General features: G+C 36.9%; 15 protein-coding genes across 20 annotated transcripts; 7 read left to right on the forward strand and 8 right to left on the reverse strand.

Moving 5' to 3' along the window:
• Positions 1–8,677: 8,677 nt before the first annotated feature.
• On the forward strand, positions 8,678–19,993 carry LOC121757361 (phosphatidylserine decarboxylase proenzyme 2-like). 2 transcript variants are annotated; one of them, XM_042152913.1, is made up of 21 exons: positions 8,678–9,005; positions 9,085–9,164; positions 9,738–9,762; positions 10,322–10,381; positions 10,587–10,655; positions 11,342–11,434; positions 11,518–11,568; positions 13,058–13,141; positions 13,425–13,516; positions 13,871–14,026; positions 14,371–14,455; positions 14,764–14,875; positions 15,140–15,240; positions 15,429–15,476; positions 17,793–17,939; positions 18,222–18,317; positions 18,475–18,549; positions 18,629–18,721; positions 19,189–19,275; positions 19,366–19,416; positions 19,726–19,993. In XM_042152913.1, the coding sequence occupies exons 1-21, from the start codon at positions 8,793–8,795 to the stop codon at positions 19,828–19,830; spliced, it is 1,923 nt and encodes a 640-aa protein (XP_042008847.1). In that variant the 5' UTR covers positions 8,678–8,792; the 3' UTR covers positions 19,831–19,993. The 2 variants fall into 2 exon arrangements, with proteins under 2 accessions (XP_042008847.1, XP_042008848.1); XM_042152914.1 differs by lacking the exon at positions 10,587–10,655.
• LOC121757362 (putative clathrin assembly protein At1g03050) lies at positions 19,968–22,313 on the reverse strand. Its single transcript, XM_042152915.1, has 4 exons — positions 22,173–22,313; positions 21,398–22,097; positions 20,168–21,225; positions 19,968–20,078 (listed from the first exon to the last, which is right to left on the reverse strand). The coding sequence occupies exons 2-4, from the start codon at positions 22,053–22,055 to the stop codon at positions 20,061–20,063; spliced, it is 1,734 nt and encodes a 577-aa protein (XP_042008849.1). The 5' UTR covers positions 22,056–22,097; positions 22,173–22,313; the 3' UTR covers positions 19,968–20,060.
• A 1,842-nt stretch (positions 22,314–24,155) lies between these two features.
• LOC121757363 (vacuolar iron transporter homolog 4-like) lies at positions 24,156–24,788 on the reverse strand. The gene has a single exon (XM_042152916.1). It carries the CDS (start codon positions 24,786–24,788, stop codon positions 24,156–24,158), a length of 633 nt encoding a protein of 210 aa, XP_042008850.1.
• A 9,335-nt stretch (positions 24,789–34,123) lies between these two features.
• Positions 34,124–34,738, forward strand: LOC121757912 (vacuolar iron transporter homolog 4-like). Its single transcript, XM_042153367.1, has one exon. The coding sequence runs from the start codon at positions 34,199–34,201 to the stop codon at positions 34,736–34,738; it is 540 nt and encodes a 179-aa protein (XP_042009301.1). The 5' UTR covers positions 34,124–34,198.
• Positions 34,739–37,089: 2,351 nt separating this feature from the next.
• On the reverse strand, positions 37,090–37,969 carry LOC121758088 (vacuolar iron transporter homolog 2-like). Its single transcript, XM_042153527.1, has one exon. The coding sequence runs from the start codon at positions 37,891–37,893 to the stop codon at positions 37,261–37,263; it is 633 nt and encodes a 210-aa protein (XP_042009461.1). The 5' UTR covers positions 37,894–37,969; the 3' UTR covers positions 37,090–37,260.
• Positions 37,970–40,247: 2,278 nt separating this feature from the next.
• On the reverse strand, positions 40,248–43,516 carry LOC121758398 (cytochrome b-c1 complex subunit 6). The gene is made up of 6 exons (XM_042153803.1): positions 43,392–43,516; positions 43,263–43,296; positions 42,024–42,132; positions 41,770–41,854; positions 40,629–40,718; positions 40,248–40,547 (listed from the first exon to the last, which is right to left on the reverse strand). The coding sequence occupies exons 3-6, from the start codon at positions 42,050–42,052 to the stop codon at positions 40,515–40,517; spliced, it is 237 nt and encodes a 78-aa protein (XP_042009737.1). The 5' UTR covers positions 42,053–42,132; positions 43,263–43,296; positions 43,392–43,516; the 3' UTR covers positions 40,248–40,514.
• Positions 43,517–46,043: 2,527 nt separating this feature from the next.
• LOC121757914 (WAT1-related protein At1g68170-like) lies at positions 46,044–50,065 on the forward strand. The gene is made up of 7 exons (XM_042153368.1): positions 46,044–46,237; positions 47,110–47,172; positions 47,291–47,407; positions 48,074–48,341; positions 48,852–49,010; positions 49,087–49,238; positions 49,480–50,065. Exons 1-7 carry the CDS (start codon positions 46,044–46,046, stop codon positions 50,063–50,065), a joined length of 1,539 nt encoding a protein of 512 aa, XP_042009302.1.
• Positions 50,066–52,800: 2,735 nt separating this feature from the next.
• On the forward strand, positions 52,801–56,537 carry LOC121759688 (tubby-like F-box protein 8). The gene is made up of 6 exons (XM_042155358.1): positions 52,801–52,953; positions 53,440–53,488; positions 54,074–54,497; positions 54,626–54,713; positions 55,323–55,455; positions 55,584–56,537. The coding sequence occupies exons 3-6, from the start codon at positions 54,150–54,152 to the stop codon at positions 56,308–56,310; spliced, it is 1,296 nt and encodes a 431-aa protein (XP_042011292.1). The 5' UTR covers positions 52,801–52,953; positions 53,440–53,488; positions 54,074–54,149; the 3' UTR covers positions 56,311–56,537.
• A 2,837-nt stretch (positions 56,538–59,374) lies between these two features.
• On the forward strand, positions 59,375–61,715 carry LOC121757029. Of its 2 annotated transcripts, none has more exons than XR_006041154.1 (4): positions 59,375–59,440; positions 59,579–60,571; positions 60,982–61,092; positions 61,312–61,715. XR_006041154.1 is itself a non-coding variant. In XM_042152494.1 (4 exons), exons 2-4 carry the CDS (start codon positions 60,428–60,430, stop codon positions 61,366–61,368), a joined length of 312 nt encoding a protein of 103 aa, XP_042008428.1. In that variant the 5' UTR covers positions 59,375–59,462; positions 59,579–60,427; the 3' UTR covers positions 61,369–61,715. The 2 variants fall into 2 exon arrangements, 1 of the variants encoding a protein (XP_042008428.1); XM_042152494.1 differs by having other exon boundaries at positions 59,375–59,462.
• A 68-nt stretch (positions 61,716–61,783) lies between these two features.
• LOC121759740 lies at positions 61,784–66,971 on the reverse strand. Its single transcript, XM_042155421.1, has 2 exons — positions 66,082–66,971; positions 61,784–62,239 (listed from the first exon to the last, which is right to left on the reverse strand). Exons 1-2 carry the CDS (start codon positions 66,616–66,618, stop codon positions 62,153–62,155), a joined length of 624 nt encoding a protein of 207 aa, XP_042011355.1. The 5' UTR covers positions 66,619–66,971; the 3' UTR covers positions 61,784–62,152.
• An 828-nt stretch (positions 66,972–67,799) lies between these two features.
• On the reverse strand, positions 67,800–71,104 carry LOC121759296 (pinin-like). The gene is made up of 8 exons (XM_042154830.1): positions 71,024–71,104; positions 70,698–70,907; positions 70,490–70,603; positions 70,092–70,163; positions 69,467–69,550; positions 69,217–69,317; positions 68,844–68,928; positions 67,800–68,440 (listed from the first exon to the last, which is right to left on the reverse strand). Exons 1-8 carry the CDS (start codon positions 71,102–71,104, stop codon positions 68,054–68,056), a joined length of 1,134 nt encoding a protein of 377 aa, XP_042010764.1. The 3' UTR covers positions 67,800–68,053.
• A 631-nt stretch (positions 71,105–71,735) lies between these two features.
• On the reverse strand, positions 71,736–76,048 carry LOC121759359. The gene is made up of 5 exons (XM_042154915.1): positions 75,117–76,048; positions 74,278–75,041; positions 74,115–74,204; positions 72,227–72,991; positions 71,736–72,139 (listed from the first exon to the last, which is right to left on the reverse strand). Exons 1-5 carry the CDS (start codon positions 75,199–75,201, stop codon positions 72,020–72,022), a joined length of 1,824 nt encoding a protein of 607 aa, XP_042010849.1. The 5' UTR covers positions 75,202–76,048; the 3' UTR covers positions 71,736–72,019.
• Positions 76,049–77,034: 986 nt separating this feature from the next.
• LOC121758462 (kinetochore protein NDC80 homolog) lies at positions 77,035–82,724 on the reverse strand. The gene is made up of 5 exons (XM_042153860.1): positions 82,286–82,724; positions 79,981–81,146; positions 78,908–79,154; positions 77,608–77,754; positions 77,035–77,532 (listed from the first exon to the last, which is right to left on the reverse strand). The coding sequence occupies exons 2-5, from the start codon at positions 81,108–81,110 to the stop codon at positions 77,293–77,295; spliced, it is 1,764 nt and encodes a 587-aa protein (XP_042009794.1). The 5' UTR covers positions 81,111–81,146; positions 82,286–82,724; the 3' UTR covers positions 77,035–77,292.
• Positions 82,725–92,116: 9,392 nt separating this feature from the next.
• Positions 92,117–96,897, forward strand: LOC121759576 (WD-40 repeat-containing protein MSI1-like). 3 transcript variants are annotated; one of them, XM_042155214.1, is made up of 7 exons: positions 92,117–92,568; positions 93,332–93,658; positions 93,769–93,921; positions 94,730–94,854; positions 94,938–95,033; positions 95,130–95,399; positions 96,740–96,897. In XM_042155214.1, exons 1-6 carry the CDS (start codon positions 92,224–92,226, stop codon positions 95,356–95,358), a joined length of 1,275 nt encoding a protein of 424 aa, XP_042011148.1. In that variant the 5' UTR covers positions 92,117–92,223; the 3' UTR covers positions 95,359–95,399; positions 96,740–96,897. The 3 variants fall into 3 exon arrangements, with proteins under 3 accessions (XP_042011148.1, XP_042011149.1, XP_042011147.1); XM_042155215.1 differs by lacking the exon at positions 96,740–96,897 and adding an exon at positions 95,521–95,565; XM_042155213.1 differs by lacking the exon at positions 96,740–96,897 and having other exon boundaries at positions 95,130–95,496.
• Positions 96,898–97,836: 939 nt separating this feature from the next.
• Positions 97,837–100,895, forward strand: LOC121757030. Of its 2 annotated transcripts, none has more exons than XM_042152495.1 (2): positions 97,837–98,099; positions 99,651–100,895. In XM_042152495.1, exon 2 carries the CDS (start codon positions 99,654–99,656, stop codon positions 100,737–100,739), a length of 1,086 nt encoding a protein of 361 aa, XP_042008429.1. In that variant the 5' UTR covers positions 97,837–98,099; positions 99,651–99,653; the 3' UTR covers positions 100,740–100,895. The 2 variants fall into 2 exon arrangements, with proteins under 2 accessions (XP_042008429.1, XP_042008430.1); XM_042152496.1 differs by lacking the exon at positions 97,837–98,099 and adding an exon at positions 98,115–99,376.
• The last annotated feature ends 750 nt before the right edge of the window (positions 100,896–101,645 follow it).

Consider the following 101,645-nt stretch of genomic DNA (forward strand, 5'->3'; position numbering starts at 1 on the left):
GTTTTGAATAGCTATTTTATGCAAGGGATGTAAATGCAATTGAGAAAATTATTAAATTTAAAGTCAGTAGCGGTCATATTTAACATATTAAATCAAACTAAATTACTTACAATCATTGTTTATTATAAAATAAGTAAAATCATTAAAATGCCTTTCAATTTGAACCGATATAATTTCGGTATATTTATAATTGGTATAAATTGTGCCGTTTTCCATGATTGAACATTATTTATTGATTAATGGACGTTTTTAGAGTAACTGGTATGAATTGAATTGTTTTCCATGATTGAAAATTAATTATTGATTAATGGACATCTAAATTTTGCAGTTATTATATCGAAAGCGTTTTTAGAGTAACTGGTATGAATTCAATTGTTTTCCATGATTGAAAATTAATTATTGATTAATGGACATCTAAATTTTGCAGTTATTATATCGAAAGGCGAAATAAATTATGACACATTTAATATTAATTTAATTTATAATAAATGTCATTTAGCACACTAAAAGTCATTAAAAATATCATACGCTACACAAATCTTCTATAAATACCGATTTCAATAATAAAAAAATTTATTCTATCTTTTATGTGTGTTATATTCATATTAAGTTTCGTATACTTCTTCGTTGTTTTATGTATTTTTATCCTATTCAATCTATATATCATTATGAACAATACAAAGAAGATGAACAACTATCATAACCTTTACATTTTTTTGCAGCAATCACAAATGGAGAACTTACCACAAGCAAGAGAAGAAAATAATAGATGTAACAAGAATACATTCAAGAAAAAAATAGTGAATGGTACGTTAACATTTATTCAAATATTTTTTTAACAAATTCCTTTTAAAATTTTTTTTGATACTATAGCTACACTTTTCCATTCTAATCGTTGTCCAATTTATGAAAACTTTTAGCAAAAGTTTGATTTATAGTTTTGGGCTACCTTGGTTGATTGGTACCATAACAGACGATTTGGTATGCTATTGTGAAACATCGGTGGAAGCGCATACCATGTTTTAGGATTGAGAGGTGGTGCTAAGGGGAGATAGGAAAACTCTTAAACTTAAGTTCTAACTTTTTTTTGATAATGATACTATTATAATATACTCCCTCCGCCCGTGAATAGAAGTCCCGTTTTTCCATTTTAGTCCGTCCGCGAATAGGAGTCCCGGTTCATTTTTACCATAAATGGTAATAGGGTCCCACCTTTCACTTACTCATTCCACTCACATTCCATTTAAAACTAATATATACAAGTGGGACTCTTATTGCACTAACTTTTTTCCACCCACATTTCTTAGAACCCGTGCCATCAACAAATGGGACTCCTAATGGTGGACGGAGGGAGTATTAGGTAAAGAATTAAATGTGGTAATTGATTAGTAAAACTGTAAAAGATTGCAATTGACTAATTTTCTCGCTAATTACGTTCATATAAGTTATATTTTGCCTATTGAGGCTCTTTATATTTAGCGCCAATTATTTTTATGGACTAATATATTTTACAAACGTGAGGCCGTAGCCATATAATCTGCTCAATCAACGGCCGTCATTCATCTAAATTAATTAGCTTCTGCTAAGAATTGGCTCTTTTTTATTATTATAATATATTTTTTTGGTAATTATTAATTTCAATGGTTAATTCTGATTTATTGTAATAAGCAACACATTTTCATTAAATTTGTGGTAATTCATGTATTGTGTTTACAAATAATAATCACTGAATTAGTTCTTAATAAATTGTATTTGGCATTTGCATTATTTCATTTATTTATTCATGGTATTTTAAACAAATTCTACTTTATGCAGAAGTAAGTTTGGTGCCATTATTTATCAAGTTTATTTATCAATTTATCTATAAAACAAAGTTCAGTTATATATAATAGTGAAGAATTTGTAATGCCATGATATTTACATATTTTGAATATACTATTTCGTATATTTTGTTATAGATGATGATAGGTATAATTTAGTCACAATCTATTCCTATGATTAGGAACCATGACTATAATTATGGAATTCAAATTGTTGTTAGGTTTCAAATTTAGAAACAAAATAATTCTTTAAAATTTGATTATAGGTTACAAGATTGCATGTGTGGATTCAGTTATAATTTGAAAATTAATTATAGAATAATTACTTCAATGACTTGGTTTTTTAGTATACTGCCATTAATAAAAACTATACTAATTTAAATGTATACAAATACAAAAAAAGTTACACACAATTTTGTAACAATATTATTCTGCGTCGGTTCGTTTATATTTCAAAATATAATTTTAAAACCGTTTTGAGGTTTGAAAAGCCATCGTGTAATTTTAAAACTTGCAATACTACCAATTTATTTTCCGAATCAAAACTTGATCTTGTGCATTAAAACCTAAGATTATTTCAAATGCATTATTTAAATAATGAAGTTACAATCTTGTATTCGTGAAGAAATCAAACTTACTTGATTTTTTAGATTTTTTAGTATAATATCATTAATAAAAGCTATACTATTTTAAATGGCTACATAAGTACTACTCCAAAATAAAATAAATTAACTCAATATATACATGTAAAATAATCATGCATAAAATAAATTAATTGGAATGTACATGGTAGGATATATCTTATCAAATTAGTAGTGTAATATAATGCATGTATTCAACATGAATTCGTGGATTAATATAATTAAAAATGTTGATGATTGAATAAGAAACTGATATCATCTCTATATTTTAAATTGTTTCATAATAGAACCAACAAAGAATTAGTTAGAAATAATATATTTAAATTTTAAATTATATAAAATCAAAATGATTTTTATAATTATAGTACTATAAGTTGATTTAATTATATAATAGTTTATTTAGGATTTTAGATTTTTTAATGTTAACATGAGCAGATTGGGATGTAATGTAAAACTTTGTACTCGATCATCTATGTTGGATAATGAGTATCTATTATTATGTTGGATATTAAAGTTCGTTTTAAAGTACAAAGTAAAATTGAACTGGGACGGAGGGAGGATTTTATTTATATTTGACTCATTTGTTGGTCATGATGATTATATTTTAACGTTAAGGGTTTAGGATTTAGATTTCAAGGTTTGGTTTTTAGCGTATTAGGGTCACTATATTGCAATGTAATGAAGCTCGACTATGATAAAGTATAGTACCAATTTAAATGGATACAAAATACAAAAAAGATTACACGCAATTATGTGACAATATTATTCTGCGTCAGCGTTTTTATACTTCAAAATACAATTTTAAAACCGTTTTGAGGTTTGAAAAGCTATCCTCCAATTTTAAAACTTGCAATACTACCACTTTGTTTTCGGAATCAAAACTTGATCTTATGTTAATCAATTAACAATTTAAAATCATATGATAAAAAAATATTTCATCGTGCATTGCACGTGGGTTAAAACTAGTTTGATGAAAACGGAAGTGTGACATTAAAGTTGGGCTTCAAGCTTCCTTTTAAATTAAAAAGGGAAAAGAATAAATGCACTAAAAAATTGTAACTCAAATCAAATAATGTATTGTAAATATAATTATCTAATTCGTTTCAGTTGATCTATTAAATGCGATAGATATTCATACCAAGATAAAGAAATCAAAATATAGACATGTTATTATAATAACCTTCAACTTTAAGGCTTTAAGTGTGTTGTTTCAATAACGAGAACTTGTCATTAGTCAACTGAATTAAGAAGAGAGTAAAGGCCAAAATTGGTCCTGAACATATAGTCATTTTACGTTTTTTGTCCTAAACATTATCTTTTGGATTTTTGGTCCTGAACATATGAAAATTTGATCAATTTGGTCCTAGACTAATTGTTCCGTTAAAAAATCAATACATTACTTCACTCCACATTCAAAATACATACCTTACTGCCAACAAATTCAAACATTACTAAATCCATTGATGCCAAATAAAGCTTTTACATCATGATTCCACTCCACAGTCATGCCAAAATACATACAATACTTCAACTAATCAGTTAGGATTTAAGAGTAAATGCCAAAATTGGTCCTGAACATATGGTCATTTTACGTTGACCGTTAGTTTTTAACGGAACAGTTAGTCCAGGACCAAAAAGATCCAATTTTCATATGTTCAGGACCAAATAATTCAAAAGATAATATTTATGACCAAAAACGTAAAATGACCATATGTTCAGGACCAATTTTGGCCTTTACTCTTAAGAAAACGATGAAGTGAACCTTAGTTAGCAATGCGTTTTTTCCCCATTTAATAGATCGAGGGTTCGAATCATCTCAAGGGTAAATGAGAAATCATTATTAATCCAAAATTAAGGTTTTAGAATAAAATTGAAAATCTTTGGTTAATTTTTAAATTTTGCCACATTAGCATGTCTCTTGTACTCTTTTGAACTCGTACATTATGTCACGTTCAATTCGCTCTAATGTTCATCACTTTACAACCATGTAAACAAAATGGCAAGATGAGTAGTAAATACACAAGAATTATAAAACATTTATACACAGGAGTAATAAATTAGTAGTACATGAGATACAACAACAACACACATTTAACCCATAACATGAATACACCAATCTGCATTTATAAAACTAAGAAGTGAAATTTGTTTCATTTGATACCGCAGTCTATACACACTACAAAGAAGCATGATGCACATTGAAATCCAGGGTAATCATAGCAATTGAAATGGCATAGGTCGCATCTCTTTTTGTTGGTTATGATTTGAAATCTAAGAGGGTGATCATGATGAATACTGGAAATCACATACTGCTCTGTTCCATATTTGATGTTTCTGTAATCACCCGACGTAGCAGGAAAGCATTTAGGATGAAACGATTGGTCGCATTCTCGACAGTGATACATCCAGCTCCTGGGGTCCATTAGGCCCTCGCAGTTGGTGTAGTAGAAATCACCGGGACGGTTAACACGCGCATCATATGTCAACGGCAACAAATGATTCTCCAATCTATGCTTATTTGCTTGCGGTAGCATCACACATTCAATACATACAGTTATTGCATTTGTATTGTACCTTTCGTTCAGACATAGACCACTTACAGTTAACACAGAAATCAGACCAGAAATCATCATCTTTGACTAGAAGCTTCAGATGGTTATGTTGCAGGTGAGATGCTTGATTTATAGTGTTGGGCAGAGAAGCACACTTGATGTCTATTTTGAAAAATCAGCGACTTTGCCGGAATTTAGGAAACAGAACGGGAGAAGGGGAGACTAAGAAAGAAGTTGTGGAGATTGGAGAAAGATAATAAACTCTATTGATTTATTTACTTCAGCTCAATTTATAAGATTTAAATCTTATATACGAGTAGTATATATAGTTGGGGCGAGAGGTGGTCACGCGGGGTCGCTCAGTGGCGGATCCACATGAGAACAAAGAGGTAAAGGTGTACCCCCAAAACATATTCCAGCAAGTGGTGTAGTGGTAGAAATCTCTACTAAGTTCCGGGGAGGCGCGAGTTCAAATGGTATAGATTATAGCTGAAATAAATCTATTAAAAAGAAGATAAACTATTCGTCGAATTTTAAAACTTCAAATCACTAAGATTATTTATCGCACTCCCAAACAAAAAGTTCGGGATCAGCCACTGGGGTCGCTGGCATGTCGAATGTATATTTAAGTATAATAACCTACTATGGAAAATAGTTATACTAATGACTTTGATTTTACAAACGTATGTGTGTCGTTTAGGTTGGCTTCAAGATACATTTTGAGTTCAAAAGAAAAAAAATGCAAGAAAGAAATAATGCCTTATAAACTGATTAAATAAAATCAAATATGTATTATAAATCGAATTTCAGTTAATTAATTTGATTAAATAGGACAGATAATCATATCAAGATGAAGAAAATCAAAATATCGACATGCAATTAAACAACTTTGAAGTTGTCTATCTTAATTGTGTACTATTAATGTGGGTCTGCATTAAAAGATAAAGTATTCATTTTCATTAAAAAAATCGCAATTCTTATTAAACACTCCATCTCCATCTATTTTTATTGGTTTGCCAAGATTATGGAGTAACTAAAAGATGCTCTACAAAAGAAACGAAATAAAAAGAAAAATCCATCACATATTAGAAAAAGAAAAAGGTAACATATATTTATGTAGTACTCTCTCTATCCCACTTAAGATGACACGTTTTTCTTTTTAGTTTGTCCCAAATAAGATGACACATTTCATTTTTTGAAAATTTTCTCTTTCCAATTAATACACTCAACCATTTTTTCTCAATCATATTAAAATATTCATATTTGTTTCTCTCTATATTTTAATACTTACACCAATCTTTTCTCTCTTTAATTAAAAACATTAACCAATAACTCCTAAAATCCCGTGTCGGATAAGAAATGTGTCATCTTAGCCGGAACAGAGGGAGTAGTATTAAAGTTTTTGAGATCTTTGTGTAATAGTAATAGAATCATGCAAACTTGGAGAGCGAGCAAAGAATAGATATATAGTACTAGTAAATTTTACCAAGTTTATCAAATTGAGCAACACATTCTAACCTTGAGTAATGTGTTCCTAAAAATATGGTATATTCTTAATTTTGTTTTAAACTGACATTTTAATAATTGAACTGATGATTGCATTACCAAACACAATTAACAAAAGTTCTATGCACAAAGAAGTAGTTGAAAATGATTAAAGGCAAAAACGAAGAGAACTCGATACTTCTTGGGTATATATATAAGTTTTAAAATTTGATGCAAGCTTTTCCAGAAGTCTCAATTTCTCATCAATATCTTGAAATTAAAGAGATATAAACTTTACTAACAAATCATATTCCGTTTCTTTTCTTTTCTTTTTCCTTTTTTCCTCTTCTTATCACTTCTCGCATTGCTAAGGCCTAAGGATAAATCTCATATATATACGTTAAGTGATGATATTGCAAACTTGGAGTATGAGCAAAGAATAGATAAAAAGCATTAAAATTGAGTCACCATATTCTTTTCTTGCTTTATGTGTTCCTCGAAATATCATACTAGTACTAGATTCTTATTTTAAATTTTGAATGGACGTTTTAGATATAAACTAAATAAAGAAATCTTATTGAAAAAACAAGGATAAAAGGAAAAAGGTAAAAGAAGAGAACTATACTTTAAATATTAGTATAAATTATTTAGATTACGTACTACTACTCCGTATGAAAAAATTGCCGTATATTTTGGATCAAAAACTAGTTTTAGTATTATATCGACGACTTCAATCAAAATAGAAGTGTGGCATTAAAGTTGGGCTTCAAGCTTCCTTTTTGGCAATTCAAAAGAAAAAAAGTGTGTGAAATATTTCATGCACTATAAAAAATCAAATCAAATCAAATTAAATTAAACGGATTGATGTGCTATAAATTGAATCAGACATTTCAATTTGGGTTAATATAATATCATAGAGATAAAGAAATCAAATTATCAAAATGTTACTTAAACAACATTGAAAGTCCTTCATTATGGAGTAATTATTGTAGGCCCATATTATAAAATGAGCCCAATAATAGTGCAATAACTTTGTGTTATCTCAGGACAGCTAGAGGCCCACTAACTACTATAACAATCATACAATATCCTGATATATTGAAAATTTGATATATACAGCAAACTTATGTTATATATCATTTTTTTTGCCATATTAGATACAGATATATACATACCCCAATTTTCATGTCATATTATATAACAAAATAAATTTTCGATACACAACCGACATACCACAGTATTTATGTATACTCTAACCATCCCATTAAATAGTTATGAAATAGTATATATGTATTTATTTTTCGAAAAGTTTGTTTATGTTTATTTTGTGAATTAAGTAAAGAGAATATTAGCTAAAAAGAAAAAAATTAGAAATAATATTGTTTTAATTTTAAAAAATATTTTATTTTATTTGGACAACCCAAATAAAAGGGGTTATTTTACTATGAAGAGAGAGTGTTAAACTTTCATACTATATCAAATATATAAACTAATTATAAACTTTTCTATGTACAACAAAAATACGATATACCCGATTCCAATACTATCTTCATTTTTTAGAAATTTTTGAGGCGACACGGATTTTAATATACAATTGTTAAGATAAGATAGAAGAATTGGTAACGTAAGAGAGATGAGAAGAAAAATGAGTAAAGTAAAAGTAAAGAAGAAAAAGAAGTAGTGGAAATAGAATTAGCGGATTATGAGATCCACTTCCTAAAATATAAAGCTTAAAAAAATTATATTTTTAATAGACGATCCAAAGTAATAATAGTTTTTATTTTTAAGAGACTTAGTTAGTATTAAGTTCCTAGTAATAATTAATATTCTATTTGTCTCATCTCAAGTGATTGACTGTTTATCGGCACGTATTTAGGGAAAATGATAGTAATAAAATAGTTAAAATATAGAAAAAATAAAGGAAGTAAGAGAATAATGAAGACACAATTTTATTTTATATTATTTTTTTCTTACTTTATTTTTTTTATTGTAATTATTTATTATCATCTTCGTAAAATAATAGATAAAGAAATCAATAACGTGTATTATATACTCCGTTATACCTAATTTTGAGGTATTTATTTGAACAATTTTTTCGTTAGGTCGACCTTGGAAAATCGGATATTTGGCGGGACCCACTCACTCCCTCTCTCTCTAGAATATGCGCCTTGATTTCCAGCAAGTCAAAGCGCTATTCACGCTTTTTCTTCTTCCTTTTTGGGAACACTCGTAGTTCTACCGAAAAAATCACAATTCCTTTTCGATCGCTTTTCTCAGTAGCTTTGTTGTCGACGATGGGCCATGGAAGCTCCAAAGATGAAACTCAGGATGACTCAGCGGATGCCTCCGGTTCCACAACTTCCAGAATTCAACGGCTCCGGCAGCGCCTCCACCGCCACCGCCCCCATTTCCGCCGCCTCCACCGCGGCTCCGGTCCTGGCTCGCAGCTGAAGAAATTGCTCAAGGAGGAAGACTTCGCCGGTATCGCACTCCTCTGCATCATCGGCGTATGTCACGCTCTTCCGCGTTTATTCAACTTTGTTTCATTTTTCGTTAATTTAATAATTTGCTGTTGGTTGATTGAAGGCGGAGATGAGAATCAAGGATAAATGGCTGGCATGCGTTTCTCTCGGCGAGCAGACTTTCCGAACTGCCATCTCTGATCAGTTAATTCATTTCTCTCTCTCCTTCTCTGCTTCTCTAATCACTAATTTTACCTGTTCAAAATCATGAGTACTACTACTATCTATGGTGTTTAACGCGATTAGTTAGAAAATCATGTTAAAAATAGTGATATCATGGTACATGAACAAGCATAAGCACAGAAGAAACGGAGCTAATTTTTCTAATGTGACATTTTCTTCTTCTCCTCCTCCTTTTAAACTCATCTTTTGCAGCTAAGTTTCTTTGTTCTACCTTTCTTTATGCAATTTTACTCTGCAATTGGTCACCAGTATCGTGAACTTAGTAAGGGGTTGATATAAGTCATGCTTGTCTTTTATTCATTACTTGTCTTTTCAAATTAATATAAGTCATGCTTCAAATGAAAGCATTGTATGCTGCATTGATGTACTATTATCATCATCTTACATGAGATGACCTTATGAGGCTACTTTTTTATTTCAAAAAGGTGGTTGTTATTATTATATCATATACTGCATATAGTTTTGCTTCTGAGATAAGTTTACTGTTCCTGAACGTTAACATGTATTGATAGTTTTCTTGTTTCTTTTGAACAGAACCGATCAGCCTGTCTGGAACTCTGTGAGTATTTGCTAAAATATTACTCCCTCCGTCCCACATAATTTGGGACACTTTGACCGGGCACGGGTTTTAAGAAATGTAATGAAAAATGAGTTGAAAAAGTTAGTGGAATGTGAGTCCTACTTTTATATACTAGTTTTATAATTAAATGTGAGTAGGAATGAGTTAGTGGAATGTGAGGTCCACTACCAAAAATGGTAAAAGTGAAGTGAGTCAAATTATGTGGGACGGCCCAAAATGGAAAACTGGGTCAAATTATGTGGGACGGAGGGAGTATGTTGTTGACACATGAATCTACTGTCAGAAAAAAAAAATCATGTTGTCTTTTCAATCAAACCGTTTAGATAATGTGTCATTGTACTCAGTCAAGAACTAATAGTTTTGTTGGGGATGATGTAGTATTGCGGCTAAAATTCTCTTAGATGATAGTTTTCTTTTGCATAACTAACGCCCCTCACCCTACCCACACAAAATCTCCGATCCTCCCCTGATTGTAGGTTTCCTTTTGGTTTCATTGTAACATTTGCTTAAGATGAATCATCACTATGTCACTCTACAGGAGAAAAAGCTTCTTTTGGAAAGAAATGGGGCACGTGTTGCAAGAATCTCTGTATTTGAGGTTTGTATGAAATGCTTTTGTGATGTCCATTTCATGAATTTTGTTTCAATCAGGAAAATATTTCATTAACAAGCTCTCTCTGTTCATGCCTTATTTTTTAAACAATTGATGGTATCTTTCAAATAATCACTCTGATACCTTGATTCTCTATCTTAATGGGCCAGTAAGCCAACTGAATATCATTCTCCTCTAAATCCCAATGCAGACTAATAGATTGTCGAAGAACAATCTTATTGGTTACTGTGAGATTGATCTGTATGATTTCCTTACTCGGGTTAGTTACACTAATCTTAGACCCTTCCTTCCTGTCTATGATTTTGTATGAGGACATGCTAGTTGAACTGAATAATTCATTAAACTACATTTATAGATGCTTGTGGATGATAGTTAGCTTGCTTGATTTAACGGGTGGGATGCATTTACCTATATATGGGTGTTATAGTGAAAACTATATTTTTCATGAGAACACTGTATAAAAGTTACTGCATTCGCAATGAAATTAACTACACAAATGAAATTGATTTTTCACCCCTCAGGGGACTTGAAACAAGGTGCTATTCATTAACCATTAACCGATATCTTTGGGGTCAAAAGACTTCAAATGATTTTTTGTTCTCACAATGTGTACATATGTATTTTAGGTTTGTTTGAAGCTCAGTATGTGTACTAGAATTCAATTGGATGACTTGTTGATGATTGGCCCATACATTAATAACAAGCATAGCAAATTTTCTTTTTATTGTGGACTTGATTTATTGCCTGGGGCATCCTTTACACTTATATCTTGGCTGTGAGAAGATTAATTTAACCAAGTTACTATAATTTCAACAGCTCTAAGCTTCTTCTTGATTTATTTGCTGATAGAAAACCATGAATACTTTGTTTATTTTGACAGGATGTGCCTTTTTCCCCCCTTCTCCATATATTTTCTCATTTTAATCCTCAATAACTATTATGTAGGATTCAGATTCCGATATAGATGTATATGACCTATTAGATCCAACTTCTGCTGGAGGAATTGTTGGCAAAATAAGATTGTCATGTTCCATTGAGGTGCAGTTATATTTTACACTTCAATTAGGCCATATGAAAATAAATCTGTGTGTGCCTTGAACTTATGGTTGTGACATTTGTAGGACCCAATGGAAACAGAGAAGAGTTTTGTGCGGCGGATTTTGTCTGTTGTGGTATGTGTTAACTTTGCATGTTTCATAATTTTTTGTTGTTGCATGTAGTGAAATGTTTTTGTGATTTTTTTTCCTGGAGTACAGTTGATACCATATGGATCTTTCTAAGTAAATATTTTGGAGGAATGAATTTATTTTGCTATTGTTCCTTTCAGTTCTTATAGTATTGTTCTTGATCTCAGTCTCCGTTGTAAAAGAGAGTTTTATAAATGGTGCATCAAGTAATGTTTTGTTTTGCTTATAAGCACTTTGAAATATGTTATTGGATGTTTAGAACTCAAATGCTCCTTAAAATTGTTTGATGTTCTAGATTTTTTCTTTCTGAATCTGTTTCTGTTTCTGAGCTGACAAATCCTTTAGAATGCTGCGGCCTTTAAACTATACTTGTGTAAAAAAGATCTTATTTTGGTGGATTCTTTAAAATTGAATGGTGTCAATTAGAAAAGTTACGCTTGTTTACATCTTCAATCCTTTTTAATCTTGTTTTATCCAAATACTTTTATGACTTTTTCTTAAAAAGGAATATATACCATCTTTAGAAACAACTTATAGGATAACAGCTTATAATATATAAGTTCAGCCAAACACCATATAAACAAAGCCCATGCCCTAGGACTATCTATATAAGTGATCATTTCCTAAAGGAAATGGTGGACAAGTGCATCGGAAGGAAAAAGGGGTAGAAATGAAAAAAGCTCAATTATAAAAAGTCATATTTGATGATAGGATCTCTAAGTAAGAATTAGAACCATTAAATCATAAAGGAAATTCTTCCACTTCCATTAATAGCTTATTTTACTCCTCCTTGAGTCATCTGAGGGGTTGACACTGGACAAACTGCAGCCATCCTAGTAACGAGTTTTACTGACGGTCTAACTCAAATACTCCCTCCGTTCCACAGTGGTAGAGTCATTTTATTTTCTACAATTGTTTTGAAAAAATGATAATAAATAGTTAAAGTGAAGAGGGAGTAAAGTAAGAGAGAGAATAATGTAGAGAAGAGTCCAATCTACAATATTCTTTCTCTTACTTTACTTTTTCTCCACTTTAACTATTTATAATTATTTTTTCAAAACGAGTGCGTAAAGTAAAATGACTGTACTACTATTGAACAAACGGAGTATTTATTTTCCCTGTCTGCATTTTGTTAGTATGATGATGAGTCTAAAGATTACTTAGCTTTATTACCTCTGAGTTGGTGCAGAGAAACTGTGACTGGGAGCGTAATGTAACAAATTGAAATTGGTCAACCTTGGAGAAGGTCAAATAGTGATTGGCAGACATACTTGTGATGTTATAATCAAAACACTGGAGTTTGATGCCCATTTTTAAATCATGAAGATGCTAGGATATTAGTACTTATTAGGATAAAGATGTGAGCATATCGACAAAATTTGAGCATTCTTTTCTTTGTGAGGCAATATGATACAATTACATCTTTCCTTTATGGAATAAAACAGTTGCATCTGTCCCTTGTTTGATTACACAGGATTATGATGAAAGTGGAAATCTTTCGTATGATGAATTCTCAAACCTAATAGATGCATTTGGCAATCAACTGGCTGCTACAAAGGTTTGCATATGAATAGTCATTTTCATTTCTCATACTCTTAGTAGGTAATATTTGTTGCTGAATATTGTACACCATGTTCGAGATCATAACCTATTTGAGGTGCCCATGTTACATGGTACTTTGGCCTGGTCAAATGACATATCCTGTGTTAAAATTGCACTTCCAATAATTTTTAATTGGTTTACCACACGCAAGAATTCAAAATGAAGTCCTGCACAAATGAGATTCTTATCACCATATTTCATAATCTATTATCTTATTTCTCCGGTTCATCTTGTATCAGAAAGAGGAACTATTCAAAGCTGCTGACGAGAATGGGGATGGAGTTGTCAGCATAGATGAGTTGGCTATGCTTTTAGCTGTTCAGCAAGAAAAGTAGGTTCTTGATATAAGTTCTTTGGGAAAAAGCAGTCATATATTAGCTTGATTCTATTCCTCTTGACTCTTAGGTGTTTTCGGCATTGGCCTTCTTAGATCGATTAATTCATGCCTCCTAAAACTAGAGAGAGCAGTGTATTGTTGAAAGTTATGCATGTTTAAGTACCTTGGCTGCTGAATATTGATGGTTCTAACCTTCTAGGTGATGATGTGCTACTGCACTGGACCCAGTTATATGTTCTTTAACTTTTCTTCATGATAATATTGATTGCCAGAATTAAATATGATGGTTTCATTACTTTCAGAACTTCTCACGATGACCTTTTTTTGCTTGAAAACCCATTTATGCAGGGATCCGCTAATCAATTGTTGTCCTGTCTGTGGAGAAACTCTCCACATCTCGGATAAGTTGAATGCTATGATTCATTTGACCCTTTGCTTCGATGAAGGAACTGGAAATCAGATTATGTCCGGAGGATTCTTGACTGACAAGCAGGCTTCAAATGGGTAAGGACCTGCCTCTCATTTCTTGCTAATATTCACCTTTACATTCTTTTATGGGTATATGATGCAAGTGCAAAAAAAAGTTTAAAGAGGGATTCAGATCCAATTTCAAATATATAATCTGTAAATTTTCTCTACAACTTCTCCCATAATTTGTTTTATCTATTAATCAAATATGAGAGATCGAATGTAATTCACTTTCATCTTTTCCACTTATACAAACTGTGTATGACATAATTCATTATTTAGTTGAGTTCAGAACACAGTTGTTTCTCTACTGTTTATATCAGTAACACTGACGATTCCTATAATAGATTATTCTTGTAATATCAATGTTCTCTGCACAGGTGGATGTTCAAAGTAAGTGAATGGGCTCATTATTCATCCTATGAAGTTGGATTGAGGTCTGGATCAAGTGCTTCACATATCCTGGTAACCCACATCTGTGTGTGCCTGAATAAATATTAATTAATGTGTTTTGATTATTGTTGTTTTTGTTAGTTTATTTCTTCCTTCAATTTTTAAAATTTGAGCCTCTTGGCAATCTTTTACTTCTATTATAGTCCAAACACTGTAATAAGTTAATCTTGGATCAGAATTGTTGACTAACATGATAATGCATGCAGAATAGAGGGGTCTTTCTGCTGTATTTGTTAGAAACTATTTGTAGTAGAATATTCTATATTGTAAATGTATTGCGATGCATTCTTAAATTGACAAGATACTGTTTTTTATCACAGGTTTTTGATAGGAGAACGAAAAGATTAGTGGAGGAAACAATTGATGCCAAGATTGTGCTATCTATGAGAGCCATATATCAATCTAAAGTTGGGCTTGGACTCATGGACAAAGGTTGCATTTTAATTGATTTCTTCTGATAAGTCTCGTTCAAGTGTTTGCTGTAACATTTTATAATCTCTCTCTCCCTCTCTATGCCCCACACCCACACCCACACCCACACCCACATACACATTCATGCATTTAGATCTTTCTTGGATCTTCGTTAACTTCATCAATTTGGGGCTAGTTAGATACATGTAAATATGTCAATTATACTTTTCTATCTTGCTTAATTTACGAGTTCACTTATATTACATAACTGCTATACGGATGCAGGGGCAAAGGAACTCCTGCAGAGCATCTCCGAAAAGCAGGGCAGGAAAATGGATTCACCCGAATCTGCTAAGGATATTGAAAAGTTTATTTCTTTGTTTGAGGCATGATATTCTTTTCCCCAAAGCATTGCACCATATGTCAATAGATATGCATGGCTGCTGTTCTGTGCCATATTATTCTTCTTGCCACTTGTCTTTGCAATTATAGTTACTTAGTTTAATTGTGCTTATATTTTATTTGATTAGCTTATTTGGGAGCTCCCTAATTGCAATTGTTGATTATGTTGCAGGATCAATTAAACTTGTCTGAAATCAAATATCCTTTAGAGCAGTTTAAGGTGGGTAAGGGTTTAAATCTGTCATGTATTCCACTCTTCATGATGCTTCTTCTGCAGAATTACTGTAGTAAGACTGAAAAGTTCATTTAAATTATTTTTTTCCATTCCTTTCCCAAAAACACAGATAATTATCCTTCGTTTTCAATGCATTTTCTTGCTAGTACATCACTTCTTTAGATTCATAAGTTTTGAATGCCCTCCAATAACTGAATAGACTTTTTGAGATGCTAATGTTTTCTATCCTAAATGATTGCGATCTGACTCATAAAAACTTATATAGCATACAAAAATACTCATAACTAGATGTTTCATTTGCTCAGCGCTGACAATAAGTTCTGCATGACTTAAAAAAACTTATTGGTGTAATACTTGGAAAGACTAATTATGCTGATATATATTTTCCTATGAAATAATAGTGTAATGATTTGAAAAAATTGTCAACAACAAAACTGACAGCTGCTCTTTGATCAGTAATCTGTGAATAATCAATTAAATGCAACTCTGTTTTTAGGAAGCAAAAGTTAAATAACTGAAAGATGAAAGATCTGGATTCTTAATAGGTAAAAGTATTATGATTAATAAGACCAATAATTTTCTTATGACTGGCAACATATTATGTGTCGGATGTAAATTTTATGAATTTAAACAATATTTGTGTGTATATATCATGAATATATATTTGTCATAATTTTGAACAATTTTAAATGCAAAAAGGCTCTCATATTATATTAAAAAAAATAAACAAAACCTCTATACATATGTATATTAACTTACTAAACTATCCTTCAAAATAGATACTTTTATAATAGTATAATAAATTGCTCTGTGTATCAAAATGAAAATTAATTAAACCTTCATGAATATGATTTTTTGAATTTTTCATAGTTTAGGTATTATGGTTATTGCTTTCAGATTCTTTTTTAGTTGTCCAATTCAGTATAGAAAGGAAAACTCACAGGCCAAAGTCACTGCTTGACCCCCTTACCCCTCCCTCCCCGCCTATAAAGAAAAGAAAGAGGGGAGAATCCATTGTTCCCACATGTTCCCTTTGCTTTAAAGTTAAAGTTATTACATTGGGTTCTTATCTGATGGAATTTGATTCTGTTAATTGACTGACAGGGAGCTTTTCACAAATACTAACTGTCGTCAATACTACCTTTTCTGCTACTTAAGGAACCTAGAATCTCCTTATGAAGATGACTTTTTCATACCTAATCAACTATAGTACTGGAAATTTTTTAGTAGCATCCAAACATGTATCACAGAGAAACTCTTACCTTTTTTCTAGATCAAAGAGACATCCATTACCTTACTGGCAAAGAAAACAAATACTGTCTGTTATAGTATTATCTTTGTTTTCTATTAGCTTTAACTGGCTTTTATGTTTTAAATCTTTGATGAGAGCTTTTCATATTGTTGAGTCAGCACATCCCCAGTTCCTCACCCATTTCCAAGAAGCCAGTTGAAAGCTCTCTGGTCTATGTGTCGTCATCTAAGTATAAAATTATTGTTATGAAAGCAAGCCAACCTTCAACATCTAAAGTCCATAAATTTTTTGATGTCGTACCTCAAAATTTAACAATTAATATTACTGCGATCTTGAAAATAGATCAGCAAACTCGTTCTTTTTCTGAAAGCAAGCCTGTGAAAGTAGGCAATGTGGATTTAGAGTTGTCAAATCAAATCATCCATCCGTAGTCGACATCCTTCAAATCTCTTACTCGCTACCTGTGATTACCTATTTACTTCTTCCCCCATCACCCACCCTTTTTATTTCTAATTATTTGCACTGAATTCTTAAAATGCAATCTTGTCTGGGAGGATCTGGAGCTGACACTACACACCTGCAATATCCCAGACTTATTCTCGAACATGTACACGGTTGAGTCTTCCATATGATCAAACTTTCTCACTCTCCTCCCCTTGCTCTTAAGTTTGCATTCTATAAGCATTGCCCCATTGTATGCACTTTTATGGCAATAGATATTGCATTCCTTTTCATCGCATTAGTTTTTTTTTTTTTTTAAATTAACTTCATATATTTATATCATATATATGAAGGAGAAAATTACAAATCAACTCCTATAACAAGGAGGAAAGACAAATTACGCCACCCAGGGTTTGAACTCGAGACCTCCAGGATGGACGCGGTATCCAGCACCCTTTACCGCTAGGCCAAGGGGCTTGGATCCTTTTCATCGCATTAGTTGAGAGCTAACAAATTATTTTTTTATTTGTTGTGTCCTTTCCTGTCTATTCTGCTTTTCTGAGTCTTCTATATGCTTGTATTCATAAATGAACTTTTCACTGTTGCAGACATTCAATGAATTCTTTATAAGAGAGTTAAAACCTGGTGCGAGGCCAATCACCAATGCTGGACGTGATGATGTTGCAGTATGTGCTGCTGATTGTCGGTTGATGGCATTTGAAACTGCTGAAGATTCTACAAGATTTTGGATTAAGGTATGGGTGTTTGCTAGAATTCACCAAATGGCAGTTTTTGTAAACGTCTGTGGGTCTATTCTTATAAAAAAGTGATTGGGCAAATTACTGTAAGTGAAAATAATAATATAATTGACTATAGTTTTAAAGCTTGTCGCCAAATTTAATATTATTAGCTCTCGATTTTTTCACTTTATTATGAAGCATATTATGTTTTTTTAAACAACTATAGTCCGCAATAGTTAGCAAAACTGCGCAGAAGGTGCTATATAGTCTGATTCAGAAGCTCTGTTGTCATGCTAGGGCCGGAAATTTTCTGTACAAGGCCTTTTAGGGACTGAAGTGTGCTCTGATGCCTTCAGTGGTGGAAGTTTAGTGATATTCCGCTTGGCACCACAGGTAAAATTGTGTGAATATCTCTTGTTCTTGAGTGCAATTAAGGTTCCTTTAACATCTGGTGCAGCTGGTGAATCCTTGATCTGGAGCATAATTTATTTTCTCTAATAGTATCTCAGCTTTTTTATATACTGAATTCAGTGCCTCCTAATCACTGCAGGACTATCATCGTTTCCATGTTCCTGTTTCTGGAACTATTGAAAAGTTTGTGGAGATACCAGGATGCTTATACACGGTACTCTTGAACCTCTGAGACGTTTCTTGTGGTCAGCTTATTTTGATCTATCCTCATTTCTGCTCTCTCCTTTTTCTAGGTTAACCCAATTGCAGTGAACAGCAAGTACTGCAATGTGTTCACTGAGAATAAGCGCGTTGTATCTACAATATCAACCAAAGAATTTGGGAAGGTTTGGTATCGCAACATTTTCTATTGTTACTTTCTGCAAAAGACAACATATTGTTCTTGCTTCAGGATTCACTATCCAGTTATGCTTTACTGATAAGCATGTTTGTATGGATGATTGTTATTGTTTCTCAAAGTCGTAGGATTTTTTATGTTTGACTTTTTTTATTTACTAAAGGTTTCCAACTTATGCACCAATGGTTAATACGAACATCATAATTTTGTCCTTCAAGTGACTGGTGTTCTTAGAGCCTGGAACGATCATGATATACATGAGCATCTACAAAAATAGAAATATGCATGGATTCTGATCCTGCTTTCCAAAACAGTCAATTTTTATAATGATGAATTGCTGGTTTTGCTTATGATTTCTTGATTCAGTATTGAGTTTAGAGTCCATTTTATGTATCCTATAACGCATCATACAGAAAACTGTCTATACTAGACCTGAAACTATAACTTTGACTGCAGGTAGCTTTTGTTGCTATAGGAGCAACCATGGTTGGTAGCATTAATTTCACCAAAAAAGAGGGTGACTATGTCAATAAAGGAGACGAGGTTCATAATTGTTGACAACTTAACAAGCTCCTTTATATTTATATCAGGCTGAACTATATCCAGTAAACTACTTTTAATTCGTTGATGCAGTTTGGATACTTTTCATTCGGCGGAAGTACAGTCATTTGTGTCTTTGAAAAGGTTGGTGCCACAGTTTATTTATATAGATATTGAATATTTGTTGCTGATTTCTAGTACCTGTTAATTATTATTTCATGCATAAAATTCTTTTATTTAACAAATATACATGTTGGCATTGGCTATGTCTCTGTGGGTAATTCTAAATTTTCTTCAGTTTTCTTGTAAATGGTTAAAATAAGTTCATATCTAAGGCTTCAGATCTCAGCGGCATCAACTATTACTAGATTGCTAAGAATACTTTAATTAGTTCACAACAAGTGTTCCATTTGGTGTCAGTTTTGTTAAAGATTGCAGTATGCTCTTCTGCAGGATACCATCAAGATAGATGACGACCTCCTGGAGAATAGTTCAAGACACCTTGAGACGTTGGTTTCTGTGGGGATGCAATTGGGCGTGTCCGTTAAGAAACGCTAGGCTAGAGAGAGGTCGCTTAAGGCAGAACCTTGCATTATTTGGGCGTGCAAGGGAATGCCTACCAACCTTGTACCATTTCCATTGATCGATACGATGTCTTGTATATTTATGTGTATATATTTTTACAGAAAATGTGTATTTGAGGAAATATTTCACCTACATAGTCCGTATGTGTTTGCAGGAGATTCAAAACCAAATATTCAAATTGGAGTTTTGGCTGAGTGAAGCATCTACCTCAATTGCATCAAGTATGGCCACAAGTAACTATTTTGAAAGTTTCTTTTTTATTCTGTAATATTTGTATACAAGTAGCTTATTGTGTCGTCGTGTTGTGCGGATATGATGAACTCGGGTTTGCCTTAGCTAAAGCTGCTGGTCCCTGCATCCCATCCTTTGCATATTGTTGCCACATTAGTTGCTCGTGTACAAGAAAGCTTTGCTTTTTCTCCAGCTCCGACATCTGCACATATGGTGGTGGTGGAACGGCAAGGGAGGCGGCAAAAGGGTCGTAATTCTCGGAAGTGGCGGCTCCGCCCTCGGCTGACGGTGGTGCTGGCAATGCCAGCATGGCCGGCCTCCCTGCTGACCCTAGGGCAACACTACTAGCACTTCCAGTAGCTATAACACCCGAAGAAGCCACTGCCTGAGTTAGTGCACCTTGTTGGTACATACCATCAAGAATCATCGTGTCGAACCCTCCGGGAAGCGATACCTTTTGGTTCGACAAGTGGCTAGCAGTCTGAACTAACGCCGTCTCCCAATCCCCGGACGATGACTCTTTGAAGGCCTCCCATGGGTTCGTTTTATTTTCCGGACTGGCTGTGGGTAGGCCGCCGTCGAATAGAGCTAATGCTAGCATATCACCATGCTCTTGTGTAGTAGGTGCATTTTCACCTAAGTTCAATAAATCCCCTTCTTGAGTTTTCTTCTCTTCCACTACCTCTTTCTCTTGTGCTTTAGTTTCCGGTAATGGTGGCGGTGGTGGTGGCAATGCCTTGATTTTATTCATATCCTCTTCGGGCTCCGTCTCTTCGACTGGTTCGGGCTCTGGCTCCGGGCTGGCGGGTCTCTTCTCACGGCCCATGATCGACCTTTCGCCAATGTAATCATCCATCATGTCGAGCCTCTTTTGCGAGATCTTCTCTACTTCGGGATACTCGGAGGAGCGCGCAATGCCAACGTCCTTACACCACGTGTAGAACGCATCCACCTCGTCGTATTGCTTGGACACGCGAGAGAAGATCTCGTGGACTTTCACCATTTCTGGTAATTCTAGGTCCATGAAGCGTTCGATCAAGACTGACATGATTTCTGTTATGTTGTAGCAGAGCTGAAAGCTCTCTTTCACTATGGGGCATAAAGCCACATTCACAACCCTGTTCTCTCTTGCAGCACCTACATTCATTCAATAAATGAGTGTGATTGTGACTTGTGAGTTCTTTATGATGTCTAAACTACATATTAAAATGATTAATGGCTGATGTTTTCTCATTGTTTAGGGTGTTTACTCGAATATGTTCCAATAAAAACTTCTTAGAGTGACATGTTTGTGACCCTAAGCACCTACCTGTTGGCTTGCATGTCAAAAACCTTTCTAGAAGTTGCATTAGATGATTGATCTTATAAAAGATCTTCTCGATTTTCATATCACGGAGAGGAGTGCCCTTCGGTACAATGGCGTTGCACGCGGCGGCAGTGGCGAGTTCCGCCTCCGAGGCATCGCACGCATAGCCCCCTTGGTTCGCTCTGCGGCCCTGCACCTTAAACTCGAGCTGCTCGTCCAAGTAGAGGCCATAGGTGCGGACGAACGCCGAGTAGTCCCATGAGTTGTTGCGAGCCGAGGCGTCTCTGAAGTCACTCATGTTGAGGAGGCGAGTCCCGCGCCTTGTCGCGAAGAAGATCTCCTGCTCGTAGGCGGCGTCGCCCTCCGAGAGCAGGCGCTGGATCAGCATCAAGGCTTTTAGGGCCACCACCCAATTCCTCGTCTTGCCTAGGCGCCTCGTGATGGTCCTCACGCACGCGTTCACGAACATGTGGGAGAAGGCCGTGAGGTTGAGGATCTCGCGGACGTAGCGCTCGTCGGGAGGGTGCTCCTCATGGCGCGTGGCCTTCACGATGGCCACATCGAGGTCGGAGAGGGAGGCGCTGTTGCCGACCTTGGCTAGGCCGATGCTGGTCTGGTCCTTCACCGCCCCAATGGCTTTCCTTAACTTGCTTGGACCCATGTTTCCTTTCTTGATGAAGATGGATTGCAACTTTTTGCCAACCTATCACCAAAAAAAATTCTCTATCATGGCAAAATTAAAATGAATTTTTAAAGAATAGTAGTATAATTTGAGTACCTGAGGCTGGCAAATGTAGAATTATTTTCTTTGATGAAAATATTTATGGTGGATTTTTTTAAGAGAAGAAAATGTTTCTTCTCTTTTGGTGTTTTGGTTGTGAATCTCCCTAAGAATTTCACATATTTTGTTAGAGATGAAGTTGAAATGCCAAAGAATCAAAGATTCTACCGTGAAATACGGTTGGGCTACGGTTCTTGATTATTAAGGTGCTATATTTTGTGGTAGAGATTAACATAAATGAAAGTATTAACCAATAATACATATTTAGCACTTTTTGTTAAGGAAAATAGTTGGCATTAAGTTTTGTGTAGCCATTGAAATTGCTAGATTTTAGCTGCCCTTTCTAATTCCTTTTTTTATTTAGTATTTTTCTTTTATTTTGTCCTTTATCTAGTTCTAGAGAATAAAAAACGGATGGGAAAACCAATATTGAATGATCATTTCATATTAGCAAACAAAAATATTGAAGCTCAAGATCATTTTTAGTAAAGGATATCCTAATTAAAATCGCTAATTAAAATCGCTAATTAAAATTTCAAACTAATTTTTATGTTTCTAAATACATAAGATATTTTCCAAATACTCTTCATCGCCACAAGTTATATAACATTTTTTCTTTTGAATACGAGAATTAAAAAAGTGATGTTTAAAAATTGGGATAGTTGTTATTTAAATTATACCCCTTCGTCCCTCCGTCCCATTTTAGGAGTCCTAGTCACTTTTATGTGGTAGAAGACGCATAGATACTACATGGCGGTTGATCGTTTATTGGAGGAGAAATGCTTCGGTGGAGCTGAATGCTATCGCTTTTACGGGAGTGTGGGAATTTAAAGGTGTTGGCGGCGGAGACGCGGCGGCAAGGAGTTGGGTGGTGGTTGAGTGGTAAAACCCCTGAGCAAAACCCTTGAAAATGATTTTTTTTTCCTTTTTTAGTCTACTTTCTTTCATTTCTTTATGTCTTTTTTTCATTTAATAGGTTGACCTTTAATATTCTTTATTTTGACGAAAATATAAATGAAAATTACTATAAAACATTATGGTTCTTTTAGGTTTCAATTTTAAATAATTAAATTTAAATTTCAATATTTAAATTATTGGTAAATTATAAAAATAATAATAAAATTCTAAATTATTTTGATGGGATGAATGAGGATAAATAAATTATTCATAATCTCTATTGAATATATTGAGAAAAATAAAACTTTGTTACTATAATCTTAGTTATATGCAAAATCAGGATTTAGTTAAAGTTTATTTATTTACGTGCAATTACCTTTATATATCAATTAGAGTTTGATGTAATATTTAGTTTAATGGATAGTGGAACATTGCGACAAATAATCCTATCCAAAACCAAAAGTAAAAGATGCTTCTATTAGTTAAATAATTTAAAGTCAAGTGACCTAAAAAGTAAATAATTGAGTCACTTAAAAGTAATTAATGGCTCATGCTGGTGTCTCTTTTTATATACTCGTACGAATTTGTTCACCTTAAAATTTATTTTAACAAAGAACGATATTTATAAATTATGCTCCATCAATCTCCATATCTCTAAACTCATGTGCTTCTTAATAAAAAATATGAAGCTCAACAAAAGTTTAAATTTTGCTTCAACTCATGCATGCATGTATACTATTACTAAGATTATTGCAAGTTACAAATGACATTATCTATAGTTCCCATGAAGCTTAAGTTTGACACAAAATGCATTGGCTTAGGACATCCATTACAAAATATAGTCATTTTTTTTACCCAATGCACATTTTGTAGTTATCAGCACTACATAAAATAACATCCCTCTAACCTAAATTCACTTAGAGACGAAGAAATACATCTTAGTAACCAATAGATCGAGGGTTCGATTAACCACGACTACTGACACATACGAGAAATCATTACTGATCCTCTTTATTTTACTTTCTTTATAAAACGGAAAACATAAATCCACACAGATAACCAATAGATCAGGGGTTCAATTCATCACATCTCAAATCCGCTCGACCCGAGCAACTTAATGGGACCAAATGTGATAGCCATAGCCATCCACCCACCCACCACAACCCTCACACAAGACCTCACCACCTTAGTCCTCCCGAGCACCGCCCCAACGCCTCCGAACCCCACCAAGCCCGCGGTGGTGGCCGCCACCACCACCCCCTGCCGGACCCTATGGTCCTCCACGAACGCAGCTGCGAGCAACGGAAGCACGGCCCCCAACGAGAACGCGATGGCCGAGGCCGCGGCCGCCTGCCAAGGGTTCGGAAGCGCCTCCCTCTCCGCCTCCTCCGCCCCACCGTTTCCGGCCATTGTCGCTTTCTCTCTCTTGATCTGAGCTCTCTCAATGTCCAGCTGAGTATACACGGACACGAACTCTCCGATGGCCATGCTGCAAGCTCCGGCGAAGAGGCCAGCGAAGCCGGCCAGGATTATGGCCTGGGCGTCGTGTTTTAGGGCTCCGACGCCCAGGATTAGGGCCGCGATGGTGACCAGGCCGTCGTTGGCCCCCAGCACTGCGGCTCGGAGCCACTGGGCCCTTTCGGAGAAGTTGATTTCTTCCTCCATTTGGGGGAGGTCTTTAGGGATTGCAATTGGGAGCTGGTTTTGAGAAGCCATGAAATTAGGGTTTTGCTTTGGATTGGGTAGTGAGTTTGATACACTAGGAAAAGAGGAATTAAAGAGGTATTTATAGAGGAAATAATTAGACACAAATTGAGATGACACTAACTCAAAAATGAAAGAAGAATAAAATAAAGACGACAATAGTGCAAGATTAGGAGGTGGATTTAAAAAAATAGGGTAGTGTAATTAGCATAAGCATTAGTCGTGGTTAAATATATCAACTATTTTTTTAGGTCTATATATTAGTATTAATCGGTGACGGAGTTAGGATTTTGAGTTTGAGGTAAAAAATAAATGTCGTTGTTAATAGTTGTGGGTATGTCTAGCGACTAGCGGCAACGCCAAAAGCAGTTACAATGTTAGCGGCAGGGAACTAAGAGAAAGATGGGTAATGAGATAGAAATAATTAGAGGATGAACGAGAGAAACTAGATATGTGTATGACGAATATGGATAAATCATAAAAGCAGTTGGAATTAAAAAAGAACCGTTAATATATATATCGTGGATAGATAATCTACTACTCCTATTAAGCTAAATTTTATCTATATATAAAATTTTAGTCTAGTCACCAAAATTCCAATAAGCATAACAAACAGATTATTAGAACATTACACTACTCCAATTAAGCTAAATTTGATGATGAATTTTTTACAATTTATTTCCATGAAATTACATGGATATATATTTGATTGCATTACAAAAATAAGTATGTATACTAATACTAGTATTATATATTGTTGTCACCTCTAAAGATGGATTCCTACAAATTAGCAAAGCATATCCACACACCTTACGTATTTAATGAGCACTATTAAAATATGAGGAGTGTGCTCTCCACACATTAGTGGGGAATTATGGCTTTAAATTATTGAAGGGAGTGTGCACTCCACACACCTATATGTATTTAATAAATTTATGAGATGGTGCAGGGATATTATTGGTTGATCAAAATTTGGATTCTTTCTTCCACTTTGTAAAGAGGCTTTGTTATTTGTTTTATAAGTTTGGTCATTTTTCGATGATGATAAATGCTCGTAAAAATAAATTACGACACAGAGAATTTTACGTGGTTCGATTTACTGAGGTAAATCTACGTCCACGGGGAGAAATGGGGGCAGGTTTGTATTGCTTGATCTGCCAATTACAGCTTACAACACAGACTTGCTATATGATTATTTCTCTAGAGAGATTCTAACCACTTTCTACCAGGTCTAAGTTCTATTTATACATTGAACTAAGATCGTGGCTTACATCATCACTCTAGGTCGTGGAGGTCGTGTAGGTCATGGCCTAAGATCGTGGCCTGAGTTGACGCCACGTGGTAGTGGGTGTGTTGGAAGTTGTGGAAATCCTGCATGGGTCCACTAACTCCTTGTTCGGTCGAAAACTGAGACCGAACTGCTTTGGTTGCCGATCTGAGAGTAGAGCTTGATGCCGACCTAAGAGCAGAGCTTGATTGGTTGGCTTTTGCCGAGCTGTAGGCTGAGGGCGAACTCTTACTGAGACCGAACTGCTTTGGTTGCCGATCTGAGAGCTTGGTGCCGACTTGAGAGCAGAGCTTGATTGGTTGGCTTTTACCGAGCTGTAGGCTGAGGCCGAACTCTTTGGTAATGCCGGACTCATACTCTTCCTTGGGCTTTGGGCTGATGGGCCGTCACTGCTGTTGGGCTTGTTTAGTCCGTACCCCATCACTACCCCCCCCGAAAGACGAAGTGAATCACTTCGGCGAAGCGAGTCACTTCGGCATTCTGGATAAAGGTACGGGGGAGGCTGACGTCAGGGGACGTGCCTTGCATGTGACTGCATTAAATGCGACAGTAAAATTCGGCCGTTGAATCCTGAAAAGGTGGGATTCGAAACGGTGCGACGATTTTGAAATCTTCGCCGAATCTGATAAATATGCTCTTTCTTCCTCATTTGAACACCTTTGCTGTTGCGTCTTCTATACTCTCTCTTTCTCGAGAAATTTTCTTCCGCTTTCAAGAGCTTCTTCAGACTTTCTTCACTTTCAAAAAGTAAGAAAAATGTCTTCTTCTTCTTCTTCGGTGTCGGGTAGCGGTAGGAAAGGGGATAAGGGGTCTTCTAGCCGGAAAGAATCCGGGGAGAAGACCGTAGAGTATTTTCACAGTATCTTGAGTAAGGATACTGTGATATCCCTTCACGAGAAATATTTTTTACCTGGGGGGAAGGCGGTGGTTCCCGACGATGATCATAGGGCTAACGACCCGCCGGAGGGTTATGCCACCGTTTACGAAGCCTGCTTAGAATGCGGGCTTCGTTTTCCTCTTCCCCCACCTTTTGTAGAGCTTCTTGATTTTTTTCAACTCCCTTTAGGTCAGGTGACTCCGAACTCTTGGAGGCACTTATCGGCTTTTGCTGCCGAACTGCGTAGGCTAGATAAGGATCTGTCTCTGAGGGCAATCCTTAATTTTTTCCAGTTTAAAAGGAAGGGATCTTGGTTTTACTTGATCCCCTTACAGCCTTTTAGGGCCTTCTGCAAAACCAAGTGGCCGAAATGGCAAAACCGTTTCTTTTTTTATAATAGGACTTCGGCTCCGGGCTTTCCTTGGAGAAGGCCGAAGTCCGTGATTCCCCATCCTCGGTTAGAACCGTTGGCCGAGCTCGAGGGCGAGCTCAATAAGATTCCTATGATTAGGAAACAGTATTCGGAAACTGAGCTCGTCAAGGGCGACCTCGTGTTCAATATCTCGTCTTCGGACGAAGAGGCCGAGGGTGAGGATTTCTCTTTATCTTTATGCTCTACTGCTTTAACGAAGAAAACTAACCTTGTTTTCTTGCTTTTTGGCAGTGTTCATGCTGAATAAGGCTATCCGAAAGTCCTCCGAGCTTGAGGAGCCGGAGAAAGAGAAGGCTACCAGCTCGGCGCCTGATGCCGAGAAGAATCCGAAGAGGCAAAAGACCTCTTCGGGTCCAAAGAAGCCGGAGTCGACTTCGGCAAGTAGGAAGGGGAGGACCCAGAAGCCCCCGAGAGCGCCAGAGAAAGACGTGGTCTTGGCGCCTCCTTCGGAGCATATCTGTGAGCCATTTTTATGGCCCACGGACTTCGCCGAGGTGAATTGTCTTCTTGATTCTTTGGCCTGGCTTCTGTCCTGTATTTTTGGTGCCCTCTGTTGACTTTTTTCCTTATCCATTTTCAGAGGAACGATATGCTCTCCAAGCTCGTCGCCGTCGAACTCTCCAAAGCGTCCAATGACTATGCCGAGATGCAGAGGAAGTTGGCGGCTGCTTGTCATCGGGCCGAACAGGCTGAGGCTAAATTTGAGAAGGCCAGAGCTGCTAGGATTTCGGCCCAGGATGAAGCTCAGTTTGCCAAAAACCAGCTCGTCATCCAGCGAGAGCAGGCGAAGCGGAGCGATGCTGCTGCCGTGGTTGCCCAAGGGGAGGCTCTCCGTGTTTACACGGAGAAACTCTTTTTGAGCAGCCAGTTCTCGGCCTTTGTCGGTAGCCTGGTAAGGCTAATTGCCGATAAGGGCGAGCAGGGGGCCGATGTCGTGCTGCCTCTGTACAGCCGAGAGATAGCAGCTCGGCTTCAGAATCTGCCGCTCCTTGAGGAGCTCGCTTCATCCTCGGTCCTGCTTTCTGCAGACCGAGTCCGGAGTTGTCGAGCTGATCGGGACGAGAACCTGGAGGCTATCTTTGCCTCCGTGGGACCCGTTTCACCCGCTTCGACTTACAACGGAGAGGGTGAGGCCGAGCCGCTGGAGCGGGAGGCCGAAGTCGAGCGAGCCGGGCATCCGGAGAAGGAAGCCGATCAGGAGACGCAGCAGATCGGCTACGGTGGCGCCGAGCAGGCTGAGGAGAGCAAGGAGGCAGAGGCTGAAGCTGAAGCAGATGAGAAGGAAGCTGAACCTCACCGAGAAGGTGGAGACGAAGCTAGCGAAGTATGATTTCGTCTCCCTTCTCTTAGTTTAGTTTCTTCCTTTATGTAAAATGGCCTTGAAGCCCTCCTTGTATAGAAAAATTTTTTTCTTATGAATGAAAAAATTCTTCTTTCTGCTCTTGTGTCTTCGTATAGCCTTTCGTACTCTCTTACTCCTGTTGTGGTTTACTACCTGCTCGGTAAGCTGAAATGCCGAACTGACGTAGCTGCTTTGTATTCTTAACTCTCCAGGAGCTGGAGGTACTTCACTGGAAGCGGCTGTACTCTTCGGCTTTAGACGAAGCTGAGAAAAGAGCTATAGCCGATCAGACGAAGAATGACGAGCTTCTGGCTCGTTTGGTGAAGCTGGATGCCGATAATAAGGACTTAGAGTCCGATAAGAATGATCTGGAGGCCGAGCTGAATACGACCATTGCTGAGAGGACTGCGTACGAGGATTACATCCGTGTGCGCGGGGGAATGACCATATCAGATGTTCAGAGTCGAGTTGACGAACTGTGGGAGGAATATAATGTACTCCGGAGGAACAATGCGCTGGAGAGCTCGGCTTGCCAACAAGTCGTGACATCATTGCGGCGCTGGGCTTCTCGGTACAACATTGTTCTTTCTCGGCGCCCCTCCATAGAAAGATTCCTTCGGCATATCGTGCCAACAGATGCTCGCACTCCAGATCAAACCTTTGATTCACTTGCTCAAAACCGTACTCCAAGTCAGCAACGAACTCTGGAACAGCCGGAAACGTCAAGACGAGAACAGGCTGAAGTTCGTAGAGGAGCTGTGATTATGAGTGAGCAAGATCAACAACTGCTTCGTGAAGAGACTCTTCGCCGCCGAGGTGCTAGGGCTTCCCGGGCTCAGAGAAGAGGTGGCAGGTCGATTAGAGCATCTCGTCGACCTGCTTATTCTGCAGCTGCCTGGAACGCCCGAACTCAGCTTCACGAGGATTTTGTGAATAGATGGCTCAACTTTAGCAACCCTGGACAGTAGAATAGTCCTTTGTAATAGCGTAACGCCATCTTGTAGGGTAGCGGAGTTGTGTGCCGAACAAGATTTGAAAATGAAATTTTGTTTTTGTTTTCGCTTCTAACACTGTGTATTTACAGCTTAGCGAAAAAATTTCATCGTACTTGTCCTCGGTCTTATGAAGTAAACTTCTTTGACCGGACTTGTCTTTGGTCTGATGAAATAAACATCTTTGACCGGACTCGTCTTTGGTCTGATGAAATAAACATCTTTGACCGGACTCGTCTTTGGTCTGATGAAATAAACATCTTTGACCGGACTCGTCTTTGGTCTGATGAAATAAACATCTTTGACCGGACTCGTCTTTGGTCTGATGAAATAAACATCTTTGACCGGACTCGTCTTTGGTCTGATGAAATAAACATCTTTGACCGGACTCGTCTTTGGTCTGATGAAATAAACATCTTTGACCGGACTCGTCTTTGGTCTGATGAAATAAACATCTTTGACCGGACTCGTCTTTGGTCTGATGAAATAAACATCTTTGACCGGACTCGTCTTTGGTCTGATGAAATAAACATCTTTGACCGGACTCGTCTTTGGTCTGATGAAATAAACATCTTTGACCGGACTCGTCTTTGGTCTGATGAAATAAACATCTTTGACCGGACTCGTCTTTGTGTTCTAATTTGGCGATTTTCGTCGCCGGGATCGAACTTTCCCTTGTCCTAATTCGGCGAGTTTTATCGCGTGGATCGGACTTTCCCAGTTAACCGAAGTGGTCTTATGCAGTAAACCTCTTTGACTAGACATGGTCGTCCTCGGTCTTATGAGGTAAACTGCTTTGACCGAACTTGGTCGTCCTAATTCGGCGAGTTTTATCGCGTGGATTGGACTTTCCCTTGTCCTAATTCAGGCAAGTTTTATCGCGAGAATCGGACTTTTGTTGCAGTTCGTTTCAGACGAAGTGCTTGATTCTTAAGCAGAATTGTGGTCTTGTATCCTCTTTAGAAGCTTTGACACACAATCGTGGGCTTGTTGCAGCTCGTTTCAGACGAACTGCTTGTTTAAGCTGAATTGTGGTCTTGTATCCTCTTTAGAAGCTTTGACGCACAATCGTTGGCTTGTATGTTCTAAAAAGGGGATCAGCCTTTGAAGAACGAGATACCTCAGTTTTATTTGTAAGAGACGACACTCACATAGACAGACACAACGCACGTAGAGACAAGAACAAGTAAAAAACAAAGAAAACACATAAGACTGACTGACCGGACTGTCTCTTACAAATGGAACTTCTTGAGGTTGGAAACGTACCATGTTCGGGGTACTTGTGCTCCTGACGCGTGAGTCAATTTTTAAGACCCTTTGCCGAGGACTTCTGACACCCGATATGGACCTTCCTATGTGGGCTCGAGTTCGCCCAGCTTTTCTGCTCGGCTTACTTCGTTGTTTCTCAAGACGAGATCTCCCACTTGAAATTGCAGCTTCTTCACCCTTTGGTTGTAATACCGGGCTACTTGCTCCTTGTACTTGGCTGCTTTTAGGCAGGCCAATTCTCTTCTTTCTTCGGCAAGATCTAGTTCGGCTCTCAGTCCATCACCATTCATTTCTGAGGAGAAATTGAGTTCGGGGACTGGATATGCCGATCTCAACCGAATCACGGCTTCAGTGCCGTACACCATCGAGTTCGGCTCCGGTGTGACTTCGGCCATTTCGCCGGCCTCTGATTCCGGCTGCTGTGATTGCTATGCTTGATGGTGCCGAACTGATTGCTCGGCACTTTTAAGCGCAATCTGCGAACACACTTGCTCTTTTTCGATCACCTCGGATGACCGCTATCTCTCCTTTAGTGGAGAAGGTGTTCGGCGAGGATGCCTCTGATCGCTATGACCGGGCTTCTTTTTGTCTTCTCTGGATGAGCTGTCTAAAGACCGTTTTCGACGGTCTGCCTCATCGGCACGAGAAAACTTGTCCGCAATGTCCCACATCTCTTGAGCTGTTTGCGGACCGCACTCCACGAGCTTTCTGTAGAGAGCTCCGGGCAGGATTCCATTTTGGAATGCCGAAAAGACAAGTAGATCATTGAGATTATCTACTTGTAGGCATTCCTTGTGGAATCTCGTCATAAAATCGCTGATCTTTTCGTCGCGACCTTGACGTATAGAAAGCAGCTGAGCCGAAGTGATCCGGGCTTCCGCTTTCTGAAAGAACCTCCTGTGGAAAGCATCCATTAGATCTCGGTAGGATCTAATGCTGCCTTGGGGGAGGCTATCGAACCACCTTCTTGCGTTCCCGATAAGCAGCTCGGGAAACAGCTTGCACATGTGGACCTCGTTGAGACCCTGGTTCGCCATGTTATATTGATAGCGTCCCAAGAAATCATGAGGATCCACGAGTCCGTCATAGGTCATCGACGGAGTTCGGTAGTTCTGTGGTAGGGAAGTTCGGGTAATATCGTCCGAGAACGGAGTCCTCAATGCTCCGTACATGGCGAACCCGACATTTCTTCGGTATGGAGGAGATGGAGTTCTCCTGTGATTCCGGTACCGAGGATTCTTTCTTCTGGAAGACATGATACTACTGCGGTAGTGACTGTCTCGTATGGAGGGAGAGAGAGAATCCGCCGTTTTCGCCTCCGGCTGCTTTTGGCTTCTCTGCAGGAAGGTTAAGAATTCCTCCTGCTTTTCAGCCAAAAACAGCTTGACAGCCCCGTTCAAATCGGGCTGCTGGGAAGACTCGGTGTGACGGCTTTTGGAGCGGCTTGTTCCTCCGCCATGAGAACTGGTGGTGGATTTATCCCTAGGCTGTTTTCCAGACCTATGGGATGGATTGGCTTCCTCCTGGTTCTCACGGGCAGGAATACGGGTACTCTGCGATCTGGTATGCATTTTTTGGGTTGAAAAAATGGTCAAAAATTCGCTTTATCACAAATTTGGTTCTCTGTTTCCCACAGACGGCGCCAGTGATGAATCCGCGAATTTTCGATGATGATAAATGCTCGTAAAAATAAATTACGACACAGAGAATTTTACGTGGTTCGATTTACTGAGGTAAATCTACGTCCACGGGGAGAAATGGGGGCAGGTTTGTATTGCTTGATCTGCCAATTACAGCTTACAACACAGACTTGCTATATGATTATTTCTCTAGAGAGATTCTAACCACTTTCTACCAGGTCTAAGTTCTATTTATACATTGAACTAAGATCGTGGCTTACATCATCACTCTAGGTCGTGGAGGTCGTGTAGGTCATGGCCTAAGATCGTGGCCTGAGTTGACGCCACGTGGTAGTGGGTGTGTTGGAAGTTGTGGAAATCCTGCATGGGTCCACTAACTCCTTGTTCGGTCGAAAACTGAGACCGAACTGCTTTGGTTGCCGATCTGAGAGTAGAGCTTGATGCCGACCTAAGAGCAGAGCTTGATTGGTTGGCTTTTGCCGAGCTGTAGGCTGAGGGCGAACTCTTACTGAGACCGAACTGCTTTGGTTGCCGATCTGAGAGCTTGGTGCCGACTTGAGAGCAGAGCTTGATTGGTTGGCTTTTACCGAGCTGTAGGCTGAGGCCGAACTCTTTGGTAATGCCGGACTCATACTCTTCCTTGGGCTTTGGGCTGATGGGCCGTCACTGCTGTTGGGCTTGTTTAGTCCGTACCCCATCAGTCATTGAGAAAGAGATGGCTTAACAAAGTAAATTTGAGTTCGTCTTATTGATATATTATAGAACGAGAAAATATGAATGTCTTGATTATATAGGTAATCGGGTAATAAGTAAATTAACCAATCCACATAAATTTCTTTATTACTTTGTCCCATAATTATGACATCATGATTAGAGTTCAAGTTATAACTCGTCATGTTTTGTGTAGTCGATCCATATACGAAGAGATATGAATCAATTAAAGTTACATGCTGCTTAATTACTTAAATAACAAACCTTTATGGCTTTTATCAAAGTGGAAAAAAGGAATTTAAGTAAGTATATGCGCTTTGTGTGTGGAAGGCACACTTCCATAAATAATCTAATTAATATGTATAGTTTAATCTGATATTGTGTGGAGAGCACACTCCCATCTTGATATGGACAAATACTCCCTCCGTCCTAGGCTACTCGCTCATTTTCTTTTCGGCTCGGATATTAAGGAATGAGTGTATAGGAAAGTAAAAAATGACGGCTGTAGGTGAAATTTTTTACTAAAAATGGAAAGAGTGCAAGTAACGTGGGACGCCAAAAAAGGAAATAAGTGCGAGTAGTGCGGGACGGAGGGAGTATAAAGTTACTCAAGGTGTTACATACTATATACAACCACTATATATCTTGGATTTCTCCCATGCATGTTTGTTTACTATACCACTTAACCTTGCATCATTTGTTAGTACAATTAATCTCTATTTCAATTAAAGTGTTCTACTCTACCTTTATATATATTATATTCCAATCATGTTTTCCAACTATGCATCCCACAAACTACCAAACTTAGCCTCATCAATCAATGTCTATCCCAAACCACCTCCAAATCCTATACACCTAAGACAAAAATCCATGACCAATCTCCCTCAATTCAAACAAGAAACCGACTACACCGCTCGGTCACATTGGCTCCGAGCCTCCACGCTCGGAGCCAACGACGGCCTGGTCTCCATCTCATCCCTCATGATGGGAATCGGAGCCACCAGAGCCGGCTCCAAAGCCACGATCCTCACCGGCTTCTCAGCCCTTTTCGCGGGCGCGTGCAGCATGGCCGTGGCCAAGTTCGTCTCCGTCCACCCCATAGAGACGGCTCGGATGAAGAGAGAGGGAAGAAGATCAATTCCTAACCCTTTGCTTGCAGCCATGGTGTCGGCTCTTGCCTTCTTGTTGGGAGGGATTGTGCCGTTGCTCGCGGCTGCGTTTGTGGATGACTCTAGGGTTGGGACAGGGGTGGCGGCGGCCGCGGGGACGCTGGGGATGGCGGCGTTTGGCGGGGCCGGGGCGGCGCTTGGCGGGACGGGGTGGGGGGGTGGTTGTGGGTGGGGGGAGGGTGGGTGGCCATGGGCATCACTTTTGGTCTCACTAAGTTGGGGAAAGTGGTTTTGGTGGTGAGGTTAATAGTGTAGAATAGTTCGTCATGATGTTCGGTTTGATTGATTAGATAAGATTTATTCTTGTACATTATGTTAGTTCGAGTAGGTACTAGAATTTATTGTGATTAGTCTTGATGGATTTTGACAAAATAAATCTCGAATAATTTCAGACCAATTCAACTACGGATAATTTCAGGACAAATTAATCTTAAACTCGAATGTGTGTGTATTTGCACATTTTTCTAGTATTATTTTATTGGGTGACTATTACTCTCTATATAAGAGGATAGTTTGAAATTAGTCGATTTTTGCTCATGTTGAAAACGTATGGTAGGTCTTGGCTACATCAAGATTTTGGATTTAGACATAGTTTGCACTTTGCACAAAGTAAGTAGTTTTATGAATATGGATATTTATGTGTGGATTTGAAGTTAATTTGCAAATCAATATATCAATACCCGGTTATTAATTGTAACAATTGGATTAAATTGATCAAGAGTGGGAATGTCTTTAACCATAGTTCATGGGTTACCCCGAATAGTAACAAAAATAGCCAAAGCCCGATAGGACTACCCTGAAAATGAGTGAGTTGGCCCGATTACTTTTCTCATTATTTAGTTTCTACTTCATTTACGATACTTTTAAAAGTTATAATAAATCCTTTATTCAATATTCAAAAGTTATACTCGTCATTTTATTTCTTTATTCCTTACTTTATAATTTGTTGATAGTTTTTGGCCCGTGAACTTTGTCAATATATCAATTTTGTATGTAACATTTGAAAAAATATTTATAGATGTGTATAAACTTCGATTAAGTATTAGCTATTTTTTCACTGTTTCAAACTTTTTCGGGCGAAAATACCCTCGAGTACATAAAAGGCAATTCTATCTATTTATTCTCTTCTTCATTAAGATATTGAGAGAACATCTTTATTAGTCCATAAACTTTATCAAAATATCATATTGTTCTGAACTTTGTTAAAATATCATTTTAACGCACTCATTTGCTATAAATATAGAATTACCAAGAATTTAAGTTGGCTAGCCTGGTTGACATTTTTATTCAATAGACTGGTTTTTAGTTCTCATTAAAAATAAAATTCTGATCATTTATTTCTACACATACAAACAAAATTATAAAATAATTATATCGATTAGGATGGATACATCATACATTCAAATATATTCACGGCTTTCCTTTTCTAGGAGAAAAACAAAATATAAATAAATTAAGCAAAAAAAAAAGAAGCATGGGATTATCTGGCTCAAGCATCTGTGTTATCTTTGCCACGAAACATTTCCCTGGATTAATAAAGAGCCATAAGTGTGTTTGGCTCAATTCATTAGGGTACTTGTGCTGCCGATGACAGTTCCGAAAATTGAATTTAATGTAGTTTTTCCGGCCCTCATCGGTCTACATTGGGGCCACTCGTCACATGACCCTACCTGGATCCGCCATTATTATGTCCAAATAGCTCTAAAGTTCTGATTTTTCGTCCACACCAAATACATGTGTTTGCGAAACTAGAAAATAACTACCTTACTAAATAGCATGAAAATAATCACCTTACTAACTAGCATGAGGCTTGTTTTAGAAGCGAAATCAAGTTAATTAACATGCCAAAAAAACGTGAACGAGTGATATAATGTGTGACCAAGTATAGCGTCTTGAAATTAAAATACAATGATTATATACGATATAATTACGTATCAATTAAATCATGATGAAACAATTATCTAATAAGAAATAGGGAAATTGGTTGTTTATCACCAACTTTGGCCAAATTCAGAATTTTTCTAAAAACTTAAAACTTTGTAGTAAAATATCATGAACTTTGATATTGTCGGTTTCCCTGGCCACAGGGCCTGAAAATCGAACTGGTGTGGCTAAATTAATCGGCAACAATGGCAAAGTTCAAATTCTCTTCCATCCTAAAACGTGATTCTCACTTTTATATACTATCTTCGCCCATAAAAATTAGTCACGTTTTCCGATTTTTGGTCGTCGAAAACTAGTCTCTATCCATCTATAATAAATATTCTCCAAACGATGTGAGAATCTCATGTTACACTAACAACATTCCAACAACCTTTTTTGTTCTGTCTTTGTCTTATTTTACCAATTTTGCATTAAAACATGTGTCGTCCTTTATTAAAACTATTTTTATGGACGGGGTAGTATTAGTTTTATAATTAAATTTGAGTGAAAATACTTAAATAAGTTAATGAACCATGAAACATACTTAACATTTCTACTAAATTAAGAAGTTATCTAACATAAAATATGTGTTCTTATCATATTTGTTTTACTTTATCTTCCCTACTAAATTAACCCTAAAAATGAAATGAGATTCTATCATCAAAGAAATTAAAATGACAAAATGAAACTTCTATTATCGAACAACAAAAGAGGGAGTATTACATTATAGCAATGTCTAAACTTGCAAAACTTATATCATTATATTAACTCAAAAAAACACCAATAAATCACGAGTTCAAATCATCACATAACTAACAACATAAACTTCAGTTAACTTAATCAAACGCCACTATAACCAATCAACTTGGTAAGACCAAAAGTGATCCCCATCGCCACCCACCCCCCAAACAGCACCCTCATCGCCGCCCTCACCGGCGGCGCCCTCCCGATCGCCGCCCCGGCCCACCCAAACCCTAATAGCGCCACGCTCACGGCCGCCACCACCGCCCCGAGCCTCACACGGTAGTCCCGCGCAAACGCGGCCGCGAGCAGAGGAACCCCCGCCCCCACCGTGAAGGCCGCCGCCGACGCCCCGGCCGCCTGCACCGGGCTCGGGAGGTTCCTCTCCTCGCGGCCCCTTTGCTCTCTCTTGATCTGAGCCACCTCGATGTCGAGCTGCGAGTAGACGGAGACGAACTCTCCGATGGCCATGCTGCAGGCTCCGGCCACCATGCCGGCGGCGCCGGTGAGGAGCATCGTCTTGGCGTCGCGCCGGACCGCGCCGATGCCCATCATCAGCGAGGACGTGGAGAGGAGGCCGTCGTTGGCGCCCAAGACAGCCGCGCGGAGCCATTGTGCTCTCTTTGAGTAGTCTTCGGCCTCAGCTAGTGCTTCTTCATTTCGCCCTAATTCGATTTCGATGATTTTGTTGGACATGCTTTTTTTGTTGTTGTCAATTTGTGGTTTCTCCATTGGGAATAATTTGAATTGAAGAGTGGAAATGTGTGTATGTGTGTGTATATATAGAGTTGTTTTTTATGTGGAAATGATTTTTGTAAGGTAGAAGTGTGGAGGGCACACGCTATTGAGAGGCTTTTTATAAGCTTTATGAGATTGTGGGAATGGTACATATTCGACAATGGTGTGAACACAAATTAAATTGGAACTTGTGAAAGTTGGATGCAGTGAAGAAGGTCGTTGTTGGCGTTGGCAGGCAAAGGTGGTGCGTTGGCCATCTCTGGTAATTAATGGATGGTGAAGTAAGATTGTGGGGTCGACGAAAACTCCAAATGGAAAATTGATAAGGGTTGGCTAGTCGACCTCGACCCCATCTGAATCCGCTATTGATACTATGGTGTTTAATTTCACTTATGTATCATAAGTAAAACCTTAATTCAATTAAATGTAATGTGAGATGTAAATGACAAGGATTGATTATCGTAAAAGCTTACTACGTTTTGTGTGAGGACATTGCACTAAACGTGTAAGTCACGGTAATATTCACTATGAACTATTGTTCAAATTAAATCATTCTGAGATTCAAATTCAATTATTGCATTGATCTACCAAGGAGATGCATTTACTATAAATCTTTGCGATCGAGTAACTGAAGATGATGATATTACTTTTCGTAACAATTAATTGTCCATTTTTTATTTGAATTATCTTCCTAAATGATATATTGGTGAAAGTGAAGAAAATATATGGAATAAGACAATAAATTATCTCATAGATGCTTTTGGGCATCGTCGAGGAATCGATTCTTTCACACTATAAGTCGATATGTTTACTTCATTAATAATCTTTTTTCATATGTTAAATACACCAAGAAAAGAATAAAAGTGGAATATTGTTGTTCACATATAGGCCATCCACCACTTTAACCCGAACACTTTACACTTGACACTAACCAACTTTGTATTTGTAGTTTTTGACTTTATATAATAAATACACTGACGGTTCTCAAATAAACTAGTGTTGACAATCGCACAATGAACTTTTTTTTTAATATATTTTCACATGTTAATTTTTCACAAAAAGTGTGGATCTTGAGCATATATTTAAAGCACAAATGTGTTTGATATATGTGGTTATTCTAATGTTCAAGTTGATGTTTAACCATGAGTTTAAATTCAATACGGGTCCATTTTTGTGTCGCGCTTCATGTATATATCACTTTCATTTTTTTTTCTTTAATTACTATAATTGTATGTGTGTTAGTTGAATTTTGCATTTAATACGGTAGCTTTCCTTTAGATGGAAATGTTAGTGAGGTTTTTCCCTTAGACAACATCTAAATTAAAAAAAAAAAACTATGATAGGATTAGCGACGGATTAGCGACGGACTTCGGTTGATCGATATCCTTTAAATTATGATTCTATTTGAAACTCAGAAATAGATTTAAATTCATATAAAAAGTTACCAACGACACAAGTTTGTCGGTATTGTGTGAATGATAATTAAATTTGAAACTTAGATATACAATATGAGGGGTGTTATATTGCTAACTCTTCTTTAAATTGCTAACTACAACTAAATGATATGCATTAGATTAGACCTTCACTGGTCAAAGGCTAAGATCATTCAACTCTGAATATCAATATAGTGTAAAAAAATGTCAATAAGGGTATTAAGATCAATTAACAATAAATTAGTTATAATTAACTTTTGCAAAATATCACAAAACTTTAAATGCATATAACTATCACAATTGAAATTATTTTTGGACACAACATATATCAAATTAAAGATAATTTTATAAGAATTCTAACAAAATCTCACTTGCATATGTTCAGATGTTTAATTTTTGAAAAAAAATTCTTCAATTTTCGAATTTTTATGAAGCAGTTTAATGTCAATGTAGTTATCAAAATATGTCAACATAATATGTATAAAATGTCAATTCGAAATTATATTTACATATTCATGACATTGTACTGATATGTTTAATACACTACACTGACATTTTTATCCAAAACTCTAATTGTGGAAGTTTCAATTATCCTTTTATATTTAATAATAAAAAAAACAAATTTACACATGACAAATTGTAGACCACTAGATCTCTAAAATCATATGATCTCTAGATCTCTAATTAGTTATAGTTAGCAATTAGAAGTTGAGTTAGCAATTGATCACTCCCCTCCAATATGAATACTTAAAAATATAAAAAGAAATATTATCGACAACGCCAGTGTTGGTAAATCTGCCGTTGAGTAGTTTTCAATCAATGAACTCAGCTTTTTTTTAGCATCAATGTCACCCTTGGTGTAGATTAAACTATATATGAATGTACCACCACAGAAAATGAAAGCAAAAATGTTGGTAACAAGGAACACAAAATACCGATTATTAACTTGGCAACAGAAGTGATAAAAAAAAATTCATGCTGAATCATATAAAATTCTATTCCAGTTCATTTTTATTCGAAAGAGAAACCATATCTCACTATCTCAGGTAAGTAACACCAAAAGCATAGCAAAAAAGGGAACATCCTGCTCTTGGAAAGAATCGGGCGTCCAGAGCGCAACAAAAGGGGTACAATAGAAACGAGCGTAAGTTGGTAAAGTGCACCGATGAGGTCTTGTAACAGTTATTTCAGATGCATAAATAACTTGGTAGCAACCTGTCCAAGGAAATCAGCATTTAGTGAGGAGCTCTTATACACTGGAAAAAGAATAATGGATAACAGAAAATGTGCCCTTACACAATTGTCAACGCAGCGCCAGTAGTCAAAGTACTGTCCCGTACAGTGTTTGTGTCCGGATTCATCACCTTGAATTCTCTTAGAACAAGCCTATCACCCAAAAAGCCAAGGGCGAATGAAAAGATCAGCAGTTTCTCAAAAGATATTGTAATGATCGGCAAGCCAAACCAGGCTACCATATGACAAAGCAAAACTGTTTCTACTTTCTACAAAAGCTCACTTTGTAGCATACCCACAAAAGAGAATAAGGAGAGTTGGTCGGTGCGGTATATAGTTAGATGCCTCAAGACTTTCGCCAAAAAAGGAAGTTATAAGAGTTAACTATCAAGTTTTCCTCAGGAACAAATACAAATGGAAAAGCAATGGAGGATTATTCTCAGAATACACATAGAACAACGGGGAGAAACCTTCTGTCAGGTATAAAATCCTGTCGATGAATAAAATAAAGGTGCCACGAAAAAACATGAAGTTTAGTCAAATTCTGGTATGTCCCGCAACTTTGAAATTAGCAAGAAAACACATGAAGGTTGGATTTTTTCAATTACTCACGGTGAAAAAAACTGGCCGCCTACGTGTATTATACTGTTCATGTTTTTCAACCAAATGGTGTTGTTTTTCGGCTGCCATATCGTATACAAGTTCACCAAAATATCTCACCATGGAATTAACTGAGGAGAAATCCAAAATTCATGAGTTTTCAGGCTGATATTTGAAGTTGCGGGACAGAATTAGGCCAACATTCATGTTCTTTCTGTAAATTTTCCCTAAAATAATTAACTTCTGCCTAATCCACTGGCGGGTTTTACCATATTTATAAGTAAATAGAAGTCTTGATACTAAAGACTAACGAGTCCTACAAAAAATTATAAATACAATGGTTTCAGCTAATCCTCATACCAAAGAAAATGGCATTATAAGCACATACCAACAAGCTCATCTAATTAATATTTACCCATCATGCATAGACCCATAATGCAGGTCATAATCAGGAAGGTCTAGATACGAAAAGGATAGCAAACTGTTAAGTAGTTTGTTATCTCTCAAGTATTTATGAGGCAGAACTACACTACTATGAATGGCGTGCAAATCTTATAGTAAAGGAGACCAAAATATTGTGTGTAAGTTATTTAGGAGAAATAACCTGATATTCTTTAAGTGGCCTTGTGCATGGTGCCTTGCAACGGTCTTCAAGTTCCCTCTTGGGATCCATAGGCTCCTCGTCGGCCCTAGCATGCATTATTAAGTGACGATTGTTAAATCATCAAAGATGCTTCTTCAGATCAGCAAGACGTGCAAGTATAATGATATCCTACTACAACCTATGAACAAGACCATCAAAAGAGTTCCCTACTGAGTACTACCTTAAATAAGCAAAAGGCTTTGATACAGTTATACCTTTGGATAGACCCACTCGGCCACTCCATGTGTCCATCAATTACCAATCTCGAGCCCAACCCAATTACTACAGTCGAAGCCCAGCCATCTGACACACCTCAACGCAGCACTAAAAGGCCCAGATATCTTAATGATTTTGTTTAATGATTGTTGCAAGTTAGTTTAGGATTACCTTATCTATTTTAGTAGTGCAGGTTAGTTTCTTAGTTTGTTGGACATGATGCAACATGTTCCATTTCTTAAGTAGTGCAGGCAGTGGCGGATCCAGAACCTGAATATGGAGGGGGCGAAATTAAATATTAAAAAATAATATAATTTTTAAGAATAAAATTAAATAATATATTAATTAAAAATAAAAAAATAAAAAGAAATACTACTACATTAAATAGCAAATATTTAAACTCCATAAATATTTTAAATACTTATTTTGATATAAAAGTAATAAGAAGCAATAAAAATTACATAAAATAAGTATTTTTTAACTAAAAAATTAATAGTATAACAAAATAATATGTGTAAACTAATAAGACTATAGATTCATAAAGTAATTAAATGGTTTAATTTGGTAATGAAATGAATTGATAAAATAAAGAGAGGTTAAAAGAATAAAAAAATGGTCTTATTAAGGTTTGATCCATGGACCTCTTGGTTAAAAGTCCAACAATATAACCATTAGGCTACAAACTATAATTCAACATTCATTGAAAACTCATATTTTTGTATGCACGGAGGGGGCGATTTTTGCTATTTCCGGCTCGATTATAAGGGATATTTAGGCTCTCCGGACGGCCGGGAAGGGGCGGTCGCCCCCTCCTGCCCCCCCCTGGATCCGCCGGTGAGTGCAGGAGTAGCTTGTCAGTCAGTATCTTATAAATTCTGTAAGCTTCTTTGAAGCATTTTTCTCATGGAGAGCAAACCTCTTCACTTCAAACTTCACATGCAAACATTGATAAATTGAACTAGTAAACCATACAAACATGAAATCATTGGTTCAAAATTAGATCTTAAATTGATTGAAAATCCAAATTTCCCAACACCTTCACCAAAGTGTAACACGACTTTCAATTGATTTGAAAAACTTTTAGAACAAGCTTAGTAATGCAATAAAGATGCCATTTTTACATACGGATTGCTAAATAACATAAATTATAAAAACCAGCGCATCTGTAAATCATATACACCAATCAGATTTTCTGAAAATAAATCAACCAAAGATAAACGAGTGCAGATAATACTCACATAATTTAGAATTCCAACAATCAGCAGAAACAATCTGCAAAAGAAATCCGTCAAAATTGATTACGGATTACAGCGAAAATAAAAGGCATAAAAAGAAAATCCAGAGATTTAACAATCAAAGAGAATTACAGATCTGAAAGCGCGGTGGCCGGAAATGGTGAGAGTGGGAAGGGGAGGAAGCTCGATTTGTAAAATTTGACTATAAAAGAGGGGATTTGGTTTGGAAATAAATAGAAATTGAGGAATTGGAAACTCGTGTAAATATGAATCTCGAAAATTTTACTATAAATTAATATTATTGTAAAATAGTAGTACAAAAATTATAATGATTTTTTAGAATATGAATTGTGTTAAATGAACTCATTGTAAATATTGGAATTACGTGTGGCCTGATGCATTTTTTTTATAGATAAATAAATATAAATTTAAAGATCGCGCTACGGATATCTTAATTTCATATTACGAGAAGCACTTAATAGTACTAAAATGACAAAGTAGTCAATATTGTTTCATATTAGGAGGAGTACTTAATAGTACTAAAATGACAAAGTAGTCAATATTTAAGAAATGGAGTAAATATTTCTTATAATTCAAGTCATTATAATAAAGGGGATATACTCGAGAATTTAAAGGTATATACGAGAGAAATATTCATATTTATAAAAAGAAATGTAAAAAGCATGTTATGGAAATGCAATTTAGAATTTAAGTATTTATTAATATAAATTGTTCCTCTTAATATGTTTTGGTCCCCCTAGTATTTATATCACATCACACCCCTATATATCTTGCTTAATATCTTTCTCTATTAAATTACTTTGGTGAGAGAAGAAATAATGGGTGCCTGCGCTAGCGTGCAAAAGGCCATGAGAGGTGAAACCACCACCGTCCCACCGCCGGAGCCGCCGCGTCAGGAGGAAACCTCCGCTCCCACCGCCGTGGAGAAGGCGGAAAGCGGTGATATCGATCAAAACTACGCCGCAAAGGTTTCTTTATATTGATATCTATAGTTTTCTTACTTGTGTTTTTTATTATGAATATGTGTGTGTATATTTATATAGAAAACAAATTAGTTTCGAAACCAATTTTCTTTTATCAACATAGCAGCCCATTTTGTGTGTATTCGGTTTGCTAGATTAGACAAAAATTTATTTTATGATAGACGTTCAGTTAAATTGATTCGTCCCAATACATTTAAAACTATAACAGTGATAAGTAGAGTTCGTCGTATATTATGAATCTTTGTCTTATTCTCGTGTTAATTTAATTTCAAGTAGTGATAGAAAGCATAGAATAATTGTTCGATCTTATACAAAACAATAGCATTTCTTGTAATCCAAATTTTTATGTTTTATTTGAAAACCAATTACCCAACCTATATATGTTATTCATGAACAAGATACATAAGATTTCTTGGTTTATCTATTTTTGGCTGTTTTAAATTTCTTCAAAAATATATGTAATTCTATGTCAAAGACCTATATCATGTAAATAATCTCCCGTTATAGAAATTATATAACTCAATAATATGAAAATCACGATTGTAATTAATTACAATTATTTTCCTTATATCATTACAACTTTCTCTTGCATCGCGTAAATATTGATTAGCTTTCCATGATTGAGAGTATCAATCTTTTGAGAAATCTTTATAATCTTGGTAAAAATAAAAATTCAAAACCGGATCAATTCATAGAAGAATTTCAAAAATATTATGCAAGTTAATTAATATCTTCTTCCATATATTATGCTAATCAGGTTGAGGCGCCAAAAGAGCCAGCAGAAGTAGTGACCCATAAATCGAACACGGAAGCTGATCCGGCGCCTCTGGTGGCGGCGGCGGCAGCTGCGATTGAGGAGGAGAAGGGAACACCGGCGGCGGAGCAGAAAGAGTGATCGGAATTATTTTATTAATTTTATTATGGTTTACTTGATTATTTTAGTAATTGTATTGGACTTCATCCCTTTAATTGCAATTAACAAGATAATTTGATTAATGTTAAATTTTTCGTATCATTCATGAGTTTCGTGTCATTCTATTTCGGAGCGCGACACATGTACATATGAATATAGGAAGAGTACTATTTAAAATTTACATTTCTAAATCATGGTAATAAATATGATACATAACACTTTCTTCTCTTAATTATAATAGTATATATAGTCCTAAATTCATTACTAAATGCTGTCTTATAAAAAATTAATAAACTATACAATCACAATATAGCTTGCCACACAAGATGCTGTCTAAATAAATTATTTGTCTAAATTGCTGTCTTATAAATAAATTATTAAACTATATTTATAAAATAATTATAATAAATTAATAATTCCAATAAACATTCATATATTTCAAATCTGTTTTTTTATCTTATAAATATGAAATCCGAAAAATGATCAAAATTTTCATTTTTTTTATATATTTTCCTTTTAGCATCACTAGCTCCAAATAATAAAAATAATTCAAAATAAAAAACAGAACTAGCATTACACCGTGTTGATTTACTTGTGATTCAATCTACACATAACAACGTACATTCATGATTCATCCAAATATTTTTAGATTATAACTAATCTTCAAATATTAGATTGTAAATATTTACATCCGAATAAAAAAACAAGATACATAAATCACGCACACGTGCATGTTCACAATAAAATTTAAAAAAAAAACACATTGAAAATTTCTTGCTGTGGTTAAAAACCCTGCAATAAAATCGGAATTCATAATTCTCTCTCTCTCTATAATGAGATTTGAGAAGTGAGAATTGAAGAAAATAGATGGGGAAATGCAGTTGTAATTTGCAGGAGTTGAAGCCAGCTTTGGTAATGGTGTTGGTGGAAACTGTGTATAGCGCTGTGAATGTTTGCTACAAATTGGCTGCAAATGATGGCATGAATCTCTCGGTTTTGGTGGGCTACAGATTTCTCTTTGGTGCTGCTGTTATCCTTCCTATTGCTTTTTTTGCCGAAAGGTTATATTTTCACTACTTCTCACTCACACGGAAATTCGTGGGATCGTCCACATTAAATAAAGTCATTTTTGTGTTAAAAACAAAAAGCGGTGCACTGGCACAATAGGTCGAATTTCATGAATTTATCGGAGTCCATCTCAATTCGCCACTGTATATATCATTCAATCTCTAATAATTTCGCATAGCATCAAATTGCTACCTATATATTATGGGATTGTTCGGTTGTTATGTCTACTTGCAACTAAATGTTATGTCCATTATTATTTTCGGTTTAGTTGTCTTTTTCTCAAAAGCTTAACCTGACAAATTATAATTATTTTAGCTTGTCTCTATGTTGTATCTCACTGTTATATTATCTAAATTCGCATTTTCACCATATGTTTTTGCTTTTCTTCATACTCTTCTATGAATTATTTTTTGCAAAGACCCCTTCCTCTTAAACTTAATCTCATATTCTTCATACTCTTCTATGAATTATTTTTTGCAAAGACCCCTTCCTCTTAAACTTAATCTTTTCTAGTGCATTTAGTATTTTGAATTTTATTTAGTTAATCTAAACTGGCTAGGGATGTTATTGTTATGATAGCAAGATATATGTAGTTTTCTTTACAGTTTTTCCACCCCAATCCTCAATCTTCTGAGGTTAGGGTTTACTTCCATCTTCGTCCGATATCTATTGCCAGTGACATTTGTTGCACCGCCTCTATCTTCTAATGCTGGTGACAACTTTTTTCATATGTCCGACCCAAGAGTTTCGTTTTTTAGATAGGTTATTGCAAAAATAACAAACATGCAAACAAATAAAAGTAAGAGAAATAGTGGCTTACTTAACAATTGTGATCTTATGTATCTTTGATATGATATTATTTCAGGAAAAAAAGACCAAAATTAACCAAGAAGATTGCCTTATACGGATTTCTTTGTGGTTTGTTCGGGTCTCTCTCTCCCTCTTTCATCACTTTAGAATAGAAAATGTAAATGTTTGGGGGAGAAAAAAACAAGTCAAATTTACACAGTTGCTTAAAATTTTAAATTTTGTGAATTATATTGCAGGGGAGCTTTGGGGCAAAACCTCTACCTACAAGGCCTAGTTCTCACTTCTGCTACATTTGCGTCTGCCATGACCAATCTTATTCCCGCCATTACGTTCGTCATCGCCATCAGTCTCAGGTAATTAATACTCCTTCCGTCCCGCACTACTCGCACTTATTTCCTTTTTGGGCGTCCCAAGTTACTTGCACTCTTTCCATTTTTAGTAAAAAATTTCACCTACAGCCGTCATTTTTTTACTTTCCTATACACTCATTCCTTAATCTCCGTGCCGAAAAGGAAAAGGGCGAGTAGCCCGGGACGGAGGGAGTACTATAACCAAATCAATCATGTACACTCGTCCATAGTCAATAGTTAAAATTTTCTACTTTGGATCGTCCATAAAATATTTTCTATTTTACCAAATTTTGCATTAAAACTCGTGATATGCACGGCCAAAATGAATAAAAAAATCTTGTTCAATTTATCCTTGAGGGCCTGGCTCCGCCACTGTTTATACGATCTTATAAGCTTTCGAGAAGTGATTTAGAAAATAAAAATCCTAAATAATGTAAAAAAAAACTTTGATACAACCTATAAATTGATTTTTCTAACCCAAACTTATTTCCAATATGTAAATTTTCAAAGCCATCTCTAATCAATTCTGACTCACAATTCTTTTTCTAGGTTATAAACTATACTTCAAACACTAGAGCAACTTATAACCTATAATATTTAGGGTTATTCTTAAATTTTGATGAGCGATTAGTTTTATATGATGGATGTAACATATACATATATTTGAAGATTAGAAAGCCTTGCATGGAACACTGCAGCTGGAAAAGCCAAAGTTTGGGGAACCATTATAGGAATAGGTGGAGCAATGGTCATAACATTCTACAAAGGGCTTGAGCTTCAACCATGGGACACTGGTATAAACCTTCTCGAAACAACGACATCTCATCATGGTGGCTCTGGCTTGCCTCATAGTGAACACGGCGGCCATAAATATGTTCTTGGTGCCGCTCTTTCTCTCTCTAGTTGTCTCTGTTATTCGCTCTGGCTCATTATTCAGGTATAACTTGTCTAATAGTGACATCAAAATATCAATGTTCTAAATTTTCTTTTTTGTATGAGAGACTAGTCTTTTGTTTAGGTTTTGTCCTATTTTGCTTGTCATTATTTGTTTTAGTGGTCCGGACATGTTGTCATGTAGAGTCACCACAATTGCATAAGGAGAGGAAAAAAATATTTCTGCAACTGTGATTTGTTGGACATATCACGTGGCTATAAGTCTGAACCATTACATTGTTCTGTAACTAAATTTTGTTACTTAAAAAACCAATACATTTTCAAAAATAAAGAACTATGTTCTTATGGTGATTTTTTAGTAAAAATATTACGTATATAACATGTCGTTATCTTCGTTGTTCACTTAATAGTCCGAGTCACATTTGTAGGGTTTAGATTGTTGTATGCATAATAGTTACCTATCACAAGATGTCCTTATTAGTGTCACAACTCATCAAGAAATATGCCACTAGTGATGTTTGGTTCCATTGCTTTAAGAGATGTAACTTTGTAGGCTAAGGCAGTTGAAGGCTATCCTTGCCCTTACTCCATCACCGCGATGATGGCTGTGGCGGCCTCAGTTCAAGGCGTGGCGTTCGCGCTATGCGTGGAGAGGGACTGGAGCCAGTGGAATTTGGGATTGGATGTCAGGCTCTTTACAGTAGCCTTCTCTGTGAGTTTTACTTTTTATTTGTTTTTGAAAGTATGCTGTGTTGAAATGGCGATGAATCGAAAAAATGATATGATAGGGAATTATGGGTTCGGCCTTGATGTATTCGATGGTGGCGTGGTGCGTGGAGAGAAGAGGGCCGTTGTTTGTGTCGATTTTTCAACCTTTAATGCTTATGATAGTCGCTTTGGGGGGATCTTTGTTCTTGGAGGAGAAACTGCATCTTGGAATGTATGTCTTTTCTTTTACTTATCGCACGAAAAAAATGTTCTTTACCGAGCATCAAAGTAGTCGGTATTTAATTCATAGTATTTTTTTAAATAAATAATTCCGGTGCACTTTTGAAATGTAATGTAAATGTGTATTTTGATTTTAAAAAAGTTATAGTAGTATAAAATTTATGTGACGGTCCAAAAAGAAATAAACGGATCCTAAACTGAAAATCACCAGACTTGTATATTTGGTGTGACAGGGTGATTGGAGCCATTTTCATCGTGGCGGGACTGTACATTGTGTTGTGGGGAAAAGGCGAGGAAACGAAAACAGTGGCGTTACCGGAAAATACTGAGAATGAAGCGCGGATAGACATTCTACCGCTGCCAGAGCAGAGTGACACCATTAACAGGGCAGAGGCAGAGGCGGAGGCAGGGGAGCGAACAGAGTCGGTGTTGCCCCAAAACAACAACATCGACAATGGAAGTTGCATTGAAGAAATGGATGTGGAGTCGCAAAATAAAAGTAGTAGCAGTAGGGATGAGGAGACGCGGCTGGAGATGGAGTTGTCGCTGCCATCGGAAGAGCAAAACGAGTGTATACATAGTGGCGGAAACAATGAAACGATGGTGGTGGAGGATATGGCGAAGCATTTGCATATGCAAAAGGATAGTAGGAATAGTACTAGTAGTAGTAGTAGAAATGAGAGAGTGGTGGAGGAGCAAATGAAGGAAGTGTTGAAAGAGATGGAGGCACGGATAGCCGGAAAGTTGGAGGCCCAACTAGCTGCAGAGAAGGCTAAGATGCCACCGCCACCACCTCCTCCTCCACCACCGCCATCTTGATCAATATGCATGTTGTTATTGAGCATTTTTTTGGGTGTGGTAGAGTTTCTGACGGAGGACCAAGTGACTAATCATCTAGTTGATTTGTAAGCACCTCGAAGGGAGGTGATACAGTTTGGCGAAGAGTTAAGGATGGCTCAACCACACCTAGGTTTTTGATTGAACATTTAATTGTGTGACTTTAGATATGAGAAAGATAATATCAATATACTACATTGAATTTTTTGAACATTATAAATTGAAGGCAAAATACATATAGAGATCTTTGTACTAGTATATTTTGTTTCATTAGGCTATTCTACAAATTATAGGTCCTTATACCAATGTATATTAATTTATTAGAACCTTTTACGTTTTTTTTTAATTTTACATTTAGCAAAAATATGCAATTTTAAGAAATTATATACCATAATTTTCAAATAATCAACCAAAAAGAGCTACTGGGCCTTAGAACTTATTGGACTGAAAAATCATAGGCCATTTCGCATTCAATAATAGTTACCATCCTTATTTTCGAAGGGCATAACCAAACTTTTGAAAAACATTCAATGTACTCAAAATAGTCTAAAAAGCATTTTTTGTTCTTCCATTTAATATATAAAAGAAAAGGCTTAAACCGATTAAAAAGGTAAACATGAATTCAACAAAGCACAAAAATCTATCATAAAACAAACAACTATTCAACCAACAACACAGGTGGATATGGAATATCCATTATATACTATTACTCTATTAGTATTAATTATATTCCATCACATAGCATTAAAATTCATAATTCTTGTCCCACATCGACTTGGTAACGATCCTAGCTCACCTATATAAGTGTGGATAACCCTCCCCATTATAAGACCTTTTAAGGGGTGAGTGGTTCATTTCTAATATGGTATCAGAGCGGGCCCAAGTGGATAATGGATTATATCTCTTTATCTCTTCTCTTGCCTACCCACGTGATGGAAGTCCGATATGTCATTCCGGCCCACACGTATTAAAATTCATAATTCTTGTCCCACATCGACTTGGTAACGATCCTAGCTCACCTATATAAGTGTGGATAACTCTCCCCCTTATAAACCCTTTTAAGGGGTGAGTGGCCCATTTTTAATACATGTCAAGATGGATCATTGACATCACATATTCAATTGAATAAATTCACACAGTTTGGCATTTGATTTTCCTTTTAAAACAATTGAAGAAACCATAGAGAATCGACACATAATGCAGCAGATAAAAAGAATTAATCCAATTAAGAATAAATTAAGATGGATAGATTTCAACTGCTCCAACAAGTATATAATAATACCAAGTAATGTTTTATGTGTTTGGGAAAAAGCAGAGTATATTAGGTTAAAAGGATATGAAAATTTGTTTAGATTTGTTGATGACGTTACTTGTATCAATAATAGTAATACTTTTAAGCTAAGAATCAATACATAGTCGTCATAAAACTAATAGAGAGTCGAATACTTTTTAAATTGAAAGTTGTGTTTTAATTCTCATTAATAAATGTATATTGGAGCAATAACTCGTGCAATTTCTATGTGAAACTACTAATAATGCTACTTTTGTTTTCCAATAGTATTAAATTTGTTGTAGTTGACTTGGCTTAATTTCTTAGAAATTGCATACATGCATCACCTAATAAATGAAAAGAAAATAATGAAAGTGATATCCCATACGCAAGTTTCCGCCACGCGTCTACTTGTATTTTGAGGCATATATAATGAGTTAATAATATTATTTAGTACTCATTTCTCCCATAATAAATGTCACATTTTTCTTTTTAGTTTATTCCACAAAAGATATCATATTTCTATTTTTAAAAAAAGTTCTCTCTCATGTAAATATAAAAATTATATTTTCTCTCTTCATTTAACACACAAAACAAAAGCTCCTTAAATTTCGTGCAGTCCAACAAGTGTGACATCTTTTGTGGGATGGAAGGAGTACTTTTCAAAGTGTTGGTGGGCATGTGCAACGGTACGAAAAAAATGGCGCACAGAGTGCACGCACAATATCACAGAGTGCGTTGCACAACATTGCAGCGAGAGAGGATACATTGTGTTCCACAATTGTAGCGTAAAGTGTGGTGAGATTGGGACTATTTCTTCCCAAAATTTATCATAAAAACCTTTTCAATTGTGTAATTATAAAAGAATTTAATCATAATATATTCATACAATTGCAAGATGACGCCATGAAATAAGAAGAATCATAAAAATAAGAAATTAAAAGAACAAAGTATGTATAGGCTATAGAGACAAAAGGAGAAAAATTTTACTTCAAGCAAAAATATATATAGATATCATAAATATCAATTAATATTATATTTATTAAAAAACTTCAGAGTCTATAAAGAAAGCTTATATATGGATAGGGACCTCTAAGACAATATCGTAATTTGAATACATATTCATTTTACCTAATACTATACCGTTCAGGATTAAATAGAACGAAATTAATATCGGATGTATTATAAATCTAAATACCATAATATCTTTGTTACAGATAAGATTCAATATTGATTTAAAATATCCCTCCTATGTTTTACTTCTATCCCAATCCTACATTCTTTATACTTCAAAATATACAAAACTATATATTAAAAAATTTAAGAACTCCAATATCAAGAAACAAAAAAAAAGTCAAGTAAACCCATGTTGAGGTAGAGTAGTTGCTTGCTTGCTAGCTAGCAATAAACCTCATAATTCAAAGACAAACCGAAAAATAATTAATTATCCAAACACTTTTATTAAATCTTTAAATAAATTCCCCACACTTCACAGTTATTTCACCTTTGTTAATTGAAGGTCGCTGTTCTCAACTTCCCCTCTTCCTCCGCAGCTAGATTCATCGCCACCGCCATCTCTCTCTCTATTCCAACTGAGAAGGTGAATTCATGCATATGTGTTTCTGTGCTACTCAATTTTGCAGCTAATTTTGTTGATCTGCTCTCTCTGGAAAAGTAATTTACATTTTTGGGGGTTGGAAATCTCGATGCTTAGTGTAATTGGATTTTGGGGTTTTTTGATTTTGTGTAGATCTCCGATCTGATTTCACCTCAGCTTGATTTTTTCGTGGTAAAGTTGTGAACTTTTTTGCATTTGATAGAATCATTAGCTTTTTTAATCCTTTGTTGAGCTTTTTTAATCCTTTGTTGAGCTTTTTTGGTAATCTTTTAGCCTAGGGTGGGTGAATTCTTGTGAGTTTAGCTCTAAATTTGCTTCTTCATTTTCTAGTTATTTTTAAAAAAATAGAGGGTTTATGATGTTCAAGTTCAACACTTGATTCTGTTTATTTGAAGAGAGATTAGATATGCCAAAGAGATTCCTATTTTTGAATCTTGGTTGTACTAAATAAATCTGCAATTTCTGCAGATCTCTGAAGAAAACTTAAATTTTATATTTTGTGAAGTCCTTGTTGGAGGTATGCTGTTTCTTCTCATGTAATTTTGCTATTTTGTTATGTTATTTGTATTTACATGACTTTTTGTTGTCGTATTTTTCCTATCTCCATGAAGATATACAGGTCCATGTTAGTATTATGAGCCCGATTTCAAGATTTTTTTTAATTTAGCATGATGTTGAGGAAGCTCGAATCACTTAATTGAGAGTCTGTTTAAAAGTTTCTCCCATTCGGGGCACATTTGGATAGAATTTCTTTAGACGTTGTTTACTTGGGGCGATAGATTAGATTGACATATGACAATGCATATGAATATGATTGAGTGTGAAATGGTTACATGATCAAACTTGTTTAATTCATGAAACTATTTACTAGTAGATTAGCCTATACTTTTTAGTTTATCTAAGTAATCTATCGCCTAAATAAACACCTCCTAAGGTGTGATAGAATATTGGACTGTATTCAAGATTTGCTAATTCTAAAAAATATTAGGTGTAATAGTCCATGTGGAAATGTTTCCTTTTCTGTTTTCTATGAATGTGATTCGTAGGTGTCCCTTCATCTTGTGATTTATTTGTTTACCATCTCTGTTTTTGCCACCGACAGCTGGTCTCCCAATTCAAGCTGCTTGTAAATTGACTCAGGGAAGTTTTTCGTTACCTGTTTGGCACGCCGAGGTTCAATGTCATTCCGAAGTATAGCACGTGATATAAGAGACAGTTTTGGGAGTTTATCACGTAGGCATTTTGATGTGAGGCTTTCCGGTCATCATAGAGGTAAATCACATGGTTCGTTGCATGACTTGAGTGACCAGCCTATAGTAATTCAGAATAGCCGCTGGGCTAATCTTCCACCCGAGCTACTTTACGATGTGATTAGAAGGTTGGAGGAGAGTGAGAGTACTTGGCCGGCCCGAAAACATGTGGTTGCATGCGCTGCTGTTTGCCGATCATGGAGGAGCATGTGCCAGGAAATTGTTAAAATTCCCGAGTTGTCCGGGAAGCTCACGTTTCCAGTTTCACTAAAGCAGGTATCTTACAATCTCTCCATGCCTTTGTATGATCTCACCGGGGAGCCTTTCTCTAACCACTATGATATTTTGTGTGAATTTGTTTTTAATGATAACTAAATAGTAAATCTACTTTATCCGTTGTACAGCCGGGGTCTCGAGATGGAACCATCCAATGCTTTATCAAGAGGGATAAATCTAACTTAACTTACCATCTGTTTTTGTGTCTTAGCCCTGGTGAGCGACTCTATCAATATTTTACATTTGACTGTTTATCGGAAATTGAATTCATTGCCTCAGCCCAGAATCTATTTTTTGTCTTAGTATGAATGGTTAAGTCGGTATTGATAACTGAGTATAACTTCATTTTCATATCCGAAACTGATCAGCCTATTTTGTCAGTTGGTTAAGTTGATTGTATAAAATTGCTGGTTTTTTATAAGCTAATGACAACATTCCATGTCATGGTTTGAAACATTTTCTCCAAATTGCTTTCTTAGTATTAGACTATTAGTAATCGTGTGGCTTCTTGTTGTTTAGTACAGTCATAACTTCATTACGAAGTTAGCAAATCCTTGTAAAGCTCATAATACTTTGACGCAATTGCATCCGATTAAGCATGCTTTTTCTTTCAATTTAAAATGAACTCCCTTTTCTTACTTCCTAGTATTTTCTTCAATCCCATTTCCTGATCAAGACACATGCATAATTTCAGAAGTTTGCTTTAACATTTCAGATGAAAATTATATTGATTTGATCTAATCTTACTCTTCTCAGACTTATGTCGAATGTCCTTCATTTATACACTCTTGTGTCTATGCTTACTTGCTTTGGTGATATCTGCAGCTTTGCTAGTTGAGAATGGGAAGTTCCTTCTCTCTGCAAAACGAACTCGTCGGACTACTTGCACCGAGTATATTATCTCGATGGATGCAGACAACATTTCGAGATCAAGTAGCACATACATTGGAAAACTCAGGTAAAATTCAGTGTTGTATTTATACTTTCGGCCTTCTACGCATCAGTGTTATTGCTAAACTAGATTTCGTCTCGTTGATTGACTTCACAATTATGGTTACTGATATCAAAAGCTTACTGGTTTTGCAGATCAAATTTCCTTGGCACCAAGTTCATAATATTCGACACGCAGCCTCCACATAATTGTTCGCACATCGCACCTCCGGGGAGAACCAGCCGCAGGTTCTACTCCAAGAAAGTTTCCCCGAAAGTGCCAACTGGCAGCTACAGCATATCCCAAATTTCATACGAACTAAACGTGCTCGGTACGCGGGGCCCACGGAGGATGAACTGCACTATGCACTCAATCCCCGCCTCGTCATTGGAACCCGGTGGGGTGGTGCCTGGGCAGCCAGAACTTCTCTCTCGGCCCCTCGAGGACTCGTTCCGCAGCATCTCTTTCTCCAAGGCTCTCGACGTCTCTACAGAATTCAGCAGCTCGAGATTTTCTGACATCGCTGGGATATCAAATTCGGACGACGACAGCAAGCCGAGGCCCTTGGTTCTCAAGAACAAGTCTCCGAGATGGCACGAGCAGCTGCAGTGCTGGTGCCTCAACTTCCGAGGGCGGGTGACTGTCGCGTCTGTGAAGAACTTTCAATTGATTGCGGCCACACAGGCGCCGCCCCCGCCACCACCACCTAGCGCTCCTCCGGCTGGGTCTCAGCCGGCGCAGTCGGACCACGATAAGGTCATTCTCCAGTTTGGTAAGGTTGGGAAAGACATATTCACCATGGACTATAGGTATCCTCTTTCTGCCTTTCAAGCATTTGCTATTTGCTTGAGCAGCTTTGATACCAAATTGGCTTGTGAATAGAGACAACATAGCCATGATGTTGTTGTTGAAAAGAAGTTATTACATGCAAATCTACTTAAACATTTGTACATTTTCATTGAAAAGGATATTGTTGTATTTTTCCTTTTCCTCACTTTTTTTAGCTTTATTTGGATGATGCTGATGTGAAACATAATGAATTCGCTATGAAAACTGATGATTTCGAAAAGATAGTGTATGTATCTAGTGATTGAAATTTTTTATTTTAAGTTAAGTTTTCTTTTATTTGATCTCAATTTAGGGTGTATGATAAGTTAAGATGAATTTTATTTATGATTAAATTAGTGGTGAAGCTAGATGGATAGAACCAATGCACTAGGTTTATTGGGCTATTAATCAGTCGTACAAGTCAACGTCAGATAAATTAAACAACATTGTCTAATAAATAAAGCGACATAATTTAATTGAAAATTATGAATAATATATTACACATAGACTATCTAAATTAGAGAACAAATTAAAACCTTATGATTTTGTGACTAATATTTAAACTAATTAAAGTTGTACTTCATCCGTCCATAATTTAAAGAACCATAGGATCTTTTGTACACGATTTAAATAACTATTTACTTTTTTCTCTTTTAATATATAGACCTCACATTTTACTAACTATGTATACTCACAATCATAAAACTAATACTCCATCTGTCCAACCATAATCGAAATGCTTCTTTTCAGCATTATTGAGCGTCACTGTCGATAAATTAAACAACCTTGTCTATTCATAAATAATGCGACATAGTTGAGAACAAATTCAAATTCTTATAGTATACTTGAGAACAAATTCAAATTTAATGGTTATCTAATGGATTTTTAACATCGTGAGCATAACTAAAATTTGACCTCATTTCATAACTTTTTAATAATTTACCCATTTATATTTAATAGTTTCATTAATAAAGAATAAATTAATATCCCAACAATTATCACATCAAACAAATTTACAAAGATCTACTAGTAAAAAGTTACATAGCCCAAAATACGTAAGCCCACATAGACTGAAATATATATAAATATTGATAAAAAAATCAGAAAGAAACCCTTATGTCTCATATCAGATCTACTCTTCTTCTTCACCAACGCCTCTTCTTCAATACGGTATTTCTCTCTCTTATTGTAAGTAAGTGTTTGGACAAACAGCCTTATTATTTTAGCTCCAAATAATAATAGTATTTCAAATCTCAATATTACTCTACCTATTGTTCCCTCAGTCCTTAATAATTTGTCACGAGTTTTAAGAAACGTACTTAGAGAGTGGTTTGAAAAAGTTAGTGAAAAGTGAATAAATCAAAAAAAAGCCATCGAAAATAATTTCTTGAGTAAAAATTGTGTTGCGAAATTCAAGCTTGCGATGAAAGCTACAGAATCCAAGAAACCTATTGTTTTATATCCAAGAAACTCATTCTTCAATTTGACAAACATAGAAATCACGATCAAAGTTTTGCATTAAAGAGATTGGGGCTGGCGAAAGACCAAGTCAAGCAGTTGCAATCGAAAGAATGGATTTCCGACATAGTAATCAATAACCTCAAACTTGTTGAATTATTATTAAATATAAGATAAGGTTATAACTCTATTCATGAGGGCGGGTGACTGTTGTGTCTGTGAAGAACTTTCAGCTGATTGCGGCCACACAAAGCGCCGCCACCGCCGCCTAAGGCTCCTCCGGCTGGCTCTCAGCCGGCGCTGTCGGACCACGATAAGGTCATTCGTTTGGTAAGGTTGAGAAAGACATATTCACCATGGACTATAGGTATCCTCTTTCTGCATTTCAAGCATTTGCTATTTGCTTGGGCAGCTTTGATACCAAATTGGCTTTTGAATAGAGACAACATAACCATGATTTGTTGTTGAAAAGAATTTATTACATGCAATCTACTTCAACATTTGTACATTTTCATTGAAAAGGATGTTGTATTTTTCCTTTTCCTTACCTTTTTATAGCTTTATTTGAATGATGCTGATGTGAAACATAATGAATTAAAACTAATGATTTCGAAAAGATAGTATATATATCTAGTGATAGAGATTTTTATTTCGAAAAGTTAGGTTTTCTTTTATTTGATCTCAATTAGATGGTGTATTTTATTTATGATTAAATTAGTGGTGAGGCGAGATGGATAAAACCAATGCACTAGCTTAAATATGGTCTCTTTTTTTGTTATTATTGGGCTATTATGTAGATGTCACCTTTCATAAATTAAACAACAATGTCTAATGATAAATAAAGCAACATAATTTAATTGAAAAAAATGAATAATATATTGCATATAGACAATCTAAATTATCATAACATAATTGAGAATAAAGTAAAACCTTATGATTTTGTGACTAATATTTAAAGTTGTACTCCATTTGTCCACAATTTAAAGAGTCATTTTGCCATTTAGAGTTGTACACGATTTGAATAATCAATTACTTTTTTCTCTTTTGATATACATACCCATATTTCACTAATTTTTTATACTCACAATCATAAAACTAATACTCCCTCTGTCCAATCATAAGCGAGAATGAGTGCCGAAAGAATAAAGTAGAGAAAAAGGTAGTGTAAATAGTGTTAGTGAAGAGTGCGCTCTACATCATTAGTAGTGTAGTGTAATAGTATAAGTTGGAAATAAAAAGATGTGTAAGGGTATTGTATTGTTTGACTATTTCAAAATTAGAAAGTTCATACTTTCAAAGATATACTAATAAGAAAATAGTCATATTTTAAGAGACGGAGAGAGTATTAAATAGTTAAAGTGAAAAGAGAATACAATATCTCTATATTATCATAAGATAATTGTGAAAGAATTAGACCTTTATGGTTTTTTTACTAATTTTTAAAGTTGTTATACATACTCACATTTTGACCAATTTTTTTATTTTTTGATAATTTACCCATTTTTATTTGCTAATACCAATAATAAGAAATAAATTAGTAGCCCAACATATATGAGCCCACAATATACAAATTTACCGAGATCTAAAAAATTTAATATAGCTCAAAATAGATAATCCCCCATAGACTGAAATAAATATTTATATATAATCGAAAGAAACCCTAGAGGCTAATATAAAAGCTTACTTAGCTACTCTTCTTCTTCACTACCGCCTCTTCTTCGATACGGTATTTCCCTCTTTAATTTCAAGTAGCTGTTTCTATCAAACAGCTTTAATATTTTAGCTCCAAATCACAATATTACTCTAGCTACTTGTTGATTCTTTATATGTTGAATCCTAATTTATTTTGTATATATAAATATAGGTGAGTGGCAGCATATTCTCCAAAAATAATGGTGACATATTCGATTTTAGCGTTGCTCGATTGGGACGGAGGAGTAATAGATGGATCTTTGTGTTTTTTTCGTATGTGAGGCATTGGAAAAATATATCGGGTATGCGCACAAGGAGGTTGGTAGTATCTCTTTAGAAATATTATTTATACTGTGGGCAATGTTGGCCTGCCGGAGGATCAACAATGGTTATTTTATGATCAAACATTTGGAGAGGCATGCCGTAAACTTTGTTGTGGAGGAGTGATCACTGCCTTGGTCCCTACTACTATCAGATTACGATTACTACTATCAGATCAGTGACAAGACTAGGATCTTGGGGAGTAGGGCGATAGACGCCTATTACTATCAGATCAGTGTTGAGGAGCGGGTCCCAGATTTGTACAGTAGGGCGATAGACTGGGAAATGCTAAAGAAGGCCACCATGGTTATGGTGGATAGTCGGGGTGTTGGGGGTGTTGGGTACTTCATCTTAGACAAAAGGACATTCTTTAGCTTTCCCACATCTCAACTCATGGTGGACTTACCAAGAGAACTGGAAGATGAACTCACCAGCCAAGGGTTTCTTGTTCAAAATCCAATGTATGTGGCCCCAAACTACCTCCCGAGGCCCGAGATCCCCGATGAGCCTCTACATCCCGCGGCCCGAGATCCCAATGAGCCTCTACACATCCAGGATGCCGCACCGGATATGGAAGACGAGGATGAGAGGAGGCCACTGAGCATGAGGAGAGCGAGAGCAGCCGGCCTAAGAGGAAACGTCCAGTTGGCCGACCTTTTAGGGAGGGATCAGAAGCCGTTAGCTTGGGCAGTGGGAACATATGCAAAAATGGCGTGAGGATAATCAGCTATGGAGGGCCCAGCAGGAGTCCCGATTAGAGTATTGTGGGACGCAGATACAGCACCTGCAAGCTCAAGGCGATGCTAGATGGGCAGAGGAGCAGGCACCCACCACCGTACTAGAGGTATCCCACATCATCCACTTCTCTTCAAACTTATTCAATGTGAATACACCTCTGTCTTACAAATCTTTGATAGAGAACAAAAATGGATATGTTGATGTTGCAAAGATGATGAGAGAATACCAAGGTCGTCGTTAAACTGATGTATTAAATTGGTGTGTGATAAAATAGTGTGTAGTATTTAAAATAATACTAGCATTATGATATTGTAAATTTTCTTTTAGACATACTCACCATTAGACGGTAACACTGGGCTTCAAAATATGGAAAGTGCTGATTATTTTAATGAAAGTGCTGAATTAATCAGTTTGAATTTATATATTCGTGCTACGAAACTCCTGACTATTGATTGTGTAGAGAAAATTTGAATACGAGAAGGTTGGCCTCATGCTTTAATTTTGTGCATTTTGCAGTTGCACATTCCTCAGCTTGCAGGTTCTGGAGACCTTAGATTGGGCAGAATTTTTTTGAGAAAGTGGAGACGAACTCTAGTCCCCTATAAGCTACCAAATGTCGTTACTTCTGTACGTGCTACACTAGTATCGTGATATGCTAATGTATCTTATGTGAGCGGTCTCTGACTAGATATGCATCTTATGTCTAGAATGCAAGAATTAGATGATATGCATCTGTTTACAATATCCTGTGTATCCGTTTTAGTTTTTGGTTTTCCGTGTTCCTAACTATTAGCTTTAAAAAAAATTTCAAAATGGTAACTGATTGCAAATTTCTTATGAATGAAGGTTTCCACATGTGAATCAGATGGTATTGTTGGATGTAGTCTGGAATCCCTCGGTTGAAGGGCATGCGATATCTTATCCGTTGAATGGTAGATCGGAACGCCATTGGTATAGGCGGCATTGGAAAAGGCCACAACAACGCCCAACTAAAGGCTTGGGGGTGCTTATTAGTGACACAATACACCATGGAAATCGGTTCCAAGCCTCAAAGTTGGCTGTGTGGGTCCTAAGAAAAGGGCTGTCTCTGCTCAAACGCGTTACACTTGAGATTAAGCTCAAGTTTATTTATTTATTTATAAGTTATAAAAGTTGGGACTCTATAATAAAGTGGAGGATTAGTAGTGTGTGTTAGTTATAGGCTTATAGCAATGAATAATTATAAAGTGAATTTTAGCCGGTCAAGGGTTCACTCATAATGGTCACATGGTATAAAAACCACTATTGATTGTCTAAAAAGATAAAAAATAAAAAGGCATACCATGATATAGCACAACTCATAAAGAAATAATAATACAGCAGATCAGTTAAGTAGGAGTGAGAACATGAGTAATATCATATTGAATCAATCAGATTTTATAACTTTTATACAAGAATACAAAATTTGCAGAAACCCCTCAAACTCATATTCTCTATAACTCATCTCAATTTGCCTTCAACTTGTGGGAATTCACTTTGTCAATTCTCCATCCCTGTCTCTCCACAAAAATTTTCTTTAAATATTTATAGAGAGAAAATTAAAGGAAGAGAGAGACACAAATCTCTCTCTCTCTTCACAAGAATTTTCTTTTTAAGTATTTCTAGAGATAAAATTGAAGGAAGAGACACAAAAAGTGGACCATATATATCAGACGCTGAGACCGTCGAATCCACACTGCTTGTATAATAGGGATTGCTTTCTTGGACTAATGGCAATTGTGCAATCTACCGATACCTATAATAAAAAAAATCAATTAAATTGGAATAGATCCATAAAGAGTTGCATTAATTTGTGTAGGAAATAAATATTATACAAAATCATTCAAATCAGAAACAACTACAGGCACAACAACAAACAACAGTAATAAAGCAAAACGATTAAATGAGAAAACAAAATGGTGGGAAAATCCACTCATAAGGCAAGCTGTTCAGCTATAATATGACTAGTTATAAGTTTGATTCCAATAAAAATTACTAGTTCATTTACTGGTGGTTCGATAAAATATTTAACTCACCTAACAACATATTTTTTTCTAATAGCTATTTTACGCAACATTGAAGTAAAAATCACCATCCCTAGAAGCATAATAACGTAAAATAATTAAGTATATGAAATAAGATCATCTATATAAAAAATAAATAGAAAATTTACGAAAAATAAAATTTATTGTTATAATTTTTAAATAAAATTTACTGTTAAACAAGACGATCAATTATTTATTGTTATAATTATTAAATAAAATTTACAAAAATTACTAGATAGCTTATACACATGATCAGAGATTATTAGACATGATTGAAATCTAAGAATATTATTTTGTCCTTGGACACAATAGTCCGAATTTTAGAGACCGACAAAAAAAGGTTTCAAAATTTCGAGGGACCAACAAAATGACAAAAACTGTCAACGACTTATGTTGCAAGAATGTTAAACTTTGCACAAATAATAAGTGATAAAATTGAAATGATATCTAGGCCAGCATGGGTTCCCACTCTAAATTAAAATAAGGAATTGTAGTATAGTAGACTTAGGTAGCAATTAGCATAGTAGATTTTTAAAATAATTAATAAACTCTAAGACACCATATTTGCATATAGATACTTATATAATAAAATACAAAAATATTGCATGGGCACTACATTATCACACAAGATATTACGTACTACTATCCATATATTGATATATAATTTTTATTTTTCTAAGTTGACCCTCTCTAATTCTCAATTGGAATTTATATAATAAATGAAATCCATCCTACTCCCCCATCCCAGAATAGGAGTTGTATTTAAGTATGACACGGATTTTAATAAATGTAAAGAAAAATGTGATTTGAATAAGTTAGTGAAATATTGATCTCACTTATACATTTTACTCCATCCGTCTGCCATTAAATGTCCCATTTTTCCTTTTTCGTCTGTATGCTAATAAATATCTCATTTCACTTTTACCATATTTGGTAAGTGGACTTTACATTCTACTAACTCATTCCACTCACATTTTATTATAAAACCAATATATACAAGTAAGTCTCATATTTCACCAACTTTTCTACTCACTTTACTTCATAAAGTCAAACAATTTATTAAAACTTGTGCCGGTCAAATATGAGACATTTAATAGCGGACGGAAGAAGTAGTTTTATAATAAAATGTGCGTGAAATAAGTTGGTGGAACGTAGGGTCTACTTACCATTTATGATAAAAGTAAAATATGGTTCTTATTGTGAGACAGACCAAAATGGCAAAACATGACTCTTATTATGGGACGGAGGGAGTAATTTTTAGAAAAACCAATTCTTTCAGCTTCATAACACCTAAAATTTCCAAAATTCTCAATAAAAAAAACTCATAATCTCAATCAAACTCTCCATCACCTTAAGGAATGAGAAAAAATGTACTCCCTCCGTCACGCACAACTCGCACCTTTCCTTTTGGGCACGGAGATTAAGGAATGAGTGATAGACAAAGTCAACAATTACGGCTGTAGGTATAAATTGTTACTAAAAATGGAAAGAGTGCAAATAACTTGGGACACCCAGAAAGGAAATAAGTGCAGGTAGTGCGGGACGGAGGGAGTATAACTTAAATCCAATGTTTTAAAAACCGGACCGGCCAGCGAACCGGTGTCGTTACTGGTTCACTGGTTCAACCGGTTCACTGGTCGAACCATTGGTTGAACCGTAATACTGTTTATACATATATATTTATTTATTTAGTTATAAATAATAAAATTTAATTACATGTTTTATCAATAAATATTATAGTATTATACTTTTAATTGTATTATTATATAAAACAAGTCTTATATTAGTATATTAGAATATTTAATGACGTTAAGTTTGAATACAATAATAAACTATAATACACAATATTAAAAAACTAGTATTAAAGTCTATGTATAATTATAAACTCCTATATTGTAAAATATAGTGATTGTAAAAATATAATTAAAATATAAGAAATATATTATAATTAACAATTTCTTAAAAGAATATAGAATTAAAATGAATTATCTTAAAAGAATATAAAATTAAAATGAATTATCTTAAAAGAATACAAAACTAATATGAATTATTAGTTTTGGTGGAAAAAGAATTTCAGATTTAATGTATAAGGATAATTAATGTTCATAATATTTCAAAATGATCATGTGGTGGAGTGGTAAAGAAGTTGATATTTAGAGATGAGGTCATGTGTTCAAGTCTTAGCAACAACAAATTTTAAAATTTTTTTTTTGAAAAATTGAACAAAATTAAAAAAAAATTTGAAAAATTGAAAAACCGATTTCCGGTTCGCGGTTGGACCGGTCCGACCGGCCGGTTCCACCGGTTCGCGGCGGTTCAATGTGCTAGTGGTTTTTAGGGGTGAACCGGACCGGACTGCCTACCGGTTCGCGGTTGAACCGGTCGAACCGGCCGGTCCGGTCCGGTTTTTAAAACATTGCTTAAATCCCACCAAAATCGAAAAGTGTGTATATAAAAAAGTCTTATAGTGAAAAAATAAAAAGAAAACACAATGACAGAGAGTTTTTTGACTCGAAAGAAACACAAGGAAAAAGAAAAAGAAAAAAGGAAAAAAAAAATACACACGCTCACATATGCGTATCTTAGCAATGTGCGCAAGCTAGCAGACTGGTAGCCGACAAAAGCATAGAAAAAAAGATTCTTTTAAAATACAAACCAAGATACACATTCCACAAATTCCAACAAGCAAAAATAGAATAGTAACGAAAACGAAGAGTCTTGTTTTGAGCTTATTATCCATAAAAGAAAAAATTGTTTCTCCCCTAAAAAATATCTTCATTTATTTTTTCTCCTAAAAAGTTCAATTTTGTTGACTTATATATAGTGCGACATAGTAGTAATTAATCAATGGGACAATGAATTAATTCGCCAAATAAGTAATGGTGGATCCAAATAAAGTCAAGGTAAGGTAGTAAGGTTAAGGTAAGGTAAAAAAAAAAAGGTTAAGGTAAGGTAAGGTTAACAACACAGCCAAGTCGAAAAACTAGATTAAATTAAGTTGTCGAAGCTACCACTGATTCTACAACCTATAGTGCGACAGCTAAGTCCCAACACGAATAATTCGAGTTTAAATATTGTTGATTCTCTAATGTACATGACTCCACAAGTACTATAATTTCAAATAAGCTACTGAATTCACCTCGATTGATCTATCAATTAGTTTTGTGACAGAATAATGAGTTTGTTCGTCACATTAGCAACTGAATTAACCCGATAAAATTCACTGCAATTAAACTACCAAAACCACTAGACACTATGCATCGAGAATGTTCGAATCACCCATAGGTAAATAGGCAACCATTATCGATCATTTAAAACTCCAAAAACCACTAAAACCAAACGAAATATTAGAAATTCCATGAAATAGCGAAAATGGGAGTTAAACTGATATTTAACCACAATTAAACAACCAAAACCACTGAAATCAAAAAAGTAGAATTCCATGAAATAGCAAAAACAGTAAATATTGCAATTTAACCTAGCAAATAAGCAAGTGAATTAAAAAAAAATTAATAACAATGAGCTGGAAAAGAGTGAAGAGAGTGATGCTAACCTGCACGCCGGGGGAGGTTAACCCGAGGATCCGGATCTTCGCCCCGCCATCTCCGACGACCCGCAATTCAACCCGATCGTTCAGCGACGCGTCTCTCACCAAATCGGCCGCGTCCGCCTGCATCAAGCTGACCCGATCGACGACGATCACGACCTCGACGCGGCGCACGGTGTGCGCCGCCTGGTAGAATCCGGGGACGGCGCCGCGGCCGAGGGGGATGCCGCGGTACATGACGGTGAATCGCGACTCGCCGTACTTGATCCCGACCTTGTTGCCGTTGGATGCGGCGAACGCCAGCCGGATGTCGAGCGAGACGGCGGTCTGGCTGATGCCGACGTACTGGACGGCGACCTGCTGGAGGTCGAACTCCGGCTTTTTAGGCTTGAGCGCGAGGACGACGACGAGCGCGACGGCGAGGGCGAGGAGGGTGAGGAAGGAGAAGAGGAGGAAGAGGCAGCAGCAGCAGCCGCGGAGAGAGGCGGAGGAGGAGGGGGAGGGAGGGTAGTGGTGGCGGTGGTGGTTGGAGGAGGAGGTCATTTTTTTAGGGATTGTGATGTGGTGAGGTTTTGATTTGGGGGAATTTGGGGAAAGGGGAAGCACCGCCCACGGCGGTGGGCGCTGCTTTTGCTACTTTTTTCGTTGTATCGAATGTGCGGGCTCTCTCTCTCCTCTTCTCTACTCTCTCTGAGTTGCTTGCTTTTGGAGTGAGTGAGTTGCTTTTGAAGAGAGAGAGAGGATCTTTGCGTGAAATGTGGAGAGAAGAAGCATGTGATGTGAGCGAATCGGTGTTTAGTTGAAAAGTGGAGTTACTATTAATTAAGCTTATCGCTTTAGTTATTAAGAGTATTAATCTCTTTATTATCCTAAGCTTATGTTGTTAGGCTAACTCGAATAAAGAACTTACTCTTGTGAATAAGCGTGAATTATGTTACCAAAAATTGAAGGCTCGCCAAAAAAAAAAAACAAGCTATTAGTTCTGGACGAAAAAAATATGTTTTCAAATGGAGTATAAGATAATTATTTATGTTTCATCGGTCATAACTCATAAGGAGATAATCAAATAACCCCTTTCTTGAATGATATACATATAAAATTTATGCAAATTATCTTCATTAACGAAGAATAACTTTATTTTAGGCCATTTACTAAAATTAGTCTGAAACTATTTTAATACTTAAGTTGTTTCTATAATAAAGTAATTAATTTTCTATTAACAATATTATTGTCATTTTTTTACTCTCTTATTATGTCAGTTTTATATTAAAATATGTTTACAACTAAAACTATATCTTGAAGACGGAGATTATATTATTTTAAGAGTTACATAGAAAAACATAAAATAAGAGATATAGGAAAATGGAGTATATAAAAGTTTTACTTTAGAAATGAATGGTCTTGAGACAGGTTAAAAATAAAATTGTATCAATCGAGTACATATTATAATAATTTAGAGTCATAATAAATATTTTTTACTTTCTTAATATGATTCAAACAATTTTAGAAGCATTTTAATATGATTTGCATTTACTTGAATTATAAGACAATATGATAGTAACTACAATGTCATAGTTAGATCACGGAGAATAAGAAACATTTCAACTAAATGGATTATAATTCATTTCAAGTCATTTGGAAATGCAAATACGAGTAGTAATTCATCAAAGTTCTGCATCTTCGGTATGTGACAAAAAATATTTGGAAACCAATACAGTGATTTATGACCAAACAATATGTTCCAATTTGCAAGTGCAAATACCAATGCAATTTATAGAAAACTCTAATGCAGAGAATGAAATCTAGAAATTTAGTACAATTACCTTTTAATTCTAAGTTTCATGGATGAAGCAATGTAGATAAAGAAACTGGATCCTAAGCACCAGATTATATCTGACCTAACATCGTAACAACATAAAACACCGAAGGCAAAATACGAAAACAAAATGAAAGCAAGCAGAAATTTTGGCGAGGATACCTACTCTTCCTTCTTTTCTACAGGCGGACTATTACCTGTGTCTAGTTTCTCCGTTTCATCAGCCCTTCGTCCATTATCATCGACACCCAGCACATCATCCATCAAATCATCCTCGGCAACATTTATATCTTCCACATCATCTTCATCTTCGTTATTACTTTGGCCAGGAATTATTCTAATCTTGGGACCAGGCTCGAGCTGATGGGTCTCCAGCTCTTTGTCCATTGTCTCCTGTAAGTTTGCCATAGTGTTATTCGGTCTTCTACCTTTCCTCCTGTTTTGCCACCTTTCCAGTTCATTGTCCACATTTGCAAGATGCTGCTCCAAAATCTGTTTCTGATATTGCGACAGTTCCTCTCTCCTAACAGATTTCCACTCTTGAAACATCTGAGACAAGGTACAGTAGAAATAAATGGTTCTTATGAATTTTTCATATACTTGACCACATATTGTTCATCAAGAAAGTTTGTATGTACTTCTACATAAAAGTAATAGAGTGTTTGAGGGCGAGCTTATATGCTTTTGAGAACAACGTATAACTTGTCAGTGCTTATAGCAACATTTTAGTGTTTGGCAACCATTTTTAAAAAATACTAACCAAATGAAGTTATTAGGAGGGCTGCGTTTTTCAAACATTACTTTAAAATAAGTCATAACGCATAGGCATTCAAAAAAAAGCTTCCACAAACACGCTCTAGATCCAGTTTGAAGACTAATAGGGAAAGAGCTGCGTTTTTCAGTTAAACATGATTCTAGTTTAGCTGCATGGAGCAAGGTGAGATGAACTTACCTTTTCCTTCTGCTGCTCAGCTGAAGTTGCATCTTGATCCAGAGGTTTGGAAAACGAGTAATAGATGGGAGGTTCAGCCTTAGTCCTGAAAGATTCACAAGCACAAGAAATAGACAAGAAACGTCAGAAACATATTAAAATGAAATTATGTGGGATGAACAAAAATCCAAAACAGAAATTTGGGTCATTTTGGGTCATTAAGCTGCACATAAACGAACACTTATCTTGAACTTGATGTCAATAAAATTGTGAATATGGACACTTTTGGACCGAAAATAGAAATAACCTGCACAATAGTAACAGTAAAGCATGTTAGAATTTTATGATTCTTAAAGCAAAATAAGCAACCAAGATTCATTCGGAAATAATATACCTTATGAAATTTCCAAGTTTTTTGTGGTGCTCACTCCACCGAAGAAACAGCAATTCCATATTCTTTTCCTGTGCTTTTGCAGCTATACGAGCTCTTAGAATCTGATAGAACAGGGAAAAGTGTGAAATGACAATAATCAGAAGTTGATCTCATGGAATGCAGCTGTTCAGTGGAGAACATAAGCCTTCATAGTATAAATAGCATACAGTGTCTGCACACAGATGGTCTAAGTAATATGTGAGTAACATACCAAATCTCTCTTCCGTTTTTCAGCAATCTGTTCACGCTCTTGTAGCCTGAGTTTTTCACTCTCTTCACGTGCGCGTTGCTCAGCCTACAAAAGAATATGAATTCTTAGTCAAATTTACGAGGAATAATATCTGGTTTCCAATACAAGCACATGCGTCTTATTTGAAGTTTTATGCAATTCTCAACAAGGATAGTGAACAAAGAAAAGAAAAAAAAAACTCCTAATGTAGTATAGTCTGTAGAGGTGAAATAAATATCTGCAAGGTAGGTACCAGATGCTTCTTTCTTTATTTTCTTCAATTAACAGACATTCTTCAATACACAAAAAAATAATACAGTAACCTACTAAAAAGTGGTAGTAGGTTAACACATTTCATAATCCCTTTCCTTTCCCATGTAAAAGTGTTTGCTCACATTTGATTGGTAATAAACAAATACATCCAAGTCCAAGTGGTGCTTACAACTCAAGGGATCATTAGTGTCTTATCACTGTGTTAATTATATAAGAAAATATCCAATCTAAGCTAGTAACTATGTAAACCTCATGCACCCTAGTAATCTTACAATTATTTGCATGAAAGCAGACATAAAGCAAAAGGCAAAGGCAACAGTAACATCCATCTCACCCTTTTCAGAGAATCAGATCTCCTCATGTATGCCTCCGTGCCTGATCGTTGCACGTCCTCTTTCCTGAACCTCTGAAGGGGCATCAAACAATAGAATATTACAATTCAGGTATTAGTTACGTTAGCATCCTAATTAATTTTTGAAGAACGATGACAGAATACAGAGAATACAAACAAAGGCATCTATGGCTGTCATACTACGAAAAAAGATATTGCATCAACACTGTTGGTAGATCAAAACCAAATAACAAACTCTGGACTATATAAAAACTCCAGAGCAATACAACCAGAGAAGAGCAGAACAGAACTATGAGCAAGTAAAAACATGGAACACGTGCAACTCTTCAAGTAAACATGAAACGAAACATTACCGAGAGTAAGAAACAGAACCACCATACCTCTAACGTGCCAAGAAGCTGGCCAAGCATCCTCTTATTCCTACTCACCAGACTAGGGTCCTCATCCTTGGGCAACACCCTCGGCACGTGCTCAGCAGGAGGGATTTCAAAGTCCTAAACCATCACACCCAAGTGAACACCTTGGAAATTAACTACACACAACTAAGACTAGTTAAATCCACAAATTCAAACAAAAAAGTAGTACTACTAGTTCTAATATACCATTTTCGACGGAAACATTTAGCCGATTGTGAAACAGCGAAGGAAAGATAAATGGACAGCGACAGAGAGAGGTTGAGAAATTTACAGACCGAACAAAGCCACGCTGACGGCTGCCATTGGGGGCAAAATTGCGTGGTCCGGCACTCGTTAATCCACCGCGGCGGATGCCCCTGGGATCTCGTAGCCGCTCCGTGATCTGTCGCGCCGAGGAAAATTAGGTTTTCGCGCGAAGATTTTGATCAAAGGAGAAGTTGTTAGATTTTTGTGAGCAGGTGTATCGATAGAGTCGTATATGTGAATACAAAGATGTACCTCCCGCTGTTGGCGGCGGAGTTCGTCGATCTCTTTCCGAAGCTCTGCCTCTGTCTTCTCGGCCATCACCGTGCTTGCCATCGTGTGTGGTGTGTGTGTGTGAGAGAGAGAGAGAGAGAGACTGCAAAACAGTAAAACCCTCACAAACCAGCCTCAATGTGGAATTCTTATCTCTATTTAATTATTACTACTATTATTAATATTAATATCAGCAATAATTATTATTAATATAAATATAATAAATACCTTCAATTTGTTGTTAATATTATAAGAAGATGTCAACGATGAATAGAGAACAATATGGTTAGAAGGAGATCGATCTATCTAGCAAAGGACAAACCCAAAAACGATATCCAAGAAAGCTTCATCAAAAGACTCTAGCCTCAAAGAAACTTATGGCGAGAGCCTCAATATAAGAATGGTGCCTCAAAATATTTCTCATTCGATTTGGTGTACATTACGAACATTGATACATGATCATACACATTTATATTATAATCTAACTCTCGTAAATAATTGTGGCTAAAACGCGTGTCAGGTCAAATGAGAAGGAGAGAGTAATTTATCAGTTCTTGTTGATTAATTGTGATTATATTATCATAAATAGTAGCAGCTCAATTAAAATAGTAGTATCATATATAGTTGGAATTTTTTTCATTGGTGTAAAAAGATTGAATGATACGAAAAAGAAGGGAGGAAAAGAAAAGTAGTATTGAGTAAATTCTTGCTTTTCTTTGCATTTCTGATTAGATAAAAGAAAACATAAACTGTTCTAGTCATGGAAAAATAAAAGGAACCCAAAACTGTCAAGACTCAGACTTTTGCGCTATGCAATGTCTTGCGAGTAACTTGATAAAAATCTACTCTATTACTATTCTCTTTACTCAAATCTCAGAACCCAAAGGGAAGACGATCATTGGAGGCGATCGTAAGTAAGGATCATCGATGACCTCTTCATCTAAACAAAAAACTATGGCAAAAATAGCATATCCGGAATCAAGGTTTACGTATATCATCTGATGAGCTCATTTCATCGATACCCTCAAGTTGCGAGTCAAAATGAGTCAGGAGCTGTACAATCTGCAGTATTCGAGGGGATGGGTTTGAATTGATGTACTGCAGCAAGAACACACTTGTTTTTAGTAAGTAAAACCTAAGAAGATCACAGGATTTAACATTTATAAAACTGAATTCCAAAATTACCTTAGTCAAATCCCTGTAGTAAGCAGTGATTTCTTCTACAGTAAGACCTCCCTCGTCGTTATTTTCCTCCCAGCCCAAAGAACGAAGGAAAGCAGCCTCTTCCTCCTCAGGAAGGATAAGGTTCAAGCTAGGATGCTTCTTACCATTGCTCACACACTTTTGTACATCAGAAGCATCACCATTGCTGATTGAACCAGGTTTCACCTCAGACAAAAGGTCTACATTTGGGCCTAAACTCAATGGCAATTCCACGGGCTGACTCGTGGCAGGCATGACATCCATTTCAGCATTCTTATCAGAAAATGATGGTGACATGGATGAGCCAGTGTCCAAGTCAGAAGAGGCATTTTCAGTAGCTGAATCAGCAGGTGCAGGGTTCACCATAGATTTCTTTCTCACTAGATTAAAAAAATCATTTCGACTTCGAGCTTGAGAGGTAGGCCGCTTCTCTAGTGAAGTTAATGCAGGCTTACGGTCAGGAACTGCATTGTTAGGGGGGACCTTGGTTACTGAAGAGCCAGAAACAGACGGAGAAGGAGCAACAGAGCTACCACTTGTTGGGCTCAAGTTGTCCTTTACAACAGGGCTGACACCATTCTTTTCCCGGGCTGGCTTAAGAACTTGGAGCTTTCCAACATTAGATGCTTTTGAAAAATCACCCTTCACTGGTCCACCACGAGGAGACTGATTTACAGGAAGTGGTGAGGAGATGGAATGCTGCTGACTACCCACTTTGCTCTTCGGTTTGTCAGAAAAATTCAGCACCTAGAGCCACATTTAGATAAAAATGAGTAGCATATTCGCAATGAAGTATTAGATAGTCTTATATAAACTTTGAACAACACATTATGGGCAGTTAAATACATGCAGATTGGTTTAAGATCCTTCTTGCAATCAATCCATCAAAATAAATGATGGATTAGAAGCAATCTTATCACTCAAAGTAAACACCCCCTAAAGTGTACCACAACATGTGTAGAAAGCATGACACAGCAAGGCCTCACAAAGTGCAGACACCAGAAAACAAAAATGTATTTCATTCAAATGTGCTGAAGATCTTACCAGTGAGGCAGTGACACTCAACTTACAATTCTATATAATAATCATTGATTTTATCTACTTGAGAGGCAAGATGGTTAAACTAAATCATAAAATTACAATCTAGTCCATCAGTTCAGTCATTCATACTTCTAGGATACTCTGTTCCACCCTCAAATGTCATAATGCAAGACCTCTACATCTGTTTCCTTCAACATCCACATAGTCATTAAAGCGAATCCCAAAAGTTGATCACGTTTAGACAATTATAGCCCGACAAAGCATTTTTTCTACTTAAGAGGTATCAATAACAAAAAGATATTACAACATAAAAGATTTAGTGACTGATTCTGTAATCTTAATGATTGAAGAACTTAATGAATGAAAGGATGAGTATGGTATTAATTCTTCCAATTTCACAGAATCTAAAAACCAACTCTATTAAAATCCATACAAAAATTTAAACAGCCAAGACATCTGCTAGAAACAAAATAATATTTTCCTAATTTCTCCTCAAGAAACAAAAGGTCAAAAAACATGTGCATTAGCAACTTGGATCTTAGATAGAGTAAACTTCATCATTATGAAATCAAGAATGTTGGCACAACTGCCTATACAAAGTAATGTTAATGAATATAATTTGAAATGTCCAGTTCCATGTTAAGTGTGAACTGTGAACTCTGGATTTATCTAAAAGACTAATACTATGGTTTGATAAGCCAATTATAAAATGCTTCCTAAATGCTGATTCTCAACTTTCACAAGCTATTCAAAACTAGGGACAGATATTGAAAACTAGGAATCAAGTATAACAACATAACATACAAAGAAAGGATGATTAAAGTCTCACCAAAGCTTTTGGCATTGAGGGAGTCACTGGAATTAATTGCCTAGATTGTTTGATTGCCAGCTCCTCTAGTCTCTGAGCTCCAACAGATAACTGAAACATGAATACCGGGCATAAGCACACTGTAAAGGATATCTGATTTAATGAAGGGTGACAGGGGACCTGCCTGTGGGGCAGTCTGGGCACGACTAGGACCCTGAGCCACGGCTTCTGCCATATTGAGACTAGTGGTTGAAACTAAAGATGTGGAACTTGATGTAGTGGCTTGGAGCACAGATGATGAGACTGTTCCATTGCCTTCAACTAACACAGGAACCTCCGCCAAAGCTGATGTCCATTTTTCCCCACCTAAAGAAGCTGAGGTAGCAATAGGTAAGCTCTGAATAGCAGTACTTAAGCCAGGAGATGGCACTCTTCCAATATCCGACACGACTGCTCTTTCATCTACTCCCAGTGATGGAAAATCTCTCTCAAAAGCAGCTTTGCTCACCCCAACAACAGGGCTGCCCTTAGTAGGCAAACCGTTCGATATCTTTACACTGGCACCGCCTGAGTCAGCACCAACTTTCTTCGGCCATGCATCTCCATGCTTCCCAGAAATCATGGACTGAGAACGTCTTAAACCATCCCTCTCAAATTTACCTAATGAAGGGTCTACCAGTGGATCTGAAACTTTCCGATGCTGGCGCCCACCCAAAAATGAATTGTCATGATCACGATAATCATATGTGCCCTTCTCCCAGTCCCTGTCACGCTGGTTCCTCCCAAAACTATTGTGTGATCTAAAATTACCTAAACTGTTGCTACTAGAACTCTGTCGGAAATATGAAGAAAAAGTAGTTCTTTCAGAACTAAAAGATCGTCCTAGATCATGACCATTACCATTGAAAGAGGACTTATTCCTAGCAGCCCTTGATGCTAGGTGATCATCTACAACCCGAAAAAAAATTCAGAAAAACGCCACAAACATCAGATAGTATGATACAATAACATAAAAAAACCTACCTGAATGAGAGATGGAGCTTCCAGAAGTCGAGTTTCCAGTATTTTTCAGCCATTCAGGTACTAACGATGGCTCACTTCTTTCCATAACTAAACATTATCACATAAAAATAAAAAATAGAAACAAATTCAACTGTTCTCCTCAGATTAATAACCACATGCCGCGTCCCAAATGCTCAATTATATCAGTGTCCTCACTACAACCAAAGATAAAATTTACTAGCTTAATGAGAGTTGAAACTAATTTCCACACCACATCTATACACTAGGCCATCAATTCTCACACCAGCACCCTAATTTCATCCCTTAGCAACTTGTTATCCGTGACACCAGCAACCGAATTACACAATCAGCTGAATTTCTCCAAGAAAAACTGACAATCACACGATATAAATTGTGAAATTTTCCTATACAGCAACCCCAGGAGTTCCAATTCAATTACCAGAACCTCAACTCACACAATCCAAAATTCCGAATTTCACTAAGCAATTCACTGTCGATATCGCGAGCTTCTCAACGCCTCAATGTTCAAGAAGAACAACGCATAAGCAACATAATCCAATCAAAACCACCCCACTCGAAAAACAGAACAATTCCTCAAACAGAACCCCAGGGAATAGCATAATAATTTCAAACCCCCACCATCAAATCCAGTAACGAAATCCTAAATCCATAGGGTTTCATCACTCCACTAACACCCAAAAATATCCCCAAAATAATCAAATTAAATACTGTCCGTAGCTATCAATGACTAAATAAATAGAGTGAACCCCAATTTCTATGATTGAAATCAACGAACCGCGAATTTGCTGGGGGTGTGTGTGAATTGTGTTGTGAGTGAGGAGATTTTGTGTGTGTTTTTGGAGAGGGGAGAATAGAGATAGAGAATTTGTATGTATATGCGCCAGTATTTGCAGGAAGTTTTTGTATGTGTGTGCGTGTTGGTGTGAAGGAGAGTCTGTTTTATAGCCCTATTTTACTTCAATATTTTATTTTTATGCCATATCTACGCAGCGGTAAATTCTTTAATTTCTTTATATTATCAGAGTTTTCTCAGAATATTGTAATTATGTATTTATTTCATATATTAAGTATAAACTGAACAGTATTTTTTTATTAATATATATAGCCGGCAAATTTGTTAAGCAGTAGGGGTAGTATTTTCTACAACTAACATATTATATTGTGATTATTTATTTCAATCTATGTAGGGACAAATTCGTTATTTTCTACTACTAAAGATAAAGCGGTGGTCGGGTAATGAGTCGTCAACCAACTGTAAGCAATGTGATCGAGATCAAAATGTATGTTAGAATATGGACATGATCAACTGAGTATATTATCTTTTAAAGAAGTCGATCATTATTGAGTTGTGTGAAAAGAAACTTATCCTCGATTGTAGTATGCAATAACATGAAATTTATAGATTAAATAAATTTTTGAAGAATGATATGCTAATCTTCTAGAAGAAATTCATCTAGTATATTAACTTTACAAAAATAATTCCACACAAATTGAAAATAGTAAAAAAATTGTAAATTCTAAAATTGCTTGATTAGTCATGTACTTTATCAATAAATTTAATAATTGAATTACAGTGATTTTTCTAATAATTAAAGCATTTTTTTCTCAAAATTAAAATTATAATCCATCTTCTACAGATCAAACCTAATAATAAGTTACTTATTAATTAATTAATTAATAATAATAATAATAACAATACTATACGCATGTCAATCAAATAATTAGAAAAAAATTATCTTTACCTATGGTGAGAATAATTATATCCTCTCAAAATAACACTGTTTTATTAAGAAACAGTAAATGTTGATAGTGAAAATACTGATTTTTTATAATAAAGAAAGAGAAATATACTCATCCACCCTTTTGGTTTCAATAAAACAACGTAACAATTCATGAATTACGTACTTAACGACATCTTAATATTATCCCAGTAAAAGAAACATAAATTAAGTGAAAATACATTGATGATATCTCATTCCTATTAACCAAATATACACACAAGAAACAAACTATTCTCTAACATAAACAACGATTTCTCCACTTTCGAATTCATCAACAACGATTTCTCCACAGAAACTTGTACTGTATTAGATAAATATGGAGTACTACTCATATTTAGCTAAGAAAATCAAGTGAGTTGGGAGTTCCCAACCTTTTATGTTAGGCAATTGTTCGAATCTGAAACAACGTGGCCATGTGACGAACGGTACCCTTTGTAAGTATCAGCAACGGCACCAGCAGTTTCCAGCAGGTCGGTCCTCATTCGTGCAATTTTTGAGCCTACGTACTCTTTGTATGCTGCAACTGAATTAATCAAGTCAAAGAGTTCCCGAGCACACAACTTAACATCTTCTTCAGTTTGAATCGTGTCTTCGTGCAGCCCGGCCTTGGAATTCTTCATCAAAGCAAAACAGGGAATGAAGAGAATGGTCTTTCATGTAAGGAAGCAGTAATAAGTGGCTGGGATTACCTTCAACAATTCTGCTGCATCTTTTTCAACAATAGAGATGTGCTGAGCCTTCGTTTCAACTTCCTCTACCATCTTCTTTGCTTCTGCTGCGCGTCTAGAGATATACTCTTGCATTTCTTTCGTCACTATGTCCAGCTGAGATTCAACCTATATGATGATGACAGACCATTCATTAGGATATACTCAGATACACTGTGTTCCTGAAGGTGTTTCATCAAAATCACCACTAGATGTCACAGCACAATATCCGAAGAATACAACACCTTACTGTTCAAAGGCTAACCAAAACATCTAGTCAGGAACGCAAAAGTGAACTTGCGTTACAATTCAGAGTTCGAGGGCCTAAGAGGGAGACTATAATGAACAACTGTAACTTTATGGCAATACAAAACTCATAATCTAAAGGCACCTATTATACAACATGAAGCACATGCAAGTAAATGTGCATCTTAAGGTAACATAAACCAAATTTCAGCATAGCTCCTGAAAGAAACCATCAAAATTGAACTTTTTTCAGTCAGTTGAACCTTTTAAGATGCCAACTGGGGAAAACTTCAAGATTCTATGTGATAGTTGTATAACCTAAAACACTAAGGAAAAGAAAGCAAAGCATAAAAAGCACAAATATGGTAACCGGAATTTAGCCAGGATGTCCTACATCAGCACATAAGGACCACACAAACATTTGTTATCTTTACCCCTAATTTCTGAGTAGCGGTAGTAGCCTATTGAAAGTTATATCTGCTTCACATAAATCAGCTTCCTCACTTCAGATGAACTAAAGGAATAGATAGAAACTAGAAACCAAGACACACAATTTAGTTCTAATATAAATTGGAAAACTTGATGCAACTAGTATTAATGGTAAAGCCAAAAACAAAATTATTAACTATTAAGTCATTTTCCTTATAGTAATCTTCTGCAGTAAAAAATTGGCACTTGGTAGAACACAATGACATAAACAGGACCAATCTTAGCTAAACCAAGCCTGTTACATGACTTAGTTGAATTTCTTCCAAAGTTGCATAGCGAAAAATACAAGAATGCTACTGAACATAATTAAAACCATCTTATCACGCTCTATATTTTCGGTGCTGAATGCATAATGGTAGTACCCCTCATTTAAAAGGGCGTCTTTGTTGAAATACTAATCTCACACTGTACTTATTAAAGATACAGATAAAATTGATGAATTGTTGCTAAATGAGCAGCTTACATGCATGTTCTTGGGACAACAAGTGATGTGAGCATAAGAAACATTGCAACTTAGCTACTGTTGAAATCAAATCTGCATGCTTACCTCATCATTGTGGGACTGAAGGACAGCAATACGAGTCCGTTTATCCTCCAGCTTAGCAGCATTTTCACCTGATTGTGGCCGAAGAGAAATCAGTTCTTCCAATTTCTCCATTGAGCTCCCTTTTATTTCCTCAACAAAGGCAACAAGTGCGGGCTTTAGTATGCTCTTGTAATCTAATCCCAAGACCTCAGCTGGTGTGGACCCGTCGGCATGCAGCTGATATTGAAATCCATTTCCAAGCTTCAACCTAGAAATGAGTTTTAAACGAAAATAGCAATAGTTAATGGGTGGCTGAATCAAATGGTAATTTAAAGAAACTAACTTAACCCCTGGAGAACAAAGTCATTAGACTTTAACTTGTGCAGAGTCTTTAGAAAACAAAACTGCTAGGGTGGGAAAAATAAATGGATAGACAAGTTTTCTACCAGTAAATCAAAGTAGAGAAATATTTGTAGTTAATTGTCTTTCCTGCATCTCTTCTACACGGTTGCAGTGGATCAGGATTATTGTCATTCTTATAATCTAAAACTACAGTGGAACTTCACTGCAGAGTAAAGACAGAAGAGACATGATGAAACAAGATATTTCTAGAGAGAATTTTACAGTTGGCAGAGGCAATCTTATCTGAGAATGCACTACACTACTTGGAGTCGATAAAGATGATATATAACTACTACTCAGTAGTATTATGCTATCTTATATAGTTGGCAGAGACAATCTTATCTGAGAAATACACCAAATGACCAAAAAGAAAATTAAGCTAACTTACAAGCATTTGGCTGTAACTCCATACGCAAAGCAAATAAACTTTTGCACGATACGTAGGAGAAAATAAACATGAAATTACATAAGGGTGAGTGTATCATCACCTCACCACATATAAAAGGGCTGCCAAAGACACTCGGCCACTAGAGCTGCAAGTACTAATCAGCCTCCAATAGCAACAACTTTGTAGAACACAATTAGTGTGGTTAGGTTTCCCTTAACCCCTTAATACAAAAAAGTAAATGTACAAACAAAAATAGCACTAGGAACTAGTTTATGCAGTTAAGAAGAAGAAGAAGAAGAACCACCTTCTAATAGTTTGGTTGCATTCCATCAAAAGATGCTCGAGCTCCTTAAACTTATTGCCTATCTCAGAATCGAGCTCCCAAATCTTCTCCTCCCAGCCACTTCTCCCAGCCTCGGCCTCCTCTAAATTACGTTCCACAGCCTGCAATTCTCGTTTCATTCTCTCAGCATCTCTCATATTAATCCCCTGTTCCTCAATCTTCCTCTTCAACTCCTCATTCTCATCGCAAATCCTCTTCCGCTCCTCCGCCTTGGCCTCCAATGCCCTCTCCTTCTCCACTAGCTTCTTCTGCACATCCACCAAATGTGCGTCCAGCTGTGCGATCATGTCATGGAACTTCGTCACGTCCTTTTCTACAACTGCCTTTTCCTGCTCCAAAACCTCCTTCTGACTCGGGCCCTTCTTCAAACTCGTCAATTTGGCATCCAGCTCGTTAGCATTTTCGTCAACAGCCGTCGCAGTTTCCCCCACTTTATCCCTCCACTCTTCCAACTCACTTATAAACTCCGAATCCAAAGCATCCATAGCCTCATCATCTCCCATAATGTAGAGCAGATAACTGTTTACATTGTGCATCAACATCTTTTCACCCTCAAGTTCAGGAGACGAATTCAATGTAGAATCCGTGTACTGAGCTAATTGAACAAGCCAGTGGATAACCGGAAGCAAATTGGGCCATGAATGCGGCGTACCTGGGGCGCGCAGGGCCGATTTGTTCAATTTCAAGGGGCATTTGAGTGATTTCAACGCGTGGCTGAGATCGCCGTCGATTTTCTGAGAAGCGAACCCGAAGCGCTGCAGTAGAAGCTTTAGGGTTTCGGTGATGTCTTTAGCGGAAGGCAAAGGAGGCTTAAGCGAAAAGGGGGCGGAATGAGAGGCGAGGTAGGAATTGATGGTGCGGAGGGCGGCGAGTTGGTAAGATCGGTCGGATATGTTGGTGGCGGCGGCGGAAGGGCGGCCGGCGGAGGCAATTGAGGGGAGGCTGCTGCAGAAGCTGGCGTCAGATTCGCGGCGGTTGACAGGAGTGGTGACTGACTGCCAAGGATCTGCTGTGTTGGTGGGCGTGGGAGGTAGCGGACGCCGGTCCGGAGCGAGGGATTCCGCCGCGCGGCGGCGGCCGGCAGCTCTCATCGTCTCAGATTGGTTTGGTTCAGATGTTGATTTTCCCTCCAAAAGAATTGAATTTGAATGATTTTATGATTCAAATAAAAAAAAAATTCGGGGTATAAGTATTTTCGGAGTAAAAATATGGTTACTTTTAAATTCATTTCTATACACATATCAAATTCAAGTTGTTGAACTAAATTCAAAGATTTTGTGTTGTAGATAATTTGTAGTACTAGTTTTGTGAAGATTTTTAATATTTAAAGCATCTACCACCATTACACTAAACTCAAAACTATTTTAGTGTAAATATCATACTAATTATTGATTTTACCCCAATCATTTACATTACACTCAAATTCAAAAAAATATTCTCCACTCACTTACTTTTTATAGTTTTCAATCATATCTATATATTTTATCTAAATTATACACTAACCCAATGACACTTTGTTAATAATTTAAAATAAATTAAATAATATAATAATTATTACTTAATATAATTATATATAAAATATATTATTTATTAAATAAAGAAGTAAAATTTAGAAATTTTAAATACAATAAAAATACTAGTATAAAATATTACAACATGCATCAAATAACTAACACAATTGTCACCCACAGATTTAAGTTTTAACTAATATGTATAGTAGTATTAATTTGGGAACATCTCCAATAGGTAGTATAATATAATTTAACTAGTCAATATGTACGTGCAGTATTAATATAACTAATAAAACAATATATAATCGTCCACAGATTTATACTCTTATTAATCATCAAAGCAAAACTGGATTCTCTATTTGGGAACAAAACGTCTCTTTGTTTAGTTAAATTATAGGTTATACTAATATATGGGCTAACCCACTAATTAAAAACTAACCAAATATTAATAGAATCAAATTAGGTTATTGATAGGGACCTCGAGCCCCAAGCCCAAACGATCAACTTAACGAGTCCGATGCCGGAGAGCCGAAAAAAAGTTTCAGCTATTGATGTAGCCTCTTGTCGCTCCCAACAATAGTGACTACTCGTTATATTAGTTAGAATAGTTATTTTCCTTAATTACGTCCTTGCTTTATTATTTTTATTGAACAATATCTTTAGGTAGATTTTATTATATATATATATATATATATATATAATCCTTATGAACAATGAAAAGAGAGAATTGGAGGAATGAATTCTGACCATCCTACCTATCGGGAATCGATGTCGGCGGCTGGGAGAGGTCTCGGCTGTGGCAGCGGCCGGCGGTGCGAGGCGCGGAGGAGGCTGAAGCCGCCGCCTGTGCATGCACAGTGGCGGCGACGGCGGCAGACCTGGAGAGAAAGAAGGGGAGAGGGAGAGGGAGAGGAGGAGTCCGCGACGGCGACGGCTGATCTGAACGGGAGGAGATCTAGAGGTGGCGGCGGCGTCTGTGTTGCGCACGGTGGTGGCGGTGCGTCGTCGGGCTCGCTACGGCGGCGGTGGTGGAGTGGTCTCTGAGAGAGAGATAGGAAAGGGAGAGAGAGGGTGAGAAGGGAGAAAGAGGGAGGAGGAAGGAGGACCACCGCCGGAGGTGGCGGTGGCGCGACGGCGGCACCGGAGGGAGGCTGGCGGCGGCGGCGATGTGTGAGAAGGAGGGGGGCTGCTGTGTTCTTTTAGGGATTTCAATTATGAAGAATGTGATTTGGGGAAGGGAAAGTCATGTATAGGAGGCAGTGTAATTTGGGGCTTCTCACAAATTAATTAGTTGGGCCTAGAGGTTATAAAGTTGGGCCAAATTAATTATCTTTGGGTTAGTTCTTCTTTAACTTGGGCTAATGAATTAAATGGTTTTGGGCCATGAATATAATTAGCAATAGGCTATGCAAAATAAATCCGAGCCCAATCTCCTTCAAATTATTTTGGGACTTTAAAATATTAATTGAGAGATAAGGTGGAGAATTTGGGTTTTGTAAATAAATCTTTGGGTTGATAATTGAATTAATTGTGGGGAATTGTATAATTAATTTTAGAATTTTTCCAAGGCCGAAATAAATATAAATTCTCGGTGGGAAATTATTACGATAAGTTAATCATGGGATTGAATAAATTTTTAGGAGTTATTTAATTAATTATCGGAATAATTCGACTTACAAATAATTTACCCCAAGTTTCGAAATAAATGTAATTGCAAGGGGAAATACATACGATAATTCAATTATGCGCTGAAATAAATTTTGGGATTTTTGTTCGATATTATGATGGAAAAATACGAGGAGCTAACGGAGAAATTATGGGCGTAAGCGGCCGACCGGCATCGCCCCGCGACGCCTTGGGCAGCCGCTAAGGAAATAGAAAGAAAGAGGGAGACGACGTTCTCAAGTCACAGAAATAATTAAGTTTAATAAAGAAGTGCTATTAATTAAATTTCCTAATTTAATTAATATGCAAGTTTCTAAAATTTTCTAACCTTGAACAAATGATAAAAGAAATAAAGTAGGGGCATGCATTTCTATAAGTATGTGAATTTCTCGAGTCTTATTAGTACGTTGTTTGTTTTCAAAAGGCTATCTCCGCAAGTAAGGTCGGAGTAAGAAATTCAAGTTAAAGGAACTAAACGATCAAGGTGAGCTTTCTTATACTAAAATACAAATCGTATTTTATGAAAACAAGAACACATGTTCGTGATTTTAATGATGTTGTTATGCCATAAATGTTTTGTGTATGATGCCTATCTGTTTGGCTAAGGCCAAGTGAATTATGAAAGATGATATATGTGAATCGATTCGATTTTGAGTCCTAGTAGGGTGGTGTCCCTACTTGGAACCTCTGACCGTGAACGGCAGAGAAGATGACCGTGGAAGGTGGCCACCTTCCCGGTACATGGAAACCTCTGACATGATGGGCAGGGAAGGTGACCGTGTGAGAACACCATCTCAACGGCACAATGTGATCAGATATGGCTAAGTACAGGAAAAAGGAGTTGCAACCCAATGTGATATTTTTAGTAAGCTCGGGTCTTTTCAACAACACCCCGAGTGTTACTGTTATGATGGCTTGACAATATTTTCAAATGTATATGTGTATTCTTCGGCAATGTGTTCACTGAGTACTTTTTGTACTCAGCCCTGCATATATTTCTAAATGTGCAGGTTGAGCAGCGAAGTGGTGGAGGAAGTGCTATTGAGACAAGACATTTAATTCAGTCAGATTTTGACTCTCGGAGGTTCATGTCTTCATACATGGAACCGCGTTCATTTGCTTCTGTTGTGCATCTTAAAAGACTCAAGTCTATTTTGTTCAAAACTCTGATTTTAATTCGAGCTATTCCCATTTGTTTCGAGCTATGGTCGATTTGTGATGTTTTCCCCTTTCTTCCCCGCTTCTTTAATCCTCCCCTAGTCGCGATCAACCGTGTTTTCTATCCTTAGAAAATGCGGTCGTGACAGGGGGCAACACGGGTGTTGGACCCTCCGGGGTCGGCACGGGTGCTAGACCCTCCGGGGTCGGCACGGGTGCTAGACCCTCTGGGGTCGGCACGGGTGCTGGATCCTTCGGGATCGGCACAAATGCGGGGGCCTCCATGCTCCACACAACTATGGGGGTACGGTGCCCCCACTAATTGTTAGCTCCTACGGGGGCAACGGACTTGGTCTCTTTCATGAGACAAACTCGGCACCAATGGCACCAAGGATGATGCCACCCGCCGAGAAGCCATCAAAGTTCACGGGAACGAATTTCAAGAGATGGCAACAGAAAATGTTGTTCTACCTAACAACGTTGGGTGTCGTGAACTTCCTCAGGGAGAACGAGCCAACCCCGCCAAGTGAGGACGAGGCACGTGTCGAGATGTACGTCGAGTATGACGCTTGGCGCAAATGAGACTATCTTTGTAAAAACTTTATTTTAAGTGCTTTAGATGATAGTCTCTACAACGTGTACTGTACTATTCCCACATCAAAACAAGTGTAGGAAATGCTAGATAAGAAGTATCGTAGTGATGATGCGGGCACTAAGAAATTTTAATAGCCAAGTACTTGGACTACAAAATGGTTGATTCCCGACCAATCATGGACCAAGTGCAAGAGTTCCAGCTGATCATCCACGACCTCGCTGCCGAGGGAATGGCCCTGCGTGAAGCTTTCACGGCGGGCACGGTCATTGAAAAACTTCCACCCGGCTGGAAGGACTTCAATAACTACCTTAAGCACAAGCGAAAGGAGATGAATCTCGAAGACTTGATCATGAAGTTGCGCATCGAGTCAGACGTGCGCAAACGCAATGATTTGGCTAATGGCCATGGGCCACATGTTGCAAAGGCCAATCTGTTGGAGCGGGGTGGTCCCTCCAACAAATGCACTCGTCCAACTGCAAAGGACAAGGGCAAGAGGAAGCAGCCTGTGAGGAAGGTTAAAGGCAACTGCTACAACTGTAGCAAACCTGGCCACTTTTCCAAGGACTGTCGCAAGCCGAAGAAGAAGCCGGCTGCCTACGTTGTTGAAAAAGAGTTCAAGGACTGGGATGAAAGTGACCTTGTTGCTGTGGTCACGGAAGAAGTCAACCTTGTTGATAACAAAGGTGGCTGGTACATCGACACTGAAGCTACTGCCCACGTTTGTGCCGATAAGAGCAAGTTCGCCTCCTACACCGCTGTTGAAGGGAGAAAAATTAATATGGGAAATCAAGCCTCGTCTTAAGTCCTCGGCATTGGGGACGTGATTCTCATGATGACGTCCGGCATCACCATCACTTTGAAGGATGTGCTGCACGTCCCGGACATCCGCAAGAACCTAGTGTCAGGATCAATACTAGTGAATAAGAGGTTTAAACTTGTATTCGAATCTGATAGGTTTTCTTTGTACAAGTTTGGAAAGTCACTCGGAAAAGGTTTTGTAACCGACAGACTTTTCAAGCTTAATGTAGCTACACGCCATGTCCCTAAGCCGTTGACTAATAATAAGAATGCATCTACTTCTTCTTACTTGACCGAGTGTTCTAACTTGTGGCACAATAGATTGGGACATGTAAATCCAAATGTCATTAAAAGATTAGTAAGTTTAGATTTACTAAAGGCAAATAAAGTAGAAACTCAAAACAAATGTGAAACTTGTCTTGAGGCGAAAATGACTAAGTTACTGTTTCATTCGGTTGAACGGAACACAAAACCCCTTGAATTAATTCACACGGACGTATATGACTTAAAATTGGTGCAAACAAGAGGTGGTAAAAAATACTTTATCACATTCATAGATGATTGCACAAGATATTGTTATGTCTATCTTTTAAGAAGTAAAGACGAAGCAATAGAAGCGTTCAAAAATTATAAGAACGAAGTCGAGAATCAATTTGGATGTAAAATCAAAATGATTCGAAGTGATAGAAGGGGTGAATACGTAGCCCCATTTGAGGAATTATGCAACACAAGTGGTATAATTCATCAAACGACTGCCCCATATTCACCACAATCTAATGGTGTTGCAAAACGCAAGAATCGAACTCTCAAAGAGATGATGAATGCGTTACTGATCAGTTCGGGGATGCCCCAGAACATGGGGGAGAAGCTGTTTTGACAGCCAACTGCATCCTAAACAAAATCACACACAAATGTAAGGACGTTACTCCTTATGAGTTGTGGAAGGGAAGGAAGTCATCCTACAAATACCTCAAAGTGTGGGGGTGTTTGGCAAAGGTGATGGTTCATTCGCCCAAAGAAGTTACAATCGGTCCTAAAACGGTTGACTGCATCTTCATTGGGTATGCACTTAATAGTAGTGCATATCGATTTGTTGCCCATAAGTCTAAAATACCGACTGTGACCGTAGGAACAACAATCGAGTCAAGAAATGTTGTATGTCTTGAAAATATATTTCCTCGCAAAGACAAGGAAAACATTGTACCCAATTCTGAGACGAGAATTGCGGATGAAGCCACTAGTTCTAAATCAGTGGATGAAGAGCCAGAATCGCGCAAACGAACAAGGCATGATCCAAACGATGCGGTACTAAGACGTAGCAGCAGGGTCAGAACACCAAAGACATTTGGTCCTGACTATATTGCATTCATGTTGGATGAAGAACCAACATCGATAAAAGTAGCCTTTGTTGGCCCAGACGGGTTGCATTGGAGAGAAGCTGTTCAAAGCGAAATTGATTCAATTTTGCTAAACCACACGTGGGTGTTGGTTGATCTACCTGAAGGTGCTAAACCTTTAGAATGCAAATGAGTCCTTAAAAGAAAGTTTAAGACCGATGGAACAGTGGACTAGTATAAAGCTCGATTGGTAGTCAAAGGCTTTAAACAAAAGGAAGGGTACGATTTCTTCGATACCTACTCACCTGTAACGAGGATTACATCAATTCGAGTGCTTCTCGTGATTGCTGCTGTACACAATCTTGAGATTCATCAAATGGATATTAAGACTGAGTTTCTAAACGGTGACCTTGAAGATGAAATCTATATGGAACAACCAGAAGGTTTTGTAGTACCTGGACAAGAGAAAAAGGTATGCAAACTGGTTAAATCCCTCTATGGATTGAAACAAGTGCCGCTGCAGTGGCACTTGAAATTTGATAACGTGATGTTATCAAATGGATTTAAAATCAACGAATGTGACAAATGTGTCTACATTAAGAACATTGATAATGGATACGTTATAGTGTGTCTCTATGTTGATGATATGTTAATCATGGGTAGTAACACCTAAGTGATTAACGACATGAAAGCCATGTTAAAGAGAAACTTCGACATGAAGGATATGGGTCTAGCCGATGTAATTCTTGAAATGAAAATTCTAAGAACATCCGAAGGAATCACCTTAACACAATCTCATTATGTTGAGAAAGTATTAAAGAGGTTCAATGCCTATGATGGCATCCCGGCTAAAACGCCTATAGAGCTCAATGTTCACATGAGCAAGAACAGGGGTGCGCCCGTTGCACAAGAGGATTATGCACGGGTCATTGGATGCATCATGTATCTTACTAATTGCACTCGACCTGATATTGCTTGCGTCGTGAACAAGTTGAGCCGTTATATGAGCAATCCAAGCAAAGAGCATTGGAAAGCTCTTGTGAAAGTTTTGAGGTATCTCAAGTATACTCAAAATCATGGGCTACACTTTTCGAGATAACCCCCGGTACTTAAAGGGTATTGCGATGCAAACTGGATATCCGATAACAAAGACTCACTTTCGACAAGTGGATATGTCTTTACCATTGGGGGTGGTGCTGTCTCGTGGAAATCCACAAAACAGACATGTATAGTCAGATCCACCATGGAATCATAATGCATAGCTTTAGATAAAGCTGCGGAAGAAGCCGAATGGCTTAAAAACTTCCTTGAATATATTCCAGGTTGGTCAAAGCCCGTGCCTCCAGTGTTAATTCACTGTGATAGCCAAGCCGCTATTGGGATGGCCAACAGTGGCTTGTACAATGTTAAGTCTCGACACATTCGTCGACGACATAATACCGTGAGACATTTGATCACAACAGGGGTGATTACAATTGACTACGTGAAGTCATTGGATAATCTAGCGGATCCGCTAACCAAAGGGTTAAATCGTGATCAAATAAATAAATTGCTAGAGGGAATGAGTTTGAAATCCACAAACTTAAGAATTGTCATAGTGGTAACCCAACCATGATGACTGGAGATCCCAAAAACTTGGTTCAATGGGAAAACTAAGCTGTGAGAATTCGTGTGAACACTCATCTACATCTATTCCCTAGAGAGTAATAGAGTATTGAAAAACTTGCGTAGTGGTGAGGTTAAGTCTATGACTTTTAATGATCCCTAAAGGATCTCGTTGAGATGAAGTTATCAAGGAGATTGAGTATGGCAAGATACTTAACGAGGAATCACCTATATAAGTGTGAAGTGGGGCCGCTTTAAACAATGCACTTATGAATCCAAAGTGGTGTCCAAGGCCTGAAATGGACACAAAACGTGAGAACGGATGAGGTTGAGGTGTTTAAGTGGTAACATCATTATCTCGGTGCACGCCGTGGAGGAATAGTTCAAATCATCGCGCTACTAGTCCGCCTGTGTATCCGATGGTGTAGACTATGGATGGTTCAAAGCCAAAAACTACCTATCCTTATGCTTACATACCTCTTGAGGGTTGAGCTTGTGTCTGCATACATATGCATTTGGCAATTTCCACTCATGTGTGAGATTGTTGGAATCGTGCTTGGTCAAATGACTTTGACTAATAATAAATGTTACAAGACTTTTAATTTTATGAAATTAAATAGAATAGCGTCGATCTATGTTCATAGTAGATGACCGTAGTATATTCATTTTCTCAAATCCGATTCACAGTGAGTAAGAAATAATATATTAAAGTTTGTCACAATAAAGCTAGAAATGAACTATGGCAAAAACTAAGAGATTAATTAACTAAGTATAAATTATCACACATCGGGATGATAAACTTCTTTAATGAAGTATTTAATCAGATGAATTATTGTGTGTAATAATTATCGTGGAATAAGACGGGTGACAGAGCCCACACGCGCGCACACGCGCGCACCGTGCCCCATGCACCGGGCGCCGGGTGTCGTGTGCCTTGGATCTTGGCAATTGGTCTTTGGGTGGTCTTTGGGTTGTTCTTTGGAGCTAGTCGTTGAGCGTGGTTCAAGCCCTGCTTGTTCTTTTTAGACCACCCCAAACTTCACGCTATCCCCGACGGGTCCTGGTCCATGTCATATTCCCGCTGGACCCCGACACATAACGGGAGACAAAAGGTCCCCGCTGGACCCCGACACATAACGGGAGACAAAAGGTCCCCGCTAGACCCCGACACATAACGAGACACAAAAGGTCCCCGCTGGACCCCGACGAATAACGGGAGACAATGGTCCCGATGGTCCATGGTGTATCCTGTCGTGTAGCATGTCCAGGTGCGTCGTGTCTCTTCAGCTCCCAATGGCTAGTGCACCAGTCAATAACCCCCGGCGGTTACAATCAAGCCATCATGGCACACATAATGGCTGTTGACTCCATCAATGCCCCTGCGGGTGGACTTGGCCTATAAATAGGCATGCATCCATTGCATTCCATACAGAACATACACAAGCATTCTTGCATACACGCTCTCTCTCTCTGCATAATCTTCCCGTCGAAGCTCTGCCCCGCCTTACTCCCGTTCGCCGGAGCTCTACTGCTAGCGGTGCTGGTACTTCAGAGACGAAGCCGTTTTATCTTTAGGGACGACACGCCAAACCGAGAGCACTAATGGGGCGTATCTCGTCTTGCGGAAAGAGGACTCCTCGACTCGGCTTACCGCTTTCCACAGAATTTTTCTCCGTGTAATTTTTCAGTTGTTTCCGTGTAATCTTCATTGTTTCCGTGTAGATTTCGCCCGGCAAGTTTGTATCTCATTTTCCAACACCTAAGTTTGATTTTTGATAGTGTAATGGATAAACAGAGATTAAACACTGTGCTTTCATGCTCTTGGTTATCGTCAATGCTTGATCCTTCTGGATGCTCCTGAAGGCTCAACAAAGAAATTTTTAGCCCAGCAGCAACTCGATACAGTTATAGCTTATCGAAAACATGTAGACACCATGATTGAACTTATTGCGAAACTTCTTTTCGGAACTGAAAAGGCGCACGAAGCCCTCAACGCCGATCTGCAAGCTCAACCTGGAAAACCTCTTGTTGAGTGGGAATGTCATAAATTGCTGGTGAAGCTTAATAGTCTTTGTTTTGCACATAAGAATTAATTGCCTCCAAGATACAAGAATTATGATGTATTTTTATGTCTAGGTTCAAGAATTTGAGACTCGATGTGGACATCTACGCGAATACGGGATGAAACACACAGCTACCATCGCCAAGTTTTGCAATGCAGGCGTGAGCTTAGAGAAGATGGCAGAAGCTTCCTCCCAAGCCTGTCTCGGCCCTCCTGTTTATTGTTAGCAGCGTCGCAGATTTCTAGTAGCTTCATTGCATATGTAAAAGTTTACTTCTAGTTTGTGGATAAATTGATATGCTCTGTTTGGTACAAGTAGAATTAGATGGACCTAAGACAGAAGAAGTATTATCTAGGTTTAACAGTTATTTGGTAGCATAGTTAAATTAGCATGGTGTATTTCACGTCTGATTAATTTCTTTAAACCTTGGCTTCTTGTGGAATTCAAATTCAGTGTTTTATTCATCTAACAAATAAGATAGACCATAAAGAAAAGAAGATAACTCATGGTTGATAATATTGGAAAATTGTAAAGAGAGTGATAACAATAGTCTCTTTTGCATATTGGTCCCCGCAAAATTAGTCATGGCAAATTCTATTCTTACTATCTCTCACTTTCTATCTTTCTCCAATTATACCAATTTCAAAAATAAAACTTGCGTCGCTCTCAAAGTCCCTGTTTTCATTTTTGCTCCTCATGACATTTCGGACTCTAATATTGTATCCATCTGATAAAAAATATATATATATTCACCGTATATTTTCTCGATCGAGTGACTTAAAAATAAATTTTCATCCTAAAAAATAAAGGGATATTGGTCCCTAAAACCATGAATTTTGATCAAAATTTGGTATTTTCCATAAACTTAAAAATTGATCTAGAATAATCACAAACTTTACATTTTGTTTGTTATTTTCCATGACAGCTCAAATAAGATATCTTCAGCAAAAATCTTATTATACGTGGAGAATCGTGAAATGTTTATGATATTTTAGATTACTTTTTAAGTTCGTGACAAGTAGGATAAAAAATTGCGTAGAAAATCACGTTGATTTAGTGGTCCCAAGTAGGATAAAAATGCACGGAAGTTGGTTGGATGTGGTGATTGACGTACCATGTGAAATAACAAACAAAATGTAAAGTTTGTGATATTTTAGATAAATGTTAAAGTTTGTAGAAAATACCAAACGTTCAAGATTTTAGAGACCAATATCCCAAAAATAAATAGGGTTAACCATCCCCAAACTTGCAAATGTGAAATTCAATTAAAGGTTGAGCTAGAGAATGAAATCCAACGTGAGAATGGGCTTTTGAGAAAGAAGCCCATCAAATTATATTCATATATATAATTCCTTTACAAAACCAGAAATAAAAAGACAGAATCTCTCTCTTCTCTTCTTCCCTCCAAACTCTCCTTCCAAACCCTCCCCAAAATCAAAATCAACCTTCAAAAACCTCCACTTCTCGGAAAAATGGGGAAAGACGAGGAAGAAATGCGGGGGGAAATCGAGGAGCGCCTGATCAACGAGGAGTACAAGATTTGGAAGAAGAACACCCCGTTCCTCTACGATCTGGTCATCACACACGCCCTCGAGTGGCCCTCCCTCACCGTCGAGTGGCTGCCCGACCGCGACGAGCCGCCGGGGAAGGACTACTCCGTGCAGAAGATGATCCTCGGCACCCACACCTCCGAGAACGAGCCCAATTACCTGATGCTGGCGCAGGCGCAGCTGCCCCTCGAGGATGCTGAGAATGACGCTCGCCAGTACGACGATGAGCGCTCTGAATTCGGTGGATTCGGCTCCGCTAATGGCAAGGTAGCTCTCTCCGCGAGTTCAGCTTGATTTTGTTTTCTGCTGATGTGTGAATTTGGACCTTCAATGACTTAGTAAAATAAATGTGTAATTGCTGGAATTTTTGTTTTTGACCTAATTTTTATGTTTCCGATTATGAAGATCTCTACTTGATCACTGCAGTTGCTTGGGAGATCTAACTAGATTGTAATCTATTGATGTTTATGTAAATTCTCCATTTATGAGCATTTATCCCTGTGAAATTACTAACATGAATCCATGATATGTTAGGTATGCGATAATCTAGCCCCTTTTTGGTGATTGATTTACTGTTCGTTTTTCTGCTGCTTTATGTTGTGCTTTGTGTTCCGGTAGTTGGACCTTTGAGGGCTATGTGATTGCTGAAATTTGTGTTATAACCTAATTTATCCATCTCCGGTCATGGCTGAAGATCTCAACTTGATCACTGCTGTAGTTTGGGAGATCGAATTAAATTGTAATCTATAAATGTTTATGTAAAACCTGCATTTACGGGCAAGTCTTTTTTCTCGGGGGATGGGGATAGGGGGTATTGGTGGTGGGTCCCTCTCCCTGGAAAATCCTTCCTCAATAAGCTTGTATATATGAATGTTGATGATGCTAATGATTGCATGCTGAAGCAGGATATGTTAGATTAGATATGCGACAATCTACATCCTACACCCCTTTGGAAACTTATTTACTGTTTGTTTGATAATTCGGTAAAAGCGTTTGTTGATTGTGGTACACAACGTGTTATTACATGCAGGTGCAAATTATCCAGCAAATTAATCATGATGGCGAGGTGAATCGTGCTCGCTATATGCCTCAGAACTCATTTATTATTGCCACCAAGACTGTTAGTGCAGAAGTTTATGTCTTCGATTATAGCAAACACCCATCTAAGCCTCCCTTGGATGGTGCGTGCAACCCTGATTTGAGGCTTAGGGGCCATAGTACCGAGGGATATGGTTTATCGTGGAGCAATTTTAAGCAAGGTCATTTGTTGAGTGGTTCAGATGATGCCCAAATATGTTTATGGGATATAAATGCAACTCCAAAGAATAAGGCTTTAGATGCCATGCAAATTTTCAAGGTAAATAAAAGATATTCAGTGTTTGTCCATTCCATCTCTAATCCGAAAGTTGTGGGTTCTTGCTTGTCATCATTTCATTAACTCGAAGCTACTATATGTAATGAGATCAGATTCATGAAGGTGTGGTTGAAGATGTAGCATGGCATCTGAGGCACGAACACTTGTTTGGATCTGTTGGAGACGATCAGTATTTGCACATATGGGATCTCCGTAATCCAGTAATGAGCAAGCCTGTACAATCTGTAGTTGCTCATCAGAGTGAGGTAGGTGCCTTATTTGGTACTCTTTAAAATGCTGATCTTGTGGATGCTCGTCTGTAACAAACATCATATTCATTTTTAAAAAAAAAGAGGTTTTATGTGTTTTGAACTATTTAAAAGGAAAAAATATCTTTCATGTCAAGGTGTTTAGGCAGAGAAATCTTTGTCACAATTTTCCAGTTTAAGTGCAGTCTAGTGATCCATGATTATATAGAAATACCGGATGATTTTTATTTCATTTACTTTCCTGGTCTAGATTATTCTCACCCAGCAAATCTACCCTATTCGCGAATAGAAATATGATTGTTAGAAAAAGAAAGTATATAAATTTTTTGGGGTTGCTAAAAAATATTTGGCAAAGAAACTAACTACCATGGAGCGGGAAAAAATCAAGCCAAGTCATTTTTCAGTTGGAATATTTTTGGGCACCCCCGCCATCACCTATTTTGCTACTACTCGAAAAGTGGTCTCATTATTTGGACGATCCATAAAGCATGTCTAAAACTAAAAATCGTGTCCAAGTTTGTGACCTTTTGGTAATTAGCCATTTCTTTATCAAAGTAGAACTTGCACTACTAACAATTGATTATTCATGCATGGAGTACAATTTGACATGCGTATGGACCATCGTGGAACTAACTTGATATAGCGCTTTAGGTTTATTTTGGGTGGAATATAAATGTACTACTGTTTCTCTTGCTTGCATATATATTCATCAATGGGGGTGCACATTTCATGTAGTTTGCTTCGCTTCAGATCCTCGCCCCATATTGTGTACTTGACCATGTTATTTATGATATGCACTTTCTAGGTAAACTGCTTAGCCTTCAATCCGTTTAACGAGTGGGTTATAGCAACCGGATCTACTGACAAGACTGTTAAATTATTCGATATGAGAAAGCTTTCTACTGCCCTCCACACCTTTGATTGCCACAAGTAAGCCATTATTCTTACCTTTTGCACATCAGGGATAATTGTATATCTCATTTTAATGGAATCTTCTTTAACTGTAACAACAGGGAGGAGGTATTCCAGGTTGGATGGAATCCGAAGAACGAGACCATCTTAGCTTCTTGTTGCCTTGGTAGGAGATTAATGGTCTGGGATCTTAGCAGGTAACATCTCGCCTCTCGGGTCTGTTTGAAATGGCAAAGGATTTCATGATTATAAATTTTTAATACTGTTTATACGTCTGTGTAACTCTGTGACAGGATTGACGAAGAACAAACACCAGAGGACGCAGAGGATGGGCCGCCAGAGTTGTTATTCATCCACGGTGGTCATACAAGCAAGATATCAGACTTCTCGTGGAACCCGTGTGAGGATTGGGTTGTTGCTAGTGTGGCTGAAGATAATATACTGCAGATTTGGCAGATGGCGGAAAACATCTACCACGACGAAGATGATCTGCCCGGAGACGATGCTGCCAAGCCTTCCTAGTTCACAACTGACCAAGATATCCATACATGTACTATGTTGTGGTAATTAATTCGGCCTCTCTCTTCTTCTTTGATGTATCATTAACTTTTGAGTATTTAAATCACCTTTTGATGTTAAACTAATTTTCCATCAAGCTAATTGTTGATTTGCCTGCAATAATAGAATCATTTATAAAGGATGGAACTCGTGAAGTATGGCTGAATTTTGATCTTAAACTAGAAAATCCAACATCGGTGAGTTTGCTTGTATTTGTGTAACGTGACAAAATAAATTACTATATCACCAAAATATTAGACTACTCTCTTCTCTTTATGATAAATGTTCCACTTTGATTCAATGAAAAAAAATAAGTGGGAGTTTTATAAACTATAAAGAAATTTAAATGGAAAAAAATTGGTAGGATGTAAATTTTATTTTCTATACTGTATTAATTTTATTATAAATTGTGGAAGAAATAAATTAATGAAATTTGTCTAAGAATTAAAAATAGAGAAATAAAAGTAAGATATTTTATGATGCTATTTTTTTTTATAAAATTAGATATTCTTTCTTTTTTTGTTCGTATAATGAAAATTATTCAATTTTTTTATGATTTTACTTGTTAACAGAGGTGAGTTCTATTTAAAAAAAAATTTATTTCTCTCATATTTCACTGTTTGTGTAATAAAATATATGTCATCTTAATTGTTTATTTGTATTGAGTTTTGACTGATGAAGTACATATATTTACAATATTTATGAGATTATTTTATTTGGCTATAAAGATGAGGAAAAAGTAAAATAAAAATCGAGGAAACGTGAAAAATTTAAAGGATTCAACTCAACCGTAAAATTGTTAAGTCACGCGCACGCCTACGCATTACTCTAGACTCCATCCCACTCTCACAGCTCGGAGCGTGCTCAACATTTTCTCAACTGTCGTTTTTCTAACAAGCGCGTGCAATGTGTCTTTTCTCTCACGCGTGTAACCGCTAATTTTTAGTAATGGAAAGAGTGGCGTACAAATGACTCTCTCTCCCCTCTTGCATGATCTCTTCCAAACACGGGGTGGGATCCTCTGCTGTGCTGAAAGCTTTTCAGCACAGCAGCCCCTGCTGCCCCTCACAACAAATTAAAATAATATATATATTTTTAATTTATTTTATTTTTATTTAATTAATTATTTTATTTGTTGGGAGGGGCAGCAGGGGCTGCTGTGCTGAAAAGCACAGCAGAGGATCCCCACCCTCCAAACACTGCCTTTTTAATTCGAATATATTTTCTTTTATTTTTAGGAATAATTGATTTTTTTCAAATCAAAATTATGTGACATTCATATTAGTGGCGATAAAATTATGTCGTTTCGAATAAATTGACTTCTTTCTTTTTTGTTTAATCATAGGTGTACTGAATCCGTCTTTTGGTGGAATCCGACTAATCCTACTCGACCGGGCTTGCGGATTAATGCCGAAAGTCTTCCAGCGGTGGCGGGATTTGAACCCGTGACCTCAAGGTCACCACAGCTCCACGCTGCCAACTGCGCTGCGACCCGTTGGTAAATTGACTTCTTTCTAATTACACTCAAAATAGAATAATGTCATTTTTATTCAAAATATTGTCGTTTGTTGTCGCTTCATATTTGATTTTGTCGAATTCAAAATTGCAGGACAGATCAAATTTAATAAAAAAAATTGAAATGTGATTTAAATAGGAGTATCAATTAGTACGTCATATTTTTACTTGAACTAATCATGTTTTGATACAAATATTTGTGTTGAAAATTTATCTATTAAGTTTGCATTATGTGTATTACTACTACATATTAGTATGTTAGAAATTAAAAACAAATATTTAGAAAATTATTATTGTAGGCAAAAATTGCATAAATTTAAAAAATTCACACTAATTTAGTTTTCTTCGCCTCTCCACAAAATAATGATTCAATTATTTGTTGACTCAAATATAATCACTAGAATAGAATATAGTATAATAAATCGTATGTAACATTGGAATAGTAGACCATGCGAGTTGAATTATTACAAGACAAACATAATAACAACATAATTGGTCAAGGTCTAATCTTCACCACGTGTTAAGAAAACCCTCAATCCGAATATGAATCTGACCTCCTACATTTAAATCTAGAAACGACTTTGACAGACACGTACTCGTTAGCAACAAAATCTCATCTGTATTGACATAATACATGACGACACAAACCTAATAGTATGACACAGTATCCATTAATTTCACGTGTATTCTTAGCAACATAATCTTATCCGTATTGACATAATACATGACAATACAAACCTAATAGCATGACACAATATTCATCAATTTTGCGCGTAATTCAAATATATCTAGATGTAAGAATAAATTTTAGGTACAAAAGTAAGAATAAAGTAAAGATGCGAATCAGTTACTTTAGTCACAGGCACACACCTGCTTCTGTTTCAAGTTAGCCAAACAGAGCCTTATAAACTTTTATTTCTTAGGAAAATTAACATTATTACATGTAAATCTGCTTTCCCATAAAAACAAAATGTTTTCATCCCATTTCTGTAAATTACTTGTTTTGGTGCTTCACATTTTCTAGCAGTAATTGGAAATTTTCGAAAATGGCCGCTCTCTGATTTCCCCACGACCTCTCCAATTCCCATGTTTTTCTACTCCACTTTCTCTCTCTCTCAGCCCTAATCACTTTTTCGTATCTCAATTTTTGTTTTCTCCAGAAATCGAAGTACCTACCAGCAAATTATTCGGTGAGCATTTCCGGTTAATTTTATCATTTAGTCATGATTAACTGCGGAATTTGAGATGCTAATTGAGGGTTAAATCGGCGAGGCGCATGTGTTTTGGTGAACTGATTTAAATATTATTGCTTGCTGGCTTTTTCTGTATTAGTTTATAGGAATTTTCCAATCTAGTACTAATTTATTGATAGCGATCGATTTCGATCGATTGAGTTGAGCTTCTGTGAAATTGGGTGAAAATTAATCGATAAGCCTATCTGTCGCCTCGCGTGATTCAGCTCGTGGCACGTTGCTTCGTGGTTTAGGTATTAGTTAGCATGTTATCCGAATATCTCTTCCATAAAATATCGTTTATGTGTGTGTATATGTTAATCTGAATCGTGATTTTATTTTATAAAGGTTGAATTTGTTTTTGCGTGTATATAAATATAGTGGATGTGCATTTTGGTCTCTGTCATAATTCTTCAACTAGGATCCTGATTTGCTTTGTTGATAACGAGGTGGGTTTGTTTTCATCTTTTGTGGCTGAATTCTGTAGAGTTTTGGTGTTTTGTGCAGTATTCGAATTGCTTCTCGACTCACTGATTTGTCAGTTGAATTGGATTGTGGTTATTGAGTATTGGGTTATGATGTTATTCTAAATGTGATTTTCCAACAGTGTAAGATCTGGTCGGATGAAATTGGATTGTGAATTTTGTGTTTATGTTGTTGGGAAAATGATTTTTAGTTTTTGAAAAGATTCTATTGACTTATGTTAGCTTGAATTAACAGCAATGGCCTTTGGTGGTGATATCATCCCCTTCTTTCAACTAATGTATTTACGAGATGTGCTTTCGTGACCTTCAAATTTTGGTCTTTAGTCTTGTGAAGGCTGATCAAGTTAGAGTTGGTTATGAGAATGATATTTTATTTCATGACTTTTGGACATACATGTATTTTCTATAAATTGATTTTGCACAATGATGCTGAGGAAGTTATAAAAATTGTATTTTGCTTGTTTTGATTTTGGAAGAATTAATATCTTTTATTTATTTGATGTTGAGTTGGAAGTTAGGAAATTGTCTTTTGGAAGTGGTGCTATTGTGGTTAATTTGCATTCCCATGATTGACATGTTATGTTGGTTGGATATTTTCACAAGTTTATATATCCACTTTTCCTCATACAAGTTTTTATTGGCAATTGCTGCACCTACAGCTCTCTTGTTTGCTCTATTTTTTGTTTGGGGGTGAGCCATGGGGAGGAATCTAACACAATTTAGCAGATTCATTTTGGGGAGTGAGCCAAGGTAATGGCACTATAATGAGGTGATTTAACTTTTAACCTCTGTATATGCTTGCTTGTAAACTTAACTTTTAATGAGGTGAGAAGAGTAAACTATATAGTATAACGATAACATTTAACTGTATCCATGTATTTTGAGCTGTTGAACTGATTATGTTTATACATGACCTGCTGTAGTTCCAATGTTTCATGCCTAGCTGCCTTTGACTTAATAGTGGATGTTTTTGCCAAAACTATCGTGTTTGTTAAGATTTCAATGTTGTGTGGGTGTTGTTTAGGAAATGGCAAAGGGTACAAGAGGTCGACGCAGGATTGCTTCACGTCAGTGCAGGCCATCGCCATACCCCCTACCATCACACAAAGAAAAGGACACTTGCTCCAAGGTAATAAAAAACGACTGGGAAGACGCCACATGCTCAGTCTGCATGGAGTGTCCTCACAATGCCGTTCTTCTCTTGTGCTCCTCCCATGACAAGGGATGCCGTCCTTACATGTGTGGCACCAGTTTCCGCTATTCGAACTGCCTTGACCAATACAAAAAGGCTTATGCAAAAGCAGTGCCATCTGACAGTGGTCCGGTTCACGGTTTACTTGATAGCCAAGTTATTGGTCCATTTTCTGGACAGACTGCGGAAAAGAGTGGTGCTGCAGAGGTTGCATGTCCCCTTTGCCGGGGCCAGGTGAAAGGCTGGACTGTAGTACAGCCTGCGCGAGAACAACTCAATGCCACGAAACGGAGCTGCATGCAGGAAAACTGTTCATTCGTGGGGACATTCAAAGAGCTGCGGAAACATGTGAGGGCGGACCATCCTTCTGCAAAGCCAAGAGAAGTGGATCCCACTCTAGAACAGAAGTGGAGGAGGATGGAGCGTGATCGGGAGAGGGATGACGTGATGAGCACCATAAGAACATCAATGCCCGGGGCAGTGTTTTTTGGTGACTATGTGATTGAAGGAGGTCAATACGAGTTGGATTCAGACGAAGAGGAGGGCTTCGACATAAATGCCATGGAGCGGAACGAGGGCATTGAAGTTGGTGTTAATCGGAATTTGATGTCTATGTTTCTCTTTCTGCAGGCCTTTGGTTCTGCAGGCAATGTCGGATCGAATAGGCGACAAGAGAGGGCCGCCAACCCCACCACTGTAATCGACAGAGGATCCGTGAGATTGCATCGTGACAACACGATGAATGGTTTCGAGTATTCTGATGAAGATAGTGAAAACGACGATGTGATTGGGAACGAAAACGACAGGAACGGTGGTACGTCTCTGATGGGGCGTCTGCGTCGCCAAGGTAGAGTCATTTTGGGGCGGTCGGGACAGAGGAGAAGGGATAGAGAGATGAATCAAGGTATGAGATATCTGTAAAACCTTTTGACATTTGCAATGCACATTTTCTATTTTGCGATGATCCATTGAATTCACGAGTTGTAAGATACTATTATAGGATAGCTCAGGAATATGGATGAAGAAACTTGCCATCGTGTAATTTACTTTGTAATTCATGATTTATTTGTTTTGTCATGTTGATTATTCACTTACTCGTGAGTATTTACTTCAAAGAAGAATGTAATTTCTACATCACTCTCTCTTTCGTTTCATTTGAAGTGGTGATTTGACTGCTTTTTAATAAAAAAATCACTTCAGCTTTGTTTCATTTGAAGAGTTGATTAGATTGCTTTTTATGCTCTAATTAATTGTCTATATATATTGCCCATAAATCGAAAAAAATTCACAGAAACGAACGGAGTTTGCTTGGTAGTTAGTTGTACCATGGAATTGGGCCTTTTCCATTTCCAAATTCGTGGCCATGAAATTGAGTTTTTATCCATTTCCAAATCAATTGTTTTGTGCTACAAAAGCGTTTAAATTAGATTTCAATGTAAATCTAGTCCCTTCTTTTCTTATGCTCCCTCCGTTCATGAAATATTGTCCACTTTTATTGTTTGGTCCGTCCGTGAAATATTGTCCACTTTGCTTTGTTATCATTTTTATAAATGAAGCTCACTTTCCACTAACTTTTTCCACTCATGTTTTTATTTCATATTTCTTAAAACTCGCGCCAAATCAAATGAGTACAACATTTTGTGGATGGAGGAAGTACGTTAGAATATGCAACAAACGCTATAAAAACACGTGTACTTACATTCACAACAAACGACCCCTCTCGAGTCTCGACTCTCTCTCCCCCATATTTATTCTATTTGAATTAATGTAGCAGAGATTAAATGCAGATTTTGCCAAAAAAATTACTCAACTGAGGAAGTACTAATT

This window comes from Salvia splendens, chromosome 12 (assembly GCF_004379255.2).
Source record: "Salvia splendens isolate huo1 chromosome 12, SspV2, whole genome shotgun sequence".
Taxonomy (NCBI): domain Eukaryota; kingdom Viridiplantae; phylum Streptophyta; class Magnoliopsida; order Lamiales; family Lamiaceae; genus Salvia; species Salvia splendens.

Excerpts from the sequence above, each read along its gene's own strand:
- LOC121757361 (XM_042152913.1), top strand. The coding sequence starts at position 8,793 with ATGGGCCATGGAAGCTCCAAAGATGAAACTCAGGATGACTCAGCGGAT. Across the intron at positions 10,382-10,586 it reads CAAGAATCTCTGTATTTGAG|ACTAATAGATTGTCGAAGAA; the intron begins GTTTGTATGAAA and ends ATCCCAATGCAG. Across the intron at positions 19,417-19,725 it reads TCATTTGTGTCTTTGAAAAG|GATACCATCAAGATAGATGA; the intron begins GTTGGTGCCACA and ends GCTCTTCTGCAG.
- LOC121757362 (XM_042152915.1), bottom strand. The coding sequence starts at position 22,055 with ATGGGTCCAAGCAAGTTAAGGAAAGCCATTGGGGCGGTGAAGGACCAG. Across the intron at positions 21,226-21,397 it reads TTTGACATGCAAGCCAACAG|GTGCTGCAAGAGAGAACAGG; the intron begins GTAGGTGCTTAG and ends GAATGAATGTAG.
- LOC121757363 (XM_042152916.1), bottom strand. The coding sequence starts at position 24,788 with ATGGCTTCTCAAAACCAGCTCCCAATTGCAATCCCTAAAGACCTCCCC.
- LOC121757912 (XM_042153367.1), top strand. The coding sequence starts at position 34,199 with ATGACCAATCTCCCTCAATTCAAACAAGAAACCGACTACACCGCTCGG.
- LOC121758088 (XM_042153527.1), bottom strand. The coding sequence starts at position 37,893 with ATGGAGAAACCACAAATTGACAACAACAAAAAAAGCATGTCCAACAAA.
- LOC121758398 (XM_042153803.1), bottom strand. The coding sequence starts at position 42,052 with ATGGAGTGGCCGAGTGGGTCTATCCAAAG. Across the intron at positions 41,855-42,023 it reads CCGAGTGGGTCTATCCAAAG|GGCCGACGAGGAGCCTATGG; the intron begins GTATAACTGTAT and ends AATGCATGCTAG. Across the intron at positions 40,719-41,769 it reads GGCCACTTAAAGAATATCAG|GCTTGTTCTAAGAGAATTCA; the intron begins GTTATTTCTCCT and ends TTTGGGTGATAG.
- LOC121757914 (XM_042153368.1), top strand. The coding sequence starts at position 46,044 with ATGGGGAAATGCAGTTGTAATTTGCAGGAGTTGAAGCCAGCTTTGGTA. Across the intron at positions 47,408-48,073 it reads GTCATCGCCATCAGTCTCAG|ATTAGAAAGCCTTGCATGGA; the intron begins GTAATTAATACT and ends ATATATTTGAAG. Across the intron at positions 49,239-49,479 it reads GAGAAACTGCATCTTGGAAT|GGTGATTGGAGCCATTTTCA; the intron begins GTATGTCTTTTC and ends TTGGTGTGACAG.
- LOC121759688 (XM_042155358.1), top strand. The coding sequence starts at position 54,150 with ATGTCATTCCGAAGTATAGCACGTGATATAAGAGACAGTTTTGGGAGT. Across the intron at positions 54,498-54,625 it reads TTCCAGTTTCACTAAAGCAG|CCGGGGTCTCGAGATGGAAC; the intron begins GTATCTTACAAT and ends TCCGTTGTACAG. Across the intron at positions 54,714-55,322 it reads GTTTTTGTGTCTTAGCCCTG|CTTTGCTAGTTGAGAATGGG; the intron begins GTGAGCGACTCT and ends TGATATCTGCAG.
- LOC121757029 (XM_042152494.1), top strand. The coding sequence starts at position 60,428 with ATGCAAAAATGGCGTGAGGATAATCAGCTATGGAGGGCCCAGCAGGAG. Across the intron at positions 60,572-60,981 it reads CACCCACCACCGTACTAGAG|TTGCACATTCCTCAGCTTGC; the intron begins GTATCCCACATC and ends TGCATTTTGCAG. Across the intron at positions 61,093-61,311 it reads TACCAAATGTCGTTACTTCT|GTTTCCACATGTGAATCAGA; the intron begins GTACGTGCTACA and ends TTATGAATGAAG.
- LOC121759740 (XM_042155421.1), bottom strand. The coding sequence starts at position 66,618 with ATGACCTCCTCCTCCAACCACCACCGCCACCACTACCCTCCCTCCCCC. Across the intron at positions 62,240-66,081 it reads TAACCTCCCCCGGCGTGCAG|GTATCGGTAGATTGCACAAT; the intron begins GTTAGCATCACT and ends TTTTTATTATAG.
- LOC121759296 (XM_042154830.1), bottom strand. The coding sequence starts at position 71,104 with ATGGCAAGCACGGTGATGGCCGAGAAGACAGAGGCAGAGCTTCGGAAA. Across the intron at positions 70,908-71,023 it reads TCCGCCGCCAACAGCGGGAG|ATCACGGAGCGGCTACGAGA; the intron begins GTACATCTTTGT and ends TCGGCGCGACAG. Across the intron at positions 69,551-70,091 it reads GATCTGATTCTCTGAAAAGG|GCTGAGCAACGCGCACGTGA; the intron begins GTGAGATGGATG and ends ATTCTTTTGTAG.
- LOC121759359 (XM_042154915.1), bottom strand. The coding sequence starts at position 75,201 with ATGGAAAGAAGTGAGCCATCGTTAGTACCTGAATGGCTGAAAAATACT. Across the intron at positions 75,042-75,116 it reads AAGCTCCATCTCTCATTCAG|ATGATCACCTAGCATCAAGG; the intron begins GTAGGTTTTTTT and ends TTCGGGTTGTAG. Across the intron at positions 72,140-72,226 it reads ACTACAGGGATTTGACTAAG|TACATCAATTCAAACCCATC; the intron begins GTAATTTTGGAA and ends TTCTTGCTGCAG.
- LOC121758462 (XM_042153860.1), bottom strand. The coding sequence starts at position 81,110 with ATGAGAGCTGCCGGCCGCCGCCGCGCGGCGGAATCCCTCGCTCCGGAC. Across the intron at positions 79,155-79,980 it reads TGCAACCAAACTATTAGAAG|GTTGAAGCTTGGAAATGGAT; the intron begins GTGGTTCTTCTT and ends ACTCATTTCTAG. Across the intron at positions 77,533-77,607 it reads ATGCAGCAGAATTGTTGAAG|AATTCCAAGGCCGGGCTGCA; the intron begins GTAATCCCAGCC and ends GCTTTGATGAAG.
- LOC121759576 (XM_042155214.1), top strand. The coding sequence starts at position 92,224 with ATGGGGAAAGACGAGGAAGAAATGCGGGGGGAAATCGAGGAGCGCCTG. Across the intron at positions 93,659-93,768 it reads ATGCCATGCAAATTTTCAAG|ATTCATGAAGGTGTGGTTGA; the intron begins GTAAATAAAAGA and ends TAATGAGATCAG. Across the intron at positions 95,034-95,129 it reads ATGGTCTGGGATCTTAGCAG|GATTGACGAAGAACAAACAC; the intron begins GTAACATCTCGC and ends ACTCTGTGACAG.
- LOC121757030 (XM_042152495.1), top strand. The coding sequence starts at position 99,654 with ATGGCAAAGGGTACAAGAGGTCGACGCAGGATTGCTTCACGTCAGTGC.